This window comes from Uloborus diversus, chromosome 10 (genome assembly GCF_026930045.1).
Source record: "Uloborus diversus isolate 005 chromosome 10, Udiv.v.3.1, whole genome shotgun sequence".
In the NCBI taxonomy this organism is placed as follows: domain Eukaryota; kingdom Metazoa; phylum Arthropoda; class Arachnida; order Araneae; family Uloboridae; genus Uloborus; species Uloborus diversus.
The window spans coordinates 77,435,606-77,579,784 of record NC_072740.1 but is presented as its reverse complement, the minus strand read 5'-3'; the positions used below and the strand labels follow the sequence as shown (position 1 = coordinate 77,579,784).

The 144,179-nt window shown below is 33.4% G+C and overlaps 1 protein-coding gene across 1 annotated transcript; it reads right to left on the bottom strand.

Moving 5' to 3' along the window:
- Nucleotides 1-51,772: 51,772 nt before the first annotated feature.
- LOC129231401 (putative polypeptide N-acetylgalactosaminyltransferase 10) lies at nucleotides 51,773-142,674 on the bottom strand. The gene is made up of 10 exons (XM_054865707.1): nucleotides 142,406-142,674; nucleotides 94,542-94,738; nucleotides 75,704-75,870; nucleotides 71,997-72,185; nucleotides 70,970-71,147; nucleotides 69,728-69,956; nucleotides 64,678-64,899; nucleotides 54,896-55,006; nucleotides 53,967-54,110; nucleotides 51,773-52,150 (listed from the first exon to the last, which is right to left on the bottom strand). Exons 1-10 carry the CDS (start codon nucleotides 142,613-142,615, stop codon nucleotides 51,998-52,000), a joined length of 1,800 nt encoding a protein of 599 aa, XP_054721682.1. The 5' UTR covers nucleotides 142,616-142,674; the 3' UTR covers nucleotides 51,773-51,997.
- Between the last annotated feature and the right edge of the window lie 1,505 nt (nucleotides 142,675-144,179).

Here is a 144,179-nt window from a genome sequence, read left to right as displayed (position 1 = left end):
GTCGCTTTCGGAAAAAAAAAATAGATCCTGTGTGTGTGTGTGTTTATATTTTAATGAAGCTTAAAAGCACTGGACTTAGTTTTTCGGTTAAATTGATAAGATTTTTTCGGTAGAGCGTTCGGTTATAAACTATCTGAACTTCGGGCAAGCTTGGACTGTCCGACATAATATCAAATTTATATTAGTATTACGCATTACATGTACTCATAACATACACACGTAATAAAATAAATGCAGTGGGAATGCTACTTGGTGTTTCGACTCCTTTATGCAGGCTACAGTTATCATTCGGATAAGTTGACTGTTAATCGAAGGGTGTTCTTCCTTTTTTTTTAATCTTTGACTACATCCAGATCGCTCAGCATAATGTAAGCATAAAAAAGTATTAGATTTACCTAAAGGAAATCCTTTTTGTGCAGAAAAACATTTTCATTGTATGCTGAAATGTAGATGTTTCTAATAGCAGTTTTCAACCTTTTGTACAAATGAAAAAAAAAAATACTACGCCAAATTAAAACTACGAGTTTCATCCAGTAAACATTCAATTTTTTATTCGCGCGAATACGATATAAAGCATTAAAATTGTTATCAACTTCACTAGCAAGAAATCATTTTCTACTCCTCTGCTTTCTGCTGAAAAAAAAAAAAAAAACATTTTGTCTACGTTCGAAAAATTACACTTAAAAAACGGACTCAGTTCAACTGGTTTTGGTTTTGAATTTTAAGTGTTCGAACAAAAAAGAAACATGTGCGGGCATTTAAGTCGTAACGGTTAAAGCAACCTTCTATGTGAAGTAGTTCAATATTCAAAGATAAAAACACTTATTTTCAATCTAATTTATTTCTTCTCTAGAATGTTTATTTCAATGGATGCGTGAGATATTCGTCATTCTTTAATCAAATTCCATGCATTACGAATAATTTTAAATCGTATCATGCTGGTTAATGACAAAATATAGAAGCATGATCTTAGTATTATTATTTTTTCTGGCAAAAAGCTTTTTTGCTGTTTTTTACTACGCATTCCTTCAATGAATAGCGTTCGAAAAGGAAGGCGCAATTGCTAGGTTTGTTGGGGTGTCAGGCTGTTAATCAGAATGGCGCCAATTTGAATCCGTGCCAATAAATATCTCTTTAATGTTTCCTTTTTTCCTGTCAGATGCTCACATGGGCAGCACTGTATTTGCCACAACCTGTGTTTTTCACATGCACAATTATTGCTTTTTCACGAGTCACTACTCAGCCACTTTTAATGATATTTATGTTTGCATTGAAAATATGTACGACCAAAAGGTGAGCGATGATCAAATTATCACAACGTTGTATTTAACGAGGTTTTGTTACTGATGTCTTTAAATTACATGTCTTCTCTTCTGCGCTTACTTTTTTTCGGTTCTTCTTCATAATGTTCTTTCTTTGAAATTTTTTAAGAGCGAAATGCCTTATGAAACGATTCGAAGCACAGTGCGGAGTTCCGCACGGGTCAACTAGTATGCCTAATTTTTCCAGAAAAGAAAACAGACAAAAACAGGAAAGTTTTCTGCTAAAAGTCAGTAACCTTCCTGAACTGAACCACTCGGAAGAACTCAGAATGCTTTCCAGTAAAATCCAGCCACGTTTTCGGAATAAATCAGAAACATTCCTAGAAATATTAGTTATATTTGTAGCAATCGTTGTGCACCTTTCTAATTTACTAAGAAAGTTCTGAGAGCATTTTAGCAATTATGGCCAAAGTTAATGCGAAATTGCAAGCGAATGCCTTCCACCTCAGTTGACAAAAATTCTCACCAAGCTTGTGTCCAGAGACTACAATATGACCTCATTAGGAGATCAGTTAATCGCACTGGTCGTAATTGAACTGAAAGATAAAAACGCTTCGTATATTTTGACATTGGTAGCTAAAAACCTTTTCGCAGCAGTAAAAACTCTGCATCTAAACAACATGGAATAATTCGGTAAATGTTTCGCAAATATACTCCTATTTCACTGGAAACTAGTGGAAACCCGTGAAATCCCCAATGTAAAAAAAAAAAAAAAAAAAAAAAAAATCCAAAACGTTACTGATTATTTCCTTGGAGCGTTTCGGGATTTCTCAGGTTTCCATCTATTCTCCCATAAAATCAAGTATCTTTGCAAAAAAAAAAAAAAAAATATGAACTGTTACAAGTTGAATGAAAGCAAACTTTTCACTGTTGTAAAAATAATTTATAGCAACCAGTTGAAAGATTGACTGAGGATGTTTATTTAGGATATCGGCTTTCGTCCTAGGGCCAGTTCAGATTGGCTAAGCTCCAAATTAGAGCAAATATGCCACTGGATGGTTGCAGCTTTGCAAAGAAACAATCACAGGCATAAGAATTTACTTGATTCGTATTTGTAAGCTTGTCTTAGCTGTGGCCGTGGTGGCATTACTGCTTCTGGAGCTTTTTTGGTAAATCAGGAAGGTTTTAAATATTTCCGTCAAATCTACTTAATTTTTCTTGAATGTTCCAGAGAAATGACTGGGGGGGGGGGATTTCAAAATTGTTTCGAAAGTTTCAAGGGTATTTTCAAAAGGTTACTGTTTTTTGGAAGATCTGTTAATAGAAGAAATTGGACACAAGACGCTTCGGAATTTTCTTAGAATGTAATATAAATGTTTGCTATACCGTATGTAAATTGCTTATCCCGTATAAGCAATCAACAAAGATATGTGTAAAAGAGGATGTTAAAATATTTTGATATTTTACAATCCTTTAATTTACGAATTCCTTCTTCCAATATTTCGGATGTAATAATCCACTATTAGCAATTCCATCGTAATAGACTAAAAATCACAGAAAGCAAAACGGCCTTGTTGCTTTAAGAGAGCTTTGAATATTTATTTAAATTGTAGTAATACATTGTATGCAACGACAGGAATAATTGAAAAGTATTAAATGTACCGGCAGATTTTATGTTGTCATCATTTAGTATGTTTTAGTTTATTGTAATAAGCATTTAAAAGAATTGAAACGCATACGTATTTTGCTTTGGCAGAGAGCACTGTGAAGCACTTAGTCACAAAAGGTTCAAATAACTAATTCTAACACGCCTTTGCCGCAGCGCGGCGAACCATTTTTTTTTTTTTTTTAATTTTAAACCCCTTCTTCCCCATTTAAATTTCGTATAACATATTTTCTGTAGTAATGGATTTTAAAAAATTACATTAAAAAAAAAGAAAAAAAAAAGAAAGATGGATTGACTTTGAATTTTTTAACCAAAAATAGCTTTAAATGTTTATATTTCGACCTCCTTGCAAATGTTGGTTACTTAAAATTCAATTTTTTGTTTTAGTTTTTAACTAACCGATTAATTTAAAACCGATCGGCTTCGACTTATCACCAAAAAACCCACAAATTTCTAAAATTCACCTCTCTTGGGGCAGTTCTCAACTTAAAACTTAATTTTTTGCATTACTTTTTCATGAATATCTGTACATCATAGAGTATATTTCCCACGTACGTAGGATTTCAAATAGCAAAAAAAAAAAAAAAAAAGATTCACAATAGACGAACATATAATCCAAAAAAGACATACAACAAAATTATTACCCAAATTGAGATTCATACATATATACTTTTTTTTTTTTTGTATTCTACGTCACTGTGGTGAAATAAAATGGACATAGTTTATACCCTATGCTCTGTAAAAACGATTTAGAAACGTTCCTGGAAAATGATGAGCAGCTGATACGCCCAATTTTTGCCAGTAACATATCTTGCAAAAACCAAGAACGTTTTCCGCTAAAATTTAGTAACCTTCCTGAAATTATCGTGGAAGATTCTTGAAAAATTCAGAAATCTTGACGTTTAAAGCCAATCGTGTCTTTGGAACTAAAGAGCAAACTTAATTATGCATATTATAATAGCTTAGCACTTTCAGGATTTATTAAGAGAGTTCCAAAAACAGTATTGCAAACACGGCCAAAGCTAAGACGGAATTGCAAGTACGCGTATAGAATTTTTCTCGCCTGCAATTCTTACAACGCTAAGCAGTCCATAAACTTATTTGCTCCCTTCGATTATTTGCTTTATCGATCTGAACGAGCTGTACACGAACTGAAGCCGATACACAACATGGCCAAAGCTGAGCCAGAACTGCTAGTAAGTAACGAGAATTTAACTCACCTGCAATTCTTGCAAAGTAACGTTGTCCATTTTTATTTGCTCAATTTGCGAGCTTAACATTCATGGACGGGCCTTAATTGCACTGAAACCGATACACTTTATAAATACGCTCAGTTAATCTTTGAACTGGGAGCTAAACATATTTTTCACACCAGTGAGAAGTCTGCATTCGTTCAACTTGTAGCAATTCAGGAAACATTTTGACAAAGATATTTGATTTTTCCAGGAAGTGGATAAAACCATTGAGATCTCGATACGTTACACGGAAATATTTAGTAACGTTTCGGATTTTTTTAACAACGTGAAGCAGCAATGCTTAACCTGCGACGAATGGACTGAATGCGGCCCGCCAATTTCGATTCAGTCGTAAAAAGATAACATTAGTTTAAAATTGCTCTCAAGCGCAATAACGTAAAAATACACTAGCCCCCAGGGCAGTGATTAGATCATTGCCCTAGAGTGGTGCTGAATTAATATTCTTCAATTAAACCAACTTTAATTCAAAGCTTCCAAAAACACCTAGTGATCCCAAACTTTGCAGCACATTTATCTACTTTTCAACTTACCGCGCTGTTTCCGATTAAAAGTTATTTGAAAAATTAAATGGTTTTTTAAAAGCGAAGACCACGGATAACATAACTCAGTTAATATTTAAAATCTATTTAATACCGTCATATCGTCGCCTTAGAGCAACAGTAAGACATCTAAACCCAGGAATAACAAGAAAATATCATTGTGGCTTTGGAGCAACGATATGTTCAATCCATGACTGCCATAACAAAAACTGCTGTTTTAATTCAGTTAATAGATAAGCTGATTTTACTTTTAAAAAAAACAGATGTAGAGATCACAAGAGCTTACACTGATCTCAAATTATAGCGATAAACCTATCACTCCAACTCATAAGTGTCCTTGGTTTCTCTCTGCTAGAAGTCAGTTTAAAAAATGTTAAAGCAATTTAAAATAGTATTAATAAAAAAAACTTTTGGAAAACCACATTAAAAATCGTTTTTTTAAAGATATGTATTTTTTATTTTGCCATCTATTATTTTTATAAGGAAACATAACATCCAGTAACTCACCAACAGTTATGTCATATTAAGAAGACTGAAACTGAGAAGAATTTAAATTACCAAAACTTCATCAGATTAGCAATATGCACAGTATTACATGAATCTACGCTGAAAAGTGCTGTCCTCTCCTTTTCTGTAAACGCAGTCCTGTCTTAAATATTTTTTCATTTTTATTCTCCATGCTGAAATTAGAATTCAATTCAACTACTCGGTATGAAACCGGGTCCCTCTTTTTCGAATCTCAAACATTCACGACTAATATTTCTATATGCTCGTTTTTAGGACAAAAGAAGAAAATGAATGCGTTATTATGTTTCAAAGCTTTAGGCGCTTACATGCTAAAAATAGGGAAAAAATCTAAAGTAGATTTTTGGTATAAGTTATTGCCCACGCTTTTTTTTCTGTAAACTGAGCAATTAGTAAAAAAAATAATAAATAAATAAATAAACTTGCAAAAAAAAACAAATTCATATTTACTCTTAGCTCAGTACCCAGAATGGGTGCCAAAAATGAAAAAGTTGCTTGTTTATTAAAAAACCTTTTAAACTGTCGCATATTTTTTCTTTAAATTCTGAATGGATGAAGCAATATACATGTTTTCAGTTAATGAAGATAGAGAGTTTTCTCCAAACACTCTTCACCAATTCTGGCTGTATTATTGAAATTAATGAATTGTCGTTAAAGGATTTGCGCATTTTGTAGTCGAAGTGCATAAAAAGGCCATTGGTGATAAGTGAGATTATTTTTTTTTAATCTTCAAAATACGTATGCCCCAGTTTGAAATAATCCGAACTGTATTTTTAAGTGCAAATATAACAAATGTATTGAGTATTATATCGTAAATTAAGTACGTTTTCTCTGGCGTTTTGTTTTTCTTTTCTTCCGTTCTTTCTATTTTTTGTCACGTCGGATTAATTGCCTGTCTATTATAGGGATAACTTGAGCACTGAAGCTATAACATGAATGCTTCGTCGACTAGTGGGGTGCTGGGAGATTTTTTTTTAAATGAACTTTGAGAGAAATGTATGAAGTAGATGAAGGAACATAGTAGACTTGCATTTGAATAGTCATACAATTTTATTTGAGAAATACTTTCTCCATTTTACTCTCTCCAACTCATAGCTTAATAGTTTTACTGTATACGGAAGAAAATCTCCATTATTACTGCATAGTCAAATTAAGAAAGAATAATTATTGTAGTCGAATGAAAATGCATCTATAGCCGACTCCAAATTTATGCTACCAAATTAGGTTGGCTTTTAGTCATGTCAGATACAGGAAGCAAAATAAACTATTTTAACAAAAGTAGTGCAGCTTTAAACAGGAAAAATAAAGTCTACAATTGTTTAAAAACTCCTCTTTGTATACATCCTTGTAATACCTTGTTGTTACATTACGATTTTATAATTAAAATTTAAATGCAAACCATTAATATTTTTCTGATAGTAATCTTATGCTTTATTAGTATTATGCCTCTAAGAAGAACACTATGTTGTGGACTGAAATACAAAAAAATTAGGAGAGATACTAAACACAAGCGATACTAGTTTCAAGGAAAACTGCAGCGAATTCTTAATAAAAAAATAGTTTTCCGTTTTAACCATTCGCCCTATTTAAGAAAAAAACTATAACAGACAAACTCGTTAGTAATGAGCGTGAACGAACCGCGATATTTGCTCGTTACAAATCCAAGTTCCTTTTGTACAAAAGTTTGAAACTAGTGATTTTCTTTAAATATTTCTTCAGAAATTTCATGGTGCTATGTTATCAATCAACGAATTTTACCAGTGAAGCATTCCTTCCTAAAATCGGTACCAAATCAGTTTAAAAAAATCAGGATTCACACTCTACACTCCCTTTTGTTAGTTCCATAGTCACCGTGTAAATCAAACTTGTAGCTCAGGAATCGTAAATTTATTAGAAAGCAAACTGATCTTTTCCGAATACTAATGGTTGAGTTATTAAAATATTGGCACGTAGCTTATAAGGGTGCCACCTCAAAACGAAACTTTTCAAAATAAAATTAGTACTGGTTGAGGGAAGGGTGGAGGATTGGCTTGGCAAATAAACGTTGTTAACTGATATCACACTAACTTGAAATCTCTAAAAATGTTCAAACACACAAAGCCTTGAAATCATTAGCATCAAAAATCAGAACAAACGTATTTAAATAGTGTATCTAGTTTGGGAAAGGGTGAAAGATTTGCTTGGTAAGTTAACTTTGCTACCTTAAAATACAACAACCTGAATCCCTTATGCATATTATAACGAATGATTGAGTAACGCTCCTGATGTCATCAACAATGAAACTCGTGCCACGGCAAAATAATTTGATAATATGTCTTAGTAATGTTCGACATGCAGGGAAAGGCTTTATTGGGACAAGACGGAACTGAGCTGGTCACTTAACTGTTTTACTGGTAAGACTGTCATTTTGAGGGAGTGAAGAAACGAAAAGCTGGTTAACTATTAAAGCTATCTATGTACTGAAATTTAAGGTTCATCCACTGGAGTTAGTGTTAAAATTTCAAGTATCAAAATATCACCTAACAGGCAATTGCTTCGTTAACATGTAGAAGCGTAGAAGCAATTTTCACCCGTCATATCTTGACGGTCGATTTTCTAGTTACTAAAACAGTGTCAAAAAATTCAGAAACGTTACTGAGTATTTCCGTGTAACGTTTCTTGATTTCAATGGTTTTTATCCACTTCCTGGAAATATCAAGCATCATTGTCAAAAAATTTCGTGATTTGTTACAAGTTGCACGAATGCAAACTTCTCTCTGTTGTAAAAAAAAAAAAAAGCTCCCAATTTAAAGAATAACTCAGAGCATTTACGAGATATGTTGGCTTTAGATCGATTATGGCTCGTCCAGACTGATTAAGCTCCCAAAGGGAGCGAATAAGTCTTTGGACTACGTAGCTTTGCACAAATTGAAACGCTTGATATTTGTAATTCTGGCTTAGCTTTTGCCATGGTTGCGATAAGTGATGCGCCGGATCGTCAAAAAAGTAGATCCACGGATCCGGATCATTAGTGTCAAGATCTCTACGGATACGGATCTCAATTTCTTTTTTACCCAATTCAACTAGCCAAGTGTTTAATTTGTTACGGAATTTATTTCTGTCAGAATAATAACACTGCTTCTTGAAAAAATGTCATCTGCGGCGAAAATATAATCAAGACTATGATTTACTCTTTAAAGAAATCGCCGTTAAAATTGAGGGAAAGTTGGAAGGAATGGGTCAACGCTGCATTAATGCTTAAATAGAATGTGATAAATTATTTCTAGCTTGCTCGGTAGATGTAGGATACAGGAGCAAGAGTGCAAAGCTGCTATTGGACAGGCTAGAAATATTTTTCGCATTTTATTTCAGCATAAATGCAGCGTTGACCCATTCCACCAAACTTACTCCTACCGACAGAATAACAGAGCCGGGAACACCTTTAGAAACAGTAAATAGAGAATTTAGTCTCACTTTTTTTGAAGAATGCCGAGAAAAACCAAAATGAAAAATATCAGAAACCCCAAATCAATAAAAGAAACTAATATTAAACTAAAATTAAAATATAAAAAAAACATGCCGATCTGATATTGAGATGGATTTCGCGGGTCAGAACACATATTGTTAACAAATATGAACTGACAGCGGATAGAAAATTTAAATCATTGAGCTTTTCTCCTTATCGGACTATGAAATAGCTACCGAGCACGAGTATAAAGGCTTTGAATTGCATTTAAAATTTCCTTAATACGATATAGCTTTTACTGTATATAACTTGGAAGTTCCAAAGAAATATCAAACGCAGAAAACTTAGTTCTTCGAAATTTGGGGGCCAATATTTTATCTTACGAGTATGTTTTTACTACCATAATTCTGAAATACGTTAAGTCGGTTTTTATTAATATTTCCGATGATTAAAGTTCTAAAAAAACGAGATCAAGCTAAGAACACTTTCGATCAAATCACCTTTTGAACGAAAAGAGAACTATCAAAATCGATTCATCTGTTTAGGAGCTACGATGCCACAAATAGACACACAGGTACACTTTTAAAACTTATAACCCATTTCTTTTTGGAACGGGGGGTAGAAATTGGCTTCTGAAATGATACCTTATAATTTAAATAGGGAATAAAACCTAATTTAAACGGAATTTAAGAGTCTTTTATTCAACTAGTTAAGAATTTTTAGAATAGAAAAGATCCGTTTAAGATCCTTCAAAAAAGTAGCGGATGCGGATACAGATCTTTATTACCCTCGGATATCCGCGGATACGGATACGGATACCCGGAACATCACTAGTTGCGATATTGCTTTTGGAATTGTCGTCTTGATAAATTAGGAAGGTGCTGAGCTGTTGTACCATACCAACTAAGGTTATTTTTAAATTCCAGAGATACGACTGGCTTTAAACGGGAAGATTTCTAAATTTTTCGGGATAATTTTAGGAAAGTCACTGAATTTTAGCAGAAAAGTTTCCTGGTTTTTGCGCGATATGTTACTGGCAGAAATTGTGTACGTCAGCTGCCTATTATCCTCCAGGAACGTTTCTGAACCGTTTTTACAGTGAATAATGTTCAAACAAAGTCATAAAACCATTAGTGACATAAAGCCATATAATGAGAACAAACGTATTTAAATATTGCAGCCGATTTATGTAGAAATGGAAGATTTGATTGGTAAGTAAACGTTGCTAACTGATATCACAGCAACTTGAAATCTAAAAAATGTTCAAAAAAGTCATAAAACCATTCGTATCAATAATCAGCACACACGTATTTAAATATTGCAGCTGATTTATGGAGGGATTGGAGATTTGCTTGTTGACTAACTGATATCACAGCAGCCTGAAATCTCTAAAAAGTGTTCAAAAAAGTCAAAACCATTCGTATCAATAATCAACACACACGTATTTAAGTATTGAAGCTGATTTATGGAGGGATGGGAGATTTGCTTGGTAAGTAAACGTTGAGAACTGATATTACAGCAACCTGAAATCTCTAAAAAATGTTTAAAAAAGTCAAAACCACTCGTATCAATAATCAGCACACACGTATTTTAGTATTGCAACTGATTTATGGAGGGATGGGAGATTTGCTTGATGACTAACTGATATCACAGTAACCTGAAATCTCTAAAAAAATGTTCAAAAAAGTCAAAACCATTCGTATTAATAATCAGCACACATGTATTTAAGTATTGCAGCTGATTTATGGAGAGATGGGAGATTTGCTTGGTAGGTAAACGTTGAGAACTGATATCACAGCAACGTGAATTCTAAAAAATGTTCAAAAAAGTCATAAAACCATTCGTATCAATAATCAGCACACACGTATCTAAATATTACAACTAATATGAGGACGGAGGAAGTATAATTAGTTTTAGTTTTTAATGGATCAAAACGTTGAACTACATTTGATTTCAATTTGGTTTTAAACGAGTCTTTAAGATGAAGTTAAATTTTCATAGCACTAAAACAACAACAATATTAAAAAAAAAAAAATCTTTAAATCTATCTTCCATTTTCCCTTTTTGATAAAAACGTACATTTGTATTTCTGTTTCACTTTTCACGAAAGACTCTCATAAAAACGCTTTAAAAATAACTTTTGAATTAAATAGAGGCGAAATACAGAGACATTTAAATACCTCTTGCTTCTCTCAAAAAAGTTAAGAAGGAAATAGTCTTTAAGAAATGACTAAATAGACATAGCATTCTGCATGATAAAGCTGAAAGGATTTATTTTGTTGTAGAAGCATTTCTTCTTCTGCGTTTTGTTCGCTTTTCAAAACTTTCCTCATTTCAACTTCGGAACTTGAAACCCCAAAGGGATTGAATTCTTTTATTGTTCTTGTTTTGCTTAGAAGATGCATAAAGAAAGGAAAACAAAAAAATCTCAGCATAGCTAAATAGTTGAGTTCAGTGTTATCGCGTTATTTGTCTTGGGACTATTTTATGAATTCCTTTACATATTGTTGAAGCATGGAGCATAAAAAATATCCTCTCGCAATTACATTTAAAATAAAAAAAAATGATTTTGATAAATAATTGAACCCAGTGACAAGAAACGTGTGTTTTAAATTTTGGATTTTTCTTGATTAATGCAAATAAATATACGTTGCAGAATTCTTTTTTTTTTCTGCGTTTTTGTTTTTGTTGGGATGATGAAAACTAATTTTGTTGGGAAAGATAGTAAAAAACTAATTTTGTTGAGAAAGTTATAAAGAACATAAGAAATGAATAAATACAGTTGAGTAAAAGAAGATATGACAACGTTATATCGCACAAAAAGTTGTCCCGAAAGCGCTTTTTTCGAATGACCTTTTTTTATTCTTAAGTGCTGGTAAAAAAATGCATCACCCTCGCATTTTCACAACAATGGGATTATGTGAGAAGTTTTTGTCGACCGATTAACGATGAATGTATGTGAAATTCGGCAAAACTCATGAAATAAACATTTATCAGCAGGAATCGGATAATTGTTTACGTAGATCGAGGCTGTTTCCTGGCCAAGGCAAACTGCTGAATCCATGCTCATTTTTCCACTTCTGAATCTGCGTGTGTGTTTAGAAAAAAAAATACTTAACCCCATGTCAATTTAAGTCTAATGGCAGAATAAATTGTTTTTTTTTAATTGTTACTTACCAGTTTGGCCCTATGGCACGGAGCAGAATCATCCTGGAAAATAACGTTTGGAACTCAAGTAAAGTGATCCCGGATAGTAGGAAGCAATTTCTCCAAAATGTCAATATACAACTGAGCGTATACTGTTCCTTGCACAAAGTGAAGCCCACCAACTCCTTGATCAGATATACATCCCCAAATCATCTGGGATACGGGATGCTTGGCTGTGTGTTGAATGCAGTCGGGATGATATTTCTCTCCTTTGCGGCGCGGGTGATGCATTTTTTTTTTTTTAACCTTGACTGTACTTTTAGTGAAAAATCAATTGAAACTTATACATTGTTTAGAAACTGAATTATGAAGGACATAAACAGAACACATAACACAATGAAAGACATGATGTTTGCCGTTTTTCCCTTCTAAATGACACAGCATTTCGTTATTTTTTTTTATTGTAATTCATATTTTGTTCGTCCTGAACTGCAAAAAATCGACATCTTAAGTATGAAAAAAAATATCAAAACGTACCTTTTCTTTTCTTTATACCATTACGTATTATTTTTACCCTCTACTGCAGAAATGGGCAGACTTTACCAGGATATGAGTTACCTCTACGAGGGTTGTTTTTTTTCAACTTCCGATCGTGCCGCTAGACGGCAGGGAGAGCGGCATCGGCCAGCAATGCGCGGCAGTCGACTACGCACCTCAGCCACTACAAGCTACAACTTCACTCGTTTTCGGGCATCCGACGCCATTACCAGTTTATCTAGCGACACATAAACATAACTACCATGATAGAATCTCCCGCCAAGTGTGAAATTCACCGTAGAATAAAACGTGTTTACGGTGAAAGATTTATGAGTGGCAGTACAGTGCGTGATTGGAATAGGAAATTTAAAGATGGACGAGGTGACATTCATGATGAAGGGGGCCAACGACGATAGTCGGTCGCAAACGAAGACCTCGTTGATCGAGTTGACCAAACTGTAAGAAGCAATCGGAGGTTTATGATTACAGACCTATCCGATCAGTTTCCTGACATTTTAACGTCAGCCCTATACACTATCGTAACTGACAAGTTAGGCTACAAAAAACGCCGTGGAGACCCATCTCAAATCACTGGCGGCAAACTTCTATGAAGAAGGTATTAAGAAGCTTGTACCCAGGTATGAAAAATGCCTCAATTTAAATGGCGATTATGTTGAAAAGTAACTAATAATGTACCTAACTTTTGATAATAAAATTATTTAATTACTCTCACTAGTTTTATTTTTATACCACATCGGAAGTTGATAAAAAAAACAGCCCTCGTAATTTTACAAAATGTCATGGTCTTCCAGATATTTTCTACCATCTTATATATATAAAAATCTCGTGTCACGATGTTTGTTCGGGGTAAAATCCGAAACTACTGAACCGATTTTTATCAAATTTCATACCTATCTGTAATTTGGTCCAACTTAAAAGATAGGATAGTTTTTATAATTTTTAATTGCAAATAAAATGTTAATTACACATTAATAGTGTGTATTAATTGTTTAGTTCTGTAAATTTTTAATAGATGGCGGTGTAAGTTAATTAATCGATATAACTCTAACATCGTTTGACCTACTGCTAAAAACACTATAATGAAAAAAAAACCTCCGAAACGTTGCTTATTGTTTCCATATAACGTTTCGGGATTTTACAGGTTTTTATTCACTTTCTGAGGAAGTCAGTTATCTTTGTCAAAAAGTTTCCTGAAATGCTACAAATTGCAGATTTCACACCGTTGTGAAAAATATTTTTGTCTACCGGTATCAAGATTAACTGAACGTATTTATTTGGTGTATCGGTTTCAGCTCGATGACGGTCAGTCGAGATTGACTCAGCTCCCAATGAGAGCGAAAAGATGCCTGGATCAAGAAGCTATGCAGGAAGTTGCACATGAGTTACATTCGAGCCAGCACTTACTTTAGAACCTAGCTTTGCATTAATGCTTCGAGATCTTAGTGGGGAAAGCAGGAAGGTTCCAGATTATTATATTAAACCTACGTTAGGCTTCTCTGAAGTTGCCAGAATCATAACTGGCTTTAACCAGGAAGACTACTGAATTCTTCAAAAATATTCCAAGATAATTTCTGGAAGGTTACTGAATTTAAGCGGAAAACATTAATTTTCTTTCTTTTTTCCGCCAGGAGATTTTTAATAACATGAACTCTTGCAAATATACTTTCGCAACAGAAAATTGCAGTGACAATTGCATCGTCAGGCATTGCTGCTACTTTTTTTTAGATGGTAGACGAACAGCACATACAGCTTTAAAGTTGCATATTAGATATTTATAACAAACCAAACGCAATGTGTAACATTAAAGAAAAAACGCGGAATGGCTGTAGTGTTGCAAAAGAGTGCAATTATAGTTTGGGATAAGTGTACTATGGCTCATGAGCAAAAAGCATTCATTCGGAGCACATCAAAGGATTATGTAAGATTTGAAAGGCAACGATAAACTTTTAGTACTATTGCCTGAATACTGTCTGGGGACTTCCGGCAGACAATACCAGTTATTCCGATGAAATCAACCGATGTTTAAAACAATCGTTTTTATAGCGTAATGTCGAGATGATGCGATTGACCACGAACATGCGAGTTCAAACGCAAAATTAGGTATTCGCACAAGTATTTTCTAAGCGATTTCTGGGTATTGCAAACATTGAAACTGAAATATATCAAAATACACAGTACATCAATTAGCCCGAAAAGTTCTGCACTGCAATTGAGACGAAAAATGAACTAATTAAGAGTGTATTCCCGAATAAAACATTTTTTTTTATTATGACCGCTTCTGTAGTCACGCTATTTTGGCAGCAAAAAAGTTAATGTAGACACAATTAACTTTTAAATGCAGCAGCTGTTGCCCGATAATTTGAAAAAAAATAAATCAAACGATACAATTGCTGATTAGAACAAATCAGTAAAGTTTCCAACTAAATTTTAAATTATCTGGACATACCCAGGAATAACACTACACTATTTCCAGTTGAAAATTATTTCACGAATTAATATTCTCCATAATTTAAACCCATCTAGGTTTTTACAAATATACACGTATATTTGTCAAAAGGGTCACCGGAAATGTTCTTGAAGCAGCAATTTTATTGTAAAAGTTTAAAGGAGGAATTATCCTGCTGCCATGCGCTCCATTAATATCGTCAGAGTCTCCAATACAGCTTAGAAGGCTTCATATTTCGCTTTGCTTAGCCTTCGCGATAACCATAAATAGATCTCAAGGCCAAACAATGGCGGTTTGAACTAGGAAAATAGGTGTTTCTCCCATGGGTACAACTACATGTAACATGCTCATGTGTGGAAAAACCATCAAATCTGTTCGTCTTAGCAAAAGAAAGATTAACCAAAAATATTGTAAACAAATTAGTACAAAGATAATTTTCAATTTTAATAATTTAAAATAATCGAAACAATAGTTCGAAATAAATGTTATCTACCTTATTCATAAAATTCCACTTTTATAGCTTATCAATTTATGTATAAACTGTGCATACAAAATCTGTATATTAGTTAATGCTTAATTTCAACATTCTGGTACTTTACTTACCACTTTCAAGTTATTTTGCACCTTTGGACGATGTAAGTACACTGCAAAAGATTTCCGAAACATTTCTGAGTATTTCCGTGTAACGTTTCAGGATTTCAGTGGTTTTTATACACTTTCCAGAAATATCAAGCATTATTGTCAAAAAGCTCTCTGAATTGCCACACGTTGCAAGAATGCAGTTTTCTCACTGTTGTGAAAAATATTTCTAGCTACCAGTTCAAAGATTAACTGATCGTATTTATAAAGTGTATGGGCTTCAGTTTGATTATGGTCTGTCCAAGCTGTTTAAGGGCCGATAGGGAGTAAATAGGCATGGACGACGTTGTTTCGCAAGAATTGCAGGCGAGTGTAATGCACGATACTTTCTTGCAATTCTTGCTTGACTTCGGCCATGTTTGCAATAATGCTGATGGAACTTTCAAATTAAATCAGGAAGGCGCCGAACGATTATACCTACCTAAGTTTTCTCTGAGTTTCCAGAAACATGACTGGCTTTAAACGGAAAGATGTCTGAATTTTTTACGCGGCTTCCGGAATGATTTCAGGAATATTACTTAATTTTAGCGGAAAAAAATCCTGATTTTTATAAGATATCTTAATGGTAGAAATTGGGCATATCAGCTGCCCGTTATTTTCTAGGAACGTAGATAGTAATGGTTTTACAATAGAAAATTTAGTTAGTTCCTACTTCGGGCAAACACGACCATTCTCATTTCCCAGTGATTTAAAATCAACGGAACTTTTTCCAGCTTTGTTAAAAATATTAATTTGATCGTACAAAAATAATTTCCATTCTCAGCCACAGCAACGCGTGGCTGGGTCAGCTAGTATATATATATATAGTAAACTTCGTCACACACGCAATCCATGATAAATTTTGAGGTTTGACTTTAATATATGACTCATGTCGGTAACTGTCCTATGTTCGGATCGCAAATTTCAAAAAAATTCTGTGCATTATAAAACATCACATCAGAAAAAAAATACAAAATAAAGAAACGTGTTTTATATTTATCTATGAGAAATGACTCTTGTGTTTTAGAAAAAATGAATTTACATCGATAAAAAAAAGCAATTTATGCTTTTCCCAAGTTTTCATATCATGTCTGCAGCCCAAATTTCCGGGGATGGTTATTTCTAGTAAAAAAAAACATTTAATTGGCTCTAATAAATTGCGCGGGATGAAGCCTTTTATGTGATGGAAATTTCCAGTCGAAAGTTTTCACTTCAATTCTAGAGAAATACAGGTAAGGATTTTTCAATGTTTACTTTTCTGTTTCTAGTAAATGAAGGATCATGTCGGTAACGTAAATTAAAACGCAAAATAAATTAATTTCTCAAACTTTTTTTGCATTATTGATAATTTTTCTGCCGTGAAAATACTAATGCTCTTTACTTTTCTAATCTTTAATTAGCGATGCTCAGCGATCCGAATTTCGGCAAATTCGTCATGTCTGTATTAATAATTTCGGTAGCACATAAGTTGAAACCATTTGTTACTGAACTTATACGTGCGTTCCCGGTGTTTTTCACAATTATTTCTTTGTGTAATGAATTTGTTGACTATATCATGACTCAAAAGGAAATTATTTAAATATGCTTCTGGAATATTATTTTCTCCCAAAAATTTGAGTTCTATATTAAAATTAACTCCTTTTTTTCACCTTCTGTTCTTTTACATATTTATTCAGACCTTCGTTCGTAACTACTGCCCTAAAAACTAGAGTTTTGTTTAAAAAAAAGTAAATATTTTAACTTGAGCAAATCCACCGCCCTTCCAAACTCTGACTGTTTTGAATTAGTTTTGTTTTTCAAGCTGGTTTTCAGATTTTTTTCTATTCTTATTTTTTAAACTATTAACTTATGTGTTATTTCTTCCTCAATCTAGTTTTAATAATTTCAGTTTCTAAAAATATTTTTAAATTGAAATTTTCAACGTGAGATGTTATGATAGTATAATGCAATGATTATTAGTGTAAATTTAAATTAATGTAAAAATTATATATTTATATTATATTACTCTTATGAATGAATTATACATTTAATATATCATAAGTATAATAAATTTTTAATATTTGTCAGATTTGTAACATTCACGTCAGGTCTGTACACTGTAAAAGCAATTCGGTAACGTTCCTAGAAAAAATTGGGCAGCTGATGTGCCCAATTTCTACCAGAAATATTTCTTGTGTTGTGGTTTGTTTTATTTAAAAGAATAATTTTTCTTGTTTAAAGACATATGCAACATTTTGAAATGTATGCTTTAGTTTTTCTCCCGCAGTCTTTTGAAAAAAAAAAGTTTAAAGTAATTATTTTGATTTTTTCTCAAATATATCAATTTCAAAAATGTTCATTATTTTACAGTTTATTAGTACCACTGAGCACTACGTACCCTGAAAAGGAGAGCTTCCACTTTTTCGTTTAACAGATTTTAGAAGCATTTAAAAAAATGAGGGTTTTTAAAGAACTTTTACGTAAAGGCAGACCTGAAAATTCATTTTTTTTTCTTCACCTCAAGTGGCCAGAAAATACTTTTAATTCAGTCATATAGCGAAACTTTCATTTTGAGTCGCCATTTTATTCAAGATACTGAATTTAGTAAGAACAAGATTGCATTGCGCTTAGCGATTCTTTCAACGCTACGCTGAAACGCGTGGGGAAATGCAGCGAATCGGCTGGAGACAGCGTTCTTCTTTTTCATAAAAAATAAAACCCCTGGATAAAGTAGAGACTTAAAATGAAAATTTCGCTATAGAACTTAATTAAAAGTGTTTTCTGGCCACTTGTTGAATTTTTTTTTTATTTTATTTTCAGGTCTGCAATATGAGATATACCTCCAATGGATTCCATCCCACATTGGTCTCTTTGGCAATAACACAGCGGACCTCCAAGCCAAGGAAGGTGTCACTGAAAATTTAGTGTCGAGAAGAACTTTGACCTTCTCAGAAATTTGTTCTAAAATGAAAACTTTGAACCAAGAACTTTGGAAGACTCCTCCGACTCACCCTTGGTACAATAGGCAGTCCCCAGGTGGTGCCCTTTCCATCAAGGCGGATGGAGTCGTCCAAACAACAATGACTTGCAAGCAGAGATGGGCAGATTCGTATTCGTAAATCCGAATCCGAATTTGATTCACAGTACCTTAACGTGTCAATCCGAATACGAATACATTCGTATTCACAAGTGTGAATCCGAATACGAAATTCGGATTCATACCTATGAATCCGAATCCGAATCTATTCAGATTCAGACCTATGAATCCAAATCATATCTGATTTACATCTGTGAATACGAATCCATTTGGATTCACACTTGGATTCACTGAAAAATTCAATTCAAAAGCCCAATATAAATAAATAAATGTCTGTCTGTACCTCGCTACAGGTCGAGTTTTCGGTGTTAGTGAATTTCTGAAGAAAAGTGACGATATTGTTATGGGTTCAGAAATTTTAAAAGTGGAATTCTACCAAAGTCATGTAAATTGAAACTTGATTTGTTTATATAATTTTACCACAGATAATTTATCTCAATTACACAACTTTAAAATATGATGAATATGCAGTGATTGATGTTACAAAGGACCAAATTTGATTGTAAAAATTTGTTGATTTTACAGATACTTGTACCGTTGAAAATGCATATTCTCTCTGAAACGTTTCGTATAAAAAAAGAATATATTATGATGGAAGAAAACGGTTTTTTAATCAATAATACAAACATACATTTCAACACTCCATCTCCGGAAGGAAGCATCGATCACAAAGATAATTATTTGCTAATAGTTCTACTAACCAAATTTCTCACGAAAAAACAGAAAATGCGTAAAAGAAAGCTGGGTTGTATTTTGTATTTCGCATTTATTTTCAACTATCGCAACCGTTGACGACTGCGAAAACGTTCTTGTTCGTACCAAAGAGTTCTATAATAGGGTAGAGGAACGACTCGTATACTGCTTCCATTGGCCGCCATGACCAAGCACGGAGACCGGTTTGAGAGAGATTAGAGTGGCAAGAACGGTAGTTTCGTTATGAAACGTAATGAAATTCAAGCGGCGATAAATGTTTTTTAGCGTCAAATTGCTGATATTTTTCCTCAAATGGAATTTTAAATGGAAGGAATCTGCTGGAAATTTTTGTCAAATAATTTGAGGTTAAACTGTATAAAAAGTTTTAATGAATGATGTATAAAAACATAATGCACTGACAGAATACAGTGATTTTCAACAGATAAATTGGGAAATTTTTAATCAGTACTCAAGAACAACAACAAAAAAAAAAAAAAACTCTACATATTTTATTAAACAGATTATAAAGTAGTGTTTAAATTGTCGGATCTTACTTCATAACAGGGTTGATAAAAATCAAGATTTAAAAAATATATATATATATATATATAAAAACTCGGATTTTTTTTATTTAAACCGGATTTTTCTGATTTAAATATAATTTTTGAAATTTATTTAAAAATAGTGTTTGATACTAACAAGTTAAAATGCTCAAGCTAGATGTTAAATTAGATGATTCTTTTCCTATATATGGTTAAAAATTCATAAAATCTAAGTTTGAGTAATTCAGAAATCAGTAAAAAATAATTACACATCTGAGCTTGATAAAATCTTACTACAATATAAAGTCCCATATCCATATGGGTGTATTTCCCAGAAATTTTTTAACAATCAAAATAAATAACACCTTTCTTTTTTTCTAAGGGAAAAAAACGAAATAATATGGAAGTACATAAACTGAGAAAGAATAAAAATAGCGTAGAGCATTGAATTATTTTCCTTTTTTTTTTTTAAATAACACTTGAAATAAAATGCACGAAGAAAAAAAGTAAACCATATGCTTCTTGTATTTTAAATATTTTAATAAAACTCATCAAGGACTGAAAAGAAGACTGTTTTTTAGAATTCTTATCTTATAAAACGCAGGCATATTTTTTTTTCTTACTGTTTTGACTTACTGTAAGTTGAGGAGGATTGTATGTTTATTTTTTAGTGAATAAGTAAATAGCTTAACTAGGGTGGTTCAAAAATACATGTAAAAAAAAAGTTTCTAATAGATAACAGGACACCCCTCAATATTTTTAGACTTGTGGATAGTAATATACCGGAAGAATTTTGACTTCTTATTTCAACTGAAAGAGGGTGCTCAACTCCCTCCCCCAAACATCATAAGTATGGGGAGGGGCGTTAAAAATTACATTGAACTGAAATAACAATGCTACATATTATAAATATACAAATGTAATATGCATATACATTACAAAAAAAATTATTTAAACTGGTAGCTAAAAATATGTTTCACAGTAGCGAAAGTGCATTCCTGCATCTCGTAATAATTCAGGAAACTTTTTGACAAAGGTACTTAGTTTTCCCGGGAAATTGGTCAAAACCTGTGTAATCCCGAAACGTTCCACGGAAATTACCAGTATAGCGTTGCGGAATTTTTTAAGAGTGTAATTTAATAATTATGATAAAAGCAGAATATCTATTTGAAGAAGGGGTAGAAGGGTAGCACACACACACACACACATACATACACGTGACATGAGAACATTGTTCGTTTTACTCCGATACATTGACGCAAAATTCTCCAGGGATGACAATAACAGTCCTACCTCTTGGCAAACGTTTACAGCAGAGTGCCATTTTGTATTTCTGAGGTGGCAATTTCTTTGTTGTAGCAGTCGTTTTATGTAATTTTATCACTCATTTTTCTCTAAAAACACATTTTACACCTACTAATAAATCAAAACTTTATTATTGAAAACCTTTATATCAACATTCAGGTAAATGCGTCGTATGAACATTCAGGGTACGACAATGTTGAAATTTTTTTGTTGAATAAAAAATTCTTAATTTTTGCAAGTTAATCTTAAGCTAAATATTGGGGCACTTGTAGACATAACAGTTGGATCACATGAGAAAAAATACCATATCCTTTCCATAATGTATATCTTAGTACTAGTCGACCCGTGCGGAACTCCGCACTGTGCTTCGAATCGTTTCATAAGGCATTTCGCTCTTTAAAAATTTCAAAGGAAGAACATTATGAAGAAGAACCGAAAACAAGTAAGCGCAGAAGAGAAGGCATGTAATTTAAAGACATCAGTAACAAAACCTCGCTAAATACAACGTTGTGATAATGTGATCATAGCTAACCTTTTGGTTGTACGTATTTTCAATGCAAACACAAATATTATTAAAAGTGTGACTGAGTGACTCGTGAAAAAGCGGCAATTCTGCATGTGAAAAAACGGGTTGTGGCAAATACAGTTCTGCCTATGTGAGCAACTGACAGAAAAAAAGAAACATTGAAGAGTTATTTATTGGCACGGATTTGAATTGGCGCCATTCTGATTAACAGTACGACACTCTGACCAACCGAGCAGTTGCGCCTTCGTTTTTTTACGCTATTCATTGAAGCAATGTGTAATAAGCTTTCAGCCAAAAAAAAAAAGACATGCGGCTATGTTTTGTCATTAGCCAGCCTGATACGCTTTAAAATTATTCGTAAAACATGAAATTCGATTAAGAAATTAGGAAGATCGAAAAGAAGTTTTATTTTTTGAAAAATGATACATTTTCACATAGCAGGTTTCTTTAACTGTTACGGCTTGAATGCCAGCACATGTTTTTCTTTTAATCGAACATTTAAAATTCAAAACCAAAGCCAGTTGAACTGAGTTCATTTTTCAAGTGCAATTTTTTGAACGTAGACAAAAAGCATCCCCCCCCCCCGCACTGAAAGCAGAGGAGTAGAAAATGATTTCTTACTAATGAAGTCGATAATAATTTTAATTTTTTACATCGTATTCGAATAAATAGTAAAAGGTTTACTGGGTGAAACTCGTAATTTCTATTTGGAGTAGTATTTTTTTTATTTATACAAAAGGTCGAACACTGCCATGAGAAAAATATACATTTCAGCATACCATGAAATTTTTTGGTGTGGAGTTCCGCACGAGTCGACTAGTTTATTTCATTTTCTCACTTGTGTTTTTTATTGCTTTTAAGTGTTCATGTAATGCGTGACATTTGTCTAATTTTTTTGATGTAGATCGTCCGGGATGGGCCCGAACACTCATTCTTCTGGTCACCAGTCGAACGCCATCCCATCGAGCTATTCAGCTCTGGCGGTCACACAGCACAAATTAAACTTATAAATTTAACCAAAACCTGAGTCCGGTGCTTTAAAACAGGTTTTTTGACAAAAAAAACCATTTTTTAGACCGTGGGTCTATTTTTCGTCATTAGCTTGCACGATAAGCTTTAAAATGAGATGTAAATCAAAGAAATCGACCAAGAATTGAGGAAGATCTCGCGTACGAACAAAAAACAGGCTACAGAAATAATATATAAGGATTTACTTTTTTGGGAATGCACCGTCCCCATTGTTTATCACTTCTTGATACACCCAAGCCTTTTTTTGAGAGGTCTTTTTTTTGGGGGGGGGGGGATTTTGCGCGAATTTTTTGTGCGAACTTTTTTTGTGCGGTGTATGAAAATTTCAATCAGATTGGGACTCAATCGATGATGGTATTTATAAAATAGACGAAGTTATTTGTAAAACAAATGAACATTTTTTATGCGATTTTTTTATGCGGTCCCTATTCACCGCACAAAAAGAGGTTTGAGTGCATAGTGAAATGCAAAGACGGTGGCAATGCTATAAAATAATAGCGAATTCAAAAGCTCACTACTAAACATTTCGGGACATTAATAGAAAAAAGCTATACCTTCTATTTTTAAAATAACTGAGGTATGGAGTGAAATAACGAATTACCTAATAGTGTATGAGTCAAAAATACTTATAATCATGAAAGATTACGTCCATTAAACAAATCTTTCGAAAATATTGAACTTTCCTAGGAAGAACGAAAGAGATTCATTATGGCTTAAATTTAATGAATTTCGCCAAAGTCAATGAAACAGGACGCCACACTAATCGGATTATGATGCAATTTGAGCTTAAGAGTATCGATTAATTTAAAACGTTAATTGCATCAAGGTTGAAATTTTTATGAATTTCATTTGAGAAAACAGATAGAGAGGAAACTCCACGTAGGTTTATATCTGAGTCATGAAAACAAAATTATTCAGAATATCATTAATGTTTTTTTTTTAGCAATAACACAAATATTGCTAACAAAACTATGCATTTCGAGGTTTTGCTCTCGCGACCTTTGGCTGTGTTGGTGAGCTTTTTTGCACTGATGAAAAGGCTCCATTGTAGCCATGAAATAGCTATACGCTGAAGGTTCTTCAGAATTTGTACTTTATTTACGTTGGGGCTTTTCACTTTAATCAAATTGTAGCACACTGCTTATATGATAATTTTTCTTCCAAAAAATTATTATCTATGCAAATAGCTTTAGCAATAACGCTCACTTCCAAAGTTGATAGTGTGCGTATTAGACGGATATTAGTTTTAAAAACTACGATAGGAGCTGGCGGTTTTAGTTATTTTTGTTACTCAAGCTAAAAAATATACTGGTTGTTTTATGTTTGTTATAAATATAATTATTTATCACAAACTAATTATTCTAACTGGAATTACAAACAGTACAATTGTTTGTTATCATACTTAAACGAGGTTTAGTCAAATAACAGGACGAACGTAGTATTTCAACGAACTTCAACCCCGCGGACTCCGCAACGCAGGGGTTGGGGACGACCGAGGAAACAAAAAATAATAAATAAACATTTAATTTGTGCATCACAGAATTAAATCTAAACTGACTTTAACTTTAAAACAAGCACTCGTTAAAAAGTTAGTTATTGGGGGGGGGGGGGTCCAATAAAGTGTGTGGTTAGGGTCCCTGGTGATTTTTGCAGCGAGGGGGTAGAGGGCAAAATATAGATCCTAGCCTGGTCGTAATAATACGCCAATTTTATCGTTTCAGGTTTAAAGGTTAATCTTGTGGTTCGTTTATAGTGATAACATTTATTTACAATTAACATTTTAAAACAGTATCAAATCTTTAAATTTATTTTCAAAGAAAAACATTTTTGCGATTAGTTATACTAAAAATATCTCGCTTCATTTAGGGTTTTGAACTGTGAAAAGGTGTACATAATTAGGACAAACTACCGTATTACCCTGCATTTGCCGGCATGCCGCAAAATATGAGGATCACCAGATTTTCAACAACCCTTTCCTAGTCCTTTCCGGCATGACGGAAAAAACAAGGTTAAAGAAATCATAACGGAGATTTTAATGTTAATTTTGCTTCTGATCGAGCTAAAAGTTTAGTAGCGTTTCTACAATCCAAATCACAATTACAAATATATACTAATATTATAAAGAGAGAGAGGGTAGATTTCTGTGTGTTTATATGTTCGAGGTAATCTCCGGAACCACTGCACCTATTTGAAAAATTCATTCACTATATGAAAGGTGATTTCTTACTGAGTGACATAGGCTATAATTCGAAAAAATTCAATAAAGAGTTTTTTTTATTCCAATTAAGGTCCAAATTTCACATAAATTCCCGAAAATGGGAGTGAAAAATTACTTGCACATATTAACATGATTGCACATATTATTATCGTTGAAAAGGGTAGATTTTTCCGCGTTCTAAACAATTTGTTTCAATGCTCTAACTTAACTAGGGCGGGAGTAATTTACGTTTTCTGCTCGAGCTTTTTTAGGCTTAGCTGAAATTTAGGCACTACTCTCTTCATTAAATCTATCAATAAAAAGTGAAGGAATTGACCCACAGAGTTCTTTGTTTTTCAGACACCATTGGAAAAAGCGACATTTTTTACTCCAGATCTCTCTCGACCTACGGTCGAATAATGATTAATAAGCCAGAAGTTCCACTGGAAGTCAACGGAACTGTACTTGATGCACTCTTTGCAAGATTTTTAGATAACACACAATGCAAAAATTTCGTTGCCTATTATTGCTACCATAAGCCAATTGTTACTTTCATAGGATTAAATAATGATAATATTTTAATCCTATGAAAGCTATCACTTCTGCCGACCGTCCCGTGACGAACATTTTTTTTTTATTGGAGGGGAAAGAGAGCATTATTAGTAACATTAATATTCTTCTGAAAGGCAAGAGAGGAAAAATGTGCAAAAGCATGAACATTCAGTGAAAGATGAGAGACTCATGGATGCATTCCCTCCCTTAAAATATTTAAAAAATCATTAAAACCATTTTTTCCCTAGAGGTTTGCTTTGCAATTTTTCACTTATTTTTCGGTAATTTTTCAAACAAAAGAATCGGACTCACTTCAATGACTGAAATGTCTGAAAATGAAATTCACGTTGTAAATTAAAAAAATAAAGAAAGAATGTGTTGCAAATACCGCATGTTGCGTAGTCAGAGTCGCATTGCAGATCTTGAGCAAATAACTTCTCCGTATTATTCAACTTTTATTTAAAGATATAGTTACAGTTACGGAATGAACTTAGGTATGCTTATAGGGGAGAAGGGGGCTAGTGTGGACATATTTTGCATTTTTGGAAAAAAAGTATACTAAACACTGTTTTTAGTGCACTTGACATATTTTTTTACAATAATTTGCACTTTTGCACTTATTTTAATTGACATATTAAAACATTTGGCCGAACAGTTATTTAATAAAAAACATTTCAATAAAGGTTATTTTTGTCCACACTAGTCCCATGTCACGGGGCTAGTGTGGACAGGCTAGAATACTAATTAAGCAATGCAAACAGTGGATTTGAAAACATAAATAAATAAGTTTTAACCTAAATAGTAGATTCCTTGGACAATGTTAACCTTAACAAAGTATATTTTAAATTAATAATAAAAGTTTAAGATATTAATTCGTAGCTATGAATGGTCTAAAAATAAAGAAACTATTTAAAAGACAAATTAATATGTTTCAAAGCTATTCACTTTTATTTAGATGAAAAAAGGCTATTTTAAGTGCAGAAGAGAATTTTTTTTTCTACTGTACACTATTATTAAAGATATCAACATAAAATGTTACATGTAAGATGCAGAGTAGAAGATGCACCGTAAAAACAATTCAGAAACGTTCCTGGAAATTAATGGGTAGCTCATGTGCCCATTTTCTGCCTATAACATAACTTGTAAAAATCAGGAACGTTTTCCGCTAAAAATCGCACCTTTGGTGCACTAAATCGTTAATATTTCCGAAGAATATGGAACTCTCGCATTGAGAACTTAGTTAACGTGGACGGACCGTAACCGAGCGTAAGACGATACACTTAATAAATACACTCAGTTAATCTTTAAACTGGTAGCTACAAATATTTTTCACACCATTGAAGAGTCTACATTCGTGCAGTTTGAAGCAATTCAGAAAACTATTTTCCAAAAGCAATTGGTTTTACGGAGAGATTGGTGAAAACCCGTAAAATAATGTAACGTTCCACGAAGTGAATATTTGTTTGTAAGGTAATATTTCAAGCTACTTGTTAATGACCGCATTTAAGTAGTTCACCAATCGTGTAAAATGTTACAGCAGTTTAAAAATGAGTGAAACTTCTGAAGAAATACGATATGCAATGTTTTTTTGCTTCAAAAAAGGTAAGAACGCTGCAAAAACATGCCAAAAAATTTGTAAAGTGTGCGGTAAGAATGTAGTGAGTAAACCCCGGACTCGAGTGGTTTGCTCGATTTCGTTTCAGAAATTTTAAAATCAAAGATGTTTCTCGCTCTTGTCCGCCTGTCACTGAATAAGTCGATGAAATTTTTTCAAATGTTGGAGCAAAATCTACACGCTATCTGTCAGGAGATATCGGAGGAACTAAACATCAACCACGTAACAGTTTGGAAGCATCTGAAACGAAGAGGCTACTCAAAGAAGCTCGATTTTTCGGTTCCCTATGAATTAACACATAAAAAATTGATCGGCTGAATTACCAACAACTGTGAATTTCGTCTTTTACTGTTCACAATTCGTTTGCTTGAATGAAGCAATCTAGAAAAAACCAACAGAATTGGATATCAAAAAAGGAGTAGTATCCCATCATGATAATGCTAAACCACACTCATCTTTGATAACTCGGAATAAATTGACGGAACTTGGTTATGAAGTGTTGATGCATCCAACGCATAGCCCGAACCTTCCACCGTCTGATTGTAATTTGTTTCGGTCTCTTTAAAACTCTCTGGATAGTAAAAAAAAGTGGCCGGCAGAACAGCAACGGAAAATAACTTTGCCATGTTTTTTGCCGTTAAACCACAGAAGTTTTGCACTGATGGAATTACGAAGCTACCCGAAAAATGGCAAAATATCATCGATATCTAATGCATATTGACGTTTATCTAATGGCTTTCTATAATGTTTATCTAATACATATTGACCATTATGGTCAACATGTATTAGATAAAAAATAATTTTTAATTAAAAAAAATATTGTTCAAAAATTTACTAAAAAAAGCGCAGATTCTTCTTAAATGACCCGATATATTACCATGGCAGTTCTACGGCAAAATGACTTGTTATTTGAAATTGGTTTCTGAAATGTGATCTTCAAATCTAAGATACATAAAAGTTCATTGATGTGCAGATTTTTTTATTCAAAAAAGCTCCATACAACAGATCCTCCTTCATTAACAGTTAAAAAAAAAACAAAAGAAAGGAAAAAACTGAAAACTGATGAGCGATGAAGCTTCATTCGACAAAAACCTAACCAATGAAAGAAAAATGATGAAAGAACGGCCTGAAATCTCTCGGGCATTTGAAATCATTATAATTAAAAATATAACCTTTTCTTTTCTTTTTTTTTTTTTTTCATAACTTTGAAAAGCGCTAAATGAATTCTTGAAAGTACATGTTAGGAAATAACGAAAAAGAGACATTTGCGTAATAATTTTCATTTATTTCAATGAATAAAACATATCCAATATTCTTACTCAGATGTGGGTTTGATTGAAATACATTATTTCGTACAAAGAGGCAAGAAATGAGTGGTAAAAAAAGCGGAATTTCAAATGCAATCATTATCAATTTCTGAATTCTTTCATATGTGGATGATTTCGACTGGATTCATTTGTATGCAGCAAAATCAGATTTGTAAAAGTAAGGGCGAAGAATGGAATGAAAATTGGAAGCTCGTAAAAATCTATTCATAGCAATTGAAAAAAACTTCTTCTTGCGTCTTTTTTATTTCTTTATACTTAAGTGTGAGTTAAGTGAATGCATTGTGATGAGCTCGCATGAAAAACTGCTGAATTTATGGAAAAATAATTTAACGCTTTTAGTCAAAAGAAAATAATTTCTCTAAATTTAAATGTGCAATTTCCTTTTCAGTTTAAATGTTCCTTTTTTGTGGTCTTATATGAAGTAAACAACTTTCATGAATATGTAACAAAGCACCATTTAGTTTTAAAAACCATTTTTAAAATACATTTACGTTGTATTTGAAGATCTGAGGAGCCGTTTTCTTTCTTTAGGGAAAGTTGTTTCGTCACCCCATTTAATAAAGTAAATGTATCCACCGCTATATTTTGCTACTGAATTTAATTGTTTCTTTTTGTTTTCTATTCTAAAACAATTTGCGTTTAAGAAAATACTATAAAAACAGACATATAAAAGTGAAACATATAATATGTGTGTGTGTAATATTTGTGCTGTCTTTTTCTCCATGATAACCCCTTGTGAAATATAATTTGAAGAAATATAAGAACAATAACTGGAATATATGAAAATATATTTTTCATCTATAAATAGTGCTTGCAAATACGTATCTCAGTAAGCTAAAAATTACTTTTAACGTTGACACGATCAGTTTTTTTTAATGTTATTGTAATGTTGTCATACCTGTCCATACCATTATTTTCTAACTTACTATATTGGTATTCGTAAATAGTGAAGATCAAACAAAAACATCTGCCACGACTGCAGTCGCAGGTGGTCGCAGCTAAAATGTTGTTGTTTATTCACAGGAAGGATTAAACTATTGATACATGTAAATTTTAGCTCACCGGAAGCCGCCGATAAAAGTATATTCCACACTACTTTTCATTATATTTTTAAGAAAACAATGTTTTTTTTATTTCGGGTAGTTTTCATTTTTGATGAATTTTTAATTTTTAACTACAATGTAATATGCATCCTATAAGTGTGAAAAAACAATCAGAAATGTCTTTTATTAAATTCTAGTCCTCCTTGTTGAACGAATGAATTAAAACTGAAGTATAAGGCGTACGTCCGAAAAAAGTAAAAACATAATTGTTCAACAATCTCGGCTTATTTTTGTAAAAACGAATTTTTTTTCTTCAAAAAACTCCTATGGAGAAAATTACTACAACTCAAGGGCTAAGTAATTACGGCATGAAATATTTTTTATCTTAAAACTTAAAAATGGCTTTTTTTTCCGCCCTTGAACCACTGTGCGCCATGCGTACTGAATTTCTGTTTATGGATGACAACACCCGTCCTCACCGTGCAAACATTGGGAGGATATGTTTGCACGTAAAGGATTGTAAATAGGTTATTTTCTGAAATTTGTTCCAGGGAGTAAAAATTGCAATTTTTATTAATTATGTCAAACATATAGCATATTTTTTGCTCTTTACATTTTGTTTAATAAATAGACTTAACAAATACGTTAAATTTGTTTTGCTTCTGTCTCTTCCTTTGCCTGAACTTCATTATCCTTAATTTATGAACATGAGTGTATTTACCTATATATTGATTAGCCATTATGTGTTTTTTTAACTTTAATTCTCTATCTATTTTATACATATAATAGCAGCAGGCTTTCCAAAACTAAATAAACTTAAGTGAATTGATTAGCGGATATTTTTACATTTCGATATTGGCATGATTAAAAAATCTTAAAGGAGAGCCTGAAATGCAAGCGAAGTTTCAACTTTTAGAAACACGGAGTAATATCGTCTGGCTTCACTACTTGAACTCAAAAACTAATTTTCCAGAAGCAAATCTCAGTTGTAATTAGTTTAGATCAATGTTAAAGTCGCAGCATCAACATTCTCGTGACTCTGAATGGTTTGTAATGTACAAGGCTAAACTAGAACGCTATACGATTTATCCTCTGCTGACTCAAATTCATCTTACGCTCTTAGCGGTTTCTATGCTAACATCGTACTTATTTTCCCATTACACGTGTTTCCGTCCTTCAGCACTCAGATTGAAAGAAACCTTCAACCATTCTGTCATTTTCAACTGCAGGAAAACTAGTGATGTTTTTTACGTATATAAGAACAGAACAGTACGAAACATAAACTGGTAGCAAAGACAAACTATTAGTTTAAAACTATTATAAACAGACCCGGATCTGCGTACCCGCAGACCCCCCCCCCCCGCGCCGGGGGGGAGGCACATCTTTAAAGGGTCCAACGGCACAAGAAATTGAAAAAAAAAAAAAAAACTAGCTCTAAGACTTGTTGTCGTTGCAAATATACACTGCTGACCTCTGTGGCCTACAGATTTTGTTGCAGGGGGGACTCAAAATTTATAGATCCGGGCCTGAACATAAATACACATATGCATAATTTATAGCCTATGTCACTAGGTACGAATGCACCTTTCATATAGTGGAAGAATATTTCAAATAGTTGCAATGGTTCCGGAGATTACTCGAAACATATAAACATACAAAATTCACGCTCTTTGTAATATTAGTGTAGATAGTTCAATAGTTGAATGATTTTAAAAAGTCTACAGACGTTTGGATCACCCTGTATGTGTTCGTGTATGAGTATTTATGCACTTAGTTCGTCTTTTTTTGTATGTATTGTCCTAATTTTAACAACAGTCATATCCTAAATGCCGAACCTGCTTTAAAAAGTACTTGTAGATTATCAAGTATATATCAGCGATCTTTACTTAGCCTTATGAAATGCGTGATCATAATGCAATAAATACTTGCTAATTTGCTTGATAGAGACTTTCATTTTTTTGATTAGTTTCGTCGGTGGAGGGGGAGAAAGAGGGGTTTATGGTGCAGACAGCACCATTGAAATTTCTAGGGGTTGGGGTGATTTCAGAAGTATTTTCAGTTTTTGTGTGCCTTCGTTCTGGGGCGGGGGGGGGGGGGTGTTGCTGGAGAGCATGCCGTTGTTCTTAGGGGGAGGGGCACCCCTGTCTGGTTTATGAGCTAATTTTTATCGAAATTTCTTTTTTACTAATTTCGGATGCATTTAACGTTATATACATCGAAGTGTATAACATGTTAAACGTAAAATTATGTCTAATGTTTAATTAATGCGTTATTGCATTAAAAAAGTTTAAACCGACTACCTTCGGATCAAAATTTTTGAAATAATGCAATTTCTGCACAGGTCTTGTACTTTTTTGGTTAAATAATGATTTATAAATATAAATCTCCTAAAATTTTGTGCACGTGCATTGTAGTTTCTGAGAAAATGGGCAAAATGAGGAAAATTTTTGTCAAATTTCATTAAAACGGTTAACACTCTAAAAGAAAAAATATTGCAGCAATCTTAATTATTTTTTGTCATAAGTTATAAATAACAATAAACTTCAAAATGACCTAGAATCAAAGAATAATATTGAAGATTTAAAAAATAACAAGGAAAAATATGTGTCGGTACATAAATTTTCAAATTTTTAACGATCAATCAATGTAAAAACCTTTATACGTAAAAAAATATTTCATTTACATTAAAACTTTTAGGTCATATTATAGCTGATAATGTCCAAAACATACACTGAAAGTTTTGTGACAATACACTAATTACATTTTGAGATATCATGATAATAGTAAATAAATTTTACGAAAAACCAAATTTCGAGAAAATTGCATTTGAATGTTTTATTTGCTTGAAACATCCAATATGAATATTGTATTGCTTTAAAAGGCCCCAGGACAGTATGTTACACCCTCAGTCTCTTCATTTTTAGCACATTTTTTCTTTCTGCGTGCACACAGTTTTTTTCTTTGGATTTTTGCTTCGGGCAAGGATTTTCGTTTCGAGTCGTGAATTCGATTGAAGTCACTTGAGTTCAGTCCCTGTAATGTGTAAGAGCCAGTTTTTATTTTTAACTTTTCCATCACAGATTTAATGCCTTTAGCACCATCATTAAACTGGAGCACTGCAATATAAGATCCCAGTTCTAATGTTTTTAGCTCCACAAAATGAAGTTTTGGTACAATGTTCCATAGTAAACCATTGAAACTTTCATTCGCATTTTGCGTTTTGCCATGGAGACATTTCTCCAACAAGCTTTGGTCAGTCAACTTATGGTAAGTCGGTTTTATAATGTTAATTATATCTTTTGGGAGTCCTGAAGATTTATCAGAAAAGGTAGTTTTAGCAGATTCTGCCCGCTGAAACTTGCACCAACTATTGAGTCCTTTGGGGCACTGACCATGCATTGGGTGGTCTTTGCTCGAACAACAATGGTAAAATGCTGCAATTACTGCTTGCTGCATACCTTGCAAATTACCGACGTTACTACGGATAGCAATTCCGTAGTAATTCTGAAGTCTATCAATAAACCTGTCGGTTAATTTGCCTTTGCCGCCAACTCCTTTGGTGCATTTTTTAAGTTTTCGCAAGTGAGTGCCAACTCGCTTCTGTATATGCCCAATGCATTCTAGTTTGTTGACCGAGTTTTCACCATACATGTTTTTCACTAAATTATATGCTTTGGAGTCACCATCACCATAGTAATCTGTGTAATACAAATTCCGTAAATGTTTTGAACGTTCAAAAATTCGATACACGCCAACGCTTTCCATACTTGAAGCTGATCCTGTATGATTTCGACAGGTATGTTCGGAAACAGCATTTGATGTTTGAGACTCACGATTACAGATTCTGCAATATTGTGACAGTGTTTCAACATCTAATATTTTCCCACTGTCAATAGCGATGCAGCTGACACAACCATTCAGTGACGAATGACCCCGCTTTTGCCAGGTACCATCTATAGAGACTCCGCAGTCAACACCTTTTCTCCTGCGTTTCACTCCTTTGGCCTTTTTTTTGGGTTTTATTTATTTTGCAGCTTTGTTCATACTTTCTTCAGCAGCTTCATACGCAGCTCGATGAATTTTCAGCTCATGCTGGCGGAAAGTTCTTTTGCTTAGGAATGGCATGTCAAGCATTGAGAATAATCTTTTCCCTGCCGTGTAGCCTTTTCCTATAAGTCTCAAAGCATAAACAGCAAGAGTATTTATGCTACTAAATTTGTCAACCTTTTTGGAAGATGCAAAACCTGTTGAGTATGAGCAATTCTTGCAATTCAATTGAAAATTGGAACACATACCAGAGCGAGAATCTTCAGTTAGTAAAAGTTTATCAGCAAAACAGACAGGGCAGCACAACATAGCAAATACCGACAGTAATATTTGAATATCTATAATCCTATTTCCATTAATTTCACTTAGATTTAAATTTTCGTGAGTAGTATCATCCTTTGCACCTTCTAGTTTTAATGAACTTGCACTTGTCACTTCACTGTTTTCAGCTGTCACTGTCTTGTCACTCGTCCCAAGAGTGTGTCGATTGCCAGTGAATTTTCGCATTTTAGAGCGATAACTTTTGCGATGGCCCATTTTAGACAGTGTATTTCGAAAAATTCAAACTTAAATATGAGCAATAAAAGCAAAATATTAAAAAAATAAAGGTTTAGAAAACTTATTTTGGCGAAAACGTTTAGAACAGAAGATCAGCGTGAAGAATGTAAACAATCGAGCACGAGAACTGAAATGTTGCCATTTTCTCAACACTAAACAAAAAAATTATTAAAAAGAAAGTTGTTATATATTTAAGAAACAGTATGAACAATTCAAATTATCAAAAAAACGAAATTTTAGTGCCATAAATGAGTTGAATACGATAGTTATATCACAACTTCCGGTTCCGCAATCCTACTTCCGGTGTGCTTCAGTAGCAGACGATGCGTATTATTATGACAATAAATCTTCTTCTAAAGCAGATAGAAGAAAAAGGAAAACAGTTTTGGAAAGAGATGGGTTCAAATATTATAAAAAGCTAATAAAAAAAATTTCAACCTTGAGGTCGAAAATCAATGTTTTTGACGTAGTCAGTCACCTTAAACTTTTTTTTCAACGGTAAAATCCTTGCAAAATATATAAAATAAGTTTATTACACTTGTCTATGTTTTGCAGTTTATAGTTTCACTGTTTATACAATTAACAGTTAAAATATTATTTCAAATTATGCTTAACACTCTGAAAGCTTTTTAAAAATGTGTAGTAATTTGTGGCAAAGAGAGAGAGATTGGTATCAGAACGTAACATCAAAAAGACAGCTAAGAGTGAAGTAAATCAAATGAAATAAAAATTGAATCAAAACAGAAACTTTCTTTCAAAGCATTTTTGGTCATTTCTTGTGATTACCAAAGATAAAATAGAAAAGAAACTACGTGACACCGGATGGGCTTGCTCTACACGAATTTCGGTAATGAAATTTGATTTGGTCTTGTGCTGAAAATTTTTAGAAGTCTGCGAGGGAAGAAGTTTTTCTCATCTTGTGTTTGAGATGAAAGCACAAGAACAAAGTTTTTATAACTTAGATTTGATCGGCAATAAAATGCTTAGCTTTCTGTAAAAATAGTAATAAAAAATAAGCCGACAAATTTTAGAGTGAGAAGTGTTGACGCTTCAAAGTTCAGATAAAGTAAGATACATTGGCTCTATCCTTTTAGTTGTGAATAAAAATATTACGGTAAATTAACAATGTACTTGATTTAAATGAATGCAGCTATAGAAGTATTTTCTCGTTTTGAAAATTTAAATGACTTAAAATGTGATTCAGTGTTTGATATCTTGATTTTGAAGCCATTATATTACTTAAAAGCCCACAGAATAAATTGGAAAAAAATATGTCTTGTACTAAAATCTCCACAATTTGTCAGCCCAAAATGTTCCACTTTATTAATTAGCATTTCGAATTTTCAAGTAATATATCTTTTTTAGCTAAGCCCTGTTGTAGTGTTAAACTACACATTAGCTGGAAAAAAAATACCGAACTGGACTACAAAATACGTCATAGAAACACATGCATTCAGACCTACTTATAAAATAGTCACAATGATAAAGTTCACTTGATAAACTAAACAAATTATTATTTAAGAATAAAAATTTGAAAAATATTCCCTGTATGACCATCTCAGCTTTCATCGTATCTAAAACAAATATAAAACTATTATATTTTGAAATTTTAATCTATGTAAAAGAGCCAGTACGACAATCCTAACTCTTGGCAACTTCAACAATGCAATTTAACAGCTGCAAACTATTTCAAATTTCAACGTGGAACTGATACCAACCTGATAGTTGCAATCTTGTCTCATGGAAGATAACATTCCATCATCTTTGAGTATTTAGGTACTTGAATTGTAAAATATTATTTAAATTTAAAAAAAAATAAAATATAATTCATATCCATTTTTTTTCTTCTTTTTTTTTTTCTTTCACTATTGCGCGGATAAAAAAAATAGACAACGGAATAGGATTGGAATTTCCAAAAAAATAAACTTAATGACTTAAATTAAAATAATCCAACTAGGATGCTGTTAATTAAAAAAATGAGGATAAATTAATCATAAAGAAGAGACAACATGTAAATAAGTTATAAAAATGACATCATATATCGTCGCCTCAGAGCAACAGTAGGATTCCTTAGTGTTATTCCTGGATTTAAGTGTCTTACTCTTGCTCTGAGGCAACGATATTAATGTGACAAGAATCGACAATCAATAAAAATTAATTAATGACAAAACAAGTCAAATTTTAGAAATTAAAAAAATGAAACAGACTTAGGTATAAAAAATAAAATTGAAATCATAAAGCACTTCTTAAAATGTGCAAAAACATTTTGAATGGCTTTTTAAAGGAATGGCAATTATTGATCGGGAGTTAAAATAAAGTAAGCATTTCTTTAATTGATAGTAAACACTTTTAGTGGAAAATAATGCAATTAAACCATTCACAGCTACCCTCCTTAAAATGCAACTGGAAAGAAACAACAGGCAAGCATTCTAGGGGGAAATATTTCGTATCTTGTAAAGTGAGGGGGGGGGGGGTAAAAATGGGTAGACCGGGGCACGCGCACGTTTACGCGGATTTTTTTCAATGAATTTTCTAGTTTTTATGTATTAGCCCATGAAATTTTAAACATTGCGGTTTTATGAAGCAGTTAATGAAGTCAAAATTTGTATATTCAGTTGTTGCTCAGCTTGTGTTTTTAACCGTAAAAAAATGTTTTTTGAATCAAAGTAGGTTGCGTAAAGTTGCCCCGAACACGAGGCAAGTTTACGCATTGAGTGGGGCACGTTTACACAAATTACAAATGATACCAAGGAGTAAGTGAAATATATATTTAACCAAATTTAAATGTTTATGACCCTTTTAAACACTTTAAAAGTAAGAAAATAAAAATAATTAATTAAAGAACATTTTATAGGCTAAACTAAAAAACTAGGTCTTACTGCTAATTGAAAACAGAAACTATTTAGTCATATTCTTCATCATTTTTACATTTTACTAACAAAAATAAAGTATTTCTTTTCGCATACTTGTTATAGGACTGCGTTTTGACATCTAAGACATTGAACCCTGTCTTGTCCTTTTTTTCGATTAGTTGTTAGCTTTCAAACAATAGATGCAAGCACAATTTTATGCTTCGTAAACAGAATCATTCACTAATTTCTTTTTTACAGAGTATACTAACTTTTTCCCAGTCGCAAGTTTTTGTTTCATACTCTTTTCGTTGATGTCTTCTATTTCTGCTTGAACAGAAACTTTGAAATTTTAAAGTAATTTCTCCTTTTTGTTTTGTTCTGCCCACTACGTTTTTTATTTTATTTTATTTATTTTTTTGTCGTGTCCATGGACAATTAAATGGCTCCGTGTGTCTTCAAGACCGCGCCCGCTAGCTGCAACGCATCTGTGCTGTAGAGGACCTCTCGAAGTTCTGAAGCCAGTGGCACCATACCCAGCTGCAGAACATGTGGGATAAGGGCCGGGCACTCAAGAATGTGATCCGGAATCAGTTGGGCATCGGTGCAGTTCTTGCAGGGAATATAAGTTCTCGTTTTGTCGGGAAGAATTTTCATCCCTTTATAGTGGTTTGTTCTTAATCTTGCAATTGTAGATGTTAGGATTCTGGGGCAATTAAAGTCGGTGATGAGGGGCTTCTTTATTTATTTATTTTTCTATCTTCTAATTGAGAGAATCTTTAATCGGAGTTTCAGTTAATATTGTGAGCATTCTCTTTTTTTCCTTTCCTGGTTCCTAAACTTTAGTCCTACTTTTTTAAATCGTCACAGTTGTGGAAGTCCATATGTTACGATGTGGAAGGTCCACTGACAAAAATACTTGGATTATCGATAGGCTTTTTTATTATTTTGACCTCTAACGTGGTTCTGTTAGTGGTTTGAACGTAACGTCTTATCATCTTTAAAATAAAGAAAATGTATTACAAGCTGAGTAGTGTAAAAAGTTAAAGCTGAACAGGCATGAAGACAACACTATATGATTGTAAGCTATAAGAAACGAATCTGTTACTTAATTAAAAATGAATGGTGACTTTCAAAACTAAATAACCTGAAAATACTAAAGGTTTGAGACAGTCCAGAGCGGAACAAACGTTCGAGGTCTGTTTAGAAGTAAGACACAGTAGTAATGGGCCCCATTGAAAATGTGTAAATGAGCCCCGTTGGAAATTTTGGACTTATTTTTAACTTGCAACAAAATTTAATAACTTTTTTGTCCATACAAACACAATTCTCCAAAAAGAATGAAATTCTGCTAATTTTTATGTATTTATTTGATCTTAACTAAGTATTATTTATTACCCGACTGCGCGTGCGCGACGCAAAGGAGGATAATGTGTCCCTTTGCTTCTCACTGCGTCTATACTCTTTAAAAATATATATTTTCATGGGTCTGCTTTCCTTAATGGATTTAGAGATAAAAGGTATTGAAGATATTTGGTTGTTTATCATCGATATTTACGGAAAAGTATGGTTTATGTCTGCGATTCAGCTTTGGCCCCCAACCAAGATCTACAGTTAGTAAAATCCTTGGTTCAATACTAGAGTATTTATGAAGATGATGTAGGCACAGAACTACATAAAATGATTAGCCATAGATTGAATCTGTGGTCCTGAACTCAGAGAAGGTTGCATTTCCCTTTTTTGATGATACTTAAAAAAAAAAAAAAAAAAAGAAATCAAAACAAGGGAGGCTGCAAAATTAAAATCTGAAGAAGGAGATAATGAAGATGATTGTGATGATAGGGATACCAAAGCACAGCTCAATCTGAAAAAAGCTTAGTTTATTGGACAAGGAAGTATATTTTTTTATTTCTCCTCCAATTATTTAGATATTCTTTTTTTTTACGGATATTCGAAATCGATACAAAGTTTTTAAATACTGATCTTGGTTAATAGTGTAGAAACCAATATTATATTAAAACTAAGAAGATAGTAAACAGTTTAAGTGTTGTCAATGTCACAGCTGAAAGAAGTGTAAAACTACTTTCTAACTAACTTGTTTCTACTACAAGTTATGTCTGAATGCAGGCACATTTTTCCACATTCATCAAAATCTACTATATCGAAGCCATTACCACTTTGATTTGTCAATGAAAAATAATAACATAATGATATATGTGTTTTCAGTGCATGTCATTTAACAGCGTAAGTAATAAAATGCATTAGATTTTTTTTTCTTTTTTGTAGTTTATAAACTCTTTGCGTTCTCTTCTAAACAGCTCAGTTCCTTTATTTTAAATCAGCAATTGGTTGGATGGATAAATTGGTTAATGGATAATTTAAAATTAACAAAGAGCAAATAAATGTAATTGAATATTGTAATGCTTTTAAATCTTTGCATGAAAATTCCTTATTGATGAAATCTTCCATGACCTGACCTGAATAATGACAAGAACCATTCTGTAACTTTTATTTTAAAAAATGAATAAAACAACTCATCGCGAGAATAAAATTTCCTATTAAATGAGACCAGAACGAAGTTTCTAGGATGAAAAGTTTTGGTTTTAAAGAGGAAAAATTACGATTTTTTGCTAAAAATCGCTCTTTTTCGTAACTTTAGCCTCTTTGCGGCACGTGTTAATATTATCGGATTAAGCTGAAACATTGCAAATCATGTTTTCTAGTCCATTGGCACATTTTAGGGGGCCGCGGAAGAAATTCGAAAATCGATTTTTTGTGACCGCCCTATAGAACACCGTAAACAACAGCTTTCCACCCCCCGCATCTGAAAAAGTAATTTCTCTCTCACACACGATTTACATTAATACTAGTCGACCCGTGCGGAACTCCGCACTGTGCTTCGAATCGTTTCATAAGTCATTTTGCTCTTTAAAAATTTCAAAGAAAGAACATAATGAAGAATAACCGAAAAAAGTAAACGGGAAAAAGTAAGCGCACAAGAGAAGGCATGTAATTTGAAGTAATCAGTAACAAAAGCTCGTTAAATATAATGTTGTGATAATTTGATCATCGCTCACCTTTTGATTGTACGTATTTTCAATTCGAACATAAATATCATTAAAAGTGTGGCTGAGTGACAGTGAAAAAGCAGTAATTGTACATGTGAAAAACAGGTTGTGGCAAATACAGTCCTGCCCATGTAAGCATCTGACGGGAAAAAAAGAAACATTAAAGAAATATTTATTGGCACGGATTCGAACTGGCGCCATTCTTATTACAGCACGACACTCCAACAAACCTAGCAATTGCGACTTCTTTTTCGAATACTATTCATTGAAGAAATGCGTAGTAAAAAATAGCAAAAAACCTTTTTGCCGAAAAAAAAATACAATCATGCGTCTATGTTTTGTCATTAGCCAGCATGATACGATTTAAAATTATTCGTAAAGCATGGAATTTGATTAAGGAATGAGGAAGATCACATTTCTTACTAATGAAGTTAATAATAAATTTTAATGTTTTATATCGTATTCGAATAAAAAATTAAAGGTTCACTGGATGAAACTCATAGTTTCAATTTGGGGTAGTATTTTTTCATTTGTACAAAAGGTCGAACAATGCTTTTAGAAAAATCTACATTTCAGCATACAATGAAAATTTTTTTCTGCACAAAAATATTCCCTTGAGGTATGTTAAATATTTTATTTGCATTTATAATTTGCATGTATTTTTTCTCGTTTCAGTTAAACTTAAAGTTGAAGAATTTTAATGTAAATTCATCACGTGATCTAATGACGTGGTATGCGCCCTTTAAATAGGCTCAGCCGGTTAAGTCGAACTTGACTCTTGAATCAATCGATGCTGTATCTTGATGGCAGTCACCCTTAACGTGACTGAATTACCTCTATAAAGATGTTAAATACTATATACGTGTACATATGTAAATAAACGTTTTTATTTTAAAATAATAAGTCATGAATATATTGCTAGCATTTTAACTTAACTTGAATACAGAGGAAAATATCTTGACTAATGAGACCTAACTTGGCGTACTTGGAAATTTCATCTTGATACATTATATTTATTAAGGTAAATTTGATACTTTTTTTATGCTAAAGGAGTGGAAACACCAAGTAACATTTCCATTGCATTTATTTTATTACATGTGTTATCTGTTGTATGTTATGAGTACATGTAATGCGTAATATTAATCTAAATTTGCTATTATGTCGGACAGCCCGAGCTTGCCCAAAGTTCAGTTAGTTTATAGCCGAACCGAAGTTACCGAAAAAAAAACTTATCAATTTAACCGAACAACTAAGTCCAGTGATTTTAAGCTTTATTAAAACACACACACACAGGTTATTTTTTTTTCTTGCCAAAAGCGATGCAAGAAAATAAAAAAATGTATTAGAACTTTGCTTAAAAAAAAAAAATCTGCATAAGAACTTCAGGCTGCATCAAAGTTTTGCAACAGCAAGGGGCGTCTCCGAAAACTTGATTTTTCGACCGTAAGTGTATTTTTCGTAATTAACCGGCATGATAAGTTTTAAAATGGGGGGGGGACAATATATAAGATAAGACATTGAAGAGAAGTGTTTTAATTTTTGAAATTTTTTACAAATTGTCATCACAAGCTGCTTGAAACGTTTTCACTTAGATGGCAGCACGTGTTCATCATTTAACAGCACTGTTAAAATACAAAATAAATTGAACTATGCTCTTTTTTTAAGCGTAGCTTTTCGAATGTAGTAAAAATGTGATATGCTATTTGTTTTTTTGCAAAAAGAAGAAAAAATATATATTTAACCCTTCAAATTGAGGAAGTAATTTTTTTATTGGTACAAAGAATCAAAAACTCATTAGAAGAATATATATTTCAATGTACGATTTATTATTTTTTTCTGAGCAAAAAACTGTTCTATTGTAGTCTGAAATCTTAAACCTGTTACTTATATTTTCGCTTACATTATGCCTTAATTTTCTTACCAGAGCCAAAGCTTAAAAAAAAAAAAAAAAAAAAAAAACTTACAATTCACAAGTAATTTAGCACAATGTCACATCAAGTTTTCATAACAGCAAGGCGCGTTTCCTTCTCATTTATTCTATTCCCTCATATTTGTTATTTACTTAATTAAGTATTCATGTAATGCGTGACATTTCTCTATTTTTTTGATGCAGATTGTCCGGACGTGGTCCCGAACATTCATTCTCCTGGTTACGAGGAGAACGCTCTGCCGATCAAGTTATTCAGCTCTGTCGGTCATAGTGCAAGTTAAAGTTATAAGTTTAACGGAAAACCTCACTGTGGTTATTTAAAACTGGTTTTTTGGCTGAAAAAAGCAATTTTTAGACCGTGGGTCTATTTTTCGTCAGTAGCCAGCACGATAAGCTTTAAAATAAGGTGTAAATCAAATAAATCGATCAGGAATTGACGAAAATCTGGCGTAGAAACCAAAAACAGGCTACAGAAATAATATATAAGGATCCCAGCCCCTCTCGAATACCTCGAGAGGAACTTGCAAGAAGCGGAGGATAGAGCCGCGTTGGGAATTGTAACAAATAACGTTTGTTTTACTAATATATAAGCTTTACCTTATTAATATGATTGGTAGTTAAGAGAAAAATAAAAACTGATAGAGCGATTCTCTAATCCTTACAGTCATAGAAAAAAAAATTGAATTTTTACATCTTGAATTCAAATTGTTTTTCGCAATCACGAGTGTGTGTATGTAGGCGTGTGTGTTTGTGTGTAGGGGCTATGTGTGTTTGTGTGTAGGGGGTATGTGTTTGTGTATGTAGGCATGTGTGTTTGTGTCTGTGTGATGGCATAAGTGTGTGGGTAGTTGTGTATATGAATGTGTGTGTGGTAGGTATGTGTATGGGGGTGTGTGTAGGCATATGTGTTCGTGTCTGTGTGCAGGCATGAATGTGTGGGTAGTTGTGCGTATGTGTTTGTGTATGTGTATGTAGGTGTATGTGTGTGTATGTGTTTGTGTGTGTGTGTGTGCGTGCACGTGTGTGTAGTTGTGTATGTTTGCGCGTGTGTGTAGGACATGGATGGCAACCTGGAGACGGTTTTCACTATAGGAGCAGCATCGTAAGGACCCGGTCGACGGTGATGCTGTAGAGGGTGGCGGTGGGAAAATAAAATGATAGGACATCAAAACAGTCAAGTGAGAACAATAAGCAATCGTGATCGCTCAAAAAAAAAAAAAAAAAAAAAAAAAAAAACGAAACACTTTGAATTATTCGTCTATTATACATGCTGGAAAGGAAAGAAAGTTGCCATCCGATGTTGTTTAAAGTCTTCTTTAGAACTACGTAGATAAAATTTGATAAGGAACCATATAAAAAGTAAAATTTGCACGAAGTCTTAATTTCGAATAGGAACCCCTATTTGTTGCTACATAATTATGTTTAGACAGCAAAATGCAGCCTGGGTACGGAATTTTATTGCACTCCGTGCAGTAGAACAGAAGTTATTAACGAAAAACGATTTAGGGACCGTCACCACATGTAAAACGCTACTTTCAAGGTCACAGCAAATCAAGTAACGGAATGTAAGCAAAGAAAAGATCGCGATTATCCTATCTCAATTCCTGATTTTTTTAAATTTCTCTTTTTTTCGTAATTCGATACTTTTTGGCTGATAATGTTACGCCACAAAGCGATTTAGGGTCGAAAAGTTTTTTTTTTGAAAAAAATTAAAATATTTACTGATTATGGAATTTTTTGACTTTTCATAATATTAACCTATTGGATTGCTTCTTTAATTATTCAACCATTAGCCTCATAGAAATGTAAATATTGACACTTATACTTAGAAAAAAAAAAGTAAATGTGTTTGATAACAGTATTGCACCTATGTTACTGGTTTATTTTAGAATGAATATAAGGTCTTTTGACTTAAAATGGAATTCGCGTTTTTAATTTCACTGACATCGGAAGAAGTTTGGGACATCGCAAACAAAAATATAAGAAATATACCGCACCACCTCACAAGGTGGGAAGAAGCAGCATTAAATAGATTGGTGACTCGAGCGAAGCAAGGTCCATTTATTGCATGAAAATTTGCTTTAAATACATAAAATGAACAAAGTATCAATCTGAAAAATGAAACAGAGACAGGAAAATATAAATACCCGTTAATGGGCAAACCCTTCATACTCGAACTTTATTGGGGAATAGTGAATTAACACAGTGGACAAACACAGTAGTTATTCTAGCGGCTTTTTTGTACTCAAAAAACGAAAACTAGTTTCAAATCCAAATTTGTGGCGAGCGATCGCAATTCGTGGTATTATTGAAAACGCAAATCACAATCGGTGGTTTTAGTTAAACATATAACGGCTCTTGAAAGAAATTTAGGTAAGTAATTTCCCAATGCTGTTTCCAGCAACGATATTCGAGATGGATGAAACCCGTAATTTTAAAAAGACAAAAGCTTAAAACAAGGTGAACCGAAATCAGACTTCTTGTTATTTCTCGAATTTTGTAACTCTGCACTTGCAAACATTGCTTGATTTTGTTCTGCGCCCCGTATACTTGCAAGCGAAAATTTTATTTAATATCAGGCAGTAGCTTGTCGCATCTATGGCAAAACTACCCACAGCATACCGACAGCTGGGTTTCCCTAACCAGAGACTGGAACATCCTCCTTGTTATGGCCTTAGCATTCTAGAATCGAAACTAATAGGGTTAGCGGCAAAAGTCATCTCATTGAAGCTGAGAGTGCGAATAAACTGGTAGGTAAAGTAAATTTATCTGCTGTATGTTTACGGCTTCTCACGGGAGAGATAAATTTTCTTAATCCACCAGTTTGTTGGCTCTCTCAGCTTCAATGACTTGACAACCGCTTCATTACTTAGTCGTTCTGAGTTCTGCACTGTTTGGCTTTTGATGAGGTGAAATCGAACAGTTATCGGATGGGGGAGCTGGACGCGCGGGATATCGAAGTGATGAGGATCTCGTTCGGCCCGGGATGTTGGTCCGTATGGCCCGGTGTTTGCTTAAGTTAAATGGTCAGAAATCACAGTTACATCCATTTTCATACAGCTGGAGCCGTATATTCAGAAACTGGTTTCTGAAAAACATGCATTTAGTAAAATAAAAATCCAGTAGTTGATAGCATTTTTCTTTTCTTTTAACTTTCTTTCGGTTTCCAAGTTATTTAGAAAAGAAGAAAACATTTTGAAATTTTATCTTTGGCTTGCGAAAATGATTTTAGAGTTAAGTGTAAGGGTAATGACAGATAAAGTAAATAGTAAATATTCCTTAATTATAATAATTAAAAATAGACAAAAACTCTACTTAATCTTACATCCAAATTAATGATTTGTTAAATCTTTGACAAAGTCAAAAAAAAAAAAAAAGAAAAAAGTCACAATTAGCCACAACAACTACTTTCTTTGCGTGCAAAATTGAGGCTCAAAGCATGCGGCTCACTACTGCCACTCTGATTCCACTGGCATATTCTCTCCTACTTCTTAACAAATTGAAAATTATTCAATCACCTTACAGAAAAATAATTCGTACAAATTAGCAAACTAAAATAAGGGCAAAAATTACATACTGACCCACCTGGATAATGTCAAAGCATAAATTTTACACTGTCGGCTATTTTTCGGGTGCTTTTTCCCGATTGAGACAGGGCAATAATTTTTCCTTTTAGCAAATTATCACTGACACGAGAAATTCTACACTGCCTATTAAGACGATGAGGTTTTATTGTATGCTCCGGCGGAAAAATTGTGTACTTTAATTTTTTTTCAGCGTTATTGTTTCCCAAAAGGAATATACTGCAATTGCCAAACGCTGAAAATAAACAGAAGTATTTAATGTAAAGTAGCTTTTAATTTAAAATGTTCTTTAAAATACTCTTTTATTCGACAATGAAATAATGTTTTGGATTATTTGCATATTGACGGTTAAACATAATCCTCATAAAACTGACTGTTGCAACATAGTGTTGTTCTTCTGCAAAGGCAGCGAATAAATTTATACATGTAAAAAAATTCATAGACGTAACTCAAATGTAGAAAAAACACGTTATAGTTGGTTTGCTTATTTTGTTGAACAGTTTTGTTCTTTTTTTTTTTTCTTTTTTAAAGAAGAAACCAACTTTTATAATTTCAGTTATAAACAGGTATACGGTCCCCTACAATATGAAAAAATGAATTTTTGAGCATAGTGCCAAAACTACTGAATAATTGAGCTCAAATTTTAGATTCTCACACAAAAGTTCTAGATTATTTTTCTCTTGAAATTTCATACGGTTTCATATCATTTTTTTTTTCAAAAAATATTATCATAATTCATAAAAAAAAGATAAATTTACATTTTAGCTGCTGTAAATGATATTTTTATTATTGGGTTGATTAATATTTTGATATCAAATAACAATCTTTGCCGTATCTAATAGAGTTTATGTGTTATGTGTAAAAATATCAAAATACGTTTTAAAATTACGAGAGGTATTTTTCAAAACTCAATTCTGAAGTAACGGCTGGATCAAATTAAACAAAATTTTGCATACAAAGTTAGAAAAGGATGCTGATCACAATTATGTGATAACAAAGGGGGTTCTTTTTGAAAATTTTGAAGTTGATGCTTGATTTAATATGAAGACGACCCATTAACAACATTTTACTAACATAATTATGTAGAACACATTATTCCTGCAAAAATACGCATTTGGACATGTCTCTAGTGTCAATAGTCTTTGAATACGAACGAGTATTTCGTTTTTTTTTTCTATGACTGTAGGGGAGACCGGGGATAGTTGGCGAATTTTTTAAAATTTGTTATTGAAAGGTTGTAAATTAAATAGAAAATTTTTCTTTTTTATGCTTGGATACTCTGTATGGTTTCAGCAATAAAGTCGTATTTTTGTTTTGACAGTACTATGCTCTGTCTATTTTTTACATTGTATTTTGGGAACCTTCGCAGAGTTCGCGCACTTACCCAGTCACGGGGTAAGTTGGCGAGCCGTATGGGGTAAGTTAGCGAATTGAGAAAAACTCATAATAGACAGAGAACATTTCACACAAAAGCCTCATTGATGCTTTAAATAAGCAAGTAAAACTTACTAATGAATGAAAAAAAGCAAAACTAATTTATTGTAATTGCTTTAAAATTAGGTATGTTACACTATATAAAAGGTTTAACTTTGATTTTAGAAGTAAATGCTGAAAAATGCAAACATTATTCGAAATAAACTATTTTATTTGCTTCCGTTCTTATTTTTTATGTTTCTTTTGGGTTTACATTTCTTTTTTCTTGGACTCAGAAATTTTTCGCATGATTTGGGGACTTTTTGTGATGATTTGCGTTTTTCTGCTGCGATTCTTTCTTCCTGAAGAGCCTTTTTGACTAGAGTATTAAAGAGTATTGCTGTAGACCTCATTCGTGTCCTTCCTTTTTTGATCTGACCCTCTCCAGCTTTAGGATGAGGTCGTACATGATCTGGAGTAATGCTCAGAGACGTATGTGGGTTAAGCTGAGACATAGCGCTATCTTCAGTAAGAAACTCTAAATCTGAATTATTGATGTGTGAATTACACGGAAACACACCAGTTCCCTTGAAGTCCCTAGTCCCCCCTATTCCCCTCCCCCCAGTCCGCTTACTTCTTGTGGAAAAGCAAACTCTTATCAAGAGACAGTAACTTATGGCTACAATGTGGTAGGAAGTATAGTAGTGTCATTAATATTTTTAGTAGAGTAGTAATTTCTTTACAAAAAATCATGCCCTTCTATTGGCGTAATGTCTAGTAGGAATCAGAGATTATACTTTGAACTAGTGTTTTTAGCAAAATACTTTAAGAATTCTTGAAACATATCGGCTGTCACCTACCCACTAGGGGATGCACCATACATGCAGCATTACATTTGGTTTAGTTTTCCCGTTGTTGGTTGTTCTCTGGTATTTTCTCATTTTCAGAAGGAAGAGCACGTACATTGTAAAAGAATTCTAAAACATTACTGGTTATTTCGGTGAAACGTTTCGGGATTTCACCGGTTTTCACCTATTTTCCCGGAAAATCAAGTATCTTGGGGGAAAAAAAATTCATGAATCGCGACAAGTTGTACGCATGCATTATTTTTAGCTACCAGTTTAAAGATTGAATGCGTGTGTTTATTAAATGTATCGACTTTCAATCAACCACGATCCAACCAGGTTGATTAAGCTCCCAGTGAGAGCGATAAAAGTCAATGGATAGCAGCAGTCATTGCAAGGCAGGAACTGTAAGTGAGCGATATGCGTGGTTCCTGTTTGCATAGCTTTCGCCGTGGACTCTAATGCTTCTGGAGCTTTCTTGGTAAATCAGGAAGGTTCTGATCAATTACATTAAACATAGTTAATTTTCACAGAAGGTTGTCATGACGTGACTGGCTCTAATAGGGGATTTCTCAAGTCTTCAGAAAATTTCAAGGTTAATTTCAGGAAGGTTACTGACTTTTAGCGGAAAATGTTTTTCCAAGATACGTTACTGGCAGAAATTGGGCACATCAGCTGCCCGTTATTTTCCAGGAACGTTTCTGAATCGTTATTACAGTGTATGTTGGCAGTTGTATAAGCATGTATATAGGAAATGATAAGCTCAAGAATAGTGTAACTAATGCAATTATTTCATTAAATTGACAATTTACAGAATTTAAATTTCAACTGTTCAATGTTTTGACGCTAAAAGCTTAACTTGGGGGAAAATATGCGAATTCGCACACTTACCCCGAAAAAAGTTCGCCTACTAGCCCCAACTCGCCGTATTGAAATCAAGTTAAACTGGTTGAAAATGGTTTCATAAAATAATCTGAATAGGACGTCATTTATTGCGTAGAAGAATGGGCTATTCAATATTAATAAGTTTTGGTAAACTACTCTACTATTATATGTTTTTTAAGAAAATAACGAAGTATGAAAAAAATTACTTAATACTGCGAAAAAACAACTTTCTCTCGTGCAACACGTTCATTTTGGCAGATTTCGCTGAAAATAGTGACATTAACGAGGCAGTTGCGTGGTTACGTGACAACTCACTCAGAGCTGTCAAACCAAAAACGAGAAAATTATTTCACATTCGCACACTTACCCCTTCGCATACTAGCCCCGGTCTCCCCTACATATCACATTTTTCAAGCTTTTTGTTACTTTTGAATTTATCTTTAGTTAACCTTAAATAATAGTTCCTAAACCGCAAGACACATTTTATACTATAAACAAAGTATTAGCGACTTCGTTATCTAGTTTCATGAGGAAAGTTTCTATCGGTGAATAGGAGTCGTTTTATGTAAAATCTTAAACGGTTAAGCACCGTCAATCACAACTTTTTATCAGCAGTATCAGACTGTAGCGCAATATCCAGTAAGGAATATCGTGAGTTCATTGACCAGAGCTAGTGTCAAGATATTTTGAAATGTCAAGAACCCATTGGAAAGGACAGGCCGACTTATCCGACATTTTGGTTGCATGACAGCCTTGAATTCAACCTCGTTTCTAGCATTTATAAGTACGTGATAATATTCGCTGTTTGCTATGTCGTAAAACAATTGATGACAAGTTGAGAAAATTGTCACTTAAAATACAGCGATTTAGAAAGATATCTTAGTTCACGAATTCAAGAAAAATGTATCGGGAAATCTTTACTGTAATGAACCTCTGTTAAACACCTTATTTGTTTTTAATTTGTATTAACTAAGTATTCTTTATTTACAGTATAAAATAATTAAGCTTTCTGCTACGAATTTTTTTGTACAAATACTAATTTTGAACCCCGACAGGTTTGGAACCACAATGACGGATGAGTCAGCTCCTCTTGTATTGTGGCTTTTGAAATGTCTGGTGTATTTTGGAGGAAGTATGAATTGAAACGACAGATACGCTGAACATTCTAGGCAGACTGGAAAATCCGGTATGAACACTTTGATTCAGAAAGAGTTCAACTTACTTGAATTTGTACTATGATGAGTTTCAAATGTGCTCCGTTGTAAAGAAATTTGTTCCGTTGTAATAAAATGTTTTTGAAATCTGTTCCGAATATGTTATTCTCGGAATATCAATTACATTATAAACTTAAGAGCACATTACATAACATATTTTTTGCCCACATTTTAAGAACAGATTGGGGGTATTTTGAAATATATTTGGAATACATTTGAGCATACTTGTGAAATCATTGCTTTCTTTGTAGAAACAATGATGGTATGCAAAAAAAGGTTAATTTACAACCGACCAACCTATCTTTTACACAAAAGAGCGTTATATCTTCGTCGGTCAAGAGTTATCAATTGCCCTGAAAAAGTCTCCAAAATTGGTGATGAACTACACAGTAGAGTGGTTCGATTTTTTTTTTTTTTTTTTTTTGTTTCGGAATCGCGTCATCTCTCAAAAGTTGTTGTTTGGTATCTTAAATTAGGAAAAAAATAAAAAAATCTATGTTTTCAATTTTTAACATATTTTTTCACTTTCAGCTTCATGCGCGAACTGAAGATGTCAACTTAGATTTTTTTCCCTCTAACTGAGGATACAAACTATAACTTTTGAGAGGTAACGCCATTCCGAAACAAAAAGAAAATCTTTATTTTCGAACCACTCTACTACACAAGTGATCTGAAAACTTCCAAAAATTTGTCTGTTATTGGATGCAATAACTCAATTGGCTCAAAATGGAATGCCGGTGGTCGGTATTATTTTAAATGTGATAGCGGAATACTGATATTAGAAATTTCTCAAAAAAGTATCTAAAACATTCATTTTCCTAGCCAAATTTAACTATTTTTCGCAGAAAAAGTGCGTTTCTTCGGGAAATTCATTTTGCATAAATATAAAATTAAGAAACAAATGTTATAATAAAAAACCAATAATAGTACGAAACATAATGCATCTACTGAATTCTTACTAAGTTCGAAACTCATTTCAGCGCACAAATTTCCTGCAGTTGAAAACACCTTGAATTTACGCTTGTCGGTTGTATTGTGAATAATATTCGATACTTCCTCTAGTTGCCTCGGAGTCCTTCATCTTGAAATAGCTCGTCTCTTACGTGCTAGTTATGGATACGTGAAATGCACAGTACTGTCTCATATAAAATAATACTTTTTAAGCTTTAAGCAAATGCTATAATGTAATAGTGTTTGTATATAAAAACTTTATTAGTAGGATTTTAGCGTTATTTTATTTCGAGTAGAGTAAAACTAAAAGTTACACTAAAACGAGTTGATGTGTTCATTACATGACTTCCTTTTACTGCAATTTAATGATCAAATCCCTCGGATTAGCAAAGAAACACTAAATATTTTCACCCCAAGTGCGTTGCAAAGAAAACATTTTGTACAGATAAATTTTCCCAATATTGTCAGTTTTAATGTGATTCAATGGTTAACTCTCTAAATAAGGATAAACTGAAACCAAGTTTAAAAAAAAAACCGCCAAAATTGTCGACCAAAAACTTGGCGACATATTGCCAAGTGTTTGCCAAATTATTACACCACTTGAGTTTGCATTAAAATTAACAATGATTTTACCCCAAAAAGGTGTAAAAGATCCCCCTTTGGAACATCCGAATGCAACCAAAAGAGAAGGTGCACAACTAGACCCCACTAGGAGTCTACGTACCAAACTTCAACTTTCTAGGACATACCATTTTTGAGTTATGCGAGATAGATACACACATACACACATACGTACATACAGACGTCACGAGAAAACTCGTTGTAATTAACTCGGGGATCGTCCAAATGGATACTTCGGATGTTTATACGTTCTTAGGCATTTGTTCACGTGTGGTCGGATTTAAACAAAATTCAATTCATTCGGGGGCAAGCGAAATGGAAATTACGACCGAGTTTTGAGTGAAAAAAATGTTTACAATGTTTACGAAAATAAAAGCAAAACGCTTTCCCAAATATATTTATTTAAAAATACATAATAAACGTAAAAAATTACACTTGTTTTCAAACGTTTGTAATTCAGAAAACTTTTAATGCATAAACAAGCATTCAAAGTTTTTAAATACATAAATTTTGGATAAAAATGATAAAATACGTATATGAAGTCAACCTCTTGCACATGTATTTGAAGCATTTTCAACAAAAGGTTTCACCACAACTGTACAGAGTGAATGACACCCACTGAATACAGCACCAATAGTTCATTTACAAAAATAAGTATTAAAATCTACCAATTTAAGGATGCGGTTATATTCACCACTTCGAACTTCCATTTTTGAGTAATTATGTCTCTTTCACAAGGGTTCATAAAAATTTCCCGGCGTTTTATGTCACAATCTAAGCAACTTCCAGTCAGAAGGTGTATTAAATGACTGCTTTCCTAAAGTAAGTAAACAAATTGAAAAAAAAAATAAATAATAAGTAAAAATTCTAATTATTAATGAATAGGAAACAATGAAATTACAATGAAAAATGTTTGAACTCTGAAACAAAACACCGATAAATCTTTTTCAATGATATATCAAAATTTTTCTGCCACATTTCTTTGAAATTCAAAAAAGAAAAATTCACGCTTTTTAAATATCAATCCAATAATTCACATATTTTTTAATACAAGATATCTACAGATAATTTTAAATCGTTTTATTAGTGGTTTCTAAAAAGTGTTTCGTTAAATTATTAGATTTTAAAAGAGATTGGGAGAAAAAATCACTTAGCAAAAAAAACACATGTTAAATCTCATTGATTTACAAATAAAAATCCATAAAACCATAACCTAAACTTTGCATCCGCCCCGATAATTATTTTAATTGTAAAGTTATCTGAGGCACACGTGGAGACTTTTGTACCTTGCATGTCTCTGCTCCTGCTCCGAAAAAAAAAGTTTGAAAAATTAACCGCTCACATGGGAAAAGAGGGTTTTTCCAGCAAGTAAGGAAACGCGATTCGTGTTATGCGTTCTAGAAAAAACTTAACAAAAACTTAGGAAGGACTCAGGAAGAAGACAGGATAATAATGAGTAAAGATCTACATATTTCCCCGGGAAATAAAAGGTATCCGGTGAAAAGCAGGTTTTATGCGAGGTCGAAAAGCTCAAAGTAGAATGTGAACGTGGTTATTGATATTTTAATTCATCTTTATCTGACAGATTACATGGAAAAACCATTATATGAGTAGTATTTAATTTTTAACTATTTAATTTTTAACTGAAAAAAACTGAGCATTAGGGAAACGATTATTTTGTCCAAGTCGTGTGAATATGATTAGTAATTTACTTACGAAACACTATTTTATCGTCATTTACTAGTTTCTTACGCTTTTGTAAAACATTTGATTAAGTCAAATGCCTTTGACATAGATAAGCAACTGAAAAAGTCAGCTTCGTTTTTTTACTGACGGAACGAGAAATAAGGAAATATTTTTTTTTTTCTGAATGTTGTTTTAGGCGAATCGCCACATTTAAACATTTTATAACATCATTCGAAATTTTAGACAAGAGTATATAATTGAAAACTAAAAAAGAAAAAGTAAAAAAGTACCAAAAAAAAAAAAAAAAAGGATCCGATTCATGGAATAATTTAGCATTTTGAATGCGAAACAGAAAACTACAACTGTTTACCACGAGGAAACCAATGGCTAACACTGACCATCTGATGATCTAGATCATTGACCATCCCAAATGAGGCACTGAGAAGCAAAAAGAAGTAAGTGGACATTTTCAAGTTTTGAGTAAAACGCGTTACAAGCTCTTGTCCAAAGTATGCTTTTATTGAAAAGTTTTTGTAAATCAAGCTGTATAGCAGCACCTACCAGGACTACTAGTACTAACTCTTGTTACAAAACAGAGGAGAGGTTCACCTACTATTTGTACTGATTATCTCCAAATTTTTAATTGCTTCTAACTGCCTCATAAGATAACAATGGTATTCAAAGGGTTTAAGTTTTGATATCTCAGGTTCTTGCCTTAACATTGCTCTTCCCAAAATAATTTGACGGCAACTGCTGTTTCCTGATAGCCATAGAAGCTATATTTGCATATTTTATCAGTCTTTTATCAGATAAAATGCGTTCCCTTGTTTCTAAAACTGCTTTCTTTTAGTTTTGTTGTGGTCAATTCTGATTTTGCTATTTTAAGAAGTTCAAAAAACGAAAATATCACTAACTGTGAAATATTTACTAAAGAGAAAACGCCCTACCACATCGTATTTCCACATTTGGTTTCCTTGCATTCCATGACAATTCCACAGAACAACGGGAGCATGTTTTTCTGAGCTTGAAACGTCGAAGCATAGACTTCTCTTCACCGGACGGATGTCTTTGTGCCAAGATAACACAAATTGCTGAAAGAAAAGTTAATAATCATTGTCAATTTTTTACTACTTAATGTTGAATATGGTTTAAAAAAAAACATTATAAAAGTTAATTTTAGAAAACAGGGTCTGAAAAACTTCAGTTAGTGATCATTAGGTTTAAAGCAAGCACGTTTTGAAAATGTTAGGTTCACCCAAACATTATTTTTCAATTTTCCTGTGGTTAATCCACAATTTTTAAAGCACTAACATGTTTTAATATGTATGAAAATTAAGATACCTTTCACGGGTATCCTGAAATTAGTGTTAGCTTTGATTTCGTGAAAAACGTTGTAAAAGTGAGTAATTATAGCATCACGCTTTTTAGTGTATAGAATTTGTCGAGTTAAATCGTCTTTTACGAAACATATTGTGAAAATATATAACCAAATCAATTATTTAATTCTAAAACTCCTTTAAATTTTTAGTTTGCTTTTCGTAAAACTTAATGAAAATACATAAGTGGACAAATAATTCATTAGAAGAGCAATTCATATAAACATACACAACTAAGAAACAGTTTAAAATATTGACATGGTAACAAAAAACGTGAGATTTTTTAATAAAAATTTCCAGGCTTATAGACACCCATGTAATTATAGAGAAACATATCACGAAGTAGACTGCTAAATTGAACAACTTGATTTCCATGTGGGAAATAATACTTTATTTTATTTATTTGCATCATTATTATATTTCAGAGGAAAACAATTTTGTAGTTCCTTCTCTCTAATGGAACCTGTACATGAAACATTTTAAAGGAAAATAGCTCTCACCTGTTCCCCATGTTTCTTAGGGTCATCTTTATTGCACTTTTCTAATCCAAACTTTTGATTCTGTCCCTTGAACTTAGTATCAATGCATAAGTTGGAGTTACTGCTGCGAAGCTGAAATAAAAGGGGAAAACAATTAGGTTGAAAATCATTTTCAGGAAAAATCATCTTAAACTCACAGTCACTCGTGTCCCTAAGTAAAGCGTTAAAAATCCAGCGAGTAGCTGAAGCGTTAAATTGTATAGTTATTCATTGCAATGTTCGTAAATATATATTTCTTTTCAATAGCTATATTTAAGTGACATATGAGCCAATGGTTAACTGTAAACAAATTCTGAAACGTTAATAGGTATTTCCGTTAAACATTTCGGGATTTCAATGGTTTTTATCCACTTCCTGGAAATATCAAGTATCATTATCAAATAAGTTCCTGAATTGCTACAAGTTGCACCGAATGCAGACTTCTTTCTGTTGTAAAAAAAACATTTTTAGCTCCCAGTTTAAATATTAACTAAGAGTATTTATAAGGTATATCGGTTTCAATTTACTCGCAGTTCGTCTAGACGGAATTAATAGCCCGGTCAAAATAGACCAAAAAAAAGCGAAAGTTCGGAAAAATTCCCATAAAGCTGAAAATTGGTACATACCTTAAGAACATCATTATACATGAAATGTCAAAAGTCCTCATCGATCCGAGTGGAGCTAAAAATTTTATTCAAGGTCAAAGGTCAAAAAATCAATTTTTCATATATGTCTCTTAAACGATAATTGTTAGCGAACAAATGGAGGTTAGAAAGTTTGAAAGGTATGCAATTGTGTATAAACAAGTGGGGATTCCGAGGATGGGTCATGGGGGTCATACCTTCCACCCTAAAGCTACTAAATATAGGTTAAAATGGCATTGGAGACATATTAAAAAAAAATTCCATTACACCCCTTATTTGTACCCCTATTTGGTACTTTGACTATGAAATTAACACAAATATAGTTAAGGACAACACTAAAGTGAAGTGTCAGAAGTCCCCATCGATCCCGGTGGAGCTAAAAATTTTATTCAAGGTCAAAGGTCAAAAATCGATTTTTCGCAACTATCTCTTAAACGGTAAGTGTTATTGTAAAAGTAGGGGATACAAAGATTGAAAATTAATAGATAATTAATAAATAATTAATAGATAATTATGCACAAACGGGAGTTGATTCAGTGGATGGGTCAAAGGATCATACCCCCTCTCCCTAAAGCGATAAAATAAAGTCTAAAACTGCAGTTCAGGAACTCAAATTTCTAAAAATTCACCCTAAAATTCCAATTTTTGTCCAAATATTGCACTTTGACTATGAAATTACCATAGAAATAATTACAGACATCATTATAAACGAAATTTCAAACGTTCCCAACGAATCCCAGTGGAGCTAAACGCTTTATTCAAGGTCGAAGCTCAGAAAATCAATTTTTCACAAATATCTCTTAAACGGTAAGTGTCTTAAAATAGAGGATACAAAGTTTGAAAACTATGCATTTATGTACATACAAGCGGAGATTTTGAGGCTGTGCCTTGGTGGTCTTATCCCCCAGCCCTCCCCCCCCCCGCCGTAAGCGACAAAATTAAAGCTGCATTTTGATGACATATTTCGTTGACCTTAAACCCCCTATTTGTGCCCTAAAATTACTTTGATCCCTTTCTGATAACGAGTACTTCCAAAACCAGAAGCTGGATCCGCCCTAGGTGTTAAAAAAGCCCAATATTTGTGCCCCCCCCCAATAAATGATAACATTCATAAGGTATCGCAGTTTTTGAAACTTGGAAATAGTACTGAAGCTCCTTTTCTTTCTTTCGAGTGATCTCGAGAAACTACACTTGACCGCTATGCCTATCCCCTCTTACGATTCACACCCCCCCCCCTTCAAATTGAAAAGATCAAATTACATTCAGGGGAGAGTGGATGCGCTTAGATTCCTTTGTATGAGCAAAGTCAGTCCCACAAGTGCTCCTATTAACAGGGAGTGATTCTTTGTTGTGAAAAGTCGGGTTTATTGATACTATTTTTGATATGAATACGTACCCTTAAAAAATAATTCTTCAAAGATGCCGCAAGATTGCTTCATTTGCAATAAATCTTTGACTGACGGTGAAATTGCTACTGTTGAACGCGGACTAAAATCTTTAATTGATTCAAGTAGTGCAAGGAACGATGGGTTTGTTGAATACTTGAAAGACAAAGAGTCGGTGGATCAGTTCATGTAGTGACGCAAAATGTACAACCGAAAGTGGGCATTGCGGTAGCTAAAAGACAACAAGAGACAGAGACCAGTACATCTCTGAGTAGTCCACCTTGTACTAGAGTCCTATCAGGTGAGACAACATTTTGTTTTAAAAACTGTTGCTTATTTTGTGGTGATGAAGCAAATGAAGAGACTGAAGAGAAAAAACAGCAGAATATACGGCGTAGAATTTGTCAAGTTGCTACTCTTTCCTTTAAAGATAATATTCTAAAGATTGCACATAATCGTTCAGATGACGTAGCAAAAATTGTTATTGCACGCATACAATATGAATACGATTTAGTTGCTGCTGAAGCGGAGTACCATTCTAATTGCTACACTTCATTTCCAAAGCGTTCTGTAGGTCTTAAAGCAGGTCGTCCTAAAAATCCCGCTGTTACTATGGTGATGACAGAAATATTTGATTATATTGAAAATAATGATTGTCAGTTTTCACTGTTAGAATTAAAAAATATTTGTAAAACTGAAATCCCAGATGATAAAACAATCAAAAACAGATTAAAGTAAAGGTATGGCAATAGAATGATTATAACCGAGAAACGTGAAAGTTTAGCAATGATTTGTTTACATTCAGCACGATACTATACTGAACAAAGCTTGGTACGAAAATTTAAAAAAAAACAGCAAAAGAGGAAAGATTTAGGGTACTAAAGACTGCGGCAGAAATTATTCAAGAAGATATTCAATCTGTCGTGTGCGACACTAACAATTATCTCCCGCCATGTCAAATGTTTGAAAATATTAATAGTGACATTCCGGAGTCATTGACTTATTTTTTGGAGCAAATTATCTTAAAAAGAAAACGATCTAAATTGGAACATTTGAAATTAATATGTACTAGTGTCAGCCACTGTATTATGGCTGCTGTTCGTCCTAGATCTTTCATCTCGAGATTACAATTGGGTCTCTCAGTTTTTTTTCATCGACGATTTGGATCTAAACGTTTGATACAAATTTTCTCGTCTTTTGGTTTAAGTGCTTCGTATAATGATACTATGGCGTATGAAGCGGCTACAGTTTTTAACCATCAGCCACATATTTTACCACCAGAAACCGGGACATTTATTCAATACGCAGCAGACAATGCTTGTATTAACGTACACACTTTAAATGGCCATAACACTCTACACATAATGGGCATAATCCAAACTATTACTCCTAGAAGTTCAGCTCAGAGGCGTAGCTAGACCCGACTTTCGGGGGGGGGGGTTACTTCTTTTATTTTATATATATATATATATATATATATGTGTGTGTGTGTGTGTGTGTGTGTGTGTGTGTGTGTGTGTGTGTGAACTTTTACATACTTTGGAATGGGGTGCCCCAAGTACGATACTTGTGTCAAACAAAACAAAATCAAAGAATTTTTTTTATTTATTTATTTTTTGTAATGTTTTGGAAAATTTAATTTTTTTTCCTTTTCCTCCATTTAATTTAAAGTGAAACTTTCTAGCAACAGGTCTAGTCAAAACCAGTCTATCCAAATCAGGGGGAAAATCAAATATCTGATGAGCGTGTTCCGTTCATTTCAGTGTGACTGCTCAATTTAGAGGTTAACACACATCTACAAAAGCTGGCATCCCTGAAAGCTAATAGATGGATCCATTTCCGCCTGTGAACTGGATGCTTGACTTTCAATCTCATCGGTGGTCAGACTATTTTTACTAACTTGGTTCGCACTAAAAGCATGAAATAAAATAAAAAAAGACTTCTTGATTATAACCTGCAAAAAATGAAATGACTTTTCATATCGTTATATTTATATGTTGCTTTTTATATGTATTTACATTTATGCTAGTTCTAAAGCAGTTAATAAAATTTGAATTAAAAAAGAGGGAAGAAATATAGGCGGTAGAAAGTTATTTGCACAAAGCTGCATACCATCTGTTCTCCTTTCAAGTTTTTATTCTTAATTTTATTACCTGCTTTAGAATTTACATAAATATCTATTTGAGAGAGCAACAACAATTTTCGAGTGAAACAGAAGTCTTGTTTATTTTCTACTTTTTAATGCGAACCAAACTAACAGAAATAGTGCAGAACAGTCTAGATTCATTTCGTTTTTAAACATTTTATTCATGTAATGCTATGCAGTTTTTCTTTTTAATTAAAATAAAATTTCCTTCAGAAGGGTTCGATGGAATTAATGCTGCTTCAGCAGACTGTACTTCGTTTTCTTCAGAGGACGTTATCTTTCTCTTTTTAGAGCAACCATATTCGTCATTTACATTTTGGGGGGGGGGGGGGTTAAAAAGCTTGTTATCGGTTTTGCTCGCTTCATTATACAACAACGTTCACTTAGAATATACTATTCTAAATAGTTCAGACTGCACGTTTTTAAAAGAATACGAAGAAGATATAAAAGAAAATACTGGCTGACATTTTCGACAAATCGATGTGATTGCGGTGGATTTTCTGGTTAGCAAAGGCCGTTTTGACTATGATAGCACAACGCCAACAAAAACCTTATGTCTCGAATTCCGGCTATGCTATCATTTTTGGATTCGAATCCCAATGATCTTCAAATCAGCAAGCAAAAGCATTTTCTTCAACTCGAAACAGAAAGGGCTGAGGGGGCAAAAAAAGGAGAAATGCGTTCCACAAATAGGTTTTCTAGGAAGATTAACTGAAGGACAGTCGTTTCGAGCACTTTCTTGGAAGAAGAGTAAAGGGGTGAAATTCACAAATTGAGTATTAGTTGCATTATGGATGAGTATTTCAAGTTCATGGTTAAAGGTCATTCAAGTTAAAAGCCATTTTGCTCTGTTATCTGGTTTAGTACTGTTCTGTGATCGCTCTCTTTCTTAAAATTATGATTCCTTAAAGAAAACCAAGATGATAGGAGGGAAAAGAAAGTTGAAGATTTTTTCAAGTAAAGAAAAAACGAAAATCCTAGAATATTGGCCAGGTTAGATTTGCAGCAATTGCTAACCTCAAGAGGATAAATAATTAATCAAAAAACAAGAAAAAGAAAAAATCAGGTGCCAAAAAGCAATAAAAGACGTTTTCTTCAAAAAGATATGCTCAAAGTTTCTTTTACTGTCAAAATGTTTCCTTAAACTGGCAATAAAGCACTTAATAATGTAATAATAGAATAAAGACCTAACAAAACTAATACAGAGGAATTTTGATCAAGAGCCCATGTTGTCTATAGTATCGATTTCAAATTTTCACCATCATATTCCAAATTTCTATAAAGTTTCTTAAAGCCCCCGTGTTAAAACCTCTTTATCTCGATTGTTTTCCTTCCTGTGAAATTCGAAACATACAGATTCAACTCTATGTAATATTCCCACTGCGCCGCTCATAAAATTAAACATACTTAACAATTTTCAGAATCTATGACAAAAAAAAAAGGTTACATATACGTAGATTTAACAAATCAATCTCATTTCTAAAGCGAAGTATGAAATTTCACTCAATTATCAAAAAAATGTTGCAGCATAGTGAGGAGTGAGGCGTCTTTACGCTTGAGGGTCACTCATTGAGCTGATTTTCAATGGCACTGGGGGGGGGGGGGGAGCGAAATAAATTTTTGACCACTGATTTTTGATTTTTTTTCTTTTCTTTTTCTTTTCTCTTCTCTTTTTTCTCCTCTCTTTTCTTTCTTTCTCTCTCTCTCTCTCTCCTTTTTTTGGGGGACAAACATTTCAGGGGGGTTTTGTCCCCAAAACCCCCCCCCTTAGCTACGCCCCTGGTTCAGCTGTAGCAGAAGATCCTTTATCGCGAATGAAACAAATTATTTCAGCGAAAGATTTTGCAGAAAAAGCTCATGTGCCAACACAAGAGTACCACAATAATGGTGTAGTAGGATATAGTAAAATAACTGCTCAGAATTTTGCTTATGAAAGTGATACAACTTCTTTCTTACTCCGGAAAATAGATTTGTTATGGTTGTATGGGAAATGGAATAATTTATCGCTATCAGGTTGGAACGGTTATATTGAAGGTTTAACAAAGAATAATATGGATTTTTCAATGTCTAGAATTTTGTTCTTACCATTTATTCACCAACCTGCAAATAACTACAATAGTATATACACTACTTTACTTTGTGCTTTGGAGAATACAAAGCATTACTTGTTACTTTTGATCAATCTTTGTATGCAAAGGCTAGAGAAATTGTTGCTGCTGCACCTGAAGAATCTGATTAGGGATAATAGGTACTGAGAGGCATCTTATATCCGTTAAATGAGGGATAATTTTGTACTTGTTTCACCATTTTCACCTAATTTGAACCAGAAAGAGTTGAACTTCATATAAAAACGTCTTTTCAACATATTGTATAATTTACAAATTAATATGCGCTTTTTATAATACCAGTTATGTTTTTGAAATAATTGCAAAATTAAAAAAAAAACATTTTTTGACCTTTGACCGTGCATAAAATGTTTATATTAAGTGGGATCGATGGGGATTTTTTATATTTCATTTATAATTGTGTATTTTGTGTCTCTGCCAATTTTCAGCACTATGTGAATTTTTCCGATTTTTTAAGTTTTTTTTGTTTATTTTGACCTTTGACCTTCCATAAAATTTTTAGTTCAAGTGGAATCGATGGGAATGTTTCATATCTCATTCACAATGATGCATTTAAAGTCTGTACCAATTTTCAGCACTGTACGAATGTTTTCAATTTTTTTTTTAAAAAAATTTCAATTTTGACCTTTGACCTTGCATAAAATTTTTAGCTCCACTCGGATCAATGAGGACTTTTGACATTTCACTTATAATGATGTTCTTAAGATCTGTACCAATTTTCAGCTTTATGGGAATTTTTCCGCACTCGAATGTCTATTTTGACCGGGCTAGAGCCCCTTGAAAAAGACAGGCTGACTTATCCGACATTTTGGTTCCAAGACAGAATTGGATCCAACCTCGTTTCTAGTATTTATAAATACGTCATAATATTCGCTGGTTGCTAAGTCGTAAAATAATTGATGATAAGTTGAGTAAAATGTCACTTTAGGTAAATTTTGAAAGATAACTTCGTTTACAAATTCAGCTAAAATGTATCGGGAAATGTTTACGGTAATAAACCTCATTTTCATACCTTATTTGTTTTTAATTTGTATTAATTAAATTGTATTCATCCACAGAATAAAATAATCAAACATCAATCGGGCAACACACCTAAAGTTTGGACACCAGTTTTCTGCAATGAGGCTTTTGTACAAATGTTTATTTTTTTCGCCCGATAATTTTGGAACCAAAATGTCGGATAAGTCAGCTCCCCTTATATAGGAGCCTTAGACCGGGCTATAAGGCTCATATACAAGGAGAGTGACTTATCCTACATTTTGGGTATAAAATTGTCGGACAAAAAAAAAAAAGCATTTGGACAAAAACCTCATTGCAGAAAACTGGTGTCCAAGCTTTAGATGTTTTTCCTGATTGATGTTTGATTATTTTATTTTGCAGATGAAGGCGGTTTAATTAATACAAATTAAAAACAATTAAGGTGTGAAAATGAGGTTTATTACAGTAAACATTTCCCAATACATTTTTGTTGAATTTGTGAACTAAGTCATCTTTCTAGATTCACCTTAAGTGACATTTTATCTTATGACTTATCAATTTTTTTTACGACATAGCAACCAGCGAATATTATAACGTACTTATAAATGAGACGAGGTTGGATCCAATTTTGGCTTGGAACCAAAATGTCGGATAAGTCAGCCTGTCCTTTTCAAGGGGCTCCAGACTGAATGCCCCTTGGAATCAAAGAAGTCTTTAGATTACGTATCTTTGAAAGGATTAAAATCAAATGAGATGCTTCCAGAGACACGACTAGCTGTAAACGGGAAGATTTCTGGATTTTCAGGTCAGCTTCAGGACGGTTACTAAATTTTACCGGAAAACGATCCTGGTTTTTGCGAGACATGTTACTGGCAGAAATTGGACACATCAGCTTCCTATTATTTTTCAGGAACCTTTCTGAATCGTTTTTACAGAATTATATCATGACCATGGAGATATCTCGGATACACTGAAAGCGGGAATAGACCATTTCATTTTAAAATCGGTAGGACCAGAGAGATATCGCAAGCAGTTGAGGTTATACGGCTAACACGATCTCGCACATTCTACTCATCAAATATTAGGGTGTCCGTTTCTGCTTCCAGGTCTTCCGCCATCTCTAACTGTTCATGCTAGACTGTTCTCTTAAAGTGTGACCCTCTACTTATTAAAAAGTTTTTTTTTTTTCTTCGCAAAATGTTGTGGGACGCAAGTGTTTGAGAACAAGGTTGTCAAAGTAGATTTACCTGTTTAAAAACCATTAACATTTCAGAAGCAGTGTTTCACGCTTATCACAAATTGCTTTTTTTTTTTTTTGATGAATTGCTTTTAGTCCAGAAAAAGTATATAACGTCTAACAATAGCATAAAGAACGATATCGAATATCTTGTGAATGTACTTCTGCGGTAAATTATTATTTTGCGCTGAATGCGAGTTTTTTTTTTTTTTTTTTTTTGTATTACGGAATTTCAGTATTGACCATTTTATGAACGTGTTTTGAAATTAGACTAAACCTCTGTACTCGCGTGGAAAAGAAGTTTCTTGCTTTAAACCTCTGTTTGTATACAATGACGAATATAGGAGGTCTATCTATAAAGCAACGAGACTGTTTGAAGAAAAGGAATTTAATTTTTAATACATAAAGAATCTATCATTTGTCACCTTCAATGTACTCCCTACAGGGGCGTGCATAGGGGTTGAGAAGTGACATCTGTCTGCCCGGGCCCGAACCTGAAGGGGGCCCGAGATTTTTAAAACGAGGGGTGAAATATACGTAGGGGCGTAGGGCTAAACAACATGAGGGGGGCGTAAAGGTCATTAGTGACGTGCCTCAAAATTATTTTCCGTAGGTAAAAAGGGAGTTGCAATTTATTCCCGCTCACTTTTTTTCAACCACAAACCGCTTAACTTAGTCTGCTGAGTGCTATCTTTTGTATTCCTTCACAGAATGCGCGGATTGTTTTCTTTCATCCCGTTTGTTTCACTGAAAGCACTGATTGCTTTCTTTCTTATTGAGATTCGCAAAATATTCTAGTGTCTGTATCAGTGTTCGCAGTTTCAGCTTTCATTCCTGTACTTAATTGAACGTCTGTGCCATCAATTTACACGTTATTCTATTTTTGAATTTAATCTTTTAAGCGAGATAAAATACAAACGCAAATTAACCAGGACTGTTCAACCTCTGGGCATTCGAGCGCACTAGTGTCAGTTGCGCAGATTCAGACACGTCCAAGATACTCGTCGAAGATCCACTGGCTACTATCTCACTTCCGTTGTTTTCAACGGAAACTTCCTGTCTGGTTACTTTATAGACATTCCTCCTATATACTTATGAATATGAAACATGCAATGTCGTTATTTTCCTGAAAGTAAATACATTAACTTGCGCCCACATGCAATTCATTATTAACCAACAATTTTTAACAAGCTGTTTGGAAAACAAAAATTACTTAAAAATCCACGTAATCGATTTAATTTGCCTTACCTCCCCTTTAGCGTAGTCAGGTGGTTCTATAGGAGGATACTTTTTGGGTAAATCAAAAGCGATGTTTTCTATAAACCACCTAAAAGGCTTGCACCCTAACTTTTGCCTCAACGATTTCTGTTCAGTGAGATTGCCAACTTCAAGGTCCCTGTAGTGCGGTCGTCTCATGTATAAGTACTCTTTATACTCATCCATCCACACTTCAGCCACACGTTTGTAATTCTGAATTTAAAAAAAAAGGAAGACATTTAATCTTTTTCATTGATAACTAAATATTTATAAGATGCAAGCAAATTTACTTCAACATAATACATTTTATATTTAATATGGGAAAAAAATGTAGACAAAAGGATATGAGGATGATTAAACACTATACATTGAAATCCCGCTACAGCGAATGCTAATACAACGAAATAGTCGTTTCAAGGAAATAAACTTTCAGTCCGGATTTAATTTCTGTTATATTACTTAACAATTCCTTTTCAACGAAACTATCGTAACGGCGTGAAAAATATGCAACCTCTTGAGGTTCGTTTTAATGGGAAGTCACTGTTTTTGAGGTTCCAGCTACTGTTTACTACTACAATACTTCCTGTTGTTTTATCCCCAGAGTCTGGGGAAAATGAGTCTGTTTTTGAGGAGGATTATATTTGCACTAAATGTGCTGAACTCTCAGACTTAAGACTTAAGATGCTAGTTTTGGAAGCCCAGTTAGCATTAGGGTGTAAGCCAGTTGTAGAGGGTATAAATGTTCCAGAGATTCAGGGGGAAGTTTCAAATGAGGAGTTAGATTGGGAAACTAAGGGTGTAATTTTGGGGGACTCTATGGTAAGGGAGGTGGGTAGACAGTTGGGAGAGTTCAGAGTGGGACAGTTGGGAGAGTAAAGCGTAAGGTGGCTAGGTGTTGTTTACCAGGGGCTCGGGTAAAAGACGTTAATATGGTTGCTGAAAAGAAGGGAGTATTGAATAAGGAGGACATGGTTACTTTGTGGGTGGGAACAAATGATGTAGGCCACAGTAAAAATGAGGAGTTTTCTAGGGAATGGGAATCCCTGTTGGATAAAGCAACCAGCTTTTCGACGAATGTCCAAGTGGTTGGTTTGCTTCCCAGGTATGGAGTGCATAGGAGCTGGCTAAATCAACGTGCGAGGTGTATGAACTTGCTACTGAAGTCAATTTGCGAAAAGCGCAGTATCAGGTTCATTGATGTATGGAGTCATTGTAAACGGGATTGGATTGCTAGGGATGGCCTGCATCTGAGCTCTACAGGGGTCAAAATGGTTAGTGGATTAATTTTGAGGGCTTCGGAGTCAAAAAACTAAGTTGGAATGGGGGGCATGGTTCAAGCATCAGGTATCGAGAGAATGAAATTTTTTTGGGTATTGCTAGAAATGGAAATAAAGTGATGAACAAGAGTAGTAATGTTAACAATTGTAATTTAGGAAATTTCAGGGTGTTAAATAAAAGCAACTTAGGCATGCTTAAAGTTTTCTATACCAATGCTCGCAGTATTAGGAACAAGATGGATGAATTGAAAAGCATAGTTATGGATGAGAAGTTGGATGTTATTGGAATTACAGAGACATGGGCTACCGAATCTGATGCAGAGTTATTACATATTGCTGGGTATAATTTGTTCAGACAGGATAGAGTAGGTAAAAGAGGTGGTGGGGTTTTATTTTATGTTAGAGACAATTTTATTTGCAATGAATTGGTCATAAATGATAAGCCTACTGATATTGATATGGTTTGGCTGGAGTTGATGAGCAGTAAGGGCAAAAAGCTACGGTTTGGAAACATTTATAGGCCACCTAATTCAAACCAGGGACAAGATGAACAGATGTACCGTATTATTAGTGACATGTCCAGTAAGGGATCCGTTATCATAATGGGGGATTTCAATTTTCCGGGTATTGATTGGAATAATTTTTATTCTGGTAATGGCAAAGAAGAGGAATTTTTAAAAGTAATTGGTGACTGTTTCTTAGATCAAGTTGTAACTCAGGGAACTCGAGAGGAGGCAATTTTGGATCTAGTTTTTTGTGACATAGGTAGTTTTGTTCAGGGGTTGAGTGTAGGGGAGCATATTGGAGATAGTGATCATAACAGCATTAGGTTCCGGGTTAAATTTGAAGTGTGCAAAGATGATAATTTTAGGTTTGTGCCCAATTTCAGAAACACCGATTTTGTTGCGCTTAGGCAGAGCTTGAAAGAGGTTTTTTCGTCAGGGTTGGAAAATAGCGACGTAGATCAGCAATGGACGGAATTTAAGGATAAACTTGCTAAAACCGTTGGGGACTATGTTCCATTTAGGAGAAAAGGTGTTAGTACCAAAATTTGGCCCATGTGGTTCTCCAGGGAGACTAAAGAAGCTCTTAATTATAAGCAAGCCACTTTTCGTAAGTTTAAAGAAACTGGTCAGAGTGCAGAGAGACTCCAGTATAGTAAGGCAAGGCGAAATTTTAAGTATTTGGTACGGATTCAGAAAAGGGAATTGGAGCAAAGGCTGGCAGATGACATTGATGGGAATCCTAAGAGGTTTTTTGCTTACGCTAATTCTGGGAAAGCTCGAAACAGTCAAATTGGGCCTTTGGTTGATGAGTATGGAAATTTAATCCAAAACGATAGGGATATTGCAAATGTTCTAAATAACTTTTTTTCCAGTGTGTTTAACGATAACTGTATCTCAACAGTTGACACTAACAAGACACAAGCTATTATACAGCTTGAGGATTTTGTATTTTCCAGGGAGGAGGTTTTATTTCATTTGAAAAAGATTAAAGCAACTAAAGCTCCGGGACCAGATAATATTTATCCAAAAATTTTAGTAGAATGTGCAGAGGAATTAGTGGATGTTATTTTGATTATTTTCAATGCTTCTTATAACTCGGGGACGGTGCCAGAGGACTGGAAGCTGGCTAACATAACGCCACTCTTCAAGAAGGGGTCTAAAGGTATTGCTGGGAATTATAGACCTGTAAGTTTGACTTCGGTGATTTGTAAGATTTTCGAAACTTTGATCAAAATTAAGATCATGATGTTCTTAGAGACTAATAGTCTGTTGACTAGTTTGCAGTATGGTTTCAGGAAAGGTAAATCCTGTACTACTAATCTATTGCATTTCTACGACAAGGTTACCTCAGCTTTAGATAACAAAAAATGTGTGGATGTTGTTTATATTGATTTTCAAAAAGCTTTTGACAAGGTACCGCATGTTGCTCTTCTCAGCAAGTTAGCTGACATTGGAATAGGAGGAAAAACTTTACTTTGGGTAAGAAATTGGCTTACTGGTAGGAAGCAAAGAGTAGTTGTGAGAGGAAATCACTCTAATTGGAGTGATGTTTTAAGTGGGGTTCCTCAGGGATCAGTTTTAGGGCCTCTTTTGTTTATTATATTTATGAATGACATCAATGAAAATATTTCTGGAAGCATGAATTGTTTTGCTGACGATGTAAAAGTTATGGGGATTGTCGAAAATGAAGAACAAGTAAAACAGCTGCAAGAGGATTTAGATCATATTACTAAGTGGGCAGATAAATGGGGTATGGCAGTTAATGTAGGGAAATGTCAAGTGCTACACTTAGGTCATGGAAATAAGCGTATGAGATATCGTTTACAGGGTTCAGTCATAAATCAGGCAGAAAATGTTATGGATCTGGGTGTCTTTATAAATCAGGACTTCAAGTTTAGTCAACAGTGCAGTATTGCTAGTAACAAAGCCAACAAAATGCTTGGGTTCATCAATAGATCTATTTCAAACAAATCTAAGAAAGTTCTTCTGCCTTTATATAGGAGTTTAGTAAGACCTCATTTGGAGTATGCTGTGCAATTCTGGTCGCCTTATCTGAAGAAAGATATTTTTGTATTGGAAAGGGTTCAAAGAAGGGTAACTAAATTAGTAAGGGGACTCTCAGATTTAGATTATGATACCAGACTTAATAGGCTTAACATGTATAGCCTAGAGCAAAGGAGAGTCAGAGGGGACATGATTCAGTTATTTAAATTTATCAAAATGAAAGATGTAAATGGATTAAATTTTTGCGGGGAAAGCAGGACAAGGGGTCATTGTTTTAAGCTATTTAAATCTCAGGCTAACTTGGAAATCAGGAAAAACTACTACTTTAGCAGGGTCGTGGGCACTTGGAATAGCTTACCGGAAGAGGCGGTAATGAGCAAGGGAGTGGATAGCTTTAAGAGGGCCATTGATCTTCATTGGGGACTAATTAATTGACCAGGACCAGCCTAGCTGGGCCCAGAGCCTGTTGCTGGTCGTCACATTTGTATTTGTATTTGTATTTGATTCCCACCCCACTGTCAATCACCCGCGAATCTATACTTTAAAGTCCCAACACAATAGGAGCACCCTAATTCCAAAAAAGTGTTCCAGTTGCCTGAATGAGTATAGAAATGTTTTCTGAATGTGCTCTGTTATAAAGAAAGTGTACTAAAATGTTTGCTCAGGCCGTTTCGTAATAAAGAAAATGATCCAAAAGTGTGCCGACTGTTTTCTGCTTAATATATTTTTTGAATTAAAACCTAAGAACAGACTGGGGAAACATTAGAGAACAGATTGGAGATCAGAAATTGGCATAGTTAAGGAGGGTAGTAGAGTCATATCTTACATTTTCAACGGAAAAATGTAAGAAAAAAAGGCAGATTAATTGCCTCCTTATTTGTGTCAATTATCTCCGTCAGTACATCATTAACTTAAATAAACAAAAAATAAAAATAACAGCTGCACTTTAAAAAACAATCAGTATATTCCTCGAATATGACAGTACAGCCATAGAAAAAAGAGACACTCTTATTTACATGCAGTATACCAGCAGCTCGGTCACCACACCAGAGACTGCAATTTCGTCTTTGTTGTTGAATCATCAGTCTGGAATAGTAAATAACCGAGCTGGAGACAAATGTCATTTCATTGAAGCTGAAAATGCCCTGTTGGCGATATGTTTAATTTTTATTCCAAAAAATCAGGTTGTAATTAAGGACATAAAAATTTTTAATATCTATACAAACATCGAAATTTGGTGAAATAAATATTTACCCTTCCGACGAAATCTCCGATCCCAGGATTGGGATAAGGAGCAAACTTCCGGTAGATATGACCGACACGAGAGCAGGGAATGTCTAAAATTTGTCCTCCGCATTGCCATATCTTGAATGAAAGTTCATATTGCTCTCCTCCCCAAACGTCCAAACCATCATCGTAGCCTCCAAGTTCCCAAAAAAATTCTCGATTTACAGCAAACAAACCTCCAGCCATTACAGGACTTCTAGAGAAAAAAAATAATACTCTTACAAAAAAGGAAAAAAAAACATCACTGATTACTTCCGGGTAACGTTTCAAGATTTCAAGAATTTACACCAGTTTCCTGTGAAAACAAGTTTTTTTGCTAAAACGTTTGCTGATTAGCAACAAGTTCCATGAATGGCGATTTTATACTGAAAAACATTTTAGCTACTTGTGTAACAAATATTAGTCTTCTTTATTAGGTGTTTCAACGTTACGGCCATTCGTACACTAAGCTGTGTCTCAATCTTAGATCAGGAATATAAATGGAGGGATGATTGGCCAATCATTGGCCAAGCAAAAGCTGAGGCTACGACTAAGTCCCGTGATTCAACAACGATGAATGGTTGACACGCTTTGTGTGAATCTAGCAAAAGAAACTTGATTTCTTCCACAATGTTTTTCTTTAAAATCTATCACGTGTCTTGGGGTCTTTGGTTTACGTATGAAAGTCTTCACTCCCTCCATTTTATCTCTTCTCAGTGGTCTCAATCTAAGTCCCATCTGACTCAATCGCAATCTAAGGGCATTTTCCGGATATTGTAGCTTTGAGGGGATTGCTTGCAATTCTGTCTAAACTTCGGTCAAGTTAGCTTTAGGAGCTTTCCCAGTACATCGGAAGGTGCAAACCTATTACTGCTCATGTTTGTTAAAATGGCCAAAGACTGATTGGAAAGGAGTAAAATTTATAGCACATATTACTCATGGTGCTACAAATGAACGATCAAAAATTACAGATCAATGAAATGAAAAAAAACAAGCGTAAATTAATATCGAGTGCAGATAACCTATGTAGCTTTGAGAACAAGTACATATCTTTCTTTCGTCTATATTAACTCAATGTTTTATCTTTATTACCCATCAAAACAAACTCTGAGCTTAATGTAAGTTAGTTTTAACTTTTGAGAAGCATCGTTAAACCGATTTGTAGTGTGTAGCACAACTTGACGTCAGTAACTATAACTACGGTGACGATTTCAAAATAAAAAAACTTACTTGAAAGGCTCTGTTGGTCGTTTCAAATCCTCTGGTAATAAAGGTAAACGTTTATAGTACAGTTCCCAGTCAAAGGCACCTCGTGCCCCTTCATCTTGAGCTCTATATGCGAGCGTCTCGTAGTCGATGACGTCAATAAAGGGGCAGGTTACTGTTTTACGATCCAAAGCTATAGGCTCTGAAATAAAAATTAATGTCAAAACTAGATGTTTTGCAATCAAACGAAAAAGATAATATTTCTTAACTCAAAAAGGGTTTGATTACTTTAGAAGGAGGACTTTTGTATGCTTGTGTGTAATTTCGAGAATTAATAATTTTGCATTTGTTAAATAGACGCATAAGAGTAATTAAAGATAAATCATGTGTCAAAAACATAAAGGAGTCGAAGTGGTTACGCTAATCCGACTGGTTTAGAATTTAAAACAAGTTTAAGATATTTATTGTTTATAAGAATTGCTTCAGTAAAAATGCATTTATTTACCGAGAAGGCGAAATAGTGAGTAACAAAATGTCTGCTCGTTATTTTTCAGGAACCTTCCTGATTTTTTTTTTTTTTTTTTTTGTAGTGTACCTGGTTTGCAATCCAAGCCGTTGTTATGTCAAAATTGTTTCTTTTCCCAAGTTCAAACTATCAGGAAAATACTTTATAACCATCACGTAATTTATTCTTTCAAACAACGGGGGAGGGATCTTTCTCACTCTCAAATTAAAAAAAAAAAAACTTTACAAAGAGGGGTTTTACATCACAACTTAATCACATGAGGAACATTATTGAAGATGCAGTTATTATTTTTTGTATGATATCTCATCAAAAAAATAAAACCGTATATCACTCTATATTTGCTTTTGAAGTATTTGTCAGAAACTATAGTTTGGATGCGCAACTTTGACTGCCTTCAAGCCACTCAATTTTCAATTTTGCTGTTTCTTAATTTTCCAAGTGGCTTTGAAACTATTTGTGTCACTGCTTTTTCAAAACTTTGCAGCGAAAATAATGATAGAAACAAATTTTTTCAAAAATACTTACCCAGAAGAGGAGGTAACCAATTGACATTGGCCTCGGTGTGGGAATCTAGAAACAAGAGTATTTCTCCTTTGGCAGCTTTGGCACCTAAAAGTCTAGCTCTTATAAGACCTTCTCTTCTATCAGCTCTTATTATTTTAATACTTGGAAAATGCAGACGGACGTAATCATCCAAAGATGCTTTAAGTTGCACTGGAGGAAAAAAAAAGATAAAATTATAAATGCATTTAGTGATGCAGAAATTTAAACTGCAAATACAATTAAGAAACGCAAGATACACTTATAAAGAATAATTTCAGAAATACGAACAGAACAAACAAATTAAAAATAATAAAGTTTTATACATCAGTTCAAAATAAAACCGAAAAGTAGTGAAATTTGAAGTCAAATTATGTGTTTTTTAAACACTCTTAATGGGTTTTATTTCATGTAAACGTGGCGTACTAATGTCTCTAAAACTATAGAATTTCCGATTTCTCCACTTTAATAGCCCCAGATCTAAAACCCAACTGAATCCTTATATATTATTTCTGTAGCCTGTTTTTGGTTTCTACGCCAAATTTCCCTCAATTCTTGATCGATTTCTTTGATTTACGGCTTATTTTATAGCTTATGGTGCTGGCTACTGACGAAAAATAGACCCAAGGTCTGAAAATTGTTTCTTTTAGCCGAAAAACCTGTTTTAAAGAACCAGAATGAGGTTTTCGGTCAAACTTATAAATTTAATTTGCGCTATGACCGACAGAGCTGAGTAGCTTGATCGGCAGAGCGTTCTCTTCGTAACCAGGAGATTACGTGTTCGGGCCCACGTCCGAACAATCTGCAACAAAAAAAAGTAGAGAAATATCGCGCATTACATGAACACTGAATTAAATGAATAACAACTATGAGGGAATAGAATAAATGAGAAGGAAATGCTCCTTGCTGATATGAAAACATTCAGTGATTTTGTGCTAAATTACTTCGAAATTGCACGTGTTTTTTTTTTTTTTTTTTTTTTTTGAAGCTTTGGCTCTGGAAAGAAAATTAAAGCATAATGTAAGCGAAAATATAAGTAACAGGTTTAAGATTTCAGACTACAATAGAATTGTTTTTTGTTCAGAAAAAAAATAATATTATTCTTCTAATGAGTTTTTGACTCGTTGTACAAATAAATAAAATACTACCTCAATTTGAAGGGTAAAATATATGTTTTTTTCTTCTTTTTGCTAAAAAACAAATAGCTCATCACATTTTTACTACATTCGAAAGCATAGTTCAATTTATTTTGTATTTTAACCGTGCTGTTAAATGATGAACACGTGCTGCCATCTAAGTTATAACGGTTTAAGCAGCCTGCGATAACAAATTGTAAAAATTTTCAAAAATAAAAACATTTTTCTTCAATATCTTACCTTATATATTAATCCCCTCTCATTTTAAAACTTATCAGGCTGGCCAATGACGAAAAAAAGACTTACGGTCGAAAATTCAAGTTTTCGAAATCGCCTCTTGCTGTTTCAAAACCTTGATGCTGCCTGTAGTTCTTATGCATTTTTTAAAGCAAAGTTCTAATGCAGTTTTAAATTTTTTACGTCGCTTTCGGCAAAAAAAAAAAAAAATAGCCTGTGTGTGTGTTTATATTTTAATAAAGCTTAACAGCACTGGACTTAGTTGTTCGGTTTAATTGATAAGTTTTTTTCGGTAGAGCGTTCGGCTATAAACTATCTGAACTTCGGGCAAACTTGGGCTGTCCGACATAATATCAAATTTATATTAGTATTACGCATTACATGTGCTCATAACATACACACCTAATAAAATAAAAGCAGTGGGAATGCTACTTGGTGTTTCGACTCCTTTATGCAGGCTACAGTTATCATTCGGATAAGTTGATTGTTAATCGAACTGTGTTCTTTGACTACATCCAGACCACTCAGCATAATGTAAGCATTAAAAAGTATTAGATTTACCTAAAGGAAATCCTTTTTGTGCAGAAAAACATTTTCATTGTATGCTGAAATTTAGATGTTTCTAATAGCAGTGTTCGACCTTTTGCACAAATGAAGAAATACTACGTCAAATTAAAACTACGAGTTTCAACCAGTAAACCTTTAATTTTTTATTCGCGCGCATACGATATAAAGCATTAAAAGTATTATCAACTTCATTAGCAAGAAATTATTTTCTACTCCTCTGCTTTCTGCTGAAAAAAAAAACATTTTGTCTACGTTCGAAAAATTACACTTTAGAACGGACTCAGTTCAACTGGTTTCGGTTTTGAATTTTAAGTGTTCGATTAAAAGAGAAACATGTGAGGGCATTTAAGCCGTAACGGTTAAAGCAACCTTCTATGTGAAATAGTTCAATATTCAAAGATAAAAACACTTATTTTCAATCAAATTTATTACTTCTCTAGAATGTTTGTTTCAATCGCAACGTGAGATCTTCGTCATTCTTTAATCAAATTCCATGCTTTGCGAATAATTTTAAATCGTATCATGCTGGTTAATGACAAAACACAGATGCATGATCTTATTATTATTATTTTTTTTTTTTGCAAAAAGCTTTTTTGCTGTTTTTTACTACGCATTCCTTCAATGAATAGCTTTCGAAAAGGAAGGTGCAATTGCTAGGTTTGTTGGGGTGTCGGGCTGTTAGTAAGAATGGCGCCAATTCGAATACGTGCGAATAAATATCTCTTTAATGTTTCTTTTTTTACCGTCAGATGCTGACATGTGCAGGACTGTATTTGCCACAACCTGTTTTTTCACATGCACAATTATTGCTTTTTCACGAGTCACCACTCAGCCACACTTTTAATGACATTTATGTTTGCATTGAAAATATGTACGATTAAAAGGGGATGCCTTCTCTTCTGCGCTTACTTTTTTTTCGGTTCTTCGTCATAATGTTCTTCCTTTGAAATTCTTAAAGAGCAAAATGCCTTATGAAACGATTTGAAGCACAGTGCGGAGTTCCGCACGGGTCGACTAGTCATGTAATATCACGCTAATCCATGTTTCGCGCTTTTTTAGTAATTACATGAACAGTTAAATGGAAACATCTTTATCAACTTCAGAATTTCAAGCAAACACCAATTTCCCAGTAGAGAAAAGTTTTCTAGAAAACTCAAGCAAACTACTTTGTGAAACCTTTATAATTCGCATTCATCCACGTTCAAGAAATTTTCTAATTATATCTGATTTTATGACAACGCAACACACAAGAAATGTAATCAAAAATGGTTTATATAACAACTGTTTAATCACACTATTTCGCAGAAACATATCGAATGTAGACCACTAGAATAAAGTTTAGAAAGAAAGCTTCCTATTTAGCAATGAAAATGTTTATTTTAAATAGACTTGAATAAAAAGCGAGTGTTTTATACATACCAGAAAGACAATGAATATAAGCCGATATAATAAGATTTTACAATTAATCTTCCTATTTAGCACTGGAAATGTTGGTTGCAAATAGTCTTTTATAAGGAGCGAGTGTTTTTATACGTACCGTAGAAAACATGTGACGCATCCAGGTAGGCAAGTTTCCACAAGCAAATATTACATTACTACACTAATTTTATTGATATATGCTGTATATGAATAGAGGAATATCAAAAAATACTCATCTATAATTTCAAGCATTGATAGACGAAATATTTCGCAAATTATTTTTCAATACAATTTTCTTTTTAAATTCAGAAGCATATTTTTAAGCACTCCTACCTTTGGTGCTGAAGTCATCCACAAGTATAATCTCTTGAATAAGTTCTGATGGTGATCTAGTGATGACACTGGTCACAGTTCTAAGCAATGTTGTCCAGTGCTCATTGTGGAAAGGTATCACTAAGCTAACCATTGGTAATCTGGTTAAGTATTCCTTAGTTTTACAACTGAAAAAAAAGAGAAGGCTAATTGGAATACTAGTTTCTCACTGTTAATTATTCTTAAAAAAACCTAATAAGTATTTGTTAGCCATATAATTAACTTTTAAGAAGAAATATTCAACATTTAATATAAAAGTTAAGTGTAGGTAAGTAAGAATAATTTTTTCCAACAAATCTGCATCTAACTAGCAGCAATAACTAGCAAACTTATGTATTAACTATTATGTCCACGAACAAAATAATATGTTTATGCATGACCAACAATGATAATGCAATGACTTACTATATCTATGAATGATCAGTCCTACATTAGCATTAATAGGTTATAATTGGATTATATGAGCGTTTCTTTGCAGATATACTTTGTTTCTGTTAATCTTGGGCTCCTAATAAACGTCCTTTTTAGTAACACATGCCCGCAGCAAAGAAATATAATACACTCAAACCTGTTTTTGTGCGGGTTTTTTTTTGTGATTTTTTTTTTTTTTTTGTGCGGTATATGAAAATGTCAATCAGATTGGGACTTAATTGGCGAAATTATTTATAAAACGATTGCGAGGTAGAATCTTCATGTGATCACAGGGGCATCTCGATGGGAAGTCCTTGTGACCTCCCGAAAATTTCTTTTTTCGGGAAATTTTGCCTGACGATTCTGCAAAATTATCATCACTTGGTTTATTTTGACTTCCTTTAAAGAAGCAATTCCTAGTTATTTTTTAAAGTTTTTGGGTTATTTTGTACGTGAGACTTTTTTTTATGCGGATCCTATCCACCGCATGAAAAAAAATAACTGTGTTATGAAAACTATTTTTTATAGCCACTCGTGAAGTTTCGATTTTTTTTTTCATTCGATTTTTTATGCGGTCCCCATCCACCGCACAAAAACAAGTTTGGGAATACAATGTTTAGGTTATATTCTTCACACTTGGTTCTATCTTAACATGTGTATAAATTAGTCAATTATTTCTAATTACTCTTATTTTACATATTTTGAACATGTTCTCTCTAGAAAATTTTAAAAATATACAAAATCCAATATGATTTTTAAAAACTAAGTATCTCACTTAGCATGATTCAATTTTTAGAGCTAGAATCAATGAATTTTCAATTGGTAGATTTTTGCACTTTCATAACATATTTAGAAAAAGGCATTTGTTTTTAAATTTGCGAATTAGTAAGATATATAAGAATATACTTTCTATGCCATTTCACGGGAAATTTCCTGCAAAATGCATTCAACTTCAAATTTTCGACAGAGGTAGGTCTATTTAAAACAAAGTTATTTAAAAAAAATTATGTTTTTTCTTGTATTTTTTACTGCACCAATTTGAAGCAATATGTACTTTTTACTTGTCTTTGTAATATGTTTAATACTAAGATGGTGGGAAAAATGCCCTTAAATAATGAAAACCAGAAACTTTCATAAGTGATTATGTTTGTTAGTATTTTGAACAGCCGAAGAATGCATTACCAGGCAAAAATTTTGCAAATTATCACAACTGTCGCACTGATGAGCTAAACTATACCGTTCTAAATTCAGACCTAATTTGATATTGTGCTCAAAGCGAACTGATGCGTGTATCGTGGGTATAACGTTTATTTCGGTAATGACAGAAATTAATTCATACGCTAGTACAGTCCCAATGGTCCCTCAAGTTTGCGATCTACACTTTCTACCTAATGGCTGGGAAATAGTCCTTCTGAAAACTCAATTGCATGTTCTAGGTATGAAGCATAACTTATTTACCATAGTGGTTATACTCCAAAGGCATACAAAAAGGCTTAAAAACTCAAACCATGATGTGCGATCAGTGGCGTAACAAGGTGGGGGTTTGGTGGGGGGAACACCCCTTCCAGGGACCTTGGTTTTAAGACTATTGCCAATTCTGATACAGTAGTTATTACACGTGTAGACTGTTGTGACCAAAAAGCCGCCTCCAGAAGGAATTTCTGGCTGCACTAATGTGTGTGATCGTGACCTACGATAATGTAAATTGTCACGAACTATTTAACCTATGTATTGTATGTATTTACCTAAATTTGTAAACAAGAAATCGAAGCCACGCGATTATTTTACATTAAACCGTGCTACTTCAAAGTAAAAACAATTCCGGGGAATTACATGAAAATTTCCTAGAAACCATTTTTCAGGAGACTAATGAAAATTTTTGGATAGTTAAATATGAAAAATCTACTGAGACTAAAAAATAACATAACAGAGAATTGACTACAAATAAAATACAAAGACTTCTTCTGAAAGCCCAAGTAATTACTACAAAAGACATAAGTTTACAGAAATAAAATAACTAAGACTATATTGACGGAAAGAAAACGCTTTAAGACTAATGCAGGAGAAATAAAATACCCGAGATTCCATATATTGATCTTGATACAAGCACGCCAGTTTTCATACTGCCGTGAACCAGCTCCGATTTGTATTAGATGTAAAGTCAACCAGACAGTGTTGCATATCTTATGCAACTGCCCAAATTTTAACCAAATACGTTTTAAATATTTTAATAATTTTAATCCATCTCTGAAAGACTTGCTGGGGGACCCACCCCATCCCAATATATACTCCTTCCTCCGGGAGATTGGCTTCTCCTTTTTAATTTAGTGGTTGTGTCGTCAAAATGTAATTTTATCCGTTTTTCTTGTTACTGAAGGTTCTTTGACAACCTATTGTTTCAAACCCTTTCATAAATTTTTTAATGTTTACAGTTTTTTTACTACTTGTTTTAAACTACTGTTGTTTATACCTTCCTCTCCAAAACTTTTTACTTTTATCATACCCTGATTTTTTATTTATGTATAAATTCTAAACTAAAAAATCGTTTGGCGCAGTATAGCCCTCAAGGGCTCTTGCGCCATTAAAAATAAGTAAACCAACCAACCAACCAACCATATATTGATCTTGATACAAGCACGCCAGTTTTCATACTGTTAAAAACATCCGTCCTCAAGCCGGAGCTCATCGAGAATTAAGTAAACTAAATATTTTAATACTAAATACTTTTTAAAGAAATATCATATATACTTATAAAATGCCTTAAACACTATTAAGTATTAAAAATATTAATCTAAATTCTACACCAAAGAAAATGAAATATTATTCAACAAATGAGTAACTCACAAGTTCTCTTATTTACCAAGATTTTTTTTCATGAAAACATATTTCTATGAACTAAGTATAAAACTCACTTACCTCAAATACTAAGTAATTAATTCGTAGATGATACATCCAAATGTACATTGCTTATACTAGCTATTAATTAAAACAATGTTACTACACTAACTCGCAATGCACGCGCTGCTTAAACTTTGTTAGGTTAATCTTTTTTTTTTTTTTTTAGCTTTGACCACGAAAATGATTTCCATTTTAACATCACCCAAAAACTTTTTCCAAAACGCAATTTCAAATTATACAAAAAATAAACAGAAGGAAAAATTGCGAAATGAATATATAATTAAATACGTTTTGCTACATTTTTATGATTTTTTTAAATTGCACTACACTATCTAAAATAGTAAGCGGTCTGAAGAAAAAAGTTACGGGGGTGTATTGAATATTGAAATTCTAAAAATTATTTTCAAGAGGTATTTCAAAGCTGTACGATTCACCAGTCCTTCCTCTCCCACTCTTGATAAAGAAGCATGTAAAATGTGTGCAAATTCTGAAAATGTATTCCCAGTGCCGAATCTTTTGTGGATCGTTCATTCAGTTTCCTTTTCATTTCCGTATGGGATGCATTTCCTTCATTTTAAAGATAAATTTCATAGCTTTTAAATAAAAATTCAGTTCTTCAGCGAAAGACTATATCCCCCCCCCCAGATCAAACCGGAAGTGAAAATTGTAAAGCATTTTCACAAGTTTAGTAAAACACAGAAGAAAGTCGTGACCAAGTATGGTAAATATTATGGCTATTCTAATAAAGTAGCTTCACAGAGAGAGGAAGCATTACGAATCATTTACCATGTTTGGCAGCAATTTTGTTTTCTAGGGTTTTTCTAGGTTAAAGCCTTGAATTCCACAATAAGTAGCGATACATCGCCATCTTAGGGCTAAACGAGACTTTCTTCTGATGTATGCTATGGTGAAGCAGCATGTGTTGCTTTTAGATTGTGGTTTTCTATTAACTCAATATTAACCCACAATCAAGATGCACCCTAATCAAGATGTAAAACACGCTACTTCATTATAACAGACATAGGAAGAAAGCAGCATTTGGCCCCAAAATGGCGGACGTGTCGTTAGGCTAGTACGATCTAGGGGTTTAGTGTAGGTGACTGAGAAATGTTTTAGCGCATCTCTCATACCACAAATCATCAATATTTTGCTGAGAAAATATTTGTATGGGAAAGAAGAAAATACCTTTCGCAAAAAAATACGTTCATTTTTTAATTGAAAGGGATTGAAACTTATGAAACGTCTTAGAAAAACACATGAAAGAAAAAACGCAAAAGAACGTGGGCGATTGAAAAAATCCTCGGCATATGAAATAAAAATGTAAATATTTTACATATTTCATTAACAAGTGTGAGTGAAGAAGGGGAGTGGTTTGTGAAAGCATAAAATTCCTCAGAAAGAAAGACGATTTAATTAGTTAGTTGAAAAATACAGTGAGAAATAAGTTAAGGCTATCTGTCAAAAGAGGTCTATCCTCCCCCTGCCCCCTTATCCCCTTCATATATAATAGGAGTTATTTATAGCATAAGTTAATGAATGAGTAAAAATTAAGAAAACAAAGTGTTTTTAAAAATGTAAATAAATAGTTTCTTTCTGTTTTTTTTTTTATACACCTGTAAAAATGTGTTAGTTTATGGAATGTGGTTTTCATACTTAAAAAAAAAGCAATAATAATAATAGTTAATTTATTAATGAAACATAGAAAAGTAGCAAAAATACAATATAATATTTCCTTTGATTGACAAAAGAAGCTTTTTTTAAATCGTCAATACCCCCCCCCCCTGCCCCACTTTTTTCATAGCGAAACGATGTTATTTTAGAGAAAATCGAACAATAAATTGCATTGACAGTTATTTTAAAGTTGATTTCACAGGAATCTTGCTAAATATCACCCCTATCATCAAACTGGGCAATGTTCCGCTAATTTTACTTCATAAACATGGTCATATATTGGCAGGTGGTCGCCAGTTACCTTACTTCAGACTGCATTTAAATTAACGCAAAAACATAGAAACGTACCAAGACACATTTTTGGAACGTTGCAACGTAACTAAAAGAAGTTCTGCACAATTAGAGTACACAGGAGCTCACTATATGAAATTTTAACCTTGTACGGAATATCGTTTTAGAGTAATCATATGGATGCGAGATACTTCATACGTACAAGTGAAAACTCGAAATAATTAACTCTGGGGGATGTTCAAAATGAATATACTCGGGTTTAGTCATAAAAAACGGGGATACGTTCGTGGGTAAATAAGCATGTACGGATGTGTTTACGCTGTAAAAAATTCTGAAATGTCACTGGCTATTTCCGTGGAACGTTTCGGGATTTCACAGGTTTAGATAAATTTCCTGTGAAAAATCAAGAATTTGGGTCAAAAGGTTTCCTGTATTGCTACAAATGGCACGACCGCAGACTTTTCAGAGTTGTGAAAAATATTTTTAACTACCAGTTTAATGATTAACTGAGTGTATTTATGAAGTGATCGGTCTCATACTTCACTCCGGCCCACCCAGATTGACTAAGCTCCCAGTAAGAGTGATTAAATTTGTGGATATAGTAGTTTTGCAAGAAATGTAGGCAAGTGAGAAGCTTCTGTCTCAGCTGTGACCATCGTTGTAATGATGATTTTAGGAGCTTTCTTGGTAAATTAGAAAAGTGTCAATTTGTTGTTTTAACCTCCCAAAGTTTTCACTGAAGATTACAGAGACATACTGGGCTTAAACCGGGGAGATTTCTAAATTCTTCCGAACGTTTCTGGCATAATTTCAGGAAGGTTGCTAAATTTTAGCGGAAACCGTTCCAGTTTTTTGGATATGTTACTGGCACAAATTGGGCACATTAGCTGCCCATTATTTTGCAGGGACGTTTCTGAATGGTTTTTACAGTGTGAAAAGCAAAACAGCGTTCATTGGAGGAAGATTAAAGTAGAAACTTAAACACAAATTTGAGAGGGGAAAATTCAGGCTAAAATTATTTCTTGTATGCACAAAGAAGTAAAAAAGAAGGTCATTCCCGGTTTTTGCACTAAAAAATACGAGGAAATTATTTATTCAAATTTAAGAAACATAACACAACTCAAATTTTACTGGTTAGGGTTCTTAAAAGCCTACCTAATTATAGTATTTGAATAACTATGCAACGTAATCAAAAGTTTTGATGCGCCATATTTTCATGTGATCATGTTGTTTATCTAATTTATATTAAATGGTGCGTATTTCATTTGTAGAAACAAGATTAGGATTTTTTTTCGTATTTAGGATGTCACATAATTTAAACGACTTTATTAGCGCTTAAAATCCAAATTTAATCTTATTATCCACAACAGTTACACAATTGCTACGGCATGGTTCATTTCATGGAGTTTTAAATTAAACTTTTAATGCATAGGAAAAATAACAGCTCATGCTCACTTCTCAAATAGGCTTGCCATGCAAACTTAAATCAAATCCAAACTTAATCATATTATCCACAACAGTTACACAATTGCTACGAGATGGTTCATTTCATGGAGCCTTAAATTAAACTTTTAATGCATAGGGAAAAAAACAGCTCAAGTTCACTTTTCAAATATGCTTTCTTTTAAAGAATGCATTTTTGAACTTTGATGTATGCATATTAAATAAGATAATCTTTTTTATTTTAATCCAGTGTACAAATACTGCATTATACAAAAATCGAAAGAAAATTTTTGCTCGTCTACTTAGTTATATATTTATTTTTCATCGATAATGGACATAGTCTTGAACTATTTCATATGTCACAAATGCATAAGCTTCTCTAGTATTTATTTTAAGAAATGTGATGAGCAGGTTCGTCTTTTGGGGGGTCTAAGAGCCTCTACTACTGAGCCTCTCGTGTCTTAGAGAAATCAATATATTTGCATACATTATTTCTGCAAGAGATCTTGAATTTTGACTTACAAAATCACGTCTATAAGGCATGTGATTGAGACACTAACGCGCGTATTTTCAAATTTTGTTATGAAACTGCATCACATTATTGTTGCACAGCGCAGCTTTATTAAGAATATAAATTGTTGTCTAGATTTTGGCTGCCAGCTCCCATTTTGCTGTGACATTTTCAACTATTTGAATGCAATTTATTTCTCAAAATCTATCGGTTTTCTAATAAAAATGCTGCAAAAGACCCATTTATTTCTGTAACTGTGTTGTTCTTATTTACGTTTAAATGAGTCACTCATTTAATGGAGTGGTGTTTTGGTTGGTTTTTGATAGTAGATACATTTATATAAAACTATCCAAAAGCAAACCCCTGGAAAGTTTTGAAATGGCGCGCCTGGTGATGAGTACAATTTTACACTAAACGAAAATATTTTAAGCATCATAATAAATATCCATATCATACTTTATTATTTGGAGCAAATTAATCCTTATCATTAGGCATTTTTAATGCATAGGATAAAAATACGTTATACTGAGTTTAGTGTTATGTCGTTTAAAACGTTTAAAAAAAGATTCACTCATTTTCTTCATCTCTAATAATTTCAGCTTATACTAAAGATGAATGAATTCTAGGCTAATAATAAGGACTAACTTACCTTTTAAAATGTCCTGTTCAAATTAATGGACTTGGGTACTAAAGGAACTGATAAATCAAAGATGAGAATTAGGTCTGAAGGAATTTACCTTCCTTGTGCATTACATCTCTTGGCGGGGAATAATACTGCATTCTATCTGGAATGGAATTGTATTCCTCCAAGCTTTCAATTTATTAGAAAGGCTTTGCCTAAGAGGATTTAGTTATTCTCAAGCTGTAACCTACAAAGCAAACTCTTGTCGACTTGACTTGAGTTCGGTTCAACTCAAGCAAAGAAGATTTCGTTTTACGAGCTTAGTTTACCGATTTCGAATCAACAAAGTCTTATGATTTATTTTAATAAATCTCGGCACTCGCATACGTGATATCTTTTCGTAAATGTGTGATGGCGACTACTCATAAATGAATGTGTGAGACATAATTTGTTCTAGCTTCTGATGTATTTTGGAACTTTACTTATTCATAAAGCAATGCTTGATACATTTGTATATGTCTTATTTTTTGTTTACCGCAATACCCGCGTAACAGGAACAAAAACAAGTATTTGAAGAAGCAAAATTTAGATTCTTGTATTTTTAACTTACTATCGTGTTTATTACTTAGCTTAAAAAAAGAAGGTAATTATAATTAGCACTGAAATACTAATAGATGTTTTCTTATTTTGTTGTTGGCAACGCCTACGTGCAAAATTTGTGTGTCATTTATTTCAGCTGTCCCGACAATAATTGTAATCTTCGTTAGCAGAAAGATTCAGGCTTTCTAAATATGGTGTTTGTTGCTATGTTATAGCAGAAATGGTTACCACGCGGACTTAGTTTTATATATCTTCATTTTGAATTAAATTACGAATCAACTGAATATGTTTTTTCGTTTGATGTCTTATATGTTAAGAAACTAACATTTAAATGCAATATGCCTGAGAGTCTGGTTATCGCTTTCGGAGACTGCAGTTTCGTTTTGATTATAACTCATCAACCCGGAATCGTAAATAACCTAGCTTTAGGCAGAGAACGTCACTTATGACTGTCACCCAGACTGACTGAGACACATACAGACTGACTGATGCTCAAAAGAGGATCAAGGTCTTCCAATGGATATTAAAGTGCATCAAACGTGCTGGAGGTATTACCTCTTGTACGTTTGAATCCATTGATAAACCTAGAAGCCTACTGTTTCAAATATAAACTTTGAAGGGGTCACTACTGAAGCACTACTACCCACTGGCTACTACTGGTGTGTTTACCTTAGTAAGAATCAGAAAATTAAGCTGTGAAAAATATTAAGGAAAAATAAACTCAACTTCGGTATTACAAAATGAATAGTTTGAGGACAGTTTTCTGCATCCAATAGATTTACTTAACAGATATAAACATAAATCAATTTATATTGTGCCATAAACGTGCGGCTAAAAGAAGTATTTCTGGACGGCCTGATGGTCAGTTACCTTCTTCTACGTGTAACTCGAAACAAACAGACATTTTACTACATCTGACTATCAGATATCTTCTTAAGAAGATAGATTAATTAATTAATTGTTAACATACAATAAACAGTCCAATAATGCCTTAAAAGGCCATTCCGCGGAAAATAGTCATTTTGTTCTGCACGTGACGCTTCATACATTTCATTAAAAATAATAAATTAAAAGGGCAATGAGCACAATTTTGTTGCTTAAGAAACCACCAACGTACATATGTGATTTCTTAAACACAATATTTCGTTATTAACTTTCAATATTATTTCTTTTCTGAAACATAGAAGACGTCACGAGCGGGACAAAATGACCGTGTTCAGTGGAATGGCCATGTACATAATATTTTATCAACGGTTTAAATTATTATTTCTCAACAAATGAGATATGTTTACTTCTCGTTGGAACCTTAGCTTTCAAAACCTATAGTTTGTTTCGAAATAGAGCAAAAATATTATGTAATGTATTCCATCAAACTATAAAAGGTCAACTTTGGATGTCCCGAACTTGACACAGGTAAATAAATAAAACTTTAAGTAACAAGTTTATTTGATAAAAATAATACTGTGTCAAGAGTATCTTTGTATCAAAAGGTAAAGATTAAAAATGTGCTTACTCCTGTTGAATTTAAATATTAAGATGTATAACAAAATGTTGGTGAAATTATCGAGTCGGATTGTCCCGCATGTGACGATGGAATGGCCCTAAAGAGTATGTGCCATAGCGTGATTAACGTGAACGAACGCCTTGTGGTGGACACTTTGTTATTATTGAAGATAAAAAACATTCTTAATGCAAGGCATGTCTGTTTTCTTTGCGATTCACCTGAACTGAAATCTAATTACAATGAACAAGTATTATCTTATCCTTTTCAATCGGAATTTTTTGAAACTGTTTAACGAATGAAAATATTTACATAAACCTTCCTTATTTCGCTCGAAACTTTCCTTGTATATTGCTGTTTAATTCTTACTGATAATCTCAGCAAATATACAACATGAATTAATCAGCATACAGAAACTTATAAGATTACTCTGTAAATAGACCCTGATTACCATATTAAAGATGTTACTATGAGACACGCATCTATTAAGATAATGGATGTTTGTAATTCCAATAATATTATTCCCAAACTGCTACAAACATCAAATCTCGTATACATGCTACCGTTCTCTCGTAATACAATCGAAATTCAGAACCTCATCCAACATAAAGATCTAGAATTGAATAAGTCACATTTGCATAGGAGGCTGAAACTATTTGCCGACTTATATCCCAGCGGGATACCTCAGTTACCGCCACTCGGAAGATTTTAAATCATTTTCTGCGACATTAGAAATTAGTTCTCTAAAACTATTTTCCTCCCTTTCAAGACCACGTTCTAATTGTAGCAGATAAATTACAGAAACTTTGGAACTCTCTGGCGGTGTAATGTATCCAGCTTGCTCTCTGCTCTAATCTTTAGCTTGCTGATTGTTCATTCCAGTCTCAACAGGGATGATTCACAAATTTCAAATTACAAATGATGGTTAGGCTTTATGGCAATCAAATTTTTGTCTTTAAATATTGTTGAAGCTTTGATTTTTCCCTTTAATAGTCAAAATTATTATCTTTCAAGGAAGCATGGTTTAGAATCTTTTCCCGCTATATACTTTCAGTGTGATATTTCTCTTTTACTATTTCTAGATTTAAAACACATATTTTGAACTGCTTTGTTACATTTTTTTCCCCACATGAAGTCTTACACATTTAAAAAAAAAAAAAAAAAAAAAGAATGAATGATTATATTTCAAAATTTCTATTCAAGACCAGTTTTGAAATTGTACTCGCTATTAAATTTAACTCACTAAGACACGGTGGCTTCGTTTCAGGCCAAAATTATTATATTTTATTTTTCTTCAGCCAATCGTTAAACTCACTGTTTCAGTAAGCTGGATGAAAAAAATTGTGGCTTCAAACGGTGCCAGCGCGACTCAAAGTAATAAAAGTGTCTTCCGGTATTTTATTTCACGTTTTTAGACTAATAACTTATCATTTTCATTGTTGTAAACTAATTCGTATATTATAAGTAAAATTCACTTTCATATAAGCAACAAATGAGTTTAATATTTTTAAAAACCAATCCTTAGCACTAATATTTTGTGGTTTTTTTAAAATTTTCTTAGCTTTCCTACTTAAGGAGGTTCACGTTAACAATTGTTTTGAAAACTTCTTACTGGGTTTTATCTGTCAAACGGAACTTTAAACTTATTCAGATACGTATGTTTCTAAGACTGTTTAAAAGAGATCGAAAATGGTTTGAAAGCTTTCATTCTAAGAGCTTCTTTCAAATTTTAAATACGTTTTCCGTGAACTTTCGATATATTCCTCCAGTACTTGTACATAAAGGATATTTTTTTACGCAATTTTAATGGGGTGATCTATTTTTCGCTCTGATTATATTAAAAGAAAAGAGTCAGAGAAACTGTTTATTGACATAAAAATCGCTGACACAAAAGAGACCTTTCATAAATGTCTAGTTCTGACTACGCGAAAACGAGTTACAATTTCAGTAAAATGAGAACTTTTATCGCTCTAAAATTCTGGCGGATCAAAATAATCTTTAAATTTATATATCTTGACAGTGTAAACTTCTTTTTCCATCCATCGAACAGATTGTAATCCCTCAAGAACTTTGAAGCGTATTTTTCATTTGGAAATTCCAGCAAGAAATATGATTTTGAACTAGAAATTTTGTACAGTCGTCTCGAGGCTGGAACTGTTCAAATTTATTTTTGTTTAACTTAATAATATCTGATGTGCTTGTGATTGCATTCACATAAACTGAAACGACAGATTCGGCAGTTTTCCTCTGGCCTCACCCAAGTATGAAAATTACAGAGTTTGATGAAGCTCTACAAATATGTAAAATTGTTTGAACATCAGTAGTTTGGGCCCTGCTGTTAAGTATGTTGATTCAGCTTCATCTGCCTCTATTGGTACAATTTCAAAATATTATAACGTCAAGCGATCGAGAGAAATGCTTTGTTAATATTTTCCCCAATTGAGACACATGCTCCTTTTGTAGCTTTCTGGTTACTGAAGGTGTATCAAAACATATGTATTTGACTTAATCATCAGCTTATTGTCCGGCTATGATGAGGTTACTTCCGATCCACTGAAACATAAACGATTCAATTTGTTAAAGCAGAGGTTGGAAAAGCCGACTTGAGTTGCTATAACCATTACTGGCGTTACTCCAATCTAAAAGTTTATCCTCTTTTAACATACACTTAGAAGCAAGTCCAAGGGCAAGCAACAAGTTAACAGTGAAGCGATTTCATCTTCGGTTTTTCATTGAAATTTTAGGATTGAAAGTAATAGTTCAATATCTTTTCCTGATACACAATGATTGGCAATCGATAAATAGTTTCACTACGTAAGCAATAATTTCTTCTAGAATTTTTCAGTTCCAGTAAAGTCAAAGCAACAATTACTGCTAACTTGTTTCTCAAATCTCGAACAGCATTGTCAATATTTTTCATTTTGAGACACAAAATGAAGGATTTATTTACGTTCTACTCTTTGGTTCGAAACCACGCCTTTAAGAGTTGTTGTCGAGATACACTGTGAAAAAAGTCTGAAATATCACTGATTATTTCCTTTTAACGTTTTGGGATTTTACAGGTTTTCATCAATTTCGTGAGAAAATCAGGTATCTTTGTCAAAAAAAGAAAAAAAAAAAAGCTAAGACTCCAATTCACGTGACTCAACAACGACGAATGGTTGACACGTTATGCGTGAAACAAGCGAAAGAAACCTGATTTCTTCCAATGCTTTGCCTTAAAATCTATCACGTGACTTGGGGTCTTTGGTTCAAGAAATAAAGTTTTCACTCCCTCCATTTTATCTCTTCGCAATGGTTTTAACCTGGGAGATTTCTGAATTTTTCAAATACATTAAAGGATAATTTCAAGAATGTTACTAAATTTTAGAAGTAAACGTTCCTGTTTTTGCAAGATATGTTACTGCCACAAATTGGGCCTATTAGCAGCCCATTATTTTTCAGGAACGTTTGCTTTTTCAGTGCTTTTACAGTGCAATAGTTATTGAAGGCTTGCGCTGTGTACTTATGATTATAAAAACTCCCCTCTTATTATTAAAACTGATTATGACTTGAACTTGTAATTGGAAAAATACAACCTCCCTCTACTCAGTGGTTTGTATGATCACTTTCATATGCATTGTAAAAACGATTCAGAAATGTTCTTGGAAAATAATAGGCAGCTGATGTGCCCAATTTCTGCCAGTAGCATACCTCGCAAAAACCAGGAACGTTTTCCGCTAAAATTCAGTAACCTTCCTGAAATGTTCCTGTGTAAAGCCAGTTGTGTCTCTGGTGCTTCAGAGTAATCTTAGGTAGAGATACCACAATAGCTTGACACTTTCCTAATTTATCAAGACAATTCCAAAAGCAGTATTGCAAACAAAGCCAAATACACAGTCCAGTCACATTAATGTGACCACCACGTACTTCCCACGTCAGAGTTAAATAACCAATCACAGAAGGCAGGTGGCAGCACAGTGCAGTTGAGCGTATATAAAGGGTGTGTGAGGGCTTCGGAAAACATTTCAATCGTTGGCGTAATGCAGAAACGAAGCGATTTATCCGACGTCCAAAAGGGCATGATCATTGGCTTTCGGGCCAAGGGTGGAAGCATTTCCGAAACGGCTGAGTTTGTGAACTGTTCGCGTGCCGCCGTGGTAAAAGTGTACCGTGCATGGCAAAATGGGACTGTCCAAAATCAGCGACGTGGCAAATGTGGTGCACCACGGGCCATAGGTGACAGAGGCGAACAACGGTTGCGGAGATGCATTCGGGCAGATAGACGGACTACCGTTGAGCAACTGACCACCAAAATGAACCAAGGGGCTTCCAAAAGTGTCTCCCAAACTACTATTCAGCGAACATTGCTGCGTCTGAGCCTCCGAAGCAGACGCCTGGTTCGTGCACCTATGCTGACTGCTGTTCATCGACGACGAAGGCTAGAATTTGCACGCCAGTACAGCAGCTGGACGTCCATTGAGTGGCGACAGGTAGCGTTTTCAGATGAATCGCGTTTTAAGCTCCATCGGACAGATGGACGTTGGCGTATAAGGCGTGAAACCTCTGAAAGGAACCACCCTGCAACTATTGGCGGAACGGTTCAAGCTGGAGGCGGGAGCATTATGGTCTGGGGAATTTTCCTGGCATTCTCTGGGTTCACTGATCATTGTGGAAGGCACGATGGATCAATACAAGTACGCATCTGTCCTTGCGGACCATGTCCACCCCTACATGCGCATTGTTTTTCCTCAGGATGATGGCATCTTCCAGCAGGACAATGAGAGGTGCCACACAGCTGCCAGTGTACGTGCGTGGTTCGAAGAGCACCAGGATGAGTTTACCGTCCTCCCCTGACCAGCAAACTCACCTGACTTAAACCCAATCGAGCATCTGTGGGACCATCTCGATCGAGTTGTTCGCGCTATGGATCCTCAACCGCGTAATCTAGCGCAGCTGGCCACGGCATTAGAGTCGGCATGGCTCAACATCCCAGAGAACACCTTCAGGGACCTAAGTGACTCTCTTCCTGCACGTCTCGCAGCAGTCCGCTCTGCGAAAGGTGGTTATTCTGGCTTTTGACAGATGGTCACATTAATGTGACTGGACTGTGTATAAGCCAGAAATGCAAGTAAGCGTCAAGCATCTCCCCTAATTGCAATTCTTGCAAAGCTACGTAGTCCAAAGACTGTTTCGCTCCACTTTGGGAACATAATCAGTCTGGACAAGCCGAGGGCGAATTGAAGCCGATACGCCTTATAAATACTCTCAGTTAATCTTTGAACTGGGAGCTAAAAATATTTTTTACAACAGAGAGAAGTCTGCATTTGTGCAACTTTCAGCAATTCAGGAAAATTTTTAACAATGATACTTGATATTTCCTGAAAGTGGATAAAAACCGTTGAAATCCCTATACGTTACACGGAAATACTCAGCAACGTTTTGGAATTTCTTTACAGTGTAACATTTATTCAAATATTGAAAAAATTAAGTAATGCAACCATTTTGAATACACGTCTTTTTTAGGGCATAAACCGAAAAAGGATGATCCTTTATTAACTTTTCAGAGGTTCATATTTAAGAACCACCCTAACACATACGTGAGCGTGTGTGTGTGTGTGTGTGTGAGTGTGTGTACGTTAATAGAGTCCATTAAATTATTTCATTTCATCAAAAAATTGATTAACCGACTGTGAGATTCTAGTTTTTTTTTCGATGATGATGATTAAACCATCTTTAAAAAGATGCATTACTTTGGTAGTTTTATGAAGTATTCAGGAAGCACACACAAGAAAAGAAGAAGAAAAAACATCCTAAAGAAATATTATTCATGATAAGGCGATTAACCATGTTCAAATAAATGCTTTCTTTCCTGATTTTTATGCAGCAACTCAACTGATTTAGAATCCTGCAATGAGTTAGAATATATATTCATGAAAATTTAGATTACAAATCACCCGAGGGAAAAAAAAAAGTCATTCAAATACGACATTTTCTGATATGAGGGATCAAACAGACAATCTAACTTAGCACGATGCTCAAATCAACTGACCTAACAAGGCCTTTCTTGATGCTATACATTAACGCAATGTTTTATAAACAGAAAAATAAATCAACTTTTTCGAAAAACTTAGAGTGTGAATTGTTTGCTTATTTTTCGCCGAAAACTGTGGGGAAAAAAACCTTTAAAATAATGCCTCACTTCTAAGTTTGATGTAGGATGATAAAGAAAGTTATGGCGTTTTCGCAAAAAACAAATTTGAGCTAGAATACATATGATACTGATACTTTCAACAATACCAGCGTTTGAATTTTTTTTATAAGTTAATAATCCTCTTAAAAATAAAACCTTCTAACTGACAAGAAAACAACTTTTTATAGTTATTTTAAAAATAAATTTATTCATTAAATAGTTATAATACTCAGAAAGTTCAAAGTAAGTATATCGAGTTGCGAAATCTTAGAAGATACGTAATCACGAAACCGGAAGTAATAAAGACTCATTGGGAAAACAAAAAGGATACTTCTTTTAGAATAATTTCTTTTATTTCTTTAGTAAAAGTAAGGAAAAAACTAATTGAACGGTAAATGAATGATTTTTAAAAATATTTTCTATTTTGACTAAGTAGGTGTTCGTGTTGTCTTTGAAGTCTTAATTTGTATTTTCTTCTTACACGAAGAGGAAATCGTTGCACGATATTCAAACATAATTATCAAGTATTCATTTCATCCTTGCGTTTAAAGATCTTTTATTTACATTTGATCATTAGATAAAATTGGAATAAAAATGCAAAGATAGAAATTTCTCTTTATGCTTAGGAGAAAAAATATATATTTTCTCCGCTTTTAATGTAACAGTTTCTATATTTTCAACTAAGTACCATATTAAGTAAAATTACAGACATTAATGGATTGTTATTGTAGAGAAATCAATCTAGCATCTAAAGTACAACTTGTAACACAATTAGAAGAATTTGATTAAGGAACAGATTTATTTATTTAATTCCTTTTTTTTTTTGAAAATTGGTTAACTGCAGATGTTTTCTTTATTTTTCTTATTCTTTTGAATTATAAGTATATTCTTTAGTCAATTCTCTCGAATGGCTACAACAGGGGTCGGCAAGAAGATTTAGTCGGAGGCAGGCAACTTCTAAAAAATTTTATCGAAATTCAGAAAAAAAAAACATTTATAATCTTCACTAACCGTTATAAACTTATTTGTGTAATTTAGACTTTCAAAGTACATTTGGAGTTCTAGCTTTTGACTTTCTGTGGTTCTAACCTGGACCACGGTCCATCAGTTCCCGACCACTGGACTCGAGGAGTGATTTAAAAGTTAGGTTTCGGGGAATTCCTCACAGAAGCTAGAAAGCAGACAGAAAACTAAACCGAATAACTTTAATTTCCCTTCCAAAGCCTGCTTTAAATTTATCACTGTTTGATTTTATTATTATTTATTTTTTTGTTGTTGTTTATTTTTAATAATTTGTTTTTCTTTTTTTATTTTTACTTTTTTTTATTATGGGCTGGCTACTTATACAACCCAAATTTAAAATAATAGAATATTTCTCACTTATTGGAAAAACGTTTATTCTAACAAAATGTAAATGCAAATTAGGCATTTAAATGAACGTGCCACCTATCTTAGACCTACATTTTCGTTTCTGCGAGAATGACTGCAGTATTGGTAAACACGTTCGACAGAACTGCATGATACCAGAAAGAGTTAGGGATAAAAATGCATGACGTCAAGTTTTTACTATTCAAACTACTCCTTCAGGCAATTTTATGAGTCATATTTTCATTTAGACACGGTCTTCAAGTATCCAATAATTTTAAGACGCGGAGCAGCGGATTTAGTACATATGTATGATATTTAGTCCTCCTTCCCCCTTAGCAAGAACAGGGCTCGAGAGCTTTTGGCTGGTTATCGGATTTTGAAGTACAGCACAAAATGTGCTTGAATGTCAATATCATAATAGTTGTAAAATATCGGTTTTGGTAAAACATCGATGTTTCGATCAGTTCTGTGACCGAACAAGCACTCTAGCTAGTGTTCTCTATTCGATATAGGTTATATTCACTGCGGTAACACTACAATGTAAAAACGATTCAGAAACGTTCCAGAAAAATAATGGGCTGCTGATGTAACCAATTTCTGCTAGTAACATATCGTGCAAAATTCTGGAACGTTTTCCACTAATATTCAGTAACCTTCCTGAAATTATCCCTGAAACCTCCAGAAAAATTCCGAAATCTTCCCGTTTAAAGCCAGTCGGGTCTCTGACTCTTTAGAGTAAACTTTGGTAGGCCATTGTATATTAACTTGGTACCTTTCTGATTTATCAAGAAAGTTCCAAAAGCAGTATTGGAATCATGGCTAAAGGTAAGGCGGGCATGCAAGCAAGTATCAAGAGTTTTTCTAACCTGCAACCCTACGCAGCCCATGCAATTGGACTGCTTAGGTACTCAACTCATGCAAAGCTACGCTGTCCGTTGACTTAATTTTCAACATTAAATTAAAACTTTGACTTAGTTTTCAACCTTAAATTAAAGCTTACTCAGTCTAGACAGGCCGCAATCGGACCGAAGCCGATACACTTTATAAATACGCTCAGTTAATCGTTAAATTGGGAGCTAAAAATATTTTACACAACAGTGAGAAGTCTGCATTCGTGCGACTTGTAGCGATTCAGGAATCTTTCTGACAAAAATACTTGATTTTTTCAGGAAGTGGATAAAAACCATTAAAATCCCGAAACGTGACATGGAAATACTCAGTAACGTTTCTGAATATTTTTACAGTGTATATTCAAAATGCAATGCTTGAAAAAAGGGAAAGAAAGGATTCTGTATTGTAAAAAATACTTACCTAGAATGCCTAATGTCTGGCAGGCTTCGGTTGAGTGAAATGAAATCGCTGACCAAGGCATTAAAACCATTTACTTTATACAGTTCTTCCTTCGCTTGTTCAAGGCCTTCGGGCAAGTAGAAAGGGAAACCTTTCTCGCCAGGACCATGGGGAATCACATAATTTTGAGCTCTGAACCAAGATTTCTTTGCTGGGCTCTAGAAACAACAAATATTCAAAGGTCAGATTTAAACTGATAATGTTTATAGTCACATTAAAATAATTTTCTAAGTGAAACAATAAGCACTTTTTGCTTAAAATAAGGAACCTGAATAACGAATTTAATTTTCCTTTTAAGTGATTGTCAAAGATGAACAAATTTTTAACGTAGTCAAATGATTAAATGCGTAGTGTGTCCCGGAAATTCCTGTACAAATTTAGAGGAGGGGTAGAGAGCACGATAAGAAGCAAGAATCATACAAGAATATTTTGTGCTTGCAAATGTAGTGTTGATGCTATACATACACACAAACCCACTCACTCAAAGATGCAAAACAGGAAACAAAAAATGAAATTTTTTAACACAATGACGGTTTCACACAAAGCAATTTTTAACAACAGCATCAAAAAGGGCTTACAGTATTTGTCAATAATTACAGCCTGCAGCTACACATGCACGGGGGACTTTTTGGATTATCCCCTAACTCCTGTGTAGTTTTGTTCTATTTTACTTCGAAGCTAGATTTTCGCTCTTTTTCTTTCTTTTTTTTTCTCAAGTGCAATACAGCTATATGAGAGAAAAAAAAACTATTTGTGAGTAATTTCGTTATTCCTCGAAAGCTATTTTTTTTTCTTTTTTGTCGTTGTTGCTTTGATACACTGTAAAAGCGTTTCGGAAAAATGGGCTGCTGATGTGGCCCAATTTCTCCCAGTAACATATCTTGAAAAAACAAGTATGTTTTCCGCTAAGAGTCAGCAACCTTTCTAAAATCGTCCTTAAATCTTTCTTATCAATACATAAACATCTCGGTCAGTAATGTTTCTGGATCCTTCAGACAAAAAAACTTAAGTAGGTTTTAAGTCTTAGCTCCGCACCTTCCTGAGTTGCCGAGAAGGGTCCTAGGCATTCTTGCAACTATACGGCTGCAGCTGGAAGTACCCAAGCGTTCTCACTCGCTTGCTTGCATAGCTACGGAATACAGAGACTTATTTACTCCCGTAAGGAGCTTAGGCGGCCTGTTCGGGACGCTCCTAAGCCGATACACTTAATAAATACGTTCCGTTAATCTTTAAACTGGGAGCTAAAAATATTTTTCTCAGCAGTGAAAGGTCTGCATTACTGCAATTTGGAGGATTACAGGAAATTATAAATTTTCACAGGAGATTGGTGAAAACCTGTGAAATCCCGAAATGCTCCATGGAAATTGCCAGGAACTTTTCGGAGTTTTTTCACGGTGTAAGTTCTTAAATCAGTCTTCCTTGCGAAAAATTTAGCTTGAATTATTCAACAAGAAACCATTCTATAGTCTAATAATAAAATAAATAAATAAATAAATGAGAAGCAATCAAAAGAGCTTAGTAAAATATGTTCCTGAACGCATAAATTATTTGCCCTCGTGTCTCCGTTATCGAAATGTGAGGTCTTAAAGTCTGTCGAAGCTTTTAAAAAAGTTCCCGAGTTTAGCGAGATTAGTAATAATGGAGAATAAATCTTTTACACGCGAAATTGAAGCTGAGTAGCATCAATTTCCAGCCAAGTTTGTAAATTTGACGATTAAAGTTTTGAAAGACTTTAGGACCTATATCTCTACAGTGGAGGCACGAAGACAAATATTTTTGCGTCAAAAAATATCTAAATATACTTTTCGAACACTACTTACATGTTTCATATTTTTTTCACTATTAAATATTGATGTGGTTGTCACAAGCAAATTCAGATTGTTTTTCTTCACTTTATTTATTCTTTTTACGATCATTAATAATTTCTTTTTTAGATTGGATATTTATTAGTTATTAATGTATTTTTTAACTTGAATATTTTAGATCGATAACTATGATACAATATTCTTTAAATCTTTCTTATATAATGGTGTTTTCTGTCAGACAGGATGTTCTTTGTGCGTTATTTTTTTTTTTATTATTCAACTTCAAACGATTAGATACGATACTTATGAAAGACATAATCCATGTCAATTCAGGTTTAAAAAAAATCTTACTTTCATTGCCTCAGAATTTTTTGAATGTTACATGTCTTAATATTCACGAAAAGTATGATATGAGTTTTAATACAGATCGGCAAACTTGGCGTCGCTGACATCACATCTCACTTGCGATTTTCTTCAAAATCTTTAAAGTTCCTTTTTTCTCATTTTTTGAAATGCCTCTAAAACCTGTTAAACTAAAAATTACTTTGACCAACACAGTTATTATTATTATTATTATTATTATTATTTTTGAAATTGGAATTTTTGCGAAAACAATTATAAAAAAAATGTGTTATAATTTTTCAAAAGACTGAGAAGAGAAGAATTAAATAAATTTTCACCATTTTTCTTTGAAAACTGCTCTTATCTTTTTAAACAGAAAAAAATCTTTAAAAAAAACGAACTGCAGTAAAATATATCGTACTGTTCCACAGGTAAATAATTATGATGAATTTGTAGCAACACTCTAAACAATTTCCGAAGCGTCACTGATTATTTCCGTGTAACGTTTCGGGACTTCACGGGTTTTCATCTATTTCCCCGTAAAATCAAGTACATTTACAAAAAAGTTTGAATGGCTACAAGTTGCTCGAATGCTGACTTTTCACTTCTGCGAAAAATATTTTTAGCAACCTGTTTCAAGATTGACCGACAATATTTAATTATTATATCGGTTTTAGTTCCATGCACGCCAGTGCAGATTGATTAAGCTCCCAATGAGAGCGAGCTAAGTCTCTGGATAGCTGAAGCCTGGAAAGGCCAAACTTGCGGGTGATAGAGATGCATGGCTCTAACATTTGGCCACGGTTGTAATGATGCTTTTGATGCTATCTTAGAAAAACTGGACGCTTTTAATCAGTTACGTTAAAAGTACCTAATTGCCCTCTAAGGTTCCAGACTGGCTTAACCAGGGATATTCAAGAATTAATCAGTTACGTTAAAAGTACCTAATTGCCCTCTAAGGTTCCAGACTGGCTTAACCAGGGATATTCAAGAATTAATCAGTTACGTTAAAAGTACCTAATTGCCTTCTAAGTTTCCAGACTGGCTTAACCAGGGATATTCAAGAATCATTTCAGGGAGGTTACTGTCTTGTAGCGGAAAACGATCCTGGTTATTGCAAGTTATGTTATTGGCAGAAATTGAACACATCAGCTGCCCATTATTTCCAAGGAACGTTTCTGAATACTTTTTACAGTGAAATTGCAAGTGAGATGGCCGAGAGGCGATCTTTGTGCTCTGGATTTATTTATTTTCAAAACCAAAACTTACCCTTCACTTACTTTTACATGAATTTGAACTTATGTTACATTCCAAAAATACCGAGACTATCACGGTAACCCCTGCCTGAACTGACGTGGATTCTACTCAAATATTAATTTTTAAATATTACCTAAATTTAAAGTTTCATGTATATAGGGTGATTCGCCAGTAGTTGACTATTTAGTGCAAATTTCTACAAGTTCTATTTAATTTCAAAGGAAAAAAAGCTGGAAAAAAATGAAAATTTTTCTATGTGCCTATAAAACTATTAGGATCTACGGTTACTAATCATTTTTCTGTCTTACTTACTATTTTTCAAGTTATTTCGATTAGAAGTTAAAAAGGGAGACTTCGCTAGTAGCTGACCCCTCACTTCCAGTAGTTTACTAGTGTCTACCAGTAGTTGACCACTTTTTAAACACTGTAAAATCTGAAATCTACACTATTAAAATCGGACCAGATGCATGCCTGTATGTACTTATGTTCCCTTAAAGGTCGCCCTTGATTGGTTGTTGGGTGGATGACGTTATCGCAAATGTCACGTGATTTTGCTGATGGTTACCCGACAGTGATGACTAAAAGGTTAAAATGTTGTGAAAACTTCGTGACATTTAGCGCCAAAACTAAGTCACCAAAAAATTGTGCCAATTTTATGTATCTTCAATTTCTTGCCAAGCCTATAGACTACAAACGCATATGACGTCATTGATATATGAGAGCCCGAAGCACCTCAGGCAGAGAATCTAGCCACCCTAGAGCGCTCGTATAATGCTTAAATATTGAAACATTACTACAGTCGACTCCTGCTACAACGCGATTCGACTTACGCGAAACGGCTACAACGCGATTTTTTTCATCAGTAAATAATTTTAGACCTAACGAGAATTCCTCGCCGGAATTTTCAGAAGGGATTTGCGGCGTGAAAGTATCGGTTTTGTTATTGGCTGCTAAAAATATTTTTTGCGTGAAAGGATCTTCATCCCTTTAGCATCACTAGCAGCAGAAATCCTCACACCGTACTAGACTGAACATAGTTTTAGTTGTGTATGCAAATAACTACTCCTCACTTTTACCATATTTTTTTCATTCTAAATGCGAAAGTTGATGAAATATAATGATACCTTAGAGCAGTGTTCCATCTGAAGATTGTGCAGACCGAAAGAAAAAGAGAAAGTTTCTGTCAATTAAAGAAAAGCTAAAGGTTTTCGATGTGCTTGAACAACTAAAAAATGCATTGAAGGGAACGCGACAATTAAGTGTGAGTGAACTACTGGATCTACTGCATAGTATTGTACGTACCGTACTAGTTTGTTTTATGTTTCTCTTTCCCGAAGATCACTGATTTCGGGCATCGTAACAGCATTTTATGTTGATTAAAACAGTTTCATTAAAAATACAAATCAAAATTCAGTTCTTCATGTAAGAAATGGTAATGCATAATTAAGGAACGGTTTAAAACAGTTTGAAGAGGTGTTAACAAGTGTCTAAAACAATTAGGTATGTTTAAAAAGAAAATTACATATACCTATTTCCACAACGCGAAATTTTGACTTACGCGAGGAGTCTTGGAACGCATCCCTCGCGTAAGTCGGGATTCAACTGTACTAAAAATAATGCATTGATATTATGGGTGATCAGTGTAAGTAGAGTAAACCCTAATTATCTGCAGAGTAGGGGGAAATGGTAACCGTGGATAAATGAATTTCACGGATAATCCGCAAAATAAATTAAAAGCAATAACTAAAAAAATCAACACTCGCACATACTTTTAAACTCTGCCAATAATGACCTATTAAATTTTTGAAAGCTGCCAAATTTGGCGACATTTAGCAATTTCTCGCCAAATTTGGAGAAAAAAATAAGTTGCCAAAAATGATGCCAAATTAGCGATATCTTTAATTTCTCGTCAAGTCCTAGCAGCCACTCCAAGCAGATATGACATCACCATCATGCAAGTCGCCGCAGGACCCGAACGTTACCGTCGAATATAAATCTTGTCAGCAGAGCTGCCAGAAAAATGCCTAAATATTATAACATTACTCTTAAGTAATCCTTACGTGAAAAATGTTTAATGATTTATACGAGGTGTCCAAAAGTAACTTTCCACATATACGGAGGCCTGGCGGCCTATTTGCTGAACCTATTGATCCAAAATTTTAGATACGGTTATTTGAAGGAATGCGTTTGAGATTGATGGTTTTAAACAACGCAGTGATCTCATGGCTGCGGTTACAGTGATAGAATCTGAAAGTTTTCAAATGATAACACCCACTTTTTCCTTGCGCAATTTGATCAGTGCATTGACGAGCCAGAAATGGCGTTAGATCGATCGACGTGTGACGAAAATTGTTCGAAAATTTAAGCACCGTCTGAAGAAACACGCTTTCTACTCTGCATTTTTAGATAGATTTTTTCCTTAAGCTTTGCACATGGTGTTTAGTGGTTGGTGCTTCTACTACTGTCTTACCCTGTGAGTTATGCAAAATGCTTCTATTTTATATTGTCACTAGGATAAACAATTTTCATTTTTGCAGTTTTTGTCACACGCCACTCTTTACGACGCAATTTGAGGTTTTTCAATAGGCGGATCAATTTGCGCAAGAAAAACATTAACCTTCCTGAAATTATCGTAGAAGCCTCCTGAAAAATTCAGAAACTTTTTCATTTAAAGCCAGTTTTGACTCTGGTAAATTAGAGGAAATTTAGGAAGGCGTATATTATGATAACTTGGCAAATTCCTGAGTGACCAAGGAAGTTCCAAAAGCAGCATTGCAAATATGGCCAAAGCTAGGATAGAATTGCAAGTAAGTATCAAGAATATTACACGCCAGCTATTACTTGCAAAACTATGTAATCCGTGGACTTATTCGCTCCCTTTATGAGCTTACTCAGTCTGAACGGGAAGTAATCAAACTGAAGTCGATACACTTCATAAATACGTTCAGTTAATCTTTAAACTGGGAGTCAAAAATATTTTTCACAAAAGTGAAAAGTCTGTATTCGTGCAACTCGTAGTACTTCAGGAATCTTTTTGACAATTATACTTAAATTTTCCAGGAAGTGGGTAAGAACCATTGAAATCCCGAAACGTAACACGAAAATACTCAGTAATGTTTCGGAATTTTTTTACAGTGTGGTATTGATTGCATTTTAGATAGCCAGTAGTTAACCACCCCTCAATCCCAGCATAAATAATTAGTAAATTGATGCAATTTTTCTATATTTACTTAGTATAAACATGGATGATCAGCATACATCAGTAAATGAACCTGAAGAATAAAATTTACGGGCGAGGAATACAATTAAACATTTTATCTCATGACAATTCTCTCTAATAAGAAAAGTGATTTTTTTGAAATTTTTTATATGTCTTTGTAATTGTACCGCCCTAACCTTTATTCAAAACTGTAGTTACAACTATAAATTATAAGAGAATATTTCATAGGATGCTATAAATTAGTTCCAGCAATCAGATTATAAATATCTACTTAATTATTCTTGTTTTGTACACATTAGTGCTCGAGTGGTCAACTACTGACAGGTGTTCAACCACTGGCGAATCACCCTATTACTACACCCTGTTCCGACCTTGTTCGGGTTAAAAAAAAAAAGCTATCTATCTTTTAAAAATATTATGCTTAACTTTTTTAGTTTAAAGTTTAATAGTGAGCAACATTTTTTGTTCGGTTTATATGAGATTTGAAACAAATTGATTTACCTCATTTCCGGATCAAGAGAGACCAACTTATACTTCCCATTGAGCAATACAATCTTCCTGTATGCACCGTATTACTACGTAGTATAGTAAAAATGTACGTTTAAACTTTAGATTTGATTATGGTGATGGCATAAGAAATTTTCATTTGAAAATGCAATCACTTATATTGGAAAAGCAAATATGCAGGGACCATATAAGGATGCAAGGAATATGACACAACTGATTTACTGCTGAGACTGTAAGAACAATTCACTAAATCATAATTTTCCTTAGTGATTTTAATTGGGGTTCAGTTCCCTATTGTTTAGATTAGGCAAATTAAATTTGCGCAATAAATTTATAGGGATATCGCCATTAATTTTAAAAGCAAGAAGAGGAGCCTGAGGAGTGAAGGGGATTGTCATATGGATGATGCATAGCGTTGCTGGAAAATGTATTACCCTCTCGCACATGCACATGCACTTTTTTTTTTTTTTTTGACAAGGAGTCTGGGTTTCGGGATAAACATTGAGGATTAAATCATTTGGAGAGAATTTCCCAACTCATATATTTTGTTAAGATGTCATTTTTCACGTATTTTCCCGTAATTTACTTGTAATAAAATAGTCTAGTAATGCTTACCACCATCTCCTAAACAAACCATTACATACGTAGGTGTTCTTAAGGTACAGAAATTGCAAAACGCTCCTAAAAGGAGACAACTTTAACCAGGATTAAAGTATATCTGTACGCGTTCCTCTTGGGCACCACAGAAAGAGTTTGATGAAAGTCACTGTCAAATACAAAGGTGACACCTCTCATAACTTTCTCTGAACTTTCTTATCCTTTTAGGGTTCCAGCTACGCCGTCTACAAGCAAGTGGCTGCTCATCGAATATTCGTTTTACATTTGAGGCACTCTATTGAAGAAGTTCTCCCAATTGAAAGTTTTTCCTTGTGGAACATATGGAGTCTTTCTGGAGGAGATATTCAAAGTTGTTTAAATGTGGAATAATCAGTTTTTGAACCACTAAGTGAAGTCCTGGCAGTTCCATAAAAAACCATCGCAAAAGCCAGTCTGCCTATTGATCGATTTTTGGCTGGTATTTCATTTATTAACTTTTCCACTTCCACCGGGTAGGCCGAAAAATATTAATTTGCTTTCCTGGTTTTCATGGACTAATCTTGTTTTTATACAAATTGTTTTCTTTGAATCTCTGCGTTGGTGGCAAACTAAAGTCCCCTGCTGAGTTTCCTCTTCATTGCCCATTTAAAAAAAAAATAGATTTGGGTTTTTATCGTTTGACATTAAACGAAAATCTTAATATTTCTGCTGATGCTCTCCTTGCAATGTGCAGTCACAGAGATCTTTTTTAAATGTTTGCCATAAAGCAATAAGATCTAAAATTTGTCATTAAAGTTTAGAAAGTTATAAACTATTCTCTAAGTTCAGGAGCGGAGTCACAAAGTTACATGTATCAAATAATGTTAATTTTCAAAATTTTGTCTCCCTCTATTAGACCGAGTTCTATACATGCTAATTAAAAGGTTGGCAGGACCTTTAACTGTGAAAAGACTTTGGAACTATGTTGGACCATGAAAATGTTCTAAATGAATTCTTAAGTAACAAAATTCACGGATTAAGTAACAAATTAAGGATAATATTGTATATTCTACAAAGAGGTGAGTCTCTTTCAATCCCGGGATGAATTTTTACCTTTTTTACTCGTTTTCTTCGAGAAACTTGCTTTACTCACATGCCTCTAATTTGTTTTGGCAATTTCTTTCTGATATTTTCTGATAATAAATTTGTAAGCTATGTTGAAAATTATATCGTTTTAAATGCGTAAATACAGTCATCATGAAGAATACCTCTCCGAAGAATTTTTATTTAGTTTCTCCTTTTTGTATATTTCTTTCCTATCAAACGTTCTTTGTCCGTCATTGTTTTAACTCTTAACTTTGAATCTGAGGTACTTAATTACTATTTGAGTTGAGAATTTTATGTACTAAATGTGCTTAAGTGAATTCCTTAGCAGATGTTTTTCATTTCGATTTTACTATGAATAAAAAACCTTAAAGTGATAGCCCGAAATGCATGCAAAATTACAACTTTTATAAACACGGATTAATATCGTCTGTATGAAGTACTTGAATTCAAAAACTACGAGGGTGTTTCGAAAAATAAAGATACAATGTCTCACAATCCTTTAAAAAAATTTAATTTATGAAACGTCAGTTACTTCTCATTAACTGGATTTTTTATTATTTTTCGACATAATTACCCCCGTTATCCAAACATTTGTTGAGTCGGGGCACAAGCTTTTGTATTCCACTGTCATAGAAGTTTGCCGCCTGTTGTCGGAACCACATTTCAACTTCATCTTTTATCTTGTCATCGTCGTGGAATGATTTTCCACCAAGATGTGGCTTCAGGAAAAGGAATAAAAGGAAGTCGCTGGGCTCAAGGTCTGGGCATCAGAGATCACAAATGGCCATCCTGTTCTTTTTTCGTCATGAACATCGGTCCTACCTTCAGAGAAATGACGACACCAGTTCGTTACATTTTGTCGATTCATAATGTCTCCATAAATAGAAACAATTTCTTCTTGAATATCCACGGGTTGCTGACCTTTTGCATGAAGAAAACGTATGACGGAGCACACTTCGCATGTGGCGGAATTCTGAATTGGTGCAACCATTTTAAACACAACTTACTCGAACCAGAATAAACATAGCAATGCCGAACTACCGCGATGAGAAAGCTAAAGGTTAAAAGTTAACACCTGTGCTGCCAACTTGCTCGCAAAAATTTTCTTTTCCTCTGGCATACGGTGTATCTTTACTTTTTGAAATGCCCTCGTTATTTACTCGAAGCGAATCTCAGTTAAAATTCGTTTAAATAAATTTTGACGCATAAGCAATATGTAACTCTAAGTGGTTTTCAATGCTATCATAATGCTACACACCCTATCCTCTCCAGTCTCAAATACATGTAAAGCTTTCTGAGGCTCAGACGCTAACAACATGGAGTAATATTCTTACACGTAATTCTATCCCTCAACATTCGGTTCGAGAGCCTTCAACCATACTGCTACTTCAAAAGCGGTACACTCGTTATTATTATTATTATTACTATTATTTTTTTTTTACGTTCATAAGAATAAAACAGTACGAAATGTAAACTGGTAGCGTAGATAAACTATTGGTTTAAAAAAATATTATAAATTCTATATATGCAAAATTTATAGCCTATGTCACTCAGTAAGAGTGCACCTTACAAAGAATTTTTCAAATAGTTGCAATGGTTCCGGAGATTACCTCGAATATATAAACATACAAAAATCCGCTCTCTCTTTCTTTATAATATTAGTAAAAATAAATAAATAAATTGTTTTTCATTTTAATTTAGTCTCTCTCAAAGTGTTTTTTAAGAACTTGATTTTAAATACCAGTATTTCAACAGCATAACTTTCTTTACGTGACGATTCATTTCTTACTCGCATTAATAATTTATTTTTTGATCCTTGCTTCATGAACGTTGTTATAATTTTAAAATTATTACTATTAATGAGAGTTATTTAGGACGATATCCAGTATGAGTAAAACATATTAAAAGATAGACATAAAGATTTGACAAATTAACATTTTTTTGGAGAGCGGAGCAATTACAAAACCGCAATTCTATATTAGAAAAATTAAATTTGTTCAAATAAATTCTGTTTTCTTTAACTGGGGTCTTGAACCTTAGTTTTTACATACCTGTTATCATATTAGATGTGACGATGACTAATATCCAGGAGTGCCCACAGGAGGGGGATTATGGCCCAAGTTGCGCCATATAAATTTTTTTTTGGGGGGGGGGATTTTTAAAATTTTCTTACTTTTTTATTTAAATTTATTTATTAATTTATTTTCAACTTAAGTTATTCATTTCATTTTTTTCTGCTTATACCTGTATTTCATTTCATTAATTTATTTAGTTTGTGTCATTGGCGTAGCACAGAACTTTTCTCATAAAATAATAATAATAATAATAATTTAAAAATAAACAAATAAATAAATAATATTAAAAAAGGAGAAAAAAAACTTGAAAAAAGTTTTAAAACAGCTGAAAAATAAAAGGAAATTAGGGTTGAGGTTTTTTTAGGGGGGGGGGACTTGCGCCAGTAAGCTTGGGAAGGATGGGCACCCCTGCTAGTATCTATGCATGAATTGATGCAGGATTTTGACCTGATAAGCACATACTGAACTACAATGAAACTTGCCACATCAACGGTGGACGAAAACTTCGGCTGCAGCGCTCACTCTGCGGTTGAGAGTATGCGTACTCGATTACTACACAGTCTTTGCAGCTTATTACAAAAAAGGCTTTTAAGTGGTTTTAGTCATTTCTGCAACTCAAAATCAAAATCATACTGGTGGTTTACGTACCAGACTTCTTCTAAGCAGTTTGTGACACAAATTATATATTTAAAAGTAGTCTGCAAGTTAAAATATCATTTAAATAAGTCATAACACAAATTTCCTCATCACATACATCATCATAACAGCCATTTCATGTCCTCATCAAGGAATGCGGGAAAATAAAATGCAAAATTTTAGAATTATAAGAAGAACATAGGTCAAAAGTTTCCAAAACTAAGATGAAAAAAAAAACTACGGTGCGGGTTTATTAACTTTGTACTTCCTACATGATAAAAAATAGATGAAAGACGTAAAATTGCTTAAAATGTTGGTTTATTACAGATGCTGAAATGTGTTTAAAATATCTCTAATGTGAAATATTTACTACGACCTAAGTTTCCTTTAAAATATTTTGAATGTTCTCGTAGCCTGGTGAAATACCATTAGTTATAATAACTTTAATAAAACATTAGCATTTTAATCATAAGTCATTTGTCTCAGAGTTATGGTTAACACATAAATATAAAATTTCATTGCGTTAGAGTATTTGGGCTTTAGATTACAAACTGCCATTTACATACGTGTGGTGTCACAGCAATGCCATTCCACGGAAAACGGCCATTTTATCCCGCAGGTATATTTTATTAAAATATAAATTTTCTCATATCTTTCATTAAAATAGTACTTCAAAATATGAATGAACAAATTTTTTTCTTACTTAACAAATTACAAATTTATGTCAGATTTTATTTGCAAAAAATTTCGTCATTACCCTTAAAAATTATTATTTTTAATGAAATATATCAACCGTAATATGTGGGACAAAGGATTGACTTTTCATGGAATGACTCAGCAAGAAATTTCATTACTGTGTGCACTTATTTCCGTGGCAAACTAGTCTCATAGCTGTTGGAACTGAAGTTTTTGGTTATAGCATTGAATGTAGAATTAAAAAAAGAGGGAGGGGGTGGGATGATGATATCCCTGAAATCACTTACACGCTAATCCTTTGTCTCTTGCCGATTGTTAAACGGAGCAATTTGTTCTAGGAAATTGCAAAAACTGAAAATTGAATAGAGCTGCTTTAATGAGCATCTCATCCACATTTTGATTTTCATTTTTGCTGAGCATATACAACTGCTTTTTAATTTTAGTTCTGGCAAAAAAAAAAAAAAAAAAGCACTTGCATATTTCTTCAGTGGTAACCTTCAATCACAGCAGAGGGCCGTCAACCACGGTTTGCTCAGAAGTCAAAAAGTAACTTGTTTTTAGTTTTACTAGTCGACCCGTGCGGAACTCCGCACTGTGCTTCAAATCGTTTCATAAGGCATTTCGCTCTTTAAGAATTTCAAAGGAAGAACATTATGACGAAGAACCGAAAAAAAAGTAAGCGCAGAAGAGAAGGCATGTAATTTAAAGACATCAGTAACAAAACCTCGTTAAATACAACGTTGTGATAATTTGATCATAGCTCCCCTTTTAATCGTACATATTTTCAATGCAAACATAAATGTCATTAAAAGTGTGTCTGAGTGGTGACTCGTGAAAAAGCAATAATTGTGCATGTGAAAAAACAGGTTGTGGCAAATACAGTCCTGCACATGTCAGCATCTGACGGGAAAAAAAGAAACAGTAAAGAGATATTTATTGGCACGTATTCGAATTGGCGCCATTCTGACTAACAGAACGACACCCCAACAAACCTAGCAATTGCGCCTTCCTTTTCGAAAGCTATTCATTGAAGGAATGCGTAGTAAAAAACAGCAAAAAAGCTTTTTGCCAAAAAAAAAAAAATAATAATAATAATAAGACTAGTCGACCCGTGCGGAACTCCGCACTGTGCTTCAAATCGTTTCATAAGGCATTTCGCTCTTTAAGAATTTCAAAGGAAGAACATTATGACGAAGAACCGAAAAAAAAGTAAGCGCAGAAGAGAAGGCATGTAATTTAAAGACATCAGTAACAAAACCTCGTTAAATACAACGTTGTGATAATTTGATCATAGCTCCCCTTTTAATCGTACATATTTTCAATGCAAACATAAAAGTCATTAAAAGTGTGTCTGAGTGGTGACTCGTGAAAAAGCAATAATTGTGCATGTGAAAAAACAGGTTGTGGCAAATACAGTCCTGCACATGTCAGCATCTGACGGGAAAAAAAGAAACAGTAAAGAGATATTTATTGGCACGTATTCGAATTGGCGCCATTCTGACTAACAGAACGACACCCCAACAAACCTAGCAATTGCGCCTTCCTTTTCGAAAGCTATTCATTGAAGGAATGCGTAGTAAAAAACAGCAAAAAAGCTTTTTGCCAAAAAAAAAAAAATAATAATAATAATAAGATCATGCATCTGTGTTTTGTCATTAACCAGCATGATACGATTTAAAATTATTCGCAAAGCATTTAATTTGATTAAAGAATGACGAAGATCTCACGTAGCGATTGAAACAAACATTCTAGAGAAGTAATAAATTTGATTGAAAATAAGTGTTTTTATCTTTGAATATTGAACTATTTCACATAGAAGGTTGCTTTAACCGTTACGGCTTAAATGCCCTCACATGTTTCTCTTTTAATCGAACACTTAAAATTCAAAACCAAAACCAGTTGAACTGAGTCCGTTCTTAAGTGTAATTTTTCGAACGTAGACAAAATGTTTTTTTTTTTTTTCAGCAGAAAGCAGAGGAGTAGAAAATAATTTCTTGCTAATGAAGTTGATAGTACTTTTAATGCTTTATATCGTATTCGCGCGAATAAAAAATTAAAGGTTTACTGAGTGAAACTCGTAGTTTTAATCGGGCGTAGTATTTTTTCATTTGTACAAAAGGTCGAACACTGCTATTCGAAGCATCTACATTTTAGCATACAATAAAAATGTTTTTCTGCACAAAAAGGATTTCTTTAGGTAAATCTAATACTTTTTTATGCTTACATTATGTTGAGTGGTCTGGATGTAGTCAAAGAACACAGTTCGATTAACAATCAACTTATCCGAATGATAACTGTAGCCTGCATAAAGGAGTCGAAACACCAAGTAGCATTCCCACTGCATTTATTTTATTAGGTGTGTATGTTATGAGCACATGTAATGCGTAATACTAATATAAATTTGATATTATGTCGGACAGCCCAAGCTTGCCCGAAGTTCAGATAGTTTATAGCCGAACGCTCTACCGAAAAAAACTTATCAATTAAACCGAACAACTAAGTCCAGTGCTGTTAAGCTTTATTAAAATATAAACACACACACAGGCTTTTTTTTTTTTTTTTTTTTTTTTTTTTTTTTTTGCCGAAAGCAACGTAAAAAATGGAAAACTGCATTAGAACTTTCCTTTAAAAAATGCATAAGAACTACAGGCAGCATCATGGTTTTGAAACAGCAAGAGGCGATTTCGAAAACTTGAATTTTCGACCGTAAGTCTTTTTTTCGTCATTGGCCAGCCTGATAAGTTTTAAAATGAGAGGGGATTAATATATAAGATAAGATATTGAAGAAAAATGTTTTTATTTTTGAAAATTTTTACAATTTGTTATCGCAGGCTTCTTAAACCGTTATAACTTAGATGGCAGCACGTGTTCATCATTTAACAGCACGGTTAAAATACAAAATAAATTGAACTATGCTTTCGAATGTAGTAAAAATGTGATAAGCTATTTGTTTTTTAGCAAAAAGAAGAAAAAATATATATTTTACCCTTCAAATTGAGGTAGTATTTTATTTATTTGTACAAAGAGTCAAAAACTCATTAGAAGAATATATATTTCAATATACGATTTATTATTTTTTTTCTGAACAAAAAACAATTCTATTGTAGTCTGAAATCTTAAACCTGTTACTTATATTTTCGCTTACATTATGCTTTAATTTTCTTTCCAGAGCCAAAGCTTCAAAAAAAAAAAAAAAAAAAAAACACGTGCAATTTCGAAGTAATTTAGCACAAAATGACTGAATGTTTTCATATCAGCAAGGAGCTTTTCCTTCTCATTTATTCTATTCCCTCATAGTTGTTATCCATTTAATTCAGTGTTCATGTAATGCGCGATGTTTCTCTAATTTTTTTGTTGCAGATTGTTCGGACGTGGGCCCGAACACGTAATCTCCTGGGTACGAAGAGAACGCTCTGCCGATCAAGCTACTCAGCTATGTCGGCCATAGCGCAAATTAAAGTTATAAGTTTGACCGAAAACCTTATTCTGGTTCTTTAAAACAGGTTTTTCGGCTAAAAGAAACAATTTTCAGACCTTGGGTCTATTTTTCGTCAGTAGCCAGCACCCTAAGCTATAAAATAAGCCGTAAATCAAAGAAATCGATCAAGAATTGAGGGAAATTTGGCGTAGAAACCAAAAACAGGCTACAGAAATAATATATAAGGATACTATCTGCTAATCAACACATTGCCTTTATGTTATGTTTAGGATTAAAACCAATATTACTATAAAAGTAACAAGAAATACGTATACAGAAATGAATCAAATGGTCTTCAGTTTTTCGATGACGGACTACATTGTAAAAACAATAGGCAGCTAATGTGCCCAATTTCTACAAGTAACATATCTTGCAAAAAAGCATAAATATTTTCCGCTAAAATTCAGTAACCTTCCTGAAATTATCCTGGAATCTTTCTGAAGAACTCAGTAAGCTTCCCGGGTGAATCCAGTTGTGTCTCTGGAACCTTCAGCGAAAACTTAGGCAAGCTTAAAATGACAGCTTGGCACCTACCTGCTTCGCTAAGACAGCTCCAAAAGCATTACCGCGAGCACAGTCATAACTGCAAACAAGTACGACGATTCGAACCTCGCCTTCACTTCGTACAAACCTACGGAGTCCACAGAGATTACCAAGAACATATAAACATACAAAATAAACCCTTTCTTTTTAAAATATTAGTATAGGTAAAAACCTCAAAGGGTAACCTGAATTGCATGCGAAATTACAAATTTTAGAAACACGGATTAATATCGTCTATCTGCTCTACTTGAATTCAAAAACTAATTTGATCGAAGCGAATCCCAGTAATAGTTCATTTGAATAAATTTTGATGCATTAACATTCTGTGACTCTAAATGGTTCGCAACGCCCAATGGTAAAAGAATGATATTTATACTCTGCAGACTAAAATACATGTAAAACTTTTAGTGGTCTTCACGCCTGCAACACGTACAAATCCTAATTTTTCTAGCAAAAACATTGTTTTTAGAAAGCTGATGCTTCATATTCAGATACGCAATGGTTACTTTTATTCGAATATATCACAATGCGAAGATCAAAAAATAAATAAATAAATAAATAAATAAATCTATATATATAAAAATCTCGTGTCACGATGTTTGTTCGAGGTAAACTCCGAAACTACTGAACCGACTTTTATAAAATTTTATACCTATCTGTAATTTGGTCCAACTTAAAAGATAGGATGGTTTTTATAATTTTTAATTACAAATAAAATGTTTATTACGCCTTAACTAGTCGACCCGTGCGGAACTCCGCACTGTGCTTCAAATCGTTTCATAAGGCATTTCGCTCTTTAAGAATTTCAAAGGAAGAACATTATGACGAAGAACCGAAAAAAAAGTAAGCGCAGAAGAGAAGGCATGTAATTTAAAGACATCAGTAACAAAACCTCGTTAAATACAACGTTGTGATAATTTGATCATAGCTCCCCTTTTAATCGTACATATTTTCAATGCAAACATAAATGTCATTAAAAGTGTGTCTGAGTGGTGACTCGTGAAAAAGCAATAATTGTGCATGTGAAAAAACAGGTTGTGGCAAATACAGTCCTGCACATGTCAGCATCTGACGGGAAAAAAAGAAACAGTAAAGAGATATTTATTGGCACGTATTCGAATTGGCGCCATTCTGACTAACAGAACGACACCCCAACAAACCTAGCAATTGCGCCTTCCTTTTCGAAAGCTATTCATTGAAGGAATGCGTAGTAAAAAACAGCAAAAAAGCTTTTTGCCAAAAAAAAAAAATAATAATAATAATAAGATCATGCATCTGTGTTTTGTCATTAACCAGCATGATACGATTTAAAATTATTCGCAAAGCATTTAATTCGATTAAAGAATGACGAAGATCTCACGTAGCGATTGAAACAAACATTCTAGAGAAGTAATAAATTTGATTGAAAATAAGTGTTTTTATCTTTGAATATTGAACTATTTCACATAGAAGGTTGCTTTAACCGTTACGGCTTAAATGCCCTCACATGTTTCTCTTTTAATCGAACACTTAAAATTCAAAACCAAAACCAGTTGAACTGAGTCCGTTCTTAAGTGTAATTTTTCGAACGTAGACAAAATGTTTTTTTTTTTTTTTTTCAGCAGAAAGCAGAGGAGTAGAAAATAATTTCTTGCTAATGAAGTTGATAGTACTTTTAATGCTTTATATCGTATTCGCGCGAATAAAAAATTAAAGGTTTACTGAGTGAAACTCGTAGTTTTAATCGGGCGTAGTATTTTTTCATTTGTACAAAAGGTCGAACACTGCTATTCGAAGCATCTACATTTTAGCATACAATAAAAATGTTTTTCTGCACAAAAAGGATTTCTTTTTGTAAATCTAATACTTTTTTATGCTTACATTATGTTGAGTGGTCTGGATGTAGTCAAAGAACACAGTTCGATTAACAATCAACTTATCCGAATGATAACTGTAGCCTGCATAAAGGAGTCGAAACACCAAGTAGCATTCCCACTGCATTTATTTTATTAGGTGTGTATGTTATGAGCACATGTAATGCGTAATACTAATATAAATTTGATATTATGTCGGACAGCCCAAGCTTGCCCGAAGTTCAGATAGTTTATAGCCGAACGCTCTACCGAAAAAAACTTATCAATTAAACCGAACAACTAAGTCCAGTGCTGTTAAGCTTTATTAAAATATAAACACACACACAGGCTATTTTTTTTTTTTTTTTTTTTGCCGAAAGCAACGTAAAAAATGGAAAACTGCATTAGAACTTTCCTTTAAAAAATGCATAAGAACTACAGGCAGCATCATGGTTTTGAAACAGCAAGAGGCGATTTCGAAAACTTGAATTTTCGACCGTAAGTCTTTTTTTCGTCATTGGCCAGCCTGATAAGTTTTAAAATGAGAGGGGATTAATATATAAGATAAGATATTGAAGAAAAATGTTTTTATTTTTGAAAATTTTTACAATTTGTTATCGCAGGCTTCTTAAACCGTTATAACTTAGATGGCAGCACGTGTTCATCATTTAACAGCACGGTTAAAATACAAAATAAATTGAACTATGCTTTCGAATGTAGTAAAAATGTGATAAGCTATTTGTTTTTTAGCAAAAAGAAGAAAAAATATATATTTTACCCTTCAAATTGAGGTAGTATTTTATTTATTTGTACAAAGAGTCAAAAACTCATTAGAAGAATATATATTTCAATATACGATTTATTATTTTTTTTCTGAACAAAAAACAATTCTATTGTAGTCTGAAATCTTAAACCTGTTACTTATATTTTCGCTTACATTATGCTTTAATTTTCTTTCCAGAGCCAAAGCTTCAAAAAAAAAAAAAAAAAAACACGTGCAATTTCGAAGTAATTTAGCACAAAATGACTGAATGTTTTCATATCAGCAAGGAGCTTTTCCTTCTCATTTATTCTATTCCCTCATAGTTGTTATCCATTTAATTCAGTGTTCATGTAATGCGCGATGTTTCTCTAATTTTTTTGTTGCAGATTGTTCGGACGTGGGCCCGAACACGTAATCTCCTGGGTACGAAGAGAACGCTCTGCCGATCAAGCTACTCAGCTATGTCGGTCATAGCGCAAATTAAAGTTATAAGTTTGACCGAAAACCTTATTCTGGTTCTTTAAAACAGGTTTTTCGGCTAAAAGAAACAATTTTCAGACCTTGGGTCTATTTTTCGTCAGTAGCCAGCACCCTAAGCTATAAAATAAGCCGTAAATCAAAGAAATCGATCAAGAATTGAGGGAAATTTGGCGTAGAAACCAAAAACAGGCTACAGAAATAATATATAAGGACTAGTCGACCCGTGCGGAACTCCGCACTGTGCTTCAAATCGTTTCATAAGGCATTTCGCTCTTTAAGAATTTCAAAGGAAGAACATTATGACGAAGAACCGAAAAAAAAGTAAGCGCAGAAGAGAAGGCATGTAATTTAAAGACATCAGTAACAAAACCTCGTTAAATACAACGTTGTGATAATTTGATCATAGCTCCCCTTTTAATCGTACATATTTTCAATGCAAACATAAATGTCATTAAAAGTGTGTCTGAGTGGTGACTCGTGAAAAAGCAATAATTGTGCATGTGAAAAAACAGGTTGTGGCAAATACAGTCCTGCACATGTCAGCATCTGACGGGAAAAAAAGAAACAGTAAAGAGATATTTATTGGCACGTATTCGAATTGGCGCCATTCTGACTAACAGAACGACACCCCAACAAACCTAGCAATTGCGCCTTCCTTTTCGAAAGCTATTCATTGAAGGAATGCGTAGTAAAAAACAGCAAAAAAGCTTTTTGCCAAAAAAAAAAAAATAATAATAATAATAAGATCATGCATCTGTGTTTTGTCATTAACCAGCATGATACGATTTAAAATTATTCGCAAAGCATTTAATTTGATTAAAGAATGACGAAGATCTCACGTAGCGATTGAAACAAACATTCTAGAGAAGTAATAAATTTGATTGAAAATAAGTGTTTTTATCTTTGAATATTGAACTATTTCACATAGAAGGTTGCTTTAACCGTTACGGCTTAAATGCCCTCACATGTTTCTCTTTTAATCGAACACTTAAAATTCAAAACCAAAACCAGTTGAACTGAGTCCGTTCTTAAGTGTAATTTTTCGAACGTAGACAAAATGTTTTTTTTTTTTTTCAGCAGAAAGCAGAGGAGTAGAAAATAATTTCTTGCTAATGAAGTTGATAGTACTTTTAATGCTTTATATCGTATTCGCGCGAATAAAAAATTAAAGGTTTACTGAGTGAAACTCGTAGTTTTAATCGGGCGTAGTATTTTTTCATTTGTACAAAAGGTCGAACACTGCTATTCGAAGCATCTACATTTTAGCATACAATAAAAATGTTTTTCTGCACAAAAAGGATTTCTTTAGGTAAATCTAATACTTTTTTATGCTTACATTATGTTGAGTGGTCTGGATGTAGTCAAAGAACACAGTTCGATTAACAATCAACTTATCCGAATGATAACTGTAGCCTGCATAAAGGAGTCGAAACACCAAGTAGCATTCCCACTGCATTTATTTTATTAGGTGTGTATGTTATGAGCACATGTAATGCGTAATACTAATATAAATTTGATATTATGTCGGACAGCCCAAGCTTGCCCGAAGTTCAGATAGTTTATAGCCGAACGCTCTACCGAAAAAAACTTATCAATTAAACCGAACAACTAAGTCCAGTGCTGTTAAGCTTTATTAAAATATAAACACACACACAGGCTATTTTTTTTTTTTTTTTTTTTTTTGCCGAAAGCAACGTAAAAAATGGAAAACTGCATTAGAACTTTCCTTTAAAAAATGCATAAGAACTACAGGCAGCATCATGGTTTTGAAACAGCAAAAGGCGATTTCGAAAACTTGAATTTTCGACCGTAAGTCTTTTTTTCGTCATTGGCCAGCCTGATAAGTTTTAAAATGAGAGGGGATTAATATATAAGATAAGATATTGAAGAAAAATGTTTTTATTTTTGAAAATTTTTACAATTTGTTATCGCAGGCTTCTTAAACCGTTATAACTTAGATGGCAGCACGTGTTCATCATTTAACAGCACGGTTAAAATACAAAATAAATTGAACTATGCTTTCGAATGTAGTAAAAATGTGATAAGCTATTTGTTTTTTAGCAAAAAGAAGAAAAAATATATATTTTACCCTTCAAATTGAGGTAGTATTTTATTTATTTGTACAAAGAGTCAAAAACTCATTAGAAGAATATATATTTCAATATACGATTTATTATTTTTTTTCTGAACAAAAAACAATTCTATTGTAGTCTGAAATCTTAAACCTGTTACTTATATTTTCGCTTACATTATGCTTTAATTTTCTTTCCAGAGCCAAAGCTTCAAAAAAAAAAAAAAAAAAAAAACACGTGCAATTTCGAAGTAATTTAGCACAAAATGACTGAATGTTTTCATATCAGCAAGGAGCTTTTCCTTCTCATTTATTCTATTCCCTCATAGTTGTTATCCATTTAATTCAGTGTTCATGTAATGCGCGATGTTTCTCTAATTTTTTTGTTGCAGATTGTTCGGACGTGGGCCCGAACACGTAATCTCCTGGGTACGAAGAGAACGCTCTGCCGATCAAGCTACTCAGCTATGTCGGTCATAGCGCAAATTAAAGTTATAAGTTTGACCGAAAACCTTATTCTGGTTCTTTAAAACAGGTTTTTCGGCTAAAAGAAACAATTTTCAGACCTTGGGTCTATTTTTCGTCAGTAGCCAGCACCCTAAGCTATAAAATAAGCCGTAAATCAAAGAAATCGATCAAGAATTGAGGGAAATTTGGCGTAGAAACCAAAAACAGGCTACAGAAATAATATATAAGGATACTATCTGCTAATCAACACATTGCCTTTATGTTATGTTCAGGATTAAAAACAATATTACTATAAAAGTAACAAGAAATACGTATACAGAAATGAATCAAATGGTCTTCAGTTTTTCGATGACGGACTACATTGTAAAAACAATAGGCAGCTAATGTGCCCAATTTCTACAAGTAACATATCTTGCAAAAAAGCATAAATATTTTCCGCTAAAATTCAGTAACCTTCCTGAAATTATCCTGGAATCTTTCTGAAGAACTCAGTAAGCTTCCCGGGTGAATCCAGTTGTGTCTCTGGAACCTTCAGCGAAAACTTAGGCAAGCTTAAAATGACAGCTTGGCACCTACCTGCTTTGCTAAGACAGCTCCAAAAGCATTACCGCGAGCACAGTCATAACTGCAAACAAGTACGACGATTCGAACCTCGCCTTCACTTCGTACAAACCTACGGAGTCCACAGAGATTACCAAGAACATATAAACATCCTTATATATTATTTCTGTAGCCTGTTTTTGGTTTCTACGCCAAATTTCCCTCAATTCTTGATCGATTTCTTTGATTTACGGCTTATTTTATAGCTTAGGGTGCTGGCTACTGACGAAAAATAGACCCAAGGTCTGAAAATTGTTTCTTTTAGCCGAAAAACCTGTTTTAAAGAACCAGAATAAGGTTTTCGGTCAAACTTATAACTTTAATTTGCGCTATGATCGACATAGCTGAGTAGCTTGATCGGCAGAGCGTTCTCTTCGTACCCAGGAGATTACGTGTTCGGGCCCACGTCCGAACAATCTGCAACAAAAAAATTAGAGAAACATCGCGCATTACATGAACACTGAATTAAATGGATAACAACTATGAGGGAATAGAATAAATGAGAAGGAAAAGCTCCTTGCTGATATGAAAACATTCAGTCATTTTGTGCTAAATTACTTCGAAATTGCACGTGTTTTTTTTTTTTTTGAAGCTTTGGCTCTGGAAAGAAAATTAAAGCATAATGTAAGCGAAAATATAAGTAACAGGTTTAAGATTTCAGACTACAATAGAATTGTTTTTTGTTCAGAAAAAAAATAATAAATCGTATATTGAAATATATATTCTTCTAATGAGTTTTTGACTCTTTGTACAAATAAATAAAATACTACCTCAATTTGAAGGGTAAAATATATATTTTTTCTTCTTTTTGCTAAAAAACAAATAGCTTATCACATTTTTACTACATTCGAAAGCATAGTTCAATTTATTTTGTATTTTAACCGTGCTGTTAAATGATGAACACGTGCTGCCATCTAAGTTATAACGGTTTAAGAAGCCTGCGATAACAAATTGTAAAAATTTTCAAAAATAAAAACATTTTTCTTCAATATCTTATCTTATATATTAATCCCCTCTCATTTTAAAACTTATCAGGCTGGCCAATGACGAAAAAAAGACTTACGGTCGAAAATTCAAGTTTTCGAAATCGCCTCTTGCTGTTTCAAAACCATGATGCTGCCTGTAGTTCTTATGCATTTTTTAAAGGAAAGTTCTAATGCAGTTTTCCATTTTTTACGTTGCTTTCGGCAAAAAAAAAAAAAAAAAATAGCCTGTGTGTGTGTTTATATTTTAATAAAGCTTAACAGCACTGGACTTAGTTGTTCGGTTTAATTGATAAGTTTTTTTCGGTAGAGCGTTCGGCTATAAACTATCTGAACTTCGGGCAAGCTTGGGCTGTCCGACATAATATCAAATTTATATTAGTATTACGCATTACATGTGCTCATAACATACACACCTAATAAAATAAATGCAGTGGGAATGCTACTTGGTGTTTCGACTCCTTTATGCAGGCTACAGTTATCATTCGGATAAGTTGATTGTTAATCGAACTGTGTTCTTTGACTACATCCAGACCACTCAACATAATGTAAGCATAAAAAAGTATTAGATTTACCTAAAGAAATCCTTTTTGTGCAGAAAAACATTTTTATTGTATGCTAAAATGTAGATGCTTCGAATAGCAGTGTTCGACCTTTTGTACAAATGAAAAAATACTACGCCCGATTAAAACTACGAGTTTCACTCAGTAAACCTTTAATTTTTTATTCGCGCGAATACGATATAAAGCATTAAAAGTACTATCAACTTCATTAGCAAGAAATTATTTTCTACTCCTCTGCTTTCTGCTGAAAAAAAAAAAAAAAACATTTTGTCTACGTTCGAAAAATTACACTTAAGAACGGACTCAGTTCAACTGGTTTTGGTTTTGAATTTTAAGTGTTCGATTAAAAGAGAAACATGTGAGGGCATTTAAGCCGTAACGGTTAAAGCAACCTTCTATGTGAAATAGTTCAATATTCAAAGATAAAAACACTTATTTTCAATCAAATTTATTACTTCTCTAGAATGTTTGTTTCAATCGCTACGTGAGATCTTCGTCATTCTTTAATCAAATTAAATGCTTTGCGAATAATTTTAAATCGTATCATGCTGGTTAATGACAAAACACAGATGCATGATCTTATTATTCTTATTATTATTTTTTTTTTGGCAAAAAGCTTTTTTGCTGTTTTTTACTACGCATTCCTTCAATGAATAGCTTTCGAAAAAGAAGGCGCAATTGCTAGGTTTGTTGGGGTGTCGTTCTGTTAGTCAGAATGGCGCCAATTCGAATACGTGCCAATAAATATCTCTTTACTGTTTCTTTTTTTCCCGTCAGATGCTGACATGTGCAGGACTGTATTTGCCACAACCTGTTTTTTCACATGCACAATTATTGCTTTTTCACGAGTCACCACTCAGACACACTTTTAATGACATTTATGTTTGCATTGAAAATATGTACGATTAAAAGGGGAGCTATGATCAAATTATCACAACGTTGTATTTAACGAGGTTTTGTTACTGATGTCTTTAAATTACATGCCTTCTCTTCTGCGCTTACTTTTTTTTCGGTTCTTCGTCATAATGTTCTTCCTTTGAAATTCTTAAAGAGCGAAATGCCTTATGAAACGATTTGAAGCACAGTGCGGAGTTCCGCACGGGTCGACTAGTACAAAATAAACCCTTTCTTTTTAAAATATTAGTATAGGTAAAAACCTCAAAGGGTAACCTGAATTGCATGCGAAATTACAAATTTTAGAAACACGGATTAATATCGTCTATCTGCTCTACTTGAATTCAAAAACTAATTTGATCGAAGCGAATCCCAGTAATAGTTCATTTGAATAAATTTTGATGCATTAACATTCTGTGACTCTAAATGGTTCGCAACGCCCAATGGTAAAAGAATGATATTTATACTCTGCAGACTAAAATACATGTAAAACTTTTAGTGGTCTTCACGCCTGCAACACGTACAAATCCTAATTTTTCTAGCAAAAACATTGTTTTTAGAAAGCTGATGCTTCATATTCAGATACGCAATGGTTACTTTTATTCGAATATATCACAATGCGAAGATCAAAAAATAAATAAAAAAATAAATAAATAAATCTATATATATAAAAATCTCGTGTCACGATGTTTGTTCGAGGTAAACTCCGAAACTACTGAACCGACTTTTATAAAATTTTATACCTATCTGTAATTTGGTCCAACTTAAAAGATAGGATGGTTTTTATAATTTTTAATTACAAATAAAATGTTTATTACGCCTTAACTAGTCGACCCGTGCGGAACTCCGCACTGTGCTTCAAATCGTTTCATAAGGCATTTCGCTCTTTAAGAATTTCAAAGGAAGAACATTATGACGAAGAACCGAAAAAAAAGTAAGCGCAGAAGAGAAGGCATGTAATTTAAAGACATCAGTAACAAAACCTCGTTAAATACAACGTTGTGATAATTTGATCATAGCTCCCCTTTTAATCGTACATATTTTCAATGCAAACATAAATGTCATTAAAAGTGTGTCTGAGTGGTGACTCGTGAAAAAGCAATAATTGTGCATGTGAAAAAACAGGTTGTGGCAAATACAGTCCTGCACATGTCAGCATCTGACGGGAAAAAAAGAAACAGTAAAGAGATATTTATTGGCACGTATTCGAATTGGCGCCATTCTGACTAACAGAACGACACCCCAACAAACCTAGCAATTGCGCCTTCTTTTTCGAAAGCTATTCATTGAAGGAATGCGTAGTAAAAAACAGCAAAAAAGCTTTTTGCCAAAAAAAAAATAATAATAAGAATAATAAGATCATGCATCTGTGTTTTGTCATTAACCAGCATGATACGATTTAAAATTATTCGCAAAGCATTTAATTTGATTAAAGAATGACGAAGATCTCACGTAGCGATTGAAACAAACATTCTAGAGAAGTAATAAATTTGATTGAAAATAAGTGTTTTTATCTTTGAATATTGAACTATTTCACATAGAAGGTTGCTTTAACCGTTACGGCTTAAATGCCCTCACATGTTTCTCTTTTAATCGAACACTTAAAATTCAAAACCAAAACCAGTTGAACTGAGTCCGTTCTTAAGTGTAATTTTTCGAACGTAGACAAAATGTTTTTTTTTTTTTTTCAGCGGAAAGCAGAGGAGTAGAAAATAATTTCTTGCTAATGAAGTTGATAGTACTTTTAATGCTTTATATCGTATTCGCGCGAATAAAAAATTAAAGGTTTACTGAGTGAAACTCGTAGTTTTAATCGGGCGTAGTATTTTTTCATTTGTACAAAAGGTCGAACACTGCTATTCGAAGCATCTACATTTTAGCATACAATAAAAATGTTTTTCTGCACAAAAAGGATTTCTTTAGGTAAATCTAATACTTTTTTATGCTTACATTATGTTGAGTGGTCTGGATGTAGTCAAAGAACACAGTTCGATTAACAATCAACTTATCCGAATGATAACTGTAGCCTGCATAAAGGAGTCGAAACACCAAGTAGCATTCCCACTGCATTTATTTTATTAGGTGTGTATGTTATGAGCACATGTAATGCGTAATACTAATATAAATTTGATATTATGTCGGACAGCCCAAGCTTGCCCGAAGTTCAGATAGTTTATAGCCGAACGCTCTACCGAAAAAAACTTATCAATTAAACCGAACAACTAAGTCCAGTGCTGTTAAGCTTTATTAAAATATAAACACACACACAGGCTATTTTTTTTTTTTTTTTTTTTTTTTTTTTGCCGAAAGCAACGTAAAAAATGGAAAACTGCATTAGAACTTTCCTTTAAAAAATGCATAAGAACTACAGGCAGCATCATGGTTTTGAAACAGCAAGAGGCGATTTCGAAAACTTGAATTTTCGACCGTAAGTCTTTTTTTCGTCATTGGCCAGCCTGATAAGTTTTAAAATGAGAGGGGATTAATATATAAGATAAGATATTGAAGAAAAATGTTTTTATTTTTGAAAATTTTTACAATTTGTTATCGCAGGCTTCTTAAACCGTTATAACTTAGATGGCAGCACGTGTTCATCATTTAACAGCACGGTTAAAATACAAAATAAATTGAACTATGCTTTCGAATATAGTAAAAATGTGATAAGCTATTTGTTTTTTAGCAAAAAGAAGAAAAAATATATATTTTACCCTTCAAATTGAGGTAGTATTTTATTTATTTGTACAAAGAGTCAAAAACTCATTAGAAGAATATATATTTCAATATACGATTTATTATTTTTTTTCTGAACAAAAAACAATTCTATTGTAGTCTGAAATCTTAAACCTGTTACTTATATTTTCGCTTACATTATGCTTTAATTTTCTTTCCAGAGCCAAAGCTTCAAAAAAAAAAAAAAAAAAACACGTGCAATTTCGAAGTAATTTAGCACAAAATGACTGAATGTTTTCATATCAGCAAGGAGCTTTTCCTTCTCATTTATTCTATTCCCTCATAGTTGTTATCCATTTAATTCAGTGTTCATGTAATGCGCGATGTTTCTCTAATTTTTTTGTTGCAGATTGTTCGGACGTGGGCCCGAACACGTAATCTCCTGGGTACGAAGAGAACGCTCTGCCGATCAAGCTACTCAGCTATGTCGGTCATAGCGCAAATTAAAGTTATAAGTTTGACCGAAAACCTTATTCTGGTTCTTTAAAACAGGTTTTTCGGCTAAAAGAAACAATTTTCAGACCTTGGGTCTATTTTTCGTCAGTAGCCAGCACCCTAAGCTATAAAATAAGCCGTAAATCAAAGAAATCGATCAAGAATTGAGGGAAATTTGGCGTAGAAACCAAAAACAGACTACAGAAATAATATATAAGGATAGTGTGTATTAATTGTTTAGTTCTATAAATTCTTAATAGATGGCACTGTAAGTTAATTCTTCCTCAAAATTATTTTTTCTTAAGTTAATTTAAATTTACAAATGATACTATGTTACGAATATCGATGGCAATTGTATCGCCGTAGAAACGATGATAATAGTGGCAAAACTTTTCAATGTAAATGTCAAATTCTACAAATCAAGTTGAAATTAAGAAGTGGCAAATGGTTCCATACTCACCACTGGTTTTAAACACGTAAGAGGCTCATATTAATGTCGAGTTTTGCAGTTTCAAGAACTCCATGAAGTACTTTTGCCGATACAGTGTTAAAGGTCATTTTTGGGTCGCATTTGATGTACGAAATATGGACAAAAATAACGCGATGAGAGATGAGTAAATTATATAAGCAGCAACGGCGTGGCATAATTTATCTGGCATAATTTAGTTTCTCCATAAACGAAAGAGACCCCTTCTGTTCAGCATATTGCAGTACGAAACGAAATCTCGAAAACGACCAACGAGTATATTTTACAGAAGATATTTTCTGCGAAGAGCATTCAACCACTAAAAACTTTTTTTTACATTGTGTCAAAAAAAAATGTGTTCGGCCGGACTCTTAGAAATAAAACTATTTACCAATGTTCCACGCTATTTTACACGAACTGTAAAAAAATACGAAATGTCACTGATTATTTCCGTGGAACGTATCGGGATTTAATAGGTCCTGAATAATGTCTTTTGAAAACCAAGTATCTGCGTCAAAACGTTTCCTGAGTTGCTACAAACGTCATGAATGCAGACATCTCACTGTTGTGAAAAATATTTTTAACTCCCAGTTTAAAGATTAACTGAGTGTATTTATTATGTGTATCGGCTTCTAAAAAATTCAATTCCGCTTATAGCGTCTAAGCTCAGAATGAGAGTGAACGAGCCTATGGGTGCCGTAGCTTTGCAGGAGTCACTGGCGAGTAAGTTTCATAGTACTTACTTGCTATTCTGTTTTACCTATCGTCATGCTTGCAGTAATACTTTTGGAACTTTCTTGAAGAAGTTGAAAGGTGTCAAGTTTTTGGGTATTAAACTTACCTAAGTTTTCTCTGAAGGGGGGGGGGTGCAGAGGCACGACTGGCTTTTAGTCAGGGAGATGACTGAATTCATCAAAAATATTCCAAGATAATTTTCAGGAAGGTTAAGAATTTTAGGCACGAGAATTGATTGCAATACCTTCGTCATGGCCCGTCCAGATTGACGGAACTCCGAATGGAAGCAAGTGAGTCTCTAGATTCCGTAACTTTTCAAGAGTAAAAAACAAGTAGAATTCTTTGTGTATGCTTAAAAGTCCTTCTTAGCAGTGGGTATGGTTGCGATAATTATTTTGGTGCTTTCTTGGTGAATCGAAAAATGTGCCTTAGTTACTTATGTTACTTAGGTTATGTCTGAATGTTTTAGTGAAATGATTGTTTCGAATCGGAGAGGTTTCGGAATTCTTCAGAAAGATTTCAGGATAATTTTAGGAATTTTTCTGACTTAGAGTAGAAAACGTTCCTACTTTTTGAAAGATGTTACTGGCAGAAATTGGGCCTATTCGCTGCCCATTATTTTTCGGGGCGATTCTTAACTGTTTTTACAGTGTTGAATAAATCAGAAAATCACGAAAGCGACGTAAACAAAGAATACAACACTCATCAATCTCGGACATAATTAAAGCCAAGACATTGCGATCAAAACTCCATCCAAAACAAAACTGTGCTTCCAAAACAGTTTTTTTTTTTGCATTTGTTTTCGATAAATATTCCCGAACAGACAGGAATATTTGCGGACCGTTAATTGTTGGGTGTTTAATACATATCACGATGCATGTCGCAAATTGCATTTATTGGTCGCACACAGTCGTAGGGAGTTGACACTTTCTAATGCAGGTTTGACATAACGACAAACAGTATTCGTCAACTGTTTAAAACATTTTTGACGACATAATATCCAACACAATCATCATTTCTGTGGAGAAACTATATAACTTTTACGTTTGAAGACGTATTTCATAAAGTTAAACAAACACACAAATGTCCGAATCCAGATTTTACATCAGAGATGAATATGAAGCTTTAGTTTTGACTGAAGGTTTTTGCATTTAAATTTCAAATTTGCCTTTTAGTCATTATGGTTTGCCGTCTCTTGATTGTTGGGCCACCGACTTAGTTAACACTGATTTGAAACAGGAAAAAACAGTGCAATGACGCTGTCTTAGCTACAATTATTGCGAATAATGAGCCATTACTGACGGCTGAGAAAGAAAATGCTGACCGTTGATGCTGAACAAAGCTATTCATTTGTCGATGAAAACAAAACCGTAAACATTCCAACTGAATTTTTTAATTCCCTGGATACACCAGGATTGTGACTACACGATTTCTGGTTGAAAATTGGCTCACCAATTTATTTTTTTTCGCGAATTAAACCACACCTAGATTTTGCAACGGCACACGTTTCTTCATCAAAAGTCAACGATTTTGACGGGAAAGTTTAAAGAAGAAATGTTTGTGTTACCAATGAATCCATTAATAGTGTCATAATTTTTAAACACATTTGGAAAACTTCGATTTCCGATTCGTTTAGCTTTTGCAAAGATCATAAATAGATCTCAAGACCAAACAATGTCTACTTTTGGTTTGGACTTGAAACATACATGTTTCTCTCATGGGCAACCATATATCGCCTATTCACAAGTTGGAAGGCGATCATACCTTTCGTTTCAGAAAAAAACAGGTTAAGCAAGAACATTGTGCACAACTTAGTGCTTGATAATTTTCAGTTTTCAAATAATAGAAACAATAGTTTGAAGTCAATGTTATCTACCTCATTGATAAAATTTAATTTTTATTTTTTATATGTTTTCAATTTAGTGTATTTTGTAAAAAGAAGTTATTGATTACAAACTATAGAGAAAGCTGATATGAATAAATTGTAGTGTAGAATCTAAAAGTGTATGGTGGTTTAAGATTAGTTTCTTCATTCCGATATTTACAATCAGTTTCAATATTTAATATCACTTTCAAGTTATTTTGCTTTTTTCTTTTGTCCGAAGTCATACTTGCAAAATTTATTAAGCGTAAGTATAGTGCTTTTGCCATAGAAAATTTAGTTAGTACTTACTGAAATCAATAAGTACTTGCTTCAGCCTGCACTGTTAAAAAAAAAAAAAATCCGAAACGTTACTGAGTAAAAATTCTCGATACTTGCATGCAATTCTGGCTATGCTTTGGCTATGTTTGCATTACTGCTTATAGAAGTTCCTTAATAAATCAGAAAGGTGCTAAGCTATTTTTATACCTACCTAAGTTTACACTAAAGTTCCAGAAACACGACTAGCTTCGAACGAGAAGATCTTTGAATTTTTCAGGAAGCTTCCGAGATAATTTCAGGAAGGCTACTGAATTTTATCGAAAAACGTTCCTGGTTTTGGCAAGACATATTACTGGCAGAAATTGGCCACATCTGGAGCCCATTATTTTTAAGGAACATTTATGAATCGTTTTTACATTGAAACACGCCCATTATCAATCTCATATCTTTTAAAATCGGCTATTTTAAGCTCTATTAAAAATATTAATTTGATTCTATCAAAATAATGAGTAAAATATTATTTTGATCCAACTACTTCGCCACAGCAACGCGTGGCTGGCAGCTAGTAAATAAATAAATAAAAGGGGAATTTGAATTTTGACATATTGAATTCAAATTATATTTATCGCAATCACGAGTGTGTGTGTGTGTTTTGTGTCTGTAGGCGTGTGTGTTTGTGTCTGTGTGCAGGTATGAGTGTGTAGGTGTGTTTATGTGTGATGGTGCGTGTGTGTACGTGTGTGTGTGTGTGTGTGTGTGTAGGTGCGTGTATGTGTATGCGCGTGTGTGTTGGTGTGTGTGATGGTGTGTGTATGTATTCGTGTGTGTGTGTAGGATATGGACGCAACCTGGAGACGGTTTTCGCTAGAGGAGCAGCAGTGAGAGGGGCCGGTCGACGATGGTGCTGCAGACGATGGGGGGGGGGGGGAGGCGGAATAAAATCATAGGAACGCCATTCAAAGGCCAAGTGAGAACAATACGCAATGAGATTACTCAATAATAAGTAATTTTTCCAGGAACAAAGTTCAAATACATGCTCAAAAACCTTATATATACAAAATCATAAAGCAAGCTATAACGCTCACTCTCGTGGTTGAGAGAGTACGTACTGGACGTTATTACCGGTCCAAAATTGTAATTAGTTAGACGAGAACAGTTTTAGTTATTTCTGTTAGTTATGTTAAAACTCATACTGGTTGTTTTAAGTTTTTTTTTTTTTTTTTTTTTTTTTTTGTATTTATTACAAACTAAATGTTTTAAATGAAATTTTAACATTACCATGCTTTATTATTGTATTTTAACATGTATAGGAACGAAGCAGTTTTGTTGAGTATAACTTGTCATAACACTCATCTGAATTGTTGCTGTACCGCTCCCTTAAATGCTTTGAGAATATTCGTACTAGATTTGACTCAGCACTAATTAAGAGCGATTTTAAAAATTTCACTAATTTCAGTTGCAAATCATAGGGTCAGGTGGGGGAAAGTGGTCAATGGGGTAGAGTGGTCATTCTTCAAATAAATGACTATAGCTTGGAAATAAATATTCGAATGAACGTGAAAATTTTATGATAGAGTAGGGCAGTTAGAAACTACATTTGGAATACAAAATTTCACATCTGGTAAAAATTTTTTTGGTAAAGAAAAATATTTTGTGAGAATGAAAAGTTTTTAAATCTAAACAACTCTTTTAACTTCCTTGGGAAATTTTGTTAATTAGAATTATGAACAGATTGACTATAGGAAGCTTCCTACATGTCTCAAGAACACAACCTCATTAGCAGTTAGCTGATTCTTCTTTAGATAATTGTTTAGAACAATTTAAGTAAGATGGGGTAAAGTGGTCATAATATTAGGCTTAAGGGGTCTAAGGACCTTTAAACTTCAAAATTTTTGATTTTCTGGAAAAAATATATGTTATGCACAGTTTAATTCTGAACAATTCGATACCTTATTTATTACTATGCGCCAAAAATTTTTCGAGTTATTGTAAAAATGCCTAAACTTTCCCCATAGAGATTAATGTTAACAGTAGCGGTTTAAGCCTCTTTTTCTCAGGTGCCGGTTTCTTCGGTTTTCTCGTTTTGCGCGCATGATATCTCAGAAAGCTTCTTATATATGTCCGTAAAACTTTAAATGTATGTTTATCTGGTTTATATTTATGACCTGAACCTAAATTTATTTATTTTTTTAAAATTATTTATTTATTTTTTTGAAATTTGGTAAGTTAATATCGAAAATTTCCAAAATTTTGGGTAAAAAAATAGTTATTTTTAAATATTAACTTTAATTTTTTAGTTGAAATTTAGGTTCAGATCGTTAAGATGTATCATACAAACATGCATGAAAAGTTTTACGGAAATATATAAGAAACTTTCTGAAATATCATGCGCGTAAAACGAGAAAACCGAAGAAATCGGCACCTGAGAAAAAGAGGCTTAAACAGCTGCTGTTAACATAAATCTCTACGGGGAAAGTTTACGCATTTTTACAATAACTCGAAAAGTTTTTGGCGTATGGTAATAAATAAGGTATCAAATTGTTCAGAATAAAATTATGCATAACATATATTTTTTCCAGAAAATCGAAAATTCTGAAGATTAAAGGTCCTTAGACCCCTTAACAAATATTGTTCCTCTAATGTCACTTAATCGTTAAGTATAAGGCAAATATAAATTAAATATTAATTTCACTTAATATGTATTGTTTTTGCAGTAAACGGGGTTGAATATACGTATATGCGTATGTATACGCATATACTCGTGTAGGCACGTAATTAAACGTATTCACGTAAATGCACCAATACATACGTAATAGGTATCTGCAAGTATTTTTAATCTATACAGATATACATTCCATTATAGACGTATATACTCGCTTATACTCGTATGTATCTATATATATATAAATCTCGTTTCAGGATGTTTGTTCGGGGTAAACTCCGAAACTACTCAACCGATTTTTCTCAAATTTCATATCTATGTGTCATTTGGTCCAACTTAGAAGATAGGATAGTTTTTATAATTTTTTATTGCAAATTTCATATTAATTATGCAATAATAGTGTGAATTACTTGTTTAGTTCTAAAAATTCTTAATAGATGGCGGTGTAAGTTAATTAATCGATATTACTCAAACATCGTATAACTTACTGCTAAAAACACCATGATAAAAAAACTCAGAAATGTTATTTAGAATTTCCATATAACGTTTCGGGATATTACAGGTTATTATTCACTTCCTGAGAAAATCAACTATATTTTTCAAGACGTTTCCTTGAATTGCCACAAATTGCAGATTTCACACCTTTGTGAAAAATATTTTTCTCCACCAGTGTCAGGATTAACTAAACGTATTTAATAGGTGTATCGATTTCGGAGCGATTATGGTTCGTCCAGATTGACTCAACACCCAATGTAACTGCCTTTAACCAAGAAGACTACTAAATTCTTCAAAAATATTCCAGGTTAATATCAGGAAGGGTAATGAATTTAAGCGGAAAACAATTATTTTCTTTATTTTGTTCCCCAAGAGATTTTTAATATCATTAATTCTTGCAAAGACGCGTTCGCAACAGAAAATTGCAGTGACAGTTGCATCGTCAGGCATTGCTGCTACTTTTTTTAGATGGTAGACGAACAGCATATTCAGCTTTAAAGTTGCCTATTAGATATTCATAACAAACAAAACGCAATGTGTAACATTAAAGAAAAAAAAAAACATAGAATGGCTGTAGTGTTGAAAAAGAGTGAAAATAAAATTTGGGATAAGTGTACTATGGCTCATGAGTAAAAGCATTCATTCGAAGCACATCATAGGATTGTGCAAGATTTGAACGGCAACGATCAACTTTTAGACGAAATTGTCTGAATACTGTCTGGGGACTTCCGACAGACATTACCAGTTATTCCGATGAAATCAACGCATATATAAAACAATCGTTTTTGTAGCGTATTGTCGAGATAATGCAATTGGCCATGAACATGCGAGTATAAACGAAAAATAATCTAATCGCATAAGTATTTTCTAAGCAATTGCTGAGTATTGGAAACGGTGAAAGTGAACTGTATCAAAATATACCGTACAACAAATAGCCAGACAATTTCTACACTACCGTTGAGACGAAAAGTGAACTAATTGAGAGTCTATTCCCAAATATTTTTTTTTTTTTTTTAAATCGTATTTGCCTCTGTAATTGCGCTGGTTTTGTAGCAGTTTTGTTTTCGGTAAACATTCCCGAACAGACAATAATATTTGTGGATCGTCAATTGTCGACTGTCAAATACATATCCTGATGCATGTCGCAAATTGTATTTATTGGTCGCACAAAGTCATTGGGAGTTGACACTTTCTAATGCATGTTTGACATAAGGAGAAACTGTATTCGTCAACTGTTTAAAACAATTTTGACGACATACTACTCAACACAATCATTATTTTTTAAGGAGAAACTATATAACTTTCACGTTTGAAGACGTATTTCATAAAGTTTAACAAACACACAAATGTCCAAATCCAGATTTTACACCAGAGATGAATATGAAGCTTTGGTTTTAACTGAAGGTTTTCGCATTTCAATTTCAAATTTGCCACTTAGTTATTATGATATGCCGTCACTTGATAGTTGGGCCGCCGACTTAGTTTACACTGATTTGCAACGTACAACAACAGAGCAATGACGCTGTCTTAGCTACAATTATTGCGAATAATGAGCCATTACTGACGGCTTAAAAAAAAGCTCCCCATTGATGCTGAACAAGCCTATACAGTTGTCGATAAAAACAAAGCAGTAAACATTCCAACTGAATTTTTAAATTCCCTGGATACACCAGGAATGCGACTACACGATTTCCAGTTGAAAATTGGTTCAACAATTTATTCTTTTTCGCGATTTAAACCCACCTTAATTACGCAACGGTACACGTTTCTTCATCAAAAGTCAACAATTTTGACAGGAAAGTTTAACGGAGAAATGTTTGTGTTCCCACGTAATCCATTAATAGCGTCATAATTTTCAAACACATTTGAAAGGCTTCAATTTTTGATTCGTTTAGCTTTTGCAAAGACCATAAATAGATTTCAAGAACAAACAATGTCTTCTTTCGGTTTGGACTTGAAACATAAATATTTCTGTTATTGGCAACCATATATCGCTTACTCACACGTGGAAAATTTTCATACTTTTCGTATTAGCAAAAGACTGGTTAAGCAAGAACATTGTGCACAACTTAGTGCTTAGGCAGTTTTCAAATAATAGAAACAATAGTTCGAAGTCAATGTTATCTACTTCATTGAAAAAATTTTATTTTTATATGTTTTTCATTTAGTTAGTGTATTTTGTAAAGAAGTTATTGATAACAAACTATAGAGAAAGCTGAGGTGAATAAAATGTAGTGTAGAATCTAAAAGTGTATGGTGATTTACACTTAGTTTCTACATTCGGTTATTTTACAACCAGTTTCGATATTTACTATCACTTTCAAGTTATTTTTTTTTTTACGGAAGTCATACTTATAAAATGTACTTATCGTAAGTATAGTGCTTTTTCCATAGAAAATTTAGTTATTACTTACTGAATTCAATAAAAACTTTCTTCAGCCTGCACTGTAAAAAAAAAATCCGAAACGTTACTGAGTAAAAATTTTCGATACTTGCTTGCAGTTCTGGCTAAGCTTTGGCTATGTTTGCATTACTGCTTATGGAAGTTCCTTAATAAATCAGAAAGTTGCTAACCTTTTTTTCGTATCCCTTTCTAAGTTTACACTAAAGTTCCAGAAACACGACTAACTTCAAACGGGAAGATCTTCGAATTTTTCAAGATGCTTCCGAGATGATTTTAGGAAGGTTATTAATTTTTATCGGAAAACTTTCCGGGTTTTGGCATGACATGTTACTGGCAGAAATTGGCCACATCAGCTGCCCATAATTTTCAGGAATATTTAGGAATCGTTTTTACATTGAATCACGTTTATTATCAATCTCATATGTCTTAAAATCGGCTCTACTATTTAAAGCTCTATTAACAATATTTATTTGATTCTATCAAATAATGAGTAAAAGTTTATTTTAATCCAATTTCTTTGTCACAGAAACGCGTGGCTGGGACAGCTAGTCTATATATATAAAAATCTCGTGTCACGATGTTTGTTCGGGGTAAACTCCGAAACTACTCAACCAATTTTTCTCAAATTTCATATCTACACTGTAAAAAATTTCAGAAAACTCTCTGAATATACAAAAAAGTTTTCCGTTATACACAGATTCGTACGCCCTCCGCAGTTTTCTGCTATAATCAAAAACGTTTCCCGTTTAGCAAGAAAGTAAGAGTCGACGCATGCGCAGCTCACACGGCAATTTTATAGTCCAGCAGCAAATCTAAACTGAAACTTTCGAAAGCACGCAATGAAAACAAGTGCTGACTCATGTATGCGAAGTAACACTCATCAAGGGGATTAGTAGAAGTTTTGTTCCTCGCATGAATTCACTGAAGATAATTTTAAAGTCTTATATTTTCTTGCATATGTATCGTCATGAGATTGAATTTGAAGCTATGTCACTTATTTTTAAGTACGAAGTGCAAATTCTCGACGCATGCTCGCGGAAGGAATACAAACTGAAATTAAAAACCAAATAACTGCCGAGAGGACGCCATCTAAATTCATTGCGTCGCATAACTTGTGTAGGTAATTTACTTTTTTCTTGGATACTTTTCTTCTTTCTATACCAAATGGGTAATTTTTGTTGGCAGAATTTTATTTTGTCATAAAAATCACCTTTTTGGTGACCAAAGCCTGCAAAAGACCACCACCGACGAATAGGTAAGTCGCTTTGCAATTCTATTACTTTAAAGAGATTTAGTTCATATAAATCTCGTTAAAAAAAAAACTATTTTCTTCAGTATCATTTTTTCGTTGTGAACTATTGCAATTTGAAAATATTTTACATTACATAGAACACATATTTAAAGTGCAAGTGTGTCTAGTTTTATTCTGTAAAATTTATGAATTGAAGATTATAAAAAAATTTAAAAAAGTGTTATTGTGTACTTTGTTTTTATGTGTCAATCTCAGTTAATATTTGGCTGAACATTTATGTATCAAGCATTATGAATTAAATGTTATAATATGCAAATTGTCAGGTTTTATAGTTCGTCTTTAAGGTTGCATGTTTTCATTCTCTTGTAAACAGTGTAGCTAGATTGTATGAAGTAAAAAAAAAAACTATCTCTTGTAATTAGGAACATAGTGCTTCAGTATTATCTAAATGACGATATCTCTTTAAATATTTGCATTGGCGAAACGCTTTAAATTAGTTAAATGTGTATTAATTTATTTAACAAATAGATACATATATGTATTTAAAAGTGTCTTCATTTTTTTCGTTTTACGAGCCTCAATTTTACCAAAAGCAAAAAAAAAAAAAAAAAAAAAAAAAACACTTAATAAAATAATTTTGTATTTTTACACCATATTAAAGTATTTGACTTATAATTTATATGATACTTTGATTTATAATGTATATGATACTTTGATTTATAGTGTATATGATACTTTGATTTATAATGTATATGATGTTGCTTTTTCAAGGGGGGGTGGGCGCTTCATAGCATTTTATGGGTGCACCATCACTCTTATGGTGGGGGGGGGGGTATTCTCGTATATATGAAATGGAATAATCATGTAATAGAGTTCAATGTTTTAGTAAATAAAATATATAATGCATTTTGCGCACACTGTAAAAATAAAATCAGTAACCTATTTTGAATAAGTATTTATATTTGTGATGAGCTGGAAAAGGGCAAGAACAGAAGAATCAACCCGAATGGTTCCAGCAGGGGGACTTGGTGTCATATTTAAATTCATCAATTTCTCTGTTGGTACTTTTCGGTACACTTTGTTCGTCAGAGAAATTGACTTGAGGTGAACGAATTTAGGAACGCGAAGGGTAGGTAAGTCCTGTCAAATTTTATCCGAAGATAAAAGCTATCAAGTTTGATACAAGATATGTTTTTAAGTTCTGCATTAAAAATACAATATGTTGATAGTTTTGTCTTGAAAATATTGAGAGAAAAACTGAAGTTTAAGATTGTTTAACAAACAATCCCCACTTTTCAGAAGGTACCCCCACTCCAATTCCCCGACGATTTTGTGATTAGGAATGAAACTACTAGATTATTTCATAATTTTTCAAAAATTTATAACTGTGCATATGTTATGCTGTTAACCATGCTATTTGTCATTAGAAATTCCAAAAAAAAAAAAAAAATCCACGAATGATTCTAAAATTGCTTGTATTATTGCTCTTAGATATGAAAGAATTGAAACTGATATGGTATGCAATACTATAATAAAGAATTATATTTTAGAAAAAATCACGGAAAAAGGATTCCGAAATTCTCGGAAACGTTTTTGAAAATTGTTTGGAGAATTCCGAAATACTCGGAAACGTTTTCGAAACTTTCATGAACCACAGCTGCACAGAATACTCAGAAACATTTCTGGAAATTACGGAAAGAGGATTCCGAAATGCTCAGAAACGTTTCTGAAAATTACAGAAAGAGGATTCCGAAATACTCAGAAACGTTTTTGAAACTTTCATGAACCACAGCTGCACGATATACTCAGAAACGTTTCCGGATTTTTTTTACAGTGTATGTGTCATTTGGTCCAACTTAAAAGATAGGATAGTTTTTATAATTTTTTATTGCAAATTTCATATTAATTATGCAATAATAGTGTGAATTAATTGTTTAGTTCTAAAAATTCGTAATAGATGGCGGTGTAAGATAATTAATCGATATAACTCTAACATCGTATGACTTAGTGCTAAAAACACCATGATAAAAAAACTCAGAAATGTTGCGGGATATTACAGGTTATTATTCACTTCCTGAGAAAACCAACTATATTTTTCAAAACGTTTCCTTGAATTGCTACAAATTGCAGATTTCACACCGTTGTGAAAAATATTTTTCCCCACCAGTATCAAGATTAACTAAGCATATTTAATAAGTGTATCGGTTTTGGAGCGATTAGGGTTCGTTCAGATTGATTCAACACCCAATGAGTGGGGAAAGATATCTGGATTACGAAGCTTTGGAAGAGTTGCAGAGGAGTTACATTCCAGATACTTGCTTGAGAGTCTGTCTTCGAGTTGGCAATGCGTGCATTAATGCTTTGAGAGCTTTCTTAGAAAAGCAGGAAGGTTCCAGGCTATTATATTAAACCTGCGTTAGGCTTCTCTGAAGGTGCCAGAATCATAACTGCCTTTAACTAAGAAGTGTACTGAATTCTTCAAAAATATTCCAGGTTAATTTCAGGAAGGTTAATGAATTTAAGCGGAAAACTATTATTTTCTTTATTTTTTTCCCCAAGAAATTTTTAATATCATTAATTCTTGCAAAGATACGTTCGCAACAGAAAATTGCAGTAACAATTGCATCGTCAGGCATTGATGCTACTTTTTTTAGATGGTAGACAAACAGCACATTCAGCTTTAAAGTTGCCTATTAGATATTCATAACAAACAAAACGCAATGTGTAACATTAAAGAAAAAAAAACGTGGAATGGCTGTAGTGTTGCAAGAGAGTGAAATTAAAATTTGGGATAAGTGTACTATGGCTCATGAGTAAAAGCATTCATTCGAAGCACATCATAAAATTGTGCAAGATTTGAACGGCAACGATAAACTTTTTGGCGAAATTGTCTGAATACTGTCTGGGAACTCCCGGCAGACATTACCAGTTACTCCGATGAAATCAACGCATGTTTAAAACAATCGTTTTTATAACGTAATGTCGAGATAATGCGATTGGCCATGAACATGCGAGTATAAACGCAAAATAATCTAATCCTACAAGTATTTTCTAAGCAATTGCTGGGTATTGGAAACAGTGAAATTGAACTGTATCAAAATATACAGTACAACAAACAGCCAGACCATTTCTACACTGCCGTTGAGAAGAAAAGTGAACTAATTGAGAGTCTATTCCCAGATAAATTTATTTTTTAAAAATCATATTTGCCTCTGTAATCGCGCTGGTTTTGTAGCAGTTTTGTTTTCGGTAAACATTCCCGAACAGACAGGAATATTTGTGGATCGTCAATTGTCGACTGTCAAATACATATCCCGATGCATGTCGCAAATTGTATTTATTGGTCGCACAAAGTCATTGGGAGTTGACACTTTCTAATACAGGTTTGACATAAGGAGAAACAGTATTCGTCAGCTGTTTCAAACAATTTTGACGACATACTATCCAACACACTCATAATTTTTTAAGGAAAAACTATATAACGTTCACGTTTGAAGACGTATTTCATAAAGTTTAACAACCACACAAATATCCAAATCCAGATTTTACACTAGAGATGAATATGAAGCTTTAGTTTTAACTGAAGGTTTTTGCGTTTCAATTTCAAATTTGCCACTTAGTTATCATGATATGCCGTCACTTGATAGTTGGGCCACCGACTTAGTTAACACTGATTTGCAACGTGTAACAACAGAGCAATGACGCTGTCTTAGCTACAATTATTGCGAATAATGAGCCATTACTGACGCCCGGAAAAAAATGCTCCCCATTGATGCTGAACAAGGCTATACAGTTGTCGATGAAAACAAAGCAGAAAACATTCCAACTGCATTTTTAAATTCCCTGGATACACCAGGAACGCGACTACACGATTTCCGGTTTAAAATTGGCTCAACAATTTATTCTTTTTCGCGATTTAAACCCACCTAAATTACGCAACGGTACACGTTTCTTCTTTAAAAGTCAACAATTTTGACGGGAAAGTTTAAAGGAGAAATGTTTGTATTGCCACGTAAAGCAATAATTGCGTCATAATTTTCAAACACATTTGAGAGGCTTTAATTTTTGATTCGTTTAGCTTTTGCAAAGACCATAAATAGATTTCAAGGACAAAGAATGTTTTCTTTCGATTTGGACTTGAAACATAAATATTTCTCTCATGGGCAACCATATATCGCCTACTCACAAGTGGAAAGTTATCATACTTTTCGTATTAGCAAAAGACTCTTTAAGCAAGAACATTGTGCACAACTTAGTGCTTAGACAGTTTTCAGTTTTCAAATAATACAAACAATCGTTCGAAGTCAATGTTATCTACTTCATTGAAAAAATTTAATTTTTATATGCTTTTAATTTTGTCAGTGTATTTTGTAAAGAAGTTATTGATTACAAACTATAGAGAAAGCTGAAGTGAATAAAATGTAGTGTAGAATCTAAAAATGTATGGTGGTTCACGCTTAGTTTTTAAATTCGGTTATTTTACAATCAGTTTCGATATTTACTATCACTTTCAAGGTTTATTTATTTATTTTTTTTTTTTTTTGGCCGAAGTCATACTTACAAAATTTACTAAGCGTAAGTATAGTGCTTTTTCCATAGAAATTTTAGTTATTAGAAAGTTTATTTTAATTCAACATCTTTGCCACAGCAACGCGTGGCTGGGTCAGCTAGTGTTATATATATAAATCTCGTGTCACGATGTTTGTTCGGGGTAAACTCCAAAACTACTGAACCGATTTTTATCAAATTTCAAACGTACCTGTAATTTAGTCCAATTTAAAAGATAGGATGGTTTTTATAATTTTTTATTGCAAATAAAATGTTTATAATACATTAACAATGTGCATTGATTGTTTGTTTTTTTAAATTCTTACTAGATGGCGCTGTAAGTTAGTTCATCCTCAAATATTTTATTCTTATGTTGACTAAAATTTACAAATGATGCTATATTACGGATATTGATGGTTAATAATAATATCGCCGTAGAAAGGAGGAGTATAGAGGCCACACTTTTCAATCTAAATGTCAAATTCTACAAATCAAGTTTAAAATGATAGGCAGCGGGTAGTTCCGTATTCACCACTGCTTTTAAAAACGTATGATGCTCATATAAATGTCGAGTTTTGCAGTTCCGTGAAATACATTAAACGCTTTGGCAAAACGGTTCTTAAAGGTCCTTATTAGATTACATTAAACACTTTGGCAAATACGTTCTTAAAGGTCCTTATTAGATCGCATGTGAGGAACGAGACACGGATAAAATTGAGGAAATAACACAGTGAGCGATGATTAGATATATAAGCAGCGACGAAGCTATCTCGCATAATTTAGATTATCCATATACGAAAGAGACCCTTATGCATCTTGCAGTACATCTTGAAAACGATCAGCTTGTATATTTTACCCAAGATATTTTCTACGAAGAGCACTCGAACCACCAAAAGCGATCCTGATTTTTCTTTTCTTTCTTTCTTTTTTTTTTTTTTTGTTACATTTTTTCAAAAACCTAATGTGTATGGGCCGATTCTCAGAAATAAAATTATTTACCTATGTTCCACGCTATTTTACATGCACTATAAAAAAAATCCGAAATGTCAATGATTATTTCCGTGGAACATGTTGGAATTTCACAGGTCCTCAACAATTTTATTTGGGAATCAAGTATCTGGGTCAAAAAGTTTCCCGAATTGCTACAAACGTCATGAAGGCAGACTTCGCACTGTTGCGAAAAATATTTTTAGCTCCCAGTTTAAAGATTAACGGAGCGTATTTATTAAGTGTATCCGCTTCAGGTCAATTACGTTCCCGATACATTGCCTAAGCCAACACCCTAAGCTCCGAGGGGGAGTGAATGACTTCTGAATTCCGTAGCTTTGCAGGAAACGTTAACCACCCACTCGCTGTGGTACTCGCTTACAAGTCTGTCTTACCTTTCGCAATGCTTGCAGCATTATTGTTGGAGCTTTCTTGGCAAAATTGAGAGGTGCAAAGCTTTGTGTTCAACTTACCAACGTTTTTTATGAAGGTCCGGCAACACGAATGGCTTTTAGCCTGGGATAGTACTGAATTCTTCAAAAAGACTCCAAGAAATTTCAGGAAGGTTCAAGAACTTTAGTGAGGAATTGTTTTCAATACCTTCGTCACGGACTGTCCAGATTGACGGGACTCCCGATGGGAGCAAGTGAGTCTATGGAATCCGTAACTTTCCAAGAGTAACAAGCAAGTAGAATTCTTTAACCACACTTGCAAGTTTTTCTTAGCAGTGGCTATGGCTGCGACAATGCTTTTGGTACTTTTTTGGTGAGTCGAAAAAATGTGCCAATAATTTTTATTTATTTTTTCCTCTCCGCCAATTTCTTTTCTTTCGAATGTTCTTTGTTCATCATTGTTTTAAATCTTAACTTTGAATGTACAGTAAATATGTGCACTTACTTTTTAGTTGATAATTTTCTTAACTAAATGAACTTAAGTGAATTCATTAGAAGATGTTTTTTATTTCGATCTTAGTATGAATAAGAAACCTTAAAGGATAGCCCGCAATCATGCAAAATTACAACTTTTTGAAGCACGAAATAATATCGTCTATCTGCTCTACTTGAATTCAAAAACTAATTTGCCCGAAGACTCTCTCAGTTATAATTCGTTTAAATAAATTTTGAAGCATAAACATTAGTTGACTCTAAATGGCTTGCAATGTCCAGAGCTAATTAACTGCTATATACCTTGTCCTCTGCAGCCTCAAATACATGTAAAGGCTCTAGACCTTCTTATGCTGACATCGCAATTTAGTGTTTCACTTGTTTCCATTCCTCAGCATTCAGTTCGAAGAGTTCTTCAACCTCTGTGTTTTTTTGTATATAAGAATAAAAATGTACGAAACATAAACTGGCAGCGATGACAAACTATTGTTTAGCATAAATACATTTATGCATAATTTATAGCCTATGTCACTCAGTAAGAATGACGTTTAATATAGTAAAAGACTTTTTCAAGCAGTTGCAATATTTCCGGAGATTACTCGGAACATTAAACGTAAAAACATCTACTCTCTCTCTGTTTATAATATTAGTATAGATGTTCTATTAAAATATTGATTCAAATATTTTTATTGGTGTTAATATGCACTGCTTTTTCCATGCTTATCAAGGTGTTCTTTGTTACCACAGTAACTGTTTATACTTTAAATTAAACAGTTAGTGACACATTTCGCAATTCACAGACGGTGACCTAATAAATTGCACTTAAAAACTTTACAAGATGCAATTGTTTTATAGTTTTGCGAAAATTGAAGGTTTTTATCAAAGAACAAGTTGATAACATAAAATTCAACACCTCTTTTTTTTTTTAATTTGCCAGACTAATATTAAAATTTCTTTACATGTAGTTAAGTACATCCTTTGATCAAAAAATTAATGAAAAGAAACAAAAATAAATAAAATATGTCCCATTCAGCAATGAAATATGTCATGAGTCCCCCCAACGTCCATTTTACAAAATCTTTTTCCTTCGGGTTTCTTAAGTCTTTAACTAAAACAAAAACAATGAAAGGCATTCAAGAGAAGAACTCAACGAAAAGAATCTTAAGTTCCTGAGCTTAAATTAGCAAAGCTTTTAAAAAGAAGAAAAAAAGTCAAAAAGTCATTCTCAGCAAAAGAAATCTTTAAGTTTTATCATTCAAGGAACAAAGCACGCTTTGCCATTTCGAAGAAGATAATAATTTCATTTTTGTTTTGAAGAAGTAAGTCATATTTAAAAGCTTTTGTTTTCCATTTGTTTAGCTTCCAAAGCTTCTTTCCTAATTCCCGCGCTCTGAGTACTTACTCTAAAAGAAGGACGGAGAAACACATAAAAATATGTCTTAAGAGTGCGGCAATATGATATTATATTTAATGTGCTTTGCTCTAAAAAAATGGCATCCAAGTTAAGGGGAAGTCTCACAGAGTTTAAAAATCTTAGCTATTAAAAGTTTGTTTTAATATTCAAACGCCTTTTTTTTAAAAACTTGCTATTTATGGCAGTCATAAAAACAAAGAATGAATTCGTTTTGTTAAGTAAAGCAGACGATGCATGTTCTTAGACGAAGACTACTGTAAAGAATGAAAATTATTAATTTATTAATTAAAAGTTGAAAAATATTTAACTTTACTTTTGCTGCTCTTCTGTATACACACAGATTCTGTCTAAATTATTGTGTACGTAAAAGTCCGATTTTCTGGAGGTCGATGGTTGGTAAACGATATCAGCGTATAAAAATTTTAATTTGTGAAATATATCTCATCAATGCTTAACTATTTAAGATTTTTAATTTTATATTTTAAGCGTACGCACGTCCTGTTTGGACGATATGATATTTAGTTGATAAAATAAAGCTATTAATAGTATCAAAAAAATGTAGGTGCTTTCAATTTTGGAAAGAAAAATAACTAAAATAAACATTCCTTAAAAACAGCATTGAAATTAAACTTACCAAGGAAGCAAGCAACGTCATGGTTGACCTTAGATTGACCTAAGGCCCATGATGTAAATATCAAGTACCTTTGCAATAATAATAATAATAATAAAAATCTCAGGACTGAAACAAAAATAAAATTATGAAAAAAGTTGAGTATGCTAGAGATTGTGATGTAATTCCTTAGTTTAGGGACAGCATTAATAATGAGGTTGTGTGAGTAACTACATTCATTGGTTACACTTTCATTGAGAAGAGACGGAGATCAACGAATATTGATGATACAGTTAAGCCTTTGAGGCATGGTAGCTTTATTTGAATTCAGCTAGCTATTTTTTTTTCAGCCCACTAGCACACTGGCTTCAACTCAACTCACCTGTTCTCAGTTTTAAAAAAAAAATGTTTAGCTTCAAAGGATTTAACAAAAAACGATGATACGATTTAAATAGAAATATCAATTGTTGACCAAAACATCCTAAAAAAAACTAAATAGTTTAAAGCCTTGTATCATTTCGTAGACTTAATGAAGAACAGGGACTCTACTTCTACATAACGCAATTACATTTCGAAGTTTTCCAGAAGCCAGTAGTTGAATAATATTTTTTGAATCAGAAACGAAAGCATCTTTTGAGATTGAGATACATCCATCGCTGCAAAGAAGAAAAAAAACTGTTTATGGTGTTACAAAGAAGTAGGGTCTATGTTCCTTACATGCGATTGAAGTAGGATATAACATAGGTTGTGACCTTCAACGTTTTGACCCACAAAATTAGCACATTACTGCATACACGTGTTTCGGGGTTACAGGGAGCCTCTTTTTTAATGCAAAATAATGAGCTTATGGATTTAAAGACATTCGGTATCTTTTACCTGCAGTAATCTACTAATTTTGTGCGTAAAAACATTGTTCATTGCCACTTACATGTCCGAAAAAAGGTATTTATTCATTTCTTAGGACACAAGATATTTGGAAGAAGATTCTTGCAACAATTTATGCAACTGTCACGGTGAAATTGCCAAGTAGTATAATAAGCTGCCCTTTTTGCTTAACAGCAAGACAATATGGCGAATATGGCTTAAGACTACATTCCCAAATGAATGTACAATATAAACATCACTACGATAAGTTAAAAAAAATGCAGTATAAACTAAACTTACTTTCTTATGCTTGAAAGACTGCATTCCCGCCATACTAGGCATAGCAGCGTCACTTCTATCATGTTCAAGGTCCATCATAACTAAAGTTCGAAACTCTAAAGTTGTTACAGCAGCTTTCAGCAATAAGCCAGCAAAAAACACTAACGCACTAGCACTTAGTAACACTTTGCACAGTCTCTTCCTTTTACGCCGTACCATTGTATTTGACATCTGTCACAATTCTTGGTCTATTAAAACTGTCATCATGTTAAAATAAGTTTATATTTTAAATGAATCTCTTCATTAATTCAGTCAACTTTTAAAAGAATTTAAACGTTTCATCTCTGAACAGAAGCATACATAATTTAAAATTCAGCCTAGGGAACTGTTGTCATTTTTTAAAATCAACTTTCTGTTTGTGCAGATTTATTTTACAAACTTTTGAATTTGTGGCTGTCTTGTCATTTTTCTTTCAAGTACAATGACCTTTTGAATAATATTTTTTGATAAGATCAAATTATGATGATGTTTTGATTTTAGAGTTTATCTCTAAGAATGTATATTGTTCAGACCAATCTTCGTACCTATAAAAGAGAAAAAGATTATCTGAGAAAATATTAATTACCATAAAATGAATTTAATTATAAGTAAAATGTATTATTAGGGCAAAAAGTTTTTTTTTTTTTTTTGTTTTTCATAACATTTTCAACCATAGTAAACTAAAAAAGATTTTAACGAGTACTGTAGGGCATCTCTGGCTCTAGGACAGAAACCACGCTTCATATGTCGTAGGTTGTGAGTTTGATTCCCACCGGTGCCTTGGGCGTTATTTAATCTCCTAGTGCTGTACATTTCTCTTGAGTTTTCTTACGAGTGATTCGTAACCTCTCCAGAGAATGGCATCCAATCTTTCCATGTTTATTTTAACTACAGACACGTAAACAACAACAACGAGCTCTGCGTTTAAATACAGTAGATTTCGTTAGCATTCGTATGTCCTATTATAGCAGTTGTATCGTGATGCAATTAAAGACTGAAAAAATTTAACTAACATGCTAGCTACTATGCAATCTTACCCTGACTAGATGAGCTGTTATCTTTGAGTAACAACTGTACAAATACGTGTTTAGAACGTATACTGCGCTTGCTGAGTTAATGAGAAAGCACGGTTACAGTTAATTTACCATTAATTTCATTTAATTGTTTCTTTCTTCGCAAATCCTATCACAGCAGTGGTGTTATAATGCAATAGAACCGATTTCCGTTTCAAAAATGGCAAAACATCTAATTAATATGCTAGCTGCTATGCAAACTGACTCTGACTAGATGTGCTGTTCTTTGAGAAAGCGCAGCAAGCACATAAATACATGTTTGGAACGTACTGTGCTTGCATGGTTAATAAGAGGGGCACGATAACGAATAATTTAAATTAACTTCATTTCACTGTTTTAATAACTGATATTAATGTTAAGAAATAAATGAATAGCCTTGATCTAAAAATAAAAGTAAAATAAGCAACATAATAAATGGACAAATTTTAGCCATTTGAGTAAATTTGTAATAATAAAGTTTTTAATAACGTTGTTCAACTTACTTTTACATTAAAATGAATGATCTTTCTCAATTAATTCCTCTCACATTCATCCTACAGTAACTTTTTAGACTGTCAATAGTTGATTCTTTAATTTATACCAACTATATGGTTAGTTTTTTTCTTTCTTTTTTTCATGAAAGATGATGTGTTAATTGAATGTAAGGTGTATATATAAATTTCGCATGCATTTTTTTTCTCTAA

Excerpts from the sequence above, each read along its gene's own strand:
- LOC129231401 (XM_054865707.1), bottom strand. The coding sequence starts at position 142,615 with ATGTCAAATACAATGGTACGGCGTAAAAGGAAGAGACTGTGCAAAGTG. Across the intron at positions 71,148-71,996 it reads TTGGTTACCTCCTCTTCTGG|AGCCTATAGCTTTGGATCGT; the intron begins GTAAGTATTTTT and ends TTTTTATTTCAG. Across the intron at positions 64,900-69,727 it reads TCGGAGATTTCGTCGGAAGG|AATTACAAACGTGTGGCTGA; the intron begins GTAAATATTTAT and ends TTTTAAATTCAG.